The sequence below is a fragment of the Antechinus flavipes genome, chromosome 5 (assembly GCF_016432865.1).
Source record: "Antechinus flavipes isolate AdamAnt ecotype Samford, QLD, Australia chromosome 5, AdamAnt_v2, whole genome shotgun sequence".
Classification (NCBI taxonomy): domain Eukaryota; kingdom Metazoa; phylum Chordata; class Mammalia; order Dasyuromorphia; family Dasyuridae; genus Antechinus; species Antechinus flavipes.
This window is the reverse complement of record NC_067402.1, coordinates 284,807,048-284,928,943: the sequence shown is the minus strand read 5'-3', so window position 1 is coordinate 284,928,943 and position 121,896 is coordinate 284,807,048. Positions and strand designations below refer to the sequence as shown.

At 40.5% G+C, this 121,896-nt stretch overlaps 4 protein-coding genes and 2 long non-coding RNA genes across 15 annotated transcripts; 2 read left to right on the top strand and 4 right to left on the bottom strand.

Moving 5' to 3' along the window:
* Nucleotides 1–10,544: 10,544 nt before the first annotated feature.
* MPST (mercaptopyruvate sulfurtransferase) lies at nucleotides 10,545–20,235 on the bottom strand. Of its 2 annotated transcripts, none has more exons than XM_051961749.1 (3): nucleotides 19,928–20,235; nucleotides 15,425–16,067; nucleotides 10,545–11,265 (listed from the first exon to the last, which is right to left on the bottom strand). In XM_051961749.1, exons 2-3 carry the CDS (start codon nucleotides 16,008–16,010, stop codon nucleotides 10,967–10,969), a joined length of 885 nt encoding a protein of 294 aa, XP_051817709.1. In that variant the 5' UTR covers nucleotides 16,011–16,067; nucleotides 19,928–20,235; the 3' UTR covers nucleotides 10,545–10,966. The 2 variants fall into 2 exon arrangements, with proteins under 2 accessions (XP_051817709.1, XP_051817708.1); XM_051961748.1 differs by lacking the exon at nucleotides 19,928–20,235 and adding an exon at nucleotides 18,443–18,608.
* A 22-nt stretch (nucleotides 20,236–20,257) lies between these two features.
* TST (thiosulfate sulfurtransferase) lies at nucleotides 20,258–34,459 on the top strand. Its single transcript, XM_051961751.1, has 3 exons — nucleotides 20,258–20,662; nucleotides 21,425–22,068; nucleotides 33,936–34,459. The coding sequence occupies exons 2-3, from the start codon at nucleotides 21,471–21,473 to the stop codon at nucleotides 34,232–34,234; spliced, it is 897 nt and encodes a 298-aa protein (XP_051817711.1). The 5' UTR covers nucleotides 20,258–20,662; nucleotides 21,425–21,470; the 3' UTR covers nucleotides 34,235–34,459.
* Nucleotides 34,460–36,858: 2,399 nt separating this feature from the next.
* Nucleotides 36,859–73,811, top strand: TEX33 (testis expressed 33). Of its 7 annotated transcripts, none has more exons than XM_051961740.1 (7): nucleotides 36,859–36,969; nucleotides 40,756–40,923; nucleotides 57,418–57,472; nucleotides 58,542–59,044; nucleotides 59,549–59,693; nucleotides 72,818–72,940; nucleotides 73,660–73,811. In XM_051961740.1, the coding sequence occupies exons 2-7, from the start codon at nucleotides 40,894–40,896 to the stop codon at nucleotides 73,746–73,748; spliced, it is 945 nt and encodes a 314-aa protein (XP_051817700.1). In that variant the 5' UTR covers nucleotides 36,859–36,969; nucleotides 40,756–40,893; the 3' UTR covers nucleotides 73,749–73,811. The 7 variants fall into 7 exon arrangements, with proteins under 7 accessions (XP_051817700.1, XP_051817702.1, XP_051817699.1 ...); XM_051961742.1 differs by lacking the exon at nucleotides 36,859–36,969 and adding an exon at nucleotides 38,737–38,823 and having other exon boundaries at nucleotides 72,830–72,940; XM_051961739.1 differs by lacking the exon at nucleotides 36,859–36,969 and adding an exon at nucleotides 38,737–38,823.
* On the bottom strand, nucleotides 38,152–38,620 carry LOC127538150 (uncharacterized). The gene is made up of 2 exons (XR_007947686.1): nucleotides 38,423–38,620; nucleotides 38,152–38,258 (listed from the first exon to the last, which is right to left on the bottom strand). It is a non-coding gene; the product is annotated as an uncharacterized LOC127538150 (long non-coding RNA).
* LOC127538149 (uncharacterized) lies at nucleotides 41,749–76,258 on the bottom strand. The gene is made up of 4 exons (XR_007947685.1): nucleotides 75,771–76,258; nucleotides 64,398–64,477; nucleotides 41,954–42,104; nucleotides 41,749–41,864 (listed from the first exon to the last, which is right to left on the bottom strand). It is a non-coding gene; the product is annotated as an uncharacterized LOC127538149 (long non-coding RNA).
* Nucleotides 76,259–87,391: 11,133 nt separating this feature from the next.
* CSF2RB (colony stimulating factor 2 receptor subunit beta) lies at nucleotides 87,392–114,297 on the bottom strand. Of its 3 annotated transcripts, none has more exons than XM_051961735.1 (14): nucleotides 113,758–114,297; nucleotides 108,482–108,739; nucleotides 107,387–107,510; nucleotides 105,880–106,073; nucleotides 103,752–103,912; nucleotides 103,324–103,477; nucleotides 100,758–100,893; nucleotides 99,519–99,673; nucleotides 97,217–97,347; nucleotides 96,408–96,576; nucleotides 95,463–95,553; nucleotides 93,039–93,096; nucleotides 92,070–92,158; nucleotides 87,392–89,918 (listed from the first exon to the last, which is right to left on the bottom strand). In XM_051961735.1, exons 2-14 carry the CDS (start codon nucleotides 108,555–108,557, stop codon nucleotides 88,844–88,846), a joined length of 2,613 nt encoding a protein of 870 aa, XP_051817695.1. In that variant the 5' UTR covers nucleotides 108,558–108,739; nucleotides 113,758–114,297; the 3' UTR covers nucleotides 87,392–88,843. The 3 variants fall into 3 exon arrangements, with proteins under 3 accessions (XP_051817695.1, XP_051817698.1, XP_051817697.1); XM_051961738.1 differs by having other exon boundaries at nucleotides 105,880–106,070; XM_051961737.1 differs by having other exon boundaries at nucleotides 108,482–108,733.
* Nucleotides 114,298–121,896: the final 7,599 nt, after the last annotated feature.

The window sequence follows — 121,896 nt, the reverse complement described above, 5'->3', positions numbered from 1 at the left end:
CCAGCACTAAAGATATCCAGATTGGGCAATGATGACCAGGGACCAAAGGAAACCAAAGAAGTGATCTTTAAAATTCCTCCTTGTAAAAAAGTAAGAACTGGGGAAAAAAAAAAAAAAGTAAAGACTAATGACGGGATTTTTGTTTTCATGAAAAGCTTAGGAGAAAACTAACAACATGGACTTATCCTGGACTTTGGTGATAAGTGATAAGATTCCATTTTAAGAATGAATATATGAGTATCTTGTCCTCGGAACAAAAGGAAGGACCTCGGAGTCTATCGGGCTTAAACCCTTCATTCTGTAGTTGAGGAAACTTGGGCCCAAGGAGAGATAAATAGCAGAGTCAAAATTCAAAGACAGAGCCTCTAACTAAATCCAACCTCTTTCCCATCTTCCTTCCTTTTTTTTTTTTTTTAAAAAAAAAAAACCAGACAGTAAGATCAAGAGAGGTTAGCGACAGGTCACAATGGGAAGCCTTATTTATACTGAAGGGAAAAAACCATTCCCTGACTTTAGTACTCCTGGGAAAAGAATTTAGGTTTTTCACATTTCATATCAATGTTCTACCTATTTGACTATATAGAGAAGGGGTATTGATTGTTCAGCTCTAGGTGCCATAGCCCATTCCCACACATCCCTGAGTGATAATGCCAAATGGAAAGTGTAGGATCTCTGGGTTTTAGGCTCTTTGGATACATTACCCGAGATCTCTATTGGAAGTGGGTACTGGAGACTCTGAATGTAGACTCTGAAAGAATTCAGGATTAGTCTTCAACCAAGCAAGGCCATTTATTTACTTGGGGGAAGAGTGTCACACACCAGTGAACTGTTCTCTTTAAGGGAGGCAGTAGCCCCTGGAAGAATAAGGTGGGTATTTGTATACAGGAGGGAGAATAAGGAAAAAAACCTGAAGAACTGGGCAGAGCAGGAGAATTGGATGATTTCAAGCGAGATTTTGCATATTTTTTGACAAATCTCAGATCAGGTATATTTGGGGAAAATCCTTTAATGTGATTTGTTTCTGATACATGTTTCGTGATACATGGAAAAGATCCTTTTGTTTTAGTGGAGAAAGAGACAGACAGACAGACAGAGAGAAAATGGATCATTTCGAATGAGATTTTGCATATTTTGGACAATCTCCGATTACGTATATTTGGGGAAAATCCTTAATATGATTTGTTTCTGATACATGTTTCATGATACATGGAAAAGGTCCTTTTGTTCCAGTGGGGAAAGAAAGACAGACAGAGAGAGACAGAGACAGAGATCAGATGACTTCAAATGAGATTTTTCATATTTTGGACAATCTCTAATCAGATATACTTGGGAAAAACCCTTTTAATGGGATTTGTTTCTGATAAGATATACATAAAAAGGTCCTTTTGTTCCAGTGAGGAAAGAAAGAGACAGAGACAGAGAGAGAAATAGACAGATATGGAGACAGAAACAGACAGAGAGATACAGAGATAGACACTGAAAGGCAGAGAGAAATAGAAAGACAGAGATAACTAAAAGAGGGAGACAGAAAGAGGATTGTTAAAGATTAGGGATAGGGCAGCAGCTAAAATTCTGGACTTTGGCTTTCTGATTTCTGCACTCCACACTGCACTCAATGCATATCTTACACTAGGAAGATACGCATTTAAATCTCAGTCGGGTCATTTTTAGTGATCTGACCTTTGATTAGCCATTTATCCAAAGCCCTCAGCATACAAATAGTTGAAATACAGTTTACACATGACCAAGGCCTGAGGTTCGGATGCAGAGTTTGGGTGGATCATCGCTTCAGCATGAATCAACAGCTTGAGAAGGCAGACAGAAACTCCTAAAGAATGGGGTTTTCAGCTATTTAAACAGAATCACTGTGTCCAGACGGAAAAAGATAATATTCTCACTATGCTAATTTGTGGTCAGCTCTTATGTGCTCATATTTTGTTCAGTTCTAGTCTCAGAAAGGAAGCAAGCTGGAGGTCACCTAGAGGAAACCAGCTACAAACCAAGGAAATGGGCACATCTGCACTGGAGAAGAAAAGATCCCAACAATTGAGGGTTGGGGTAAGGGAGTAACAGGATGGCTGTTTTCAAGCAATGATACATGGCTATATAAAAGAGGTGATGATCAGGCTGGAGTGATAGAAGGGAGTTGAAGGAGGTGGAGGGGAATGAGGAGGAGAAGGGAATTAATTTAGTGTTGCTATAATAGATTTCCTAAAAGTTTGTCTAAAAGTGGAATCGAATTTCTCTGTTGTTAGTGAGCTTCCTGTTAATGGAAGATCTTCATTAAGAGTTAGATAACTTTATTTACAAGATATATGCATGGGTAAAGATAGAAAAAGAAAAAAAAAGGAGTTAGATAACATTTAGATATCATTTTCTTGAAAACTGAATCTAGCAATATCACTCTCTTATTCATTAATCTCTGTTCCCTATTAACTGTAGAATCAAATCTAAATCCCTCTTTAAAGCCCTATACAACCTATGCAACTCACCATTCTTCCACAAATCACTACCCTTCATACTCTTTATGGTAAAGTCAAATTGGTTTTGTTATTCACTCATGGCATGTCTTTTCCCCTCTATGCTGCTGCCCTGGCTTTCCCTTATGCCTCAAATGCCTTTTTTCCTGACTCTGCCTTTTAGAAGGCAAAGTTTCCTTCAAGACCTGGCACAAATACACATGAACCGATGCTAAGTGAAATGAGCAGAATCAGGATTTCATTATACACTTCAACAACAAGACTACATGATGATTAATTCTGATGGACGTGGCCCTCTTCAACAATGAGAGGATCCAAATCAGTTCCAACTGATCAGTAATGAAGAGAGCCAGCTACACCCAGAGAAAGAACTCTGGGAAATGAGTATGGAACACAACATAGCATTTCCACTCTGTTATCTTTTACTTGCATTTTTGTTGTTTTTCCTCCAGGTTATTTTTACCTTCTTTCTAAATCTAATCTTTGTTGTGCAGCAAGATAACCGTGTAAATATGTGTACATATATTGTATTTAACATGTACTTCAACATATTTAACATGTATTGGACTACCTGCCATATAAGGGAGGGGTTGGGGAGGAGGGGAAAAATTGGAACACAAGTTTTTGCAAGGGTCAGTGTTGAAAAATTACCCATGAATATGTTTTATATATAAAAAGCTATAATAAAAAACAAAATAAAAGACCTGGCACAAATGTTATCTCCTGTTTGAAACCTGTTCTCATCCCTCCAGAACTTTAGCTCTCCTCAAATAATACTTTGTATCAATTTGGTATTTGTGTATTATGCACACAAATACACTCATGCATACACACACACACACACATATTAAATACATGTCTCCCCTATTAGAATGTAACTTCCTGAATACAAGAATTGTTTCATTTCGGTCTTTACAACCCTCTTTGTACTTTGTGGTGCCTGGCACATAGTAGGCACTCAATAAATGCTTCCTGATTGATTTTGGCTTTTCAGTTTCACTCTCCATTCACAGTAAACTTTGTTGGTCACAGATCTAGAACTGGAAGGGAATTCATAGTCTATTGAGTCCAGTCTTTTCATGTTACAAATGAGGAAATCGAGTCCTGGAAAGATTAAGTGGCTTATTTAGAATCACACAGCTACTAAATTCTAAAACATCTTAACGATAAGTCTGGTGCCTTTATTTTATTTTTTTTTTATTTTGTGTTGACCCAATAAAATGTAAGGTCCTTGTGGGCAAGAATGGACTTTTTTTTTGGTATCCTCAGCACCTAGCATGAACCCTAACCTACCAATAATGCCAAAGAGTAAATTGATGAATGAAACGCTATCCAAAGAGTCTATTGTCGTGGTGTTTTATTTCATTGGTTAGGAAAGCCTAACTTGTCAAGAAGTAGTAATTTTGGTCTATAATTAGAGGATTTTAATCTCCTGACTCTGCCTTTATGAAGATTGTACTCAAGCCTGAAATGTGTTTCCTTCTTCCCCCCACTTTTTAGAATACTTAGCTTCCTTCAAGACCTATCACAAGCATCACATCCCACTGAAAGCTCTTCCTGATACCTCACCACCCCCAGAATGTTCTCCATGCTTTTTCCCTTTTCAAAGTACTACATATATCTATTTGAAAGTGATATTGACTGCTAGCTAGTAGAATGTAAGCTCCTTGAGGACAGACACTGGTTGGTGAATTAATTGGTTTTTATTTTGCCTTTGCATCCTCAGCAAGTAAGAGAACACTGACTTTGAGCCTTACGCCTAGTATTTCAATCTAGGAATTGCTACCCCAACCCCATCAAAATTATTGTTATTAATTGAAGTCAGAGGAATAGCTGGAGCCTTCCCCTCTAAGGTTACTGTGTATTTGGTATGTTTTGCAAACATAATTTATTCCTTTCAAAAAATAAAATAAAATAAACTATGGGTAATGAGCCCAGGTGGGGTTTGTAGAATTGTGATTTATTATCAGTAAATGTTTGATTTTTCTACCTATTTTCTATACCTATATACTTAAGACTACATAAAAATTTTTTGCAGTCACACATGCTATGTTCACTTCTTTTTTTCCAGGGTTTTTTCCCTCTCTTTCATAGCTTTTCCCTTTCACTCCGATTTTTCTCATTGATTCATAAAACAAGGCATATTATAAATAAACAAATTTAATTTTTTTTTTTTGCCATAGCAAGTGGAAAAAAGTTTTAATGAATCCTGGTCTAGGCAACACTGAGGCTGTAAGTTGGAAAGAAAATAGCAATTGGCATATAGGGATTTTTCTATTCTAATAAAATGTCAACTCTAGGGTTTCTTTCTCTCCTCAAAGCCTAGTGTAGCACTGCACACACACACTAGTGGTAGATACTTTATAAATAATTATTAGAGTGAATTGAAATATGTTACCATTTAGAACATGGCCACTGGGCCCAGGAAACCAAACCAAGGAGCGTGAGGATGTTGAAAAGGGTCCCTTTCAAAGATGTCCATGTTTCTATGAGTACTAGATGAGGAACAGGATGGAGGAAACCTTTATCTTCCAGTACCCAGCTATCTACCAAGTCATGGAAAAAGCTCCCCCATCTAACTAATGTTATCTCCAATTTGGACTCCTTTCTTACCTCCCTGGCTGCAGTTTTATCAGATCCAAGTCCCTGTGGAGTCTCAGATCAACCAGGAAGCACCTTACCCAGATTAGTCTTTCAAATGGCTCATAGGGAGGGCCCTACTAGAGCTTTGTTCATTCACCCACCCCAAGGATTTCAGATATTGGCGGGTAATTATTCTCAACACCAATAATTCTGTTCATATTTTGAGCCCTTGACAGCTTAGACCCAGCTTATCTTGGAAACCTTACTCTGCATTTGTTCCCTTCTTACATTCTATGGTAGCCAAACTGACTTTTAGGCCATTCCTTCCCCCAAAACTAAATATCTCTTCCCTTTGGAACTTTGCACATGAAATGTCTCATAGCAGAGACTAGTTCCTCCTTCACCTCACTCTCTTAGAATCCCATATTTCCTCTAAGATTTAATTCAAATATTACTTTCTACAGGAAGCATTTCCTGATTTCCTTGGCCATTACCCCTTCCACTTTTTATTTTTAATATGTTCATATTAGAAATCATAGCATATAACTATAAATATTATATATAGTTATATAAACTATATATATATATACCAAAGTTTCTTAAACCATTTTCACTCACGATGCCTTTTCACAAGAGAAATTTTTATATCACCCCAGGTATGTAAATATGAATAAACATTTACTGATAATGAATCATAATTTCATGCTCCCCACATTCAATTAGGAGACTCCATTTGAAATCATGAGTTTCTTTAATACAAGAACCTGAAAATATATATACTTATATAATACCATACATACCAAACCATATTATATTGTATTATCCATTTATCTCTGAGCTCATAGGCAGAGGTGATAAATTAGATTAGGAAAGAGGAGAGAAAAGAAAGAATGAGATAGAGACAGGGACAATGAGAGAGACAGGGAGAATGCAGAGCAACCAGGAAAGAACATTCTTTGCTTCTCCCGCCCCCCAATATCAGTTTATTTATAATAAGAAATCTTTTGAACTCTGAAAGGTCACCATGGTGCTCCAAGAAAAACAAATGAATAATTTGTTTTCAGGAATTATACAAGTTCCTCTTCTACTTTTTCTTCATTCTCTCCTACTTCCCCACCTGTTTAGCTTCCTCCATTCCTTCCTACTTTTTTTCTTTTTAATTTTTTTTTTACAATTTTACAATACAATTGAGTATTTCATTTTTCCAATTAATTACATATAAAGACGATTTTCAGCATTCATTTTTGTAAGATTTGAGTTCCTTTTTTTTTTCTCCCTGCCTCCCTTATCTTCTTTCTCCCTAAACAGCAAGCGATCTGATATATGATACATGGGAAAGAACTTTCGAAAACATCCATGATTAAAGGGTCAGGATAAAGAATGAGTAAACTGGTGAAGCTGATAAGAGGAAAAACAAAACAGAACAAGTATCCCAGGAGCCAAAGATCAAAGGGAAGCCAGATGGCTGAAGAGCCAAAAGAGATCTCAGAGGACAGTTAGATTAACCCTTTGATTTACATGTGAAGAAATTGAGACCTCCCGGAGGGAGGATAAGTGATTTGCTTAAGAGAAGTAAGTGCTTTGAAATGAACCCCATCTTTCTGCTTTCAGAGCCAATTTTTTTGTTTTGTTTTGTTTTATATCTATCATGCTGGACAGTATCCAGTGGGCAACAAAGCGAGAATCTGCAGAAATGTCAAGGAGAAAGAGGGCTAATTAAGGCGGATGGATAATGTCAAGGGACATGTTGGCTTTGCCTGCTAAGAGAATGTCAAATTCTTTGGAAAGCGAAAGTGTAGTCAAGTGATGAGGTCAGAGGTCATATTATTATGGAGCTAAGGAGAGTGGGAAGTGAGGAAGCAGAGACTGAAGGTCTAAGTGGACTTTTCTCAGGAGAATGGTTGGAAAAGGAAAGAAAAAAAAGAGGTGATAACTTGAGAAGATGGCAGAGAAAATTGTCTTACGGTTGGGGAAAACCTGAGGACGTGTTTAGGTGGTCCCTACAACTGAGAAGCAGCATGACTTTAGAGATTGAGGGCTGGTCTTAGGATGTGAAAATCTGGGTTCAAATTTGGATCTCATGAATACGCGTTATGTTACTCTGGGCAAGGCACTCTTTACTCCTCAAAGGATTATAAGATTATAAATTTCAGAGTTGTCAACCTGTGTTTCCTTATTTATTATATTATATTCTTATCCAGGATTTCCTTCTAAAAATGATAACACAGTGAGGAGGAAATAGGGGGAAGAAACAAGCATTTATTAATCACCTACTATGTGCAAGGCATTAAATTAAACACTATAAGCATAAACTGATTTGATCCTTAAAACAAGCCTAGGAGACGGGTGCTACTGTTAAATGAATTTGACAGTTGAGGAAACGAAGGCGGTGAGTAAAAGATTTGCCCAAGTTCACTCAATTAGAAACTATTTGAGGTCAGATGTGAATTTAGCTCTCAAGATTCAGTATTCTATCCACTGTGCCACCTAGTCATAATTCCTATTTCTAGATTTCTATTTTCCAATCACTGGCCCCCTAACCTGAATTTGAAGATTATCCAGTAATTGAAGCAGCTATGTGGTGCAGTAGATAGACTGGCAGCTCTGGAGTTGGAAAAGCTCATCTTCCTGAGTTGGAATCTGACGACTTACTAGCTATGTGACCCTGGGCAAGTTAGCCTCATCCTGTTTGCCTCAGTTTCCTCATCTGTAAAATGAGCTGTAGAAGCAAAGGCAAATTGCTCCCAGGTGGGAAATCTCAAATGGGGTCATGAAGAGTCAGACATGACCGAACTATTGTTCTACTACTAATTTCCATTTCATTTGGAGGCAGATGTAATTCTTGGGAAACGTTTTTCTTTTTTAGGATACATTGAAGGGAGTGATATATCGAGTTGGCAGTGGGGAAGAGGGCAATACTCAGAATGTTATGCCACAGTTCTCTTTTATTGTCCTGACTCAGTTTCCCTAAGTGTTTTGCCTCAGTTTATAATTGTAGAATATTTGATAAGGATAAAAGATCTTATGTTTTGGAATATCAGAATGCCTCTCCCCATCCCAAGCTATCAGAATATCAGATACCGTCTTATAAAGATGCCTCCCCCATTATATCACCCCTCTCCAGAGGCTCACCCCACCCTGTCATAGTCCAATTCCTGCTTTCGACCCCCTAACTCTGCCCCTGCCTCAGTCTACCCTGAGTCTGAGCCATGTGTACATAAGTCATTGAGAACTCTGTTTGCTGGATTCTTGGGAGACGATCGTCTCATTCAGCCCTGGGACCAAACCATGGATCCATCTGGTCCCAGTAAATCTCTCCATTTAATAAATTATCAAATACTCTCTAATCTCTATCTTGCCTCAGTTTCTCTGGCATTACAAGACAACAAAGCGTCCTGTAGAAGTTCAAGTTCTCTAAGATGTAACTAGAATGTGGAGTGCCTGGGGTTTATGAATTCTCAAAAGGATGTGGTTCTCAAAAGAACCACACTGCAGAAAAGATAGCCGAGAAGCAGCCACAAAATCTTTTCCCCAGGTACTTCTAGAACAGAAAAGGAAGAAGGGGCAGAAAATAAGAAATGAAGGAGAGGTAGGAGATGCCACAAATAAGGAGGCAGAATTTATCCCTCGTCTCTCCTCCAAGCTGACCTCCCTGCCCCATTCCAGCCAACATACCGCCAAGGCTTAGGTCCTGTCAGCTCCAATCTAGGACAGCATAGGCACTTAAGAACAAATAAAAAAGAATACAGTATATTGGAAGAATTCTGGAATTAGTCAGGAAAATCTCAGGTTCAAGTTCTGGGCCAGGGTCCACCCTCCAACCTCAGTTTCCTCAGCAGTAAAACAGAAAATACTTGTTTCTTCTCTAGAAAGGTTATATAGAAAAGTGGGAATTATTTCCTGCACATCAGAAAACTTTTATTTCAGCAATCAAGCAACAAGCATTTATAAAGTGCCATGTACTAGAAACACCCTCCCCCCAAAATGAAGCAGCTTTCTTTATTGAATTCTATCAAGAAGATTTTTTGGCTATCACCTTCATTTCTAAATATGTCCCTACACCCCTCCAATACCCAAAGAACCAACCCCACTAACAGTATTTTGATACTCAAATTTAAGATATTTGTAGAGCTTTTTGCAAACCTTAAAGTACTATATAATACCAGCTATTGTTATTATCCTTCCATTCACTGGGCTTCCAATCTGGCGATGACTTTATTCCCTGAACCAGCATTCTGGAGATCTCAAAGTTTATCAAGCAGTATTGGAGTATGTGAGTAAATATTTAACAACCAGGCTGGAGGAGGAAAAAAAAAAATGCAGGATGCACCATTAAGACTGTAATATTAACATTTAAGTTGAGGCAATCAATAAGTCAACCCTGACTTATAGTGATTGCCAACTTCTAAGATATAAATGCTCACACTGAAAATAATCAAGAACTAAGAGGTGATTAGGCCCAATTCCAGCCTATCTCTCACAATAAGGAAATCTATGAATCCCCAGAGCGGGGTGGGGGAAGCAAGGTACTCAGCCCAGCCTTTGAAGGTCAGGAGACTCATGAAAGATGAGAGCCCATTGGCCAAAGGCAGGTGGTGATTTGAAATGGTTCCTAGTGAAGTTGCTTCTTCAAGAGTTGACTAACTCAGAAAGGCCCAAAGACTTGAGTATTATCCTAATGCTTAAGAATGAGAAGTATTAGAGCCAAGAACTCATAATTTCAAAGATTTTGGACCATTTTTGAATCTACCACCTTTGAAAGGGCTTAGCAATTTCGTACCCATCCCCATCCCTATCTATCAATTTTAAAGAATTTCCAAATGGTTTTTATAATGAAAAAAAGTCACTTGTAGCTAGGAAGGCTTGGCTTTGAATCCTATCCCATTCACTTATTAGTAGGAAAGTCACTAAAGCTCTCTAGGTCACAATATCTCATCTGGGAAAAAAGGGCTATTGGTTTTGGTGATGTGTGAATGACCGAGTTAAGCAGTACTAGTTTTCTTATCTTTGCCTGGCAAACGAAGAAACCGAGGCAGGATTTGAGAAGAATTAACTCTGAAAGTGAGGGATAAACCCTGATTCTCCACTTAAAACTCTTCCCTTGTATTCTCTCCTCTTCACCACTTCTTTAAAATTGTATTGGTAAGATCTCACAGCTGGAATTCAAGTCCAAGTCTTCTGAACCATCCTAAAATCTTCATAATTTCATAGAATGGATTTTTTTTTTATTTCAGAAAAATCCCCTCCTCACAATGGGTTGAAACTGGCCCACTAGGACTATCGTCAGTACTTAGTTCAATACTTGTAAGGGTTTAATTTCATTCATTAAGGTAGTTTTCTTACCCCTTTAATTTATGAAGTTCCCTGAGGAGAATGGTTTTTCCTGAAGCCCTTGAAGATTCACTCTGCCCACACCCACAGTGCCTCACCCACTATGGTTTTCAGAGATTAGTTTCAAACAGGAAAAAATGGGTGGCTGTATAGAAAGATTAAATGTTTCTTATTTATTGACAAAAAAAGATAGGAGGAGGTAGTGTGGTGATCAACAAGCTAAATTTCAGAGGGCCATATTTGGAGCCCCCTTTCCCCCCATTCCCCACTTCAATCAACCAATTAGATCCCTTCACCCTTGTCAAAAAGTACCCTCTATACTCCTTCCCCCTTTTAACGGATAGCATTTATCTCAGAATCAGAACATATTTTCAATGGCCTCCCAGAGGGAGGAAAGGAGGGAGTGTGTGCCATGCAGGCCACACCTTGAGAATAAAAAAAAAAAAAAAAATGAAATTTGGCCACTGTATTTAAAAAAGACTTAAGAAAACTGTTGGGTTGGGCTACTCCCCATGTTGGGGTGGTAAAGGCTGGTGACCAGGGAGCAGGGAAGGCCCCTGCTTGCTCCCGACTCAGACAGTTTTGCCTCTGCCCTCCGAGACAATATCCTCAGGCCGGGCCCTCATGTACCACTCCACCCAGGCTCCGTCATAGATGGCCACATCAGGTTTGCCACAGAGATAAGCACCCAGGGCTACTTGGCAGGCGGTGACGCCTGAACCACAGGTTGCCACCAGGGGCTTCGACAGGTCCACCTTCTTCTCCTGGAACAGTCTTTGGATGGCGTCAGCGTTTTTCTGCAGGCCTTTTTCAGTCAGGAAGTCAAGGAAGGGGATGTTGAAGGAGCCAGGGATGTGGCCAGGTTCAATGCCTAAAGGAGGAAAAGAGGTTTTCAGTGGAAGATGGGAGGATAAGAAAAAAAAAAAATCAGAGGAGCTGGGTTGTAATCCCGACTGTATACCTCAATGCTTAGCAGTGTCTGACATATAGCAGACACTTAATAAATGGTCACTGATTGATTGACCAACTCCCTAACCCTGTTTCCTAATCTATAAAATGAGGCAGCCAAGATTATAAGGTCATAAATCTATAGCTGGAAGGAACTTCATTGGTCACTTAATCCCATTTGTTCCTTTTCTGGATGAAGAAACAGGCTAGGATAGTTGATTAACTGGCCTATGGACAAACAAGTCACAGGGATGATACATCAAGAACTGGAAAGGGATCAAGAGATTCTTTATTCCACCCCTTCTTTTGTGGATGTGAGAAGCTAAGTGGCTTTCCTAGAGTCACAGAGATAATAATTGACAGGAAGCAGGTTTTGAATTCAGGTCCTCTGACTTAAGAGCCAGCAAGAGCAATCTTTCCATTGTACCACATTGCCTGTCCTATGGAAAAGAAAGAACTTAGTAAATTACCTTCTAACTCTAGTTCTGGATCCTAAAATAAAATCTGAGGGGAGATTGTGAAGAAAAAAGGGCATGGATAAATCGGGGAATGGCTGAACAAGTTGTAGCATAGCATTTTGCTTTAAGAAATAACAAGCAGGATGTTCTCAGAAATCTGAGAAGACTCAATATGAACTGATGTAAAGTGAAAGATGCAAAACAAGGAGAACATTGTACACAGTAACAGCAACAGTGTAACAATGAACAACTGTGAATGATTTAGCTACTCTGATCAAGACCAAAGACAACCCCAAAAGACTTATGATAAAAAAAAATGCTACACACTTCAGGAGAACTCTGAATGGAGATTGAAAGGTTTTTTTGTTTTTTAATGCTTTATCCTTATTGTTTTATTTTGCTTGTGCTTTCTTTCACAACATGGGTAAAATGGGAGTGTTTTGCATGATCTTACATGTATAAACAAAATTAAATTGCTTGCCTTCTCAAGGATGGGAATGAGGCAGGAAGGAGAAAATTTGGAACTTAATTTTTAAAATATTGTTAAAAAAGGAACGACTAGATGGTACAGTGGATAGAGCACCAGCCCTGAAATCAGGAGACCCTGAATTCAAATGTCATCTCAGATACTTAACACCACTTCCTAGCGACGTGGCTCTGGGCAAGTCACTTAACCCCAACTGCCTCAGCAAAATAATAACAATACATTGTTAAAAAATGTTTAAGAATAAAAATATTTAATTAGAAAATATTTAACAAAATAAAAAATGAACACAACCTGGTAAAGGAGCAAACTGGCTAAGTGGTCAAGATGAGAACATTAAGGTAGGAAGAGACCTAAAGTCCTATTTCTTCTACTTGCATCCCCTTTGATAGTTTACAATGATAAGTAAACATCTAGACAAGAGAAGGGAATTTATTAAACTCCAATAGGTCTTAGATGTCAGATCTAAGTTCAGTACTCATTGAAAGTCCATTTCCCTACACAAGAGATCAGATCACAAGCCTGCAGAGGTAAGAGGACTCAGGAGGAGTTGCTTAGGGGGAAGCTATTCTCATCTAAGATTGAAGGACTAATAAGAGATGATGGGATACGTATATAATAGCCCAAAGAATCAGAGTTGGAAGAATCTTAGCGGTCCCCCAAATCAACTAATGATGAAGCAGCAACCTCAATTCCAACATTCAGGGCCAGCAACCATTTAAACATCCATTTGCTTTAAAAGCTCAGAGAGGGCCCGAGGGCTAAGGAGATACAGCCCCACGGTCTGTTCATTGAATGGAAAAGTAGCCAGGTAATGAATGGGGCAATAAGTGCCAGGAATCTAGAACCACGCCTTCCTAGCTGTCCATTCCTTTTCTGATTATTTCCCCAATTCCCCCAAACTGAGGATGAAGTTTGCCAATTACCCACACCACAGGATTGTAGCGAGGCCGAATCAGTATTTAGTAGTGCCTCAGGAAACAACTGTGACCCTTCCCTATGTCCCTAGTACCCAAGTCCCAAGTACCTGGCTCAGAGAAATGGTTATAATGATTAATGTTATAAATTATAGTAATTGACAATAAATAATAGCTAATAGACATAGGACTTTAGAGTTTCCGTTGCTCTTTATGTTTATTTAATTCATTTGAAACTCAGGTCAACAAGACAAATATTTTAATTGCTATCCTTATCCCTCTTGGGATTATTGGGAGGATCAAATAAGATAATATTTGTAAAAGGGCTCACATAGTATTATGGCACATAGATGCACGTAGATGAGTGACTCTGGAAGGGTCTGCTAGTGGTAAACTGGAACAATCCAAAAAACTTTTTAATTATGGGCCAGAAAGTCTGTCTCCCCTCAGGATCAATCCAGCCATTAAAAAACCCCAACAACTTATATTTGGGGTTATCAAGATACAGAGGGCATGGGGACAACTCCACCCCCCAATTCCAGAAACTCTTTGGACCCAAGCTCCCTTTCTTGGCCATCATTGCCTTCTAAGTGATGACAAATCCTTTCAGAATATAAGCTTCTTGAGGGCAGAAGTTATTTCCTTTACATCGTCGCATCCCAGATTCTTTGCTGCCGGTCCAGATTAGGATCAATCAATGTTCAGCTATTTTTCCATACCCATTTTACAAATAAGAAAATCATAGCTCTGAGTGACTTAAGGCAGGTAAAACCAAGAATACTAGAAATAACTTTGCTTCTTCTAGGGTCTGAGTTCAAATTCTAGTTCTTTAAACCTGGGCAGCTAAGGGGTGCCATAGTGCATAGAGCATCAGGTTTGGAGGCAGGAAGACTCATTTTTCTGAGTTCAAATATGGCTTCTGACACTCTATGTGACCTTAGGAGAGTCACTTAACCCTGCCTGCCTCAATTTCCTTATTTGTAAAAAGAACTGGAGAAAGACCCGGCAAATCACTCCAGCTTATCTGCCAAGAAAACCCCAAATGAGGTCACACAGAGTCAGACACGACTCAGCAACTTACAACTTGAGACTTTGGCCAAATCTTATCATCTCTCCAAGCTTGAGTTTCCCTATCTGCAAAATGAGGATAATAGCTCCTCCTCCATAGGGTTGTTAGGAGCTAATGGATATAAAGTTATAAAAATGGGGGTTATTCTCATTATTAGCACTGTTGCTTTTGTCCTTCTCTCACACTGAAGCTGTTTCCCTCATTCTGTCTCCCATGTTCCTCAGAGCATTTCCCAGCACCCTGGCCCCAGTAGGGCAATTATATGTTCTAGCAAGGGGTGGAGACCACAAAGCAGGAAAATCCACAGTGAGCCAGTGGCTCCCTCCTACTGTTTTCACCCACTCCCCTAGTTCAGAGCAAACAAGCCTCCCATTACATACAGCAATCCTGGCCCAAGGCAAGAACATTCCACCACTTCAGCTAAAAATTTTAGGCTTGCAACTCACTTTATGACATCTTATTTGTGGAGATGGAGGAATGATAAAAGGATGTATTATGGGAAGGGGAGATCTGGGTGGAGCCCAACTGGAACAACACTTGAAGGCAAATGGGACTTTTCAGAAGCACTTGGACTCAGCAATAATTTAAAAAATTGTAGGCGGTCTTTCAAGGTCCCTTTCCAGTTTCAAATAAATGATCCCATGCCATTTTCCCTCTTTGGAACAAATTTTCTTACCTGTAAAATGACAGGGCTAGATTTGAAAGCCCTTTCAGCTTCAGAACCATGAATCTACAGCTGATTTTGACTGGGATTTGGAGGGGAAAAGGGAATTTTGGAAATCCTCTAAGATACCATGTAATATTGTGAAAAGAGTAATAAAACTTGGAGTTCGAGCAGCTGGATTCAAATCCCAGTGTTTCCTTTTTACTGCTTCTGTGTGATCTTGGGCAAGTTGGACCAGTGGAGTATGAGGGCCTTTACAATTTTAAACTTAGGAACCTGGCCCAATCCCGCTCCCTTCCACCCCCATTTTACAAGAGAATACTGAAGAGCAGATTGGAGAAGAGAGTTTGGTTATGATTACCCAGGCAGGAAGGAGAGCTGAGATTTGATTTCACATCCTGTGACTGGGATCCTCAAGTTGGGACTTTATACCCCCCCACACACCCCCAGCCCCATAGTTATATTATAACTAGTGCCTTGGTTCTATTACCTTCTCGGGGCTCTGGCTCCACACCCTTGAATCGCCCTTCAACGCGAGCATCTATGACCTGGAACTGGCGCGATTCAATGTTATCTTTCATGTCTTCGTAGGTCTTCACAAACAAAGGGTTGAGGGTGGCGTGGAACTCTGCTTGAATCGGGCGGGCCTTGCCAGAGCTCAGGGGATACCCCTCTCGCTTCCAGTTCCTTAACCCTCCATCCAGCAGTGAGACGGTATCGTGCCCAAAGGCCCTGAACATCCACCATACTCGGGGGGCGGAGAAGAGGCCCTGATCGCTGGCGTCGTACACCACCACGTGGGTGCCGTTCCCCACCCCCAGCTTGCCAACATACTCGGCAAAGTCTGCGGGGCTGGGCAGCATGTGGTCATAGGGGGAGGTCCGGTCACTGCAGAAGTCAATGTCAAAGAAGGCTGCTCCGGGGATGTGAGCCTGCTCAAACTCCTGCCGGGGGTCTCGGTTCATCTTGGGCAGGTACCACGAGGCATCTAGAAGCCTCAGGGGCTGGGACGCCTTCAAGGACTTAGCCACCCAGTTGGCTGATACCAGAGCTCTGAAGAGGGATCCTGCCGCCATGATGCTTGGCTTCTGGCCAGCTTCTGTCTGACTAGAGGCCTCCTGGGACCTTCCAGACTAGGTAAAGAGAGAGGAATCAATCACTAGGAGCTGGAAGGTGGATAAAATACAAAGGAATCAATTTGTAATGAGATTTCAAGAGCCAGGGAGAGCAGAACAAAGGGAGAGGAGGGAAGAAGGGAGGAGAGAAGAAGGGAGGGGGAAAGGCGGGAGGAGCGGTCAGAGTCCAGTAAAAACACTACAAGCAAACAACTGGCTTCAATGAACACAGAATACTCATTTAGCAAAGTCACCCAGTCCCACGCCATTGGTCTAGGCAATTGTCTGGAGATAAGGGTATCAAGTCACGTATGTTAACTGGGGCAGATCGCAGCTCTGGAGCCCAAAGGGTCACCGAGTGCAAAGTTTTCATGTCTCGAGTGAGGGAAACTGAGGCTCACTCAGAGAGGCAAAGTAACTTACCCGAGAAAGGTAATCTGAACTCAGATCCTGATTCCAAAATCAACCTTCCTTTCCCTGCGCTACACCCTAGCGGGCAAGCTGTTTGGGTTCGAAAGCAGGATTCCATGGACCATATTAGTTCTATATCGTGGGTAGGCAGGCCCAGAATCTTTCCCTCCCAGTGTGTCATAATGGCAAGAGAGTGTGATCCCTTGGACACTGGGGTTCCCGAGACTAGACACATCCACTCCCAGAATTCCTGTTTGGGGTAGAAAGAATTCCATGGATCACACTGGCTCTATACGGAGAGTGGGTGTGATCTCCCAGACATTGGGGCCTAGACTAGACACATCCACTCCCTAGCAATTCCTTGGCACATTTCCACAAGTAATAACTTATCAAATGCTGTGCAGCCATTTCTTATCGGAGACACGACTAGACTGGCCATTGCAGTCTAGACTGTACACATGAGCGAAGCAGCCTTGCCAATGTCCTTCTGAATGGCAACCATGTACCCTAAAACATCCAGTCCTTTCTCTGTCACCACCTCCCATCATCCACTTGGGGGACTGTAGGCAAATCCTTTCTCTCTAGGGCTGTTTTTATAAATCGAGAGGATCTAAATGATCAATGACTTCCAAGACCCCCTCAGACAATGTTGCGTCTACATTTCTAATTCCGACACCTTCTGTTCTGATGTTCTTGCCCTCACTGACAGTGCTCCCAGTGCTGATATTTTAAGTTCTAATGACCCTCGACACAATTCGGTCAGATACCCCAAGAATCCATTGAAAGTCTACTAAGAAGTAAAATGGTGTAGTGGGTAGACAGTAAGAACCAGGAAAACCTGGCTAATACTGGGGTGATGCTGGACAAGTCACTTTCTTCATATTCCCAGGTGTCTTTCTAAGACTACAAGATATTGAGAGATAAAGACAATCATAATGAACAATAACAGTAACAGCTAGCTTTTATATAGTGATTACTAGTGCTGAGAACACTTTATGATTTCATTTCATTTTCACAAAGCCCTGGGAAAAAGGTACCACCACTATTATCCCCATTTTACAGATGAGGAAACTGAGGCAAACAAAAGGTGTAAAGTGAGTGGATTTGAATTATGAGAGAGGAGGTTTCCTTAGAATTCTCTATATCAAAGAAATCACATCTTTATTAAATTGGGGGAGGAGGGGGGTTGAGGGGGAACATCTGGAGGAAGAGATAAAGAGCACTAGCTGACTTTGGAGTCAGGGGATCTGAGTTCATATTCTACCTTTTTAATATCTGTATGATTTAGGCTATGTCACTTGAACAGTATGAACCTCAAATGCCTCCCCCCCACTTTTGTAAAATGATAGTTGAACCCGATAACCCTAGAGGTTCCTTCAAACCCTCCTATGACTGCCATTCAAATTCCAAGTTTATTCATTCCTTGTGTGACCTCAGGCTGAGTCATTTCCCTAATGACTAGTGACCAGAATAATAATAATAATAATAATAACAAAAACCACGGTGTTTTACATATACTATCTTAGACCCTCACAACAACCATGAGGTAAACACTATTATCTCCATTTTACAAGTGAAGAAACTTCTGAGATAAAGGTATTTGCTGGGAATTACACAGAACTGAGTATTTAAGACAGTATTCAAACTCAAGATTGTATGAGCAGAGTCCATTCTATGTTAGTTACAGGAAATAGAAAAAAGTAAATGAAAATCAAAAGCAACCGACCTGTGGTAGCCCCTATTCTGAAGGACATGTGTGTATGCATGTGTCTATATACACAGATATGTGGATGAATAAATACATTTTTAAAAATTAAATGCAATTAAAAAAAAAATCGAATCTATGGTTTCTTTGGTGTAGGGGGCTCCTGGTAAGCAATCTCACTCCACTACCACACATCCACACCTGCCCAAATACAAACCACACACAAACATCAAAAGCTGTTTGTTGGGAGAGGGAGCAATCATAGGAAAGATGGTACCTGAACTTCCTCAGCCATGTACAGCTCCTAGATCAGCTCAGTGTCCCTTCCTGGTAGGATTCTCAGGAAGTCTGGATTTTGCTCTCCGCTTCCTTATTAAGGATGGTCAGGAAAGGTGAGCCTAAGTTTAGCCAACACCACCTACACACCCAGGTATATCTTCTTTCTCAAAAAGTAGGTAAAAGAGTAAGGGAGTTTCAGAACCAGGACTGGAACCCAGGATTTCAAAACCACCATCCCAGACATAGGAGCTGTTTGATTTGTTTTTAATTTTTGAATGGAACAGACCATAGAGAGAGACCAGATTTTGACCCATAAAGGAAATTGAAGCTAAGGGAAAAGCAAACTAGAATTTGAATTCGGATCTTTTGACTGGGAAGCCTGTGGGATAATTTCTTAGAATCCAGGATTAGAGCTAAAGAGGTCCCAAAGGGTGATGTAGGTCAACTACCTCACTTTACAGGTAAGGAAACGGACCCAGAAGTAACTTGCCGAGTGTTCCGTTGCTGCAGCACTAAACACAAAATCTGAAAGGGAGAAATGACCTCAGAGGTGGATCTACAAATGAGGAAACTGAGGCTCAAGAAGGAGGTTCAGGCGTGGACCCCAACCTTCTGCATCTTTTCTTGGCTATCACAGGAAGAACCCCAGGGCTTATGTGGTTGGGAATCACTCGTTGAGCCTCTCTCGAGAGGGAGTTGCTGGTGCTGATAGTGTCCAGTGGATTATGAGTTTATTTTGGAAGTCCCCAATGTCTTAGAGAGCATCTAGCCCGGACCCCATTTTACGCAGTAGGCAAAGCTGAAGCTCAACTAATTATCACAGTATTTTCCAAGTCCCAAAGGTCTTAAGAGAGCATCTAGGCTGGTCCCCATTTTACAGAGGGGGAAAAGCTGAACCTCAGAGAGGTCACCTGATTAGCCCAAGGTCACAGAGCTCAAGTAATAGGGCAAAGGTACTTTGCGAAGTGGGACAGGGCCTCAGGCTCCCAAGTCAGAGTTCCCCGCCTCTGAAAAGGGCTGCCCCGGAGTGTCTCTGGACAAACACTACACTGAGTTTAGTCCCGGGACGGACCCTGTGAGTCCCTCAAACACCTCTAAAGTATATGGGCATGGGGGTCGTTCTGCGCTCCCCTCAGGGCTTCCGGTTACTCCCCCCATGGCCAGTCGTGTTCTACCGCGGAGGGGAGCCCCGCAAAAGACTCCCCTTTCCCTCCCGCACTGAGCTCACACACGTCCGGCTCCTTTTCCCAGCCGGCACTCCACAGCTGCCCCTGGTCAGGCGCCAGAGCCCCCAGGGCTCTCCCATTACCCCGGGGCCAGAGGCTCGGAGGTTCTGGCACCTTGGACAGGGGTGCGGGCTAGGCGTCCTTCCCCCAGGAGCAGGGGCCATACGGGATGAAGGGAAGGAGAGGAGAGGGGGCATCTGAGGGGCCGAGGAAAGAGTAGGGGGCCCAGCACCCAACCCACACACGTCTTCACTCACCGAGGCACGAGCCGGCCCAGGCTGGCTGCTTCTCCGCCCCTTCTCCTGCGACGGCGACGCCAATGGGCTGGGCCTGGAGCGCAGGAAGGAGGGATCCCAGGGCCGGGCTAGCGGCGAGGGAGGGACTGAGGCAGGCTGGGAGGGAGGCAGGGCCCTTACAAGGGCTTCCCTTTTTGAACTCGCTAACTTTATTGAGCCGGGGAGAGAGAGGGAGTGGCAAGAGGCAGGCCAGCGAGGGGCGTGTTGGGGAGGGAGACACTGGCTAGTCCGGCGACCCGGGCCCTCTTGGATCAGAAGGAAAACAAGAGGGAACTGATCCAAGGACAGATGGGAGGGGCTTGCAAGAACCTAGATCTCGGGGCGGTCCGGGGCACCTGGAAGATAACGCTCCTCCCCCATCTTGCTCCCCCACCGCCATCCTCTGGTCAAGGTGGTTAACGGGGACCCTGGGAGGAAAGGAGACTTGCCCAATGTCACACAGCTGGGAGTCAGCTGAGGCGGGATGTCCAAGCCAGGTCCACGCCGTTCAGGTTCAAGGTTCTGGCCACGGCTCCTTGCCACCTCTCCACAGGACCAGAGAGGGGGAGGAGTAAGAGGGAGTAGAGGAAAAGGGGGAGGGGATCAGAGAGTGAAAGGAGGGACACGGCCCAGAGGTCAAAGTCCCCTACCCTCCCCCCACCTCCACTTTCCTGAATCGCCAGTCTAAACTCATTTTCTCTGGGTTGGAAGTTTCTGGTAAGTGGAGATTTGAGTCTGTGACTGGGCAGATGGCGGGATTTTTTTTTTTTTAAAGATTTCCAGCCGGGAGGGGGCTGCAGGGATCTGGGAGAGGTGCCCTGATCTCTCCTCCCTCTAGTTGGGGGCGCTTTGGGGAGGGGGCCTTTTCTGCAGCTGGGTCTGTCTTCCATAGTAGACCATTGTGTCGGAGCCTGATTGCAGCTTTCCCCTAGTCAGAGCCCAGAAAGTGGTTCAGCTGTTTGCTTATTTCTCTTAGTAACTAAGTGCTCCCAGCTTTCAATGAATCTCCCCCTCCCCCGGGGGCTCCCCCGGCCCTTCAGCTTGGCTGCCCTCCCCTTCCTTTCCCCTTCCCCCAGTTACTGCTCCCCTTCTCCTCTTCCCTTTCCTCCCTCTTTCTCTAGGATGGAAGGAGGGGCGAAACCCACACACAAACCCACATATACATACATACATACACACTGGCAAATACCGCCTCCAAGTCACGCCAAGGCAAATTGAACTCCAGCTCTCAAGGGGCCCCAAACCCCAGAGCAACCGCCCGGGATTGGCTGCTAAGGTGGGAGGGGTCTGCCCCGGGATAAAGTCTAAGGCCAAGTGCCAAGGTGGGAAGGCCGCCACCTTTCCCTCCGCCCGGGAGACAGCTGGATTATGGGGGGGTGGTACAGGAGGGGATACCCCCCCAAGCCCCGCCTTCCTCCTCCCCCTCTCCTTGGCAGTCTTCCCAATCTCCCAGCTCATAATCTCCTTTTCTTCTCCCAGTTTCCTGCTTCTGTCTGCTCCAGGCAGAAGGCTCTAGGCTCCGACCATGGTGCAGCAGCAGGTGCTCTATCGGGCTCTGGTGTCCACCAAGTGGCTGGCAGAGTCGGTCCGCGCCCAGAAGGTGGGTCCGGGCCTGCGGGTGCTCGACGTGTCCTGGTACCCACCTTTGCAGCGCAATGCCCTCCAGGAGTACCGGGAGCGCCACATCCCGGGCGCCTCCTTCTTCAACATCGAGGAGTGCCGGGACCAGGGCTCTCCCTACGAGATGATGCTCCCCACCGAGGAGGCCTTCGCCAGCTACGTGGGCCGCCTGGGGATCAGCAACAACACGCACGTGGTGGTGTACGACGGCGATGACCTGGGCAGTTTCTACGGGCCGCGCGCTTGGTGGATGTTCCGGGTTTTTGGCCACCGCACCGTCTCGGTGCTCAATGGGGGCTTCCGAAACTGGCTGCAGCAGGGGCACCCGGTGACCTCGGAGCCCACGAAGCCCGAGCCGGCGGTCTTCAAAGCCAAGCTCGACAAGTCCCTGCTCAAGACCTACGAGCAAATGTTGGAAAACCTCGAGTCCAAGCGCTTCCAGATGGTGGATTCCCGCTCTCGGGGGAGGTACCTGGGAACCGAGGCCGAGCCTGATAGCAAAGGTAAGCTCCGGGGTGGCTTGGGCGGGACATCTTGGGGCCCCTCACTCGTTGATTAGACTGACTGGGCGTCCCTCCTTCTCTTGGATATCTACACTGCCGACTGAGCTTGGGGGTCCTGGTACTGATGAACTAGGAGATCATCAGACAGGGGCAGCTAGGTGGTGCAATGGATAGAGCCCCAGCCCTGAAGTCAGGAGGACCTGAGTTCCAATCTGGTTTTAGACACTTAACACTTCCTAACTGTGTGACCCTGGGCAAGTCACTCAACCTCAATTGCCTCAGGAAAAAAAAAATCAGACACAACCCCCACAGCGGTTGCCCACCTTGTTAGATATCGGGAAAGGGAGGCTCAGACTGGCCATGGAATTTAGCCAAAGTCACATAATAGCAGTGCCCCAGATTTAAACTCAGGTTATCTCCATCACTCCATCTGCCTGCTCTGAGTCTTGCTTATCATAGGCTCACAGACTTAGGACCATCTTTTCTAAGCCATTTTTAAAAAAATAATTTTTAAAAAACTGAAGTACCTTAGCCAGTCTCACCTTGGTCAGTACGTTCCCTACTGCGCTCCAATCGTCTCTCACCGATTCTAATTTCAGAAGTCTTTAGAGTTGTAAGTTACCCTGTATCACCTCCTTGCAATCTCTTCCAGGGAGGGGAAAGAGGATCAGACATAGAGTGTGTTGGTTTCTAGGAGGACCTTTGACTCCAATTTTTGGAGTCTTTTCCACTCATGTAACTCCCCTCCCCTCCTCCACACACAGTATAAACACGGCTCTACTTACCAACAGTAGACATATTCTCTTGGAGACGCTCCCAAATCCAGAACTTTCACACATTGGGATGCATATGGTCCTGATATCCATCAACTGACTTTTATTGAGAATCTATTGACTATTCACTAAAATCCTCCTTTGATGCCTTACCATGGTATGACTGTGACCCCCCCCCTTTTTCCAGTGGTTCCCAAGCTCAAGTTAGTGCTAGCAACTAAGGTAGACTGGAAGACTTGTATCTGCGGATCAGCCCCTAAATTTTAAGAAATTCCCCATCAAGATGGTCACAGAATGCCAAGTGTAAATACAATCATCAACAAATGTGAAGAACAAAAGGGAGACATTCATTCATTGTGTGTATGAAGCAGGATGCTGGATTTCTCAGACATGACAACTCTTCCAAGTTGTAAAAGTGGTCAAGTTTGAATCAATGAAGGTAAGACCCACACTGATGGTAATTATTGTGTGCTAAGGGCTGGGGGAATAGATGGGATTGAGAAAAAACAAGATCCTTACCATCGTGGCTTCTGGTGCTATGATCAGATGTGTCAGAAAAGAGCAAATAGAGTGTGTTCAGTCATGTCTTTTCACAACTCTATTTGGAGTTTTCTTGGTAGAGAGAGTGGTTTGCCATTTCCTTCACTGGCTCATTTTACAGATGAGGAAACTGAGGCAAACAGGGTTAAGCTGGTGGATAATAAGTATCTAAGACCGGATTTGAAATCAGAGATGAGTCTTGACTCCGGACCCAGCTTGCTGTCTACTATATAGTACCAATGAAGGTTCTTAGAGGAGACTTTCTAGAGGAAAGAATATATGGGTTGAATTTTAGAAAATGATTGTGAAAGATAGGAGCTTGGTGGTAACAGTTATGAACAAAGGCAAAGCAGTGGGAAAGTCTAGGGGATGTATTGGGATGGGGGTGTTGAGTACTCCAGTTTGGCTGGGGAAAAAAACCCAGCATGTAAGAGTATATAGTATGAGAGAAGGCTGGGAAGGGAACTGAGAGCTTGATTCTGGTAACTTCACCTTTCTGAGCTTCATTTTCCACATCTGTAATATGGACCATATAGCTTCTAAGGATGTTAACCAATCTGAATCCATGATACTGTGGTGGAGGGCCTTGAATGTCTAAGGAGTTTGAACTTGAAACTTGGTAGATGGAAGAAACTTTTGAAGACATCTGTAGGGGTTTGGACTTAATTTTCATGGAGACCCCAGGTCTAGAGAGACTAAGGGACTTAATAGTTATGATTGGAATTGTGGGAAAGTGCACACCAGCTTCTCCCCCACCCTAGGCTAAAAATCCAGTTCAACGGGGCTCAGTAATTGGAGAGAGTTATTTTTTGCAGTTGGAAATTACCCAATACTTCTCTCTTACCTAGAGTGAAAGCAGTCTTGGATTTCTGATCCTTTCCCTCCACCCTACCCTATAATCCTCTTTTGAAAAGTATCTTGGGAAGACATAAATGCACTGTTCTACCTTCACACCCCCTCTGTCTCTGATCTCAGCCAAGGAGGGAACCATGTTTTTGCAAGCTGGAGGCGGGGTCCACAGGAATAGTGCTCAGTCTGCCTTTTTTCTTTTCCTCTCCTTGCTTGGGCAGGCATTCAAGAAAAAGGAGGGAGATTAGGACATTCTTGGCACCAGACCAGGTTTCTTGGAGGGAGTAGCAGAAAATCAATGGGGGGGCTGGAGAAAAGCTTGGCTAGAAGGGGCCAGAGATCTTTTCCACAATAGCCTGTAAGTACCTTCAGGATAAAGTCGATTTATTTTTGTCTCTTTATTCCAGCAGCTTATTTGTCACAGGACTTTTCAACTGAGTCAGAAGCGATGATTTCTTTGCTCAAAATGTCAACCACGTGTGGAAATTCCCTCCATAAATATATATTTGGTAGAATTCTTAGCTCCCTTCCAGACTCAGTCCCCTCCCAAGAATTACTTTGCATTTGCTTTCCATCTGCTACATAAGCTCCCTCAGAAAAAATATGGTTTCATCTTTGTTTCTCCAGTATGTAATTGTCCAGTCAAAGACCATACAATAGATTTAATAAAATATATCTTGATTGATAGTGAAAGTTTGCAATTTGAGAAGAGTGTTTGGATGTTGCTAGGGGATACTGAGCTCAGTAAGCAATTAGTCCCTATAGAAATGTTTGTGGTTTTTTGTTGGCTCACTGTAGTAATTGTGGAAAGAACGTGGGCTCTGGAGAGTAAAAGAAACTTGGATAAATTCCATCTCTGATACTTAAAAGCTAAATGACCTTGGTCAGATCCTTTCCTTCATTCAGAGCTATAAAAATAAGGAATTGGACTAAGTGGCCTTTGAAGCTCCTTCCTGTCCTAGACCTGAGATGGTCTGTTTTCTAAAACCCTTCTTCAGCATCCCTTAATGGAGGTGATCCCCTGGTTGGACTTTTGCAAGAATGGGGAAAGAGTTTTGAACCCGAGAGTCCATAAATAATTTTAAGAATTTTATTTGACATAATTGGTTTCCTTTGTAATCTTATGCTTTTTATTTTAATGCATTTAAAACTGTTCTGCAAAGGGGCTTTTTATGCTTCCCCAAACTCCAAGGCTACTCCCAAAGGGTCCAGGAAATCTTGTTTGGGGCCAGTGGTTCTCAAACTTTGTTCTCAGTATCTTTATATTACTAAAAATTATTGAGGATCTGTCAGTTTATCAGTTGTGTTTATAGATATTTATCCTATTAGAAGTAAAAACTAATTTTGAATTTCTAGACTTTGTAAAAGGGTTTCAAAGAGCCTGCAGGACGGTACCTGGCACTTAGGAGAAGCATATTAAATGGTTAGTTAGAATCATACATGTAGAGATGGAAAGGATTTGTGAAGTCATCTTAGGTAACCCCCTTCTTTTTACAGAAAAGGAAACTGAGTGCCAGGTGCCATGCTAAGCAACTTTTCCTTGCTCACTCCTTGAATACACTTATAAGTGGCACTTAGCTCTAACAAAGGCTGGTGCCGTTCACCTACTCATATTGCCCTTGTCTCCAGGCCCAGGATAGTTTCCATTCCCTTAACTGAAAATTCTACCACAAAAAAAAGTTCTCAGAACACAAATGGCTTGGACTTATATCCGATTCAGAGCTCCAACATCTTGAAATGTGCAGATAATGTTTGAATTCTCAGCGAGGGAGCACCAGGAGGGTGATGGCAGAGATAGATGGGAAGATGTCATCTGATTGTGTTATTATCCTGGCTTAAAATCTACACATTCAAAAACCTTTTCCCTCACAAAAAACTCTGAGGTAGGAAGGACAAATATTCACATTATTTACTGATGAAAAAATGAAGATTCAGACAAAGGGAAATGATTTGCCCAAATGATTCATTTGATGAGGTCCCCAGTGGTGTGTTAGACAGAGATAAATTTAAGAATTGATCCCTGAGGCAAGCAAGGAGAAGGCTCTGATAGAGATCAGTCTGTCTTCGGAGTCCTACCCTCTGGGAAGGTGGCCCGTCTGAAACCCACCATCTGTAGAGCTCTCCAGCATCACCATCTCCACTGCTGGAGATGACCTTGCCGTGCCCTGTCAGAAATCCCAGTTATGTCCCTGGGGTTAAAATTTTCCTTTAAAATCTACTTATGGGTCATCCTGTGGCAGCTGCCTTCTTTTGGATCAGTCCACGATAGCACTCTGTCTCCCAATGTCTTTCTCTTCAACCAATAAACATTCATCATACTTATTTCATACCAGACATTGTAGTGGGCATTGAGAACTCAGAAAAATAAGATTGGGGGGGGGGGGGGCGGTTAGGTGGTGCAGGTGAAGTCAGGAGGACCTGAGTTCAAATCTGGCCTCAGACACTTAATGCTTCCTAGCTGTGTGACCCTGGACAATTGCCTCAGCTTAACCCCAATTGCCTCAGCAAAAAAAGAAAAGAAAAATGAGATGCCCCCTAACCTTGAGGCTATATGTTAATGGGAGAATACAACTTGTTCACTGGTGCAGGATATGTTACTAATGGCCCAGGAGAAGGATCTATCTGAAAGGATGTCCAATTCTAGGCTCAGAGGGAACTTAATCCCAAAGATAAGGATTGTTTTTTGGTTATTTTTTTCCCTCAAGCCACCCCCACTTTGGAGTACCAAAAGATAACCTATAATCAGTCAATGAACATTTAGTAAGTACCTTCTATGCACTGTGCTAAGCTCTGGGGTACAAAAAGAGATTAAAGACAGATTACAATCTATGTTTATGTGGGGTAGATAAGAAGCAGACAGATACGTACAAAGAAGTCTATATAGCACAACTAGGAAATAAATAAGAGAGGGAAGATATTAGAATTAAGAGAGTTTGGGAAATGGGTACTTCTCTAAAATAAAGCTTAGGGGTAGCTCATATTCTTCTCAAAAGAGATTAACAAAAAGTTACTCACAGGATCATATATTTTAAAAATAAAAGGAACCTTGGAAGCCATTGAGTCTCACCTTCTCATTAATAAAAAAATGGAGAAACTGGGACTTGGAGAGGTTGGGTTGACTGTCTTAAGGTCGCACAGCTAATAATTATCTTATGTGGATTTGATCTGCCTCTCAAGTCCAGTAACCAATCCAGTAAATCACTGGCTTACTGTAGAAGTATACTGTATAAATCTTTTATAAATATATATAGTATACAGTATATAAGTATATAAAGTATACTGTATAAATCTTTATTAGGACAGCTATTTATGTCTTTCCCCTCACAAGAAATGCTTAAAACATATAAGACTCCTAATTGACCACTGACAGGTACTTAGAATATGAAACTATAACCTTTCACTCCTTATATACTCCACCCAGGAAGTAGGAAAGATTTGTGGGGTTACTGAACAATATATCTCACTCATTTTCCTCCCAAAGTAAAAATGAATGGATGAGAGAACATTTACTAACTGCTCACTATATGCAAAGCACCTTTTGAGGTACTAGAAATCCAAACAGAAGGACTAGACACTCCCTTGCTTTTAATAGAGGGATGTTGACTTGGGAGCCTGAGGTGGGCACTGGGCCCGAAACATGTCAACTGAGTGACTAAGGGAAAGGGTAATCAGCTTCTGTACATATGGCAGCACTGCCCGGGCACCTTTTCTCTTCCACCCCCACTCCATGCTGTCCCTGGTGAGGGAGGGCCAGAAAACTGAGCTGCCCGACTCTCAGAAGGGTGTCGTGTTCTCGGGGAAGAGGATTATGGGAAAGGCAGATTTGATCATAGCCAGTGATCAGGGGCAGGGGGAATCCTGTATCCTTAAAGAGAATACAAGGGCTGGACTGGCTTTTTCAGTCTCAAAGATTACTACAGTTGTCATCACACAGTGTGAGCTGAGCATACACTGTCTCTAATCCATGTGTTCTTAATTTGGAGATTATGAAATAGTTTTTTTTAAACATTTTTACATTTATTTCATTAAATATTTCCCAAATACATTTTAGAAAATTTTAATACTTTTTTTTAAATTTGAGTTCCAAATTTTCTCTCTTCCCCCTTCCCTTGAGAAAGCAAGTTGATACACAAAACATTTCCATATTAGCTATGTTGCAAAAGAGAGAGACACAAATTTTTAAAAAAATTGAAAAAGCCATGAAATTGTTGGTTTTTTTTATTTTTAACTTATTTTTAGAATATTTCTTTTAATCCTGCTGGTATCGGCTAGTGCAAAATTGAACTTTATCACCATCTTCTTTGGAAAAGTTAAAGTATGTACTTTGGCCATTCATTAGGATAGTCCTGGATAGCCTGGGACTGCCAAACTATGATAACACTGTTGAGTCAACAACTTAGACAAAGTTAAACAGAAGAAAATTAAGGAATATTCTCTGTTTAGTGTAAACAAGGCAGGAAGCAAATAAAGAGTTTACAGTAACACTGTTTTACAGATCCCCAAATCTTTTTTTTTTTTTTTTTTTTTTTTTTTTGCTGAGGCAATTGGGATTAAGTGACTTGCCAAGGGTCACACAGCTAGGAAGTGTTAAGTGTCGGAGATCGGATTTGAACTCAAGTCCTCCTGACTTCAGGCCTAGTGCTTTATCCACTGCTCCACCTAGTTGCCCTTCCCCAAATGATTATTAATTGTGTGTGCACTGGATTATTATTATGACATAGATGCCCGGATTTATCATATGGTCAAAATACAAATAACGTGTAATTTGTTAGTTAGCATTTCAAGATTTCCTCTGTCAATGCCTATGAACTCTATAATTAAATGGTAATTTAATATTTATTCAATAATTTACTAATTGAAGGTCTTAGCCAAAAGCCAAGGTCGCCTATTGCATCCAAAGCCATCTCCAGTTGTCTTGATGTATATCTTGCCATGGGACCCAGATAGTTCTGGAAGGGAAAGTGAGGCAGGTGGTCTTGTCCATCCCTCCCTCACTTAAATCCAATTGACTTGCGTGTCATGGTAACCTGATGTCAGGGCAAACAACAACAACAATTTATGGAAATAATTTGCCAGTTTATGAAATAATTCTATACCTTGTGCCCTGTTAAAATTAGGTATAACAATTTTTTGTGCTAGTAACAAAATATGCAATCTAAGGATTTAGAGCTTTATATATACATAAAACAATGTTCAACAGACTGAAAAGCTGTAAATTAACTCACATTACTTCCATATTACACAGGTATATTATGAGAACTTTACAAAATCCCACTGTGAGCATTGTAATGATAATACGCTAAGATGGATGCTCATTATGAAAACTTCAATAGGGTTTGAAAAAAAGAACTCCAAAATGAGTTAGTTTTCAAACCCTATTGTAGTTTTTGTAAAATTGCTTTTCGAATAATATATCGATAATTCTTTCAATGTAATTGGTTTGTATTGTGCTTTTATGTATATTATGCATTTAAAAACGAACTTCTGAGGATTAGTGGGCTTTGTCCACCTAGCAGCCCAAAGGAGTCAGGAGTTAGAATAGGTTAAGATCACTCCCTGCTCTGAGTTCAAGAAGCAGTGAAAAGATGTCTGCATTTTCTCTTATAGTTCTTGAACTTGTCATAAACTTTATGAGTCACTTTGTCTCCTGAAGTCTTAGTTTTCTAATCTGTATAAAGGGCATAGTTCTGGTTGCACCTACCATACAAGGCTCTTATGAGGGAAGGTTAAAGCACAACAGAGATGGGAGCTATTGTTTCTTTTGCTAGGTGGCTCAGTGGATACACTGGAGTTCCAATCTTCACCTCAGATGCTTTTTAGCTGTGTAGCTCTTAAGAAGTCACTTTATCTCAGCTTCCTCATCTGTAAAATGGGGATAATAATATCCTCTAAGGGTAGTAATAGGCAAGTAAGAACATTGTAAAGGATTTAGCATTTCTTTTCTTCTTTTTTCTTTCTTTATTTCTTTGAGTTAATTGGGGTTAAGTGACTTGACTTGCCCTGGGTCACACAGCCAGGAAGTGTTAAGTGTCTGAGGTTTGAATTCACATCCTCCTGATGGGTCTATCCACTACTAGCTGCCCCATCAAATTTCAGTAGAAATGGGGCATTTACATTGTACATAAGGATCCCTATAGGTCACATACTGACTTAGAAGATCATCTATTATCTATGTTTTATTATGTTTGTTGCTAAATATTTCCCAGATACACTTTATTTTTTTCCCCAATATGTATAAACATATTTATACAATTCTCTTGCTGCACAAGAGAAATCAGATCAAAAAAAGAAAGTAAATGAGTAAGAAAACAAAATGCAAGTAAATAGCAAAAAGAGTGACAATGTTATGTTGTGATCCACACTCAGTTCCCACAGTCCTGCCTGTGGGTATAGATGGTTGTCTTCATCACAAGATCATTGGAACTGGCCTCAGCATCTCATTGTTGGAAAGAGTCACATTCATCAGAATTGATCATCCATGATGTTATTGTGTATAATGGTCTCCTGGTCCAGATACACTTTAACCTGGTTCTGGAGACAACAGGGAATGCTGTTTGACCCCTCTAGGGAACCCTCTAAGGTTGTGTTGCCAAGCAGGTACCAACCTATATTGGAGGAGGGACTTTCTTCACCTGGGGATTCTCTCTACCAATGAAATCACAAATCCAGTCCTGATCCTTTATGCTTATCAGTTAGCCATCTCTAGAACTGGCCGCACCAGCAGTTACGATAACTGAAAAAAAGAGCTAACATTCATATGGCACTGAATTATGTGCCAGGCACTGTGCTTAGGGCTTTACAATCCTCCTCATATGCTCTTCACAACAACACTTAGGAGGTAGGTGCTATTATTATCCTATTTTACAGATGAGGAAACTGAGGCAAACAAATCAAGTGAGCAGGGTCAGAGAGCTAATAAATCTTACCATTTTTTTCTGTAGCTCATTTTACAGATGAGGAAACTGAGGCAAACAGGGAAATTGACTTGCCCAGAGTCACACATCTAGTGTCTAAAGCCAGATTTTACCTAGTCTTCCTGACTCCAGGCTTCGTGATCTGTCTGCTGGGTCACCTACCTGCTCTCTACTAACTAGATCGATAGAATAGCAGATTGCCTTTCTCTAATGCTTTAAGGTTTCCAGAGCTCTTCATTTAACAACCTTGCAAAGCGCGGAGTTCTCGTTATCGGTAGAATCACAGGTTCTCTCCCTGCTTATATTCCCAGTGCTCTGCACAGAGTAGACACTGTACAAATACTTGTTGATTAATTGGCCCCTATGGCTTTTCGGTTGGTTGGCACCTTGGGCCATGAAAAAGGGATAGACGATTGTTAGAAGTCGCGGATACATTCCATTTTTGTGGTAGTTGGCATTTTAATGGGCACCTTTTATAGTCTAGTTCATAAAGTTGTCTCTTTAATAGATCATAGGGGCAGCCTCAGGGAACATTGTGAGAAGATCAGCCACTAAAAGCTCATATGATCTTAACCACACCAGAGAGGTATGGTACCAAAAGAGAGAGAGAGAGAGCTATCCCTATTCTCTCCTCTGCTTGTCACACCGCGTCTGGACCATTGGGTTCAGTTCTTAGTGCCACATTTTAGAAAAGGCATTGATGAGGATGTTTAGCCTAGAGAACAAAAGATTGACAGGAGATATGAGAGCTGGATTCAAAAGGCCTTTGGTATATCTGATATGAAACAATGGACTTGGGGTCAGAGGAAGTGAATTCAAATCCTACCTTTCCCACTAACTATATGTATGAATTTGGACAAGTCTCTTCTGGACTTCAGTTTCCTCCTTCATAAAATGAGGGGGTTGGACTAGATGGCCCCTGAGGTCCCTTCCAGTCTTAGATCAGGGATTTTAAGAATTTTAAATTCTCTCCTTTTTTTTTCCTTTTCCTTCCTCCTTTCCTTTCTTCTCTCCCTCTCTTCCTTCCTTCTTTCCTTCCTCCCTCCTACTCTCCTTTCTTTCCTTTCTCCTTCCCTTCCTTCCTCCCTCCTTTCCTTCCTTCCTTTTTTCCTTCCATCCTTCCTTTCTTTCTTCCTTCCTTTCTTCTTTCTTCCTTCCTTCCTTCTTCCCTTCCTTCCTCCTTCCATTCTTTTGTCCCTCCCTCCCTCCGTTCTTCCCTCCCTTCCTTCCTTCCTTCTTCCTTTCTTCCTTTCTCTCCTTTTTCTTTCTCTCTCCCTCTCTCTTTCTTCTTTCTTACCTGAGTTCTTATCAACAGCAGAATCATTGAGGATATCATTTGCATCAATGTCAAATGTTCCTTCACTCTCAGTAAGGCATTAGAGATATAATCAGGGAAAGAGTTTTTAGATCCATTCTGTTGAGAGATCAGAACTAGGATCATCCTCGGAAGCTAGAGGCAGGCATGTTTTTTGCTCAATTTTGACTTCTAATTAGACCTGTCTTCAAGTAGAATGATCTACTTTGAAATTGGAAATCCCCTATCACTTATTTTCTAGTAGAAATTTCATTCTATTCTATGACAGGCCCCTGAGAATCTATGATACTGATTTTATCCAATTCCCATTTTTATCCATCAATCTATTATTCATTCATTCATCTACTTATCTATCTATGCCAAGGAAGGTATAAATAAGGCCGAATATGGGAAATGACTTGCTCATGGTCTCATAGCTATAATAGTGGGAGGAGATAATGAGTAATAAAACTTGCCCTCTGACCTTTTTTCCATGTCTAGTGCTTTTGCCACTACTATCTCTTTTCACCCTAATCCCGGGGTTCTTAATATAAAGGGACCATCTGTAGATTTCAGCAGGTCCATGAACTTGGATGAGAAAAAAATTGCATCTAAATTTTCACTAACCTCTGAAATTTAGTATTTCCTTCACTTCTTTAAAAATATCATTTAGAGAAAGTCTTTATTTTTCCCAAATTGCCAAAGAAAGGGCTCCCATGACACACAAAAGATTAAGAACCTCTGCTTCAATTCAATCAAACAAACATTAAGCCGAATTAAGTAGTCCTCTATCTAGCTCCAATCCTCTTGTCCTCTTTCTCTTTCATTCAAAATTGACTTTCTTGCTATTTCTCACACATCACATCATTTCCCACCTCCTACCTTTGCACTGACTGCCGGGTCTTCTTGGGATGCTTCTGCTTCTTCCTGGTTTCCTTCAGGATCCAGGTCAATGAAATCTTTGCTTTTTTCCTCACTACCACTCCCTCAAGGCTACTAGTACCTTCTCCCCTCCAAAACATCCCTGATAATTCTTTTATATGTTTTTGGCTGTTGATAGTTTTTCATCTCACTATATGTGTGTGTTTCCCTATTTGACTATTAAGCGGAGCTTCTTGAGGGTAGGGACTCTTTTATTTTTATATCCCCCCATGACTGGTACAGTTCCTGACAAAGAGAATCAATGCATCATGGATTTAAGTTCAAAGGGACCATAGAGGTCACCAAGTTTGACCTTTTTAGTTTGGAGAGGAAGATATTGAGCCCCTGAAAAGTTTATATAACTTGTCCACTGCTAGTGTTAGAGATTATGAGCCTTAACCACCCTGACCTCCCTGACTCCTAAGCCTAGCATTCTATCCATTACTCTATACAGTTACTGATAATAGGTACCTAATAAATGCTTATTGATCAGCTGCTATAGTCCATCCCTCACCTCTAACTCTTTCTTCCATTTTTTTTTTCTGTCTTCTTGGTCTCTTCCTGGGATTGACTTAGACCTGGAACCCGGCCACATCCCTGGTTCCCTGAACATGCCTTTCACCGAGTTCCTGACAGCAGAAGGCTTCGAGAAAAGTCCTGAAGAAATCCAGGCTATGTTCAAGGAGAAGAAAGTGGACCTCTCGAAGCCTCTCATTGCCACCTGCCGTAAGGGGGTCACCGCTTGCCACATCGCCCTCGCCGCCTACCTCTGTGGCAAACCTGATGTAGCCGTGTATGACGGCTCCTGGTCTGAATGGTTCCGGCGGGCACCCCCCAAGTTTCGGGTGTCCCAATGGAAGGGGGGGAAATCTTGAATAGGGATGGGGAAAGGATGATATTCGAGCCTCTCCGTGCCCTCTCCCCTCTTGGGCCATCAAGAGCTAGGAGCCCATCTTTGCCTTATCCACAGTGAAATAATGTCTAGCTTATACTTTTTCTTATCAATTTTTGTAAAAGAGATAGAAGAGTTTCTGAAGTAGCTATGTAAAACCTTCCTTCCTCTCTTGTCAGCTCTGGAATAAAATCACCCCTTTCTGAGAGTCTGTTTGAGAACGTCTTCCTGTACTGAGCTTTGAGGAGAAGCGTGTAGTTATGGATAGGGCAGTGAATGGGTTCAAATCTCACCTCCAATGTGCATTACCTGTGTGACCCTGGACAAGGCAATCATTCCGACTGTTACTTCATCTGTAAAATAGGTATATTATTTGAGACACTTGAAATGAAACCAGGAGCAGGAACTCTAGGAGTTCTTGCCTATTAGAAGTGTTTAGATTATCTAAAGCACTTTCATTCAGGATCAGCTACTTTTGTTTTACTTGACCCCAAAAACTATCATTTAGGATTGGCTACTTTTGTTTCACTTGACCCCAAAAACTATCATTCAGAATCGGCTATTTTGTTTCACTTGACCCCAAAAACTATCATTCAGAATCGGCTACTTTTGTTTTACTTGACCCCAAAAACTATCATTCAGAATCGGCTACTTTTGTTTTACTTGACCCCAAAAACTATCATTCAGAATCAGCTACTTTTGTTTTACTTAACCCCAAAAACTATCATTCAGAATCCTACTTTTGTTTTACTTGACCCCAAAAACTATCATTCAGAATTGGCTACTTTTGTTTTACTTGATCCCAAAAACTGTTATTTAGGATCAGCTACTTTTGTTTCACTTGACCCCAAAAACTATCATTCAGGATTGGCTACTTTTGTTTCATTTGACCCCAAAAACTATCATTCAGGATTGGCTACTTTTGTTTTATTTGGCTCTAAAAACAATCCAGGGCACTGGATGTTGACTACATCCAGTAGGGAGGGAAGTAGAATTCAAGATTTTATAGGAAGGATTTCCTAATAACTCAGAGCCATCTTAAGGTAGGTACAGGGGTGAGAGGATAGGCTGCCTGGAAAGGTAGTGAGCTACCTGCCATTGAAGTCTTCAAAGAGATGCTTATAATAATTGATGGTCAAAAAGGCCTCTGAGATCCCCTTCACTTCTGAGCTGTTGTGATTAGGAATATGCTTGACATAATCTGACCTCCATCATGGGCCCACTCATTGTGATTCAAACGGCTCACAGGGCCTAGACCTGTCATTTCACCAATCTAGGGAAATTCCTCTACCAATCAGGGTGATTCTTTGTGATTTAAGCTACCCTTAGAGCAGGGCTTCTGTGTTTCCTGAACTCCTGGGGCAGAAGTTAAGAGTCAAGCCTATGGACCCCTTCTCAAAATCATCTTGTAAAAAGCAGAAAATTAAATATATAGCATTGCTAAGGTTGCCCATTAAAATAAAGATGCATTATTCTACTTCTAAGTTCATGGTTCTCCAAAGGGGACCCTAAGTGTAGAAACTCCACTTTAGAGAGCACTTTTTCAGGATCACATAGTCTGTGTTGGAGTCAGAATTTGAACCCCAAGTCCCAAGGATGTTTCACTCATCCCTTCATCCAAAGAATGGCATTTGAGAGCCAGGAAAGAGATGGTGGTATAGAGTATATAGTGTAGGTGGCTATACTGAGGTCACGGGCTAACTCCTCAGTCCAGTGGATAAGTACCTCCTTCATCCTATGCATTTGAGGGATGCCATTGGTGGGGTGCTTAAAAGGCCAGCCAGTCCAATCTGGATGCTGAAGCTCAGACTTGGGGGAAGCTACCTGCAGGATCCTTGACAAGTCACTTTCTCTGTCAAGGCTGAACCTTCCTTGCCTGCTACACAAAGGGGTTGGACTTCCAAGTTCCCCTTTTACATGATGTGCCTGTGTGAACTATCCCATGAGTCTTGAGTTTGGCTCATCCATACTCAGTGACCCTTGATAAAGTCACTTTATCAAGATTGAACCTTTCTTACCAACTAAATAAAGGGGTTGGACTTCCAAATTCCCCCTTTACATGATATGCTTGTGTGAATTATCCCATGAGCCTTGAGTTTGGCTCATCCATGCTCAAAATTATGATCTATTTGGAGTCCAAGGACTCAAGTTCAAATGTTGTTTTGGATCAAATCACTTTTCTCCTCCCTGAGCTCAGTTACCTTCCAAGGACACTTCAATCCTGGATCTATGGAAGATTACTGGATTTAGGCACAGAAGATCTTGAACAATGCGCCATTTTCTACAAACACACACTATAAAATAAGGGCACACACAGATATACTATAAAATAAGGGTCTTGAACTAAATGATCTCCAAGGTACATCCAGGTCTTATAACCTAGCTCCCTCCCTAGCCCCAGAATGCTCTCCTAACCACGCTCAGACTGGCTTATCTCAAACTCTACCGCCTAGACCGTTCTTCCACTACAGGACCTCACTGAGGTCCATGTGGCTTCCCCTCATGGAACTGCTCCATTCCCTCCTCTCCATCCCTCTGGGTGAGGGGTGGGGAGGGTTAGCCATCCATCCAAGGTAACAGCCCTGGGCATTGTGGTCTCCATGGTAACTACTGACCACAACTCAGAAGGGCTGCTGCTTAGTAACCTCTGGCCTCTTGCCATTATCCCCGTGTGTTGAGTGGGACTGGAGCAGAGACCCCAAGGATTTGGAAGACTTTGTAAGTGTAAATATATGAGAGAACTGATTACACAGATGAGGCAGGGAGGGGGTAGCTCCTCTCCCTGCAGGGGGAGTGGATTTGGGTCCTCCAATGCAAAGGGATTATTCAACTGCTGAAATTTCCCACCTCTCTCTGGATTTCTCTCCTCTTTATACTTAAGAGAGAAAGAGAAGAAGAGGAGAAAGGAGCCCTTCTCTCTAGCGAGAATGAACTGTCTCAGAAAGTTAAATTTCCTGATGCTGAAGACTTCCAAGGGGAAGATGGATGCTCTTGAGGGGATTTCTGAATAGGACAGGGCTGTATCTGTTAATCAGGTGGTGAACCAAGAACAGCTGGGCATCCTGGAGGCGATACAGGGGGATCCAGATTTCCTGGTTGGGTGGATAACATCTCTCTTAGGCTATGTCTGGATAGTGTAGTCTACTTGGAAAAGCACAGGAGCACCTGAGTTCTGACATCATTTGCTGTGTGACCTTTTATAGGATGTCAGAAATCATCTAACCTAACTTCATTTTACAGAAGGGGAAATTGAGGTCTAGAGAGGCAAAGGGATTTGTCCATGTCGATATAGGTAGTTGATTCCAAAGCTAGAATGTGAACCCCCCACAACAAAGTACTGTTTCCCTGAGAATCAGCTGAGTTTATATCCCTGAGTAAACTGTAAAATGGAATGGCTGCTCTGGATGACCCAAGGCCCTTTTCTTCCATCTCTTAACTCTTTGATCAAAAGTTGACCACATCTTCTGATTCCCCTATTCAGGAGGATATTGGAGTGACCTCAGTCAGAAAGACTCCAGATTGCTTTTTTCCTGCCTATAAAATGGGGATTGACAATTTAGAGTTTAAGGTAGGGAAACTTAATAGAGGTCCAAACCCCTAGATTTTATACTTGAGGAAGGAAGTACCTGCTGGTTGGATGACCTTGGGCAAGGCATATAACTTCCAAGATTTCAACCCTAAGTCTAAAAGTGGTAAGGTAGAGTGCTTTAGTGGGAAAGGTTATCAGAGTGGAAGTTCCCTATCCAAATGAAGTTACGGGTCAGTTTTCTCTCCTCTTTTCTCCCCCTCCCCCCAAAATAGGGTTGGATTAGATGATTTTTAATCATAGATATTATAAGAGTCGTGACTTTTGCTCTCTAGTGGCTCAAGGACACCGACAAAGCATAAAAAGACCCCAGATTAGTTTTTCCAAGTTTATTTTGCCTTACCCATTGACACTAGGATAGTAGTCACCGAAATCCAAATAAGTGTTTACCACTCACATTTTGAAGTGATCTTAAAAGTCCCTGGAGAGGAAAAAAGAATTCTTATTCTTCTTAAAGTAGAAAACCAGCTGAGCTATCTAAGTCAGAAGGGACCAAAATGAAGAGCATCAATCGGTATCAATAGAAACCCATGCTTTGAGGGAGAGTCTGGGAGCAAGGTTCAATCTACAGAAATTCAATTTTACCATTTTCAGTGATTTGGTGGTGGTTTCCAGGGGAATTGGGAGATGTCAGCACTAAGTAATATTCTCATCACGACCTGGAGGACACATCTGGATCTCAATCCATAGTGCAAAATGGCTCCGGTAAAGATTCAAAGATCTAATCCAATCCAGAAAGCATGCTGAGTGACCAGATCCCCAGGGGTACAAAGAGCAAAATGAGATAGATGGTTTGGGTGAAGGTGTTCACCTGTGCTGAAAGGAGTTAAGGATGAAGTCACAGATGTGGTCCCTATCACATTGTACCAATCATTGTGCTATGTAATTATCTAACATGATGGGCCCAGGGAGATGGGACACTGTAACCACTTCCTTTCCATCAAGAAGCACCTCCGCTTGGGACCCACATAAGGCTCCCTCAGAAGGTAGGTTCAGCTCAGGGGGACAGGGGTAGAAATCTTTAACTCTACTGAAAAGAGATACTAGGTTCTCTTTTCTCAAACTCAACTCATAAACCCTACCACCATCAGCCCAGATCTTTCAGTAATAAATTAAAGCTTAGGTTTTGGCTCATGTCTATGTTTCCAAAAGATGGGAAGTACTGGAATAGTACTTACTGTACAATTATAAATCAAGCATAGGACAGATATTTATTTCTTCCACACAAAACAAATACTAAAGGCTACAAAAGCTTATGCAGGGACATAAATAATCGTTAGAGGGGTGATACTCTAACCCCATCAGAACATAAAGCAGATTTGGAACCACAGAATGTGTGTGGCCATTTTTTTTTAATGCTTTCTAAACAACTACTGGTCATGAGCTTACTGGCTGATAATCTTTTCTTAGGAAGACATTTTCCTGGCGTAAACAGGAGTGACTTTTTTAAAAAATTATTTTTCTCTCAGGGCTTACATTCTACTTGGGGAGAGGATTCTGGCTATATGACATCACTTCTCTGGACCTAGTTTATCTCATTTCTAAAATGAAGAGATTGCACTAGATGGTCCCTGAGGTGTCCCTTCCAGCTCCAAATCTATCAATTTATGTTCTATAAAGTAAGGGAAGAGTCACAATCTCTTATTAATTCCCTAGTAGGATATAAGCTCCCGAGGACAGGGATTTTTTTTATTTTGGTATTCCCAATGCCTCGTACATTGCTTTTTCATCAACATACATTCATTAGGCACCTATACAATTGTCCAACTAAATTGAATCTTAATTCTCCAGACCTAACATGTTTCTCTCTATACTTTGCGTACAGAGCATTGGTTTCTCCATTTATAAAAGAGTCAAAATCCTTAAACCACCTACCACACACTTGCCAAGAAGAAAAGTACTTCATTAACCTGGAAATATTTTAGGAGAACTTGTTCTGCTCTTAGCAGCATGCATGGGTTTCCCCCACTTCACCCCTATAGACTCCCTGGTTAACTGAAGATGGAGAGGGCATCCCCTAAGGATGGTGTGTACTTGGCCAACTTGAAAGCCAGAAAGGTAACAGAATGCAAACCCAGAAGGGTAACAAAGGGTAAAAGGTCCCCCTCACAACCTCGACCTCCTCTAAAAGTGGGACTAGATAATGCTCTCAACTGCCCCTAAGAGTGGGACCAGATAATTCTGGAGCAGATGATTGGACCAAGCAGTTATAGGATCTTAAATGGAGAGAGTATAAGAGTATCAAACTTGTCAGAGTGTAGTAGGGAAGGGGATAATGAAAGGGAATCCAGTCATGGAAGAGTCACACCTCTCATTATGGAAAATGAAAATTGGCAGAAACATCAGGGCTGGAAGAATCTGTTTTTAAGAATGCAACTGAATATCGAACATCTAAAAAAATAGGTTTATGGTCGTCCTTGCCATGAGGTAAATCCAAGAGAAAATTATTCCAGGAGGAAATTTCCCAATTCTCAAATGCTCCAAGATTATAAATTGTTAAGATGAGCACTTACATTAAGTGTTTCTTCATTGGGACTTTTTCAATTCCAATGAAATCACAAGACCAGTTCCATCCTGTTCTATTCTGGTTACATCCACAATTAACAAGCATATATTAAGCACCAACTATGTAGTAGATGCTATACCTGATGCTGAAGGTGTAGTGGGAGATTTACAATGTATGGTTTGCTTTGGACCTTGAGCTCTAAGATTGCTATGCAATCTGGGACAAGTCCTTCCCAGGAGAAGGCTTCAGTTTCCTTGTCTGTAAAATGAGAGAGCTGGACTTGATCTGTCCCTAGGATCCCTCCCAGTTTTTATACTTTGAGCCAGGGATCCCCATTGGGGATATCCTTGATCATGGTCAAAGCCAATGGGCCAGAAGGGAAGACTACCAGGAATTCTTTCTCATTCCTCAGAGACTCGTGTGCAGATGGGAGCCCTAACCCTCAGGGAGACTAGAGAACGAGAGGGACAAGAAGAAGAAGATTGAGTTGGAGGTGTCTGCCTCTCTTGTGTGAGCCTGGGGAAGAGTCTTCTCAGATCAGTCCACAGTAATGGGGGAGAAGGTCCCTGAACCAATGAAGGTGAGTCATTTTTGCCTACTCTTCATTCCCCAGACTTCTTACCAGGGCTACTCTAATGAAGTCATGTAATCTGGTTAGATTTGAGGTGGCTGGACAGCACACTATCCCACACCCCCCACACACACTCAGGCTATGGGGAATGTCAAGAATTTGCAGTGACCTTGAATGATGGGAATTGCACTATTTGAACTTGATCTTAAAAGCTACAAGTTTCCAGGATGTATCATTATTGCTCTCTATTACAATCCAGTAGCCTACTTTAAGAGGCTTTGATCCCAGTGCTTTGCAGACTCTGCTTTCTTCTTCATCTCTGCCTTTTAGGATCCCTAACACCCTCCAAGGATCAGCTCAGGCAATAGTTTTCCCCAGAAGCCCTAACTCTTAGCTCACCTCGCCTCAAAATTAATTTATGTAAATTATACATTTATTTTCCTGTGCTTGTGTTGCTTTCTTTCCAATAAAATGTTAGCTTTTTAAGGGCAGGAACTGGCTTATTTTTGGTCTTTGTATGATCTGTATCCACACAGAGTCTGGCACAGAGTGGGCAATTGTTAAATCTTTTTTTCGTATTGGCTCTGAGCTCCCTGTGAGATATTATCCCTATCAAAATGGATGTGTATTTGGTTTCCAATTTATGATCTTTCAAAGTTGCTTAGGGTTGAGTTGGAGGCACTGGGAAGAGACTTGACCAGGACCGACCAGAGACAAGGGAGGGCTTCCTGACTCAGAGGCAGCTCTCTTATTACCAAGGTCACTTCCAATTGCTCTGCTCCACCCACCACAAGACAAGCACACATACATTTTAAAAGATGGAAGAAACTGGAGTTTTGCTTGTTTATTTTATTGTTGTTGTTTGAAAGCTGTATGGTTCAAATCCTCTGGCACTTTCTAGCTGTGTGACCTTAGATGAGGAACTCACTGACACTGTTAGCCTCGGTTTCCTAGAATGAAAAATGGGAGAGATTACACTGAGAATACTGAAAAGTCTAGTGCTTAATTTCTACAGTTCCTCAGGGAAGAAAATACTCACATACAAGAGGAGTAATCTGCTTATGGGTGTGGATCTTTATATTTTTTTCAAACTAAATAAAGCTAGCCTTCTTATTAATGTTTCATTAGCCGGAGTCCATTTAGTGTGGAGATGCAAATGGGAGCAAAATACTGACATTTGTAGGAAAAATCTGGGTGGGAACAAAAAAGAGTTAATTATTGAGAATCCCTGCAAACTGTATGAACTGCATAAGTATAAATCTTTTTCAGAGGTTCTAAAGCTTTTTTGTACTGTGAATTGCTTTGTCGAACTAGTGAAGACTTTGTAATGCCAAAGAAACAGGGCAAGATAAGAGATTAGAGACCAATTCAATAGTTTATTAAATGGAGAGAAATGCTAGGACCAATGGATCCATGGTTGATCCCAGGGCTAGATAAGACAATTATATCAAAGAGTCTAGCCCCAGTACCGGGACAGCAAGCTTTTTAATAGAATAACTAGAACAATGACAGAATGGAGGTACGTAGGTGGGGATAACCTAATGGAGAAAGGTTACTGATATTCTAATGATATCTAAAATGGATAAACCTTTGTCTTGTCAAACATTAAGAAGGAATGTCTATAAAACCTTTATCTCAAACATTAAGAAGGAAAGGTTATAACCTAAGCCAGAATAACTAAATAGGACAATTGGAGAAACTGGGTCACAACATTAAAAGAAAACTTTGGCATAACAACTTCTGGATTTTTTAAAGTGCATATAATAAAACAGAATAACAACAACAAAAACCCAATTCTATTGAAATATTGGTCAATCATTTCAGTGATATCTGAGTCTTGGTGGCCTCATTTGAGGTTTTCTTGGCAAAGATCAAGAGTGGAGTGTTTTGTCATTTCCTTTTTCAGCTCATTTTACAGAAACAAGCAAAATTAAATGATTTTCCCAAGGGTCAAACATTAAATGTCTGAGGCTGGTTTTGAACTCAGATAGTCCTAATTCTAGAAAATCTATTCACTGCACCACTTATTTGCCCCTTTATAGTGCAATACATTTGGTTAAAAAAACATAAACAAAATCAGCTTCGGGGATGCCAGATTAAGAACTCCTGAAAATTCTTAGAGCTTCCTTAGAGTAGATTAGTCCATAAATTACAATGTAATGCTCTCCTTGCTTTTCCCCTTTAGTGGTTCTTTCATCAAATAAATTCTCCCTATAGATTAGTTTCCTAAAGCACATCTGTCATTGTTCTCATTCCAATGGCCCCAAACCTGATATATTATCTTCTGTCACACCCACACTAAACTTCTTTGCCTAATATCAGGGACATCTGATTGCCGATTCCATCTCACTCCTCTGATTTCTCCTACTTCTCAGTAGAAGTAATGTTCCCTTGGGTGTCTCTCCATGGGTCTTGCTCACTAGCGCCTTCCACCCCAGAGCTTTGCTCGATTCTTTCATTCCCAGAAGACCTTTTTTCTTTACAGTGATGACTCCCTTTCATTTCCCACTTCTCCATCAGATCCTCCTTTTCCCCCCCTGAGGCAATTGGAGTTAAGTGACTTGCCCAGGGTCACACAGCTAGGAAGTGTTAAGTGTCCGAGGGCAGATTTGAATTCATGTCCTCCTGACTTCAGGGCTGGTGCTCTATCCATTGGGCCACCTAGCTCCCCCACCATCAGATCCTCAATGATCCTATAACTGAATGTTGAGGTCCTTCCATGTCTAAATATGATATGTATTCACTCATGGCCTTATTTCCTTTATCATAACCTTGCAAAAGAAAATACCATAATGGATGTGAAAATGCTTTTAAAATAATAGGTTTGCTTTTTTCAAAGCAGCACACAAATCTTCTCGAATCATAGTGTCAATTATGGCGGATTTCCATTGCCCATGGCCTTTGAAAATGCCATCCTTCTCAAATCCAAAGATCTCTTTCCTTGGTAGAAAAAAGCATGGCAGGGGGGAAATTGAGTAATTCTGTCACCCTTGACATCATCCAAATCCCTCCAAGAAGCAGCAAAAACAATGTCTTCTTTGACCTTCCTCTTTTCCCTTTTTCTTCTCAGTTTTCACTTGTTCTAATCTCTTGAGCTCCAAGGATTAATGTCACAGGCTCCCCCTTTCCCCATTACCACTTCTAATCATAAAATTAGAGCAGCAAGGGGCTCTGAAGAACATCCAGAATAACCCATCTCTCCACAATCTGCCCGGAAGGGGGAGAGCTTTGCCCAAGATTACAGAGGTGATAAATAGCACAACAGAGAGTGGAATCTCAAAATTCTCAGCTCCCCTGAAGCCTGACAGGTTGTTGGAGTTGAAGCTCTTTCTTTGTATCTCTTATCACATGAATAGATCACAGACACTGGCAAGTCTCGGCCGCCCATTTTCTTGCCCAGTTTAGGGGATTTGCCAACCAGGCAGCCTTGGTCAGCCAAGCAGTATTCTTCAGGGTTGGCCAACGAGACAACAGGTGGACTTGGAGCAGCTCCTAAAATGCTATACAACTTCTGGGGAGGTTAATCTTTTAATTTTTTATTGCACCAATATCACCTTTCTTTTCTTTTTTTTTAATTAAAGCTTTTTGTTTTCAAAATATATTCATAGATAATTTTCAACATTCACCCTTACAAAATCTTGCTTCACCTTCATTTTCAAATGTATCCATTCTCCCTCTCCTTAATCAATACTTCAGATCAAAGAATTAAAAAGAAAACAAACAATGATGTTGGTTTTGGTACTAACTAGAAACTAGTTACTAGTATATGCAAAATACTTCAGACCCAAATTTCCTCACTTCTGCCTAAATAGAACAGAAACATTGTTTTTTCTCAAGTTGTCCTTGATAATCACTAATGATGAACAGGACAATTGGGCAATAAACTTTTAGGAGTAGATTCTCAGTTTCAGATATGGCTGGATATGGGATTATTTTACAAATCACAAGTCTTGTTGTGGGATGATGTTAGCTCAGCTGCACTCAAAGTGTGGGGATTAGGATGACAGGAGACAGGTCAGTCTCTGACCACAGGCCAGCGGTAATTAGGTAAGGGAATGACCCCAACAGAAATGTTAACCAATAAAGATCATTGAACCCTCATTTTCCTCTAATCCCACAGACTCTGTTATTTAGGTCTTATAAAATCATTAGTCATATCTGGGAGGGACCTTAGAGATCACCTAGTCTGACAACCTCTCATATTTTACAGAGGAATGAACTGAGGTCAAAAGAGAAAGGATAAGTGATTTCTCCAAGATTACATAGACAGTAGGCAACAGAATTGGAATCCTTGCCCTCTACCCCACCTAAATCAGCATTTTGTCCATCACTACCTGACTCCCTCAACAGTCATGCTGATGAGGTCTGGTGGACATTAGTTGAGAAAACCTGAATCACTGTAAACAACCTGCTGGAAGGCCTAGCTACCCTGAAGCAACCCTGGAAAATCACTGATAGGATTATAATTGCACACCCAAGCCTTTTCCTTGCTAAAGATGGACTTAGCCTGCTCTTAGAAGCCTAATAAAATCTTTGTCCTTGATTTGGACAAAGTCTTAAGTCCATGACACCAGCCTATGACCCCAATACACTTTTGGAGCATCATCCCTGTACTCCATCATTTTGTTGACCTACTCTGGGAAATCTGTATGCCGTAACCTCAACAATAACCCCACCCTTATTCAAAATTAAATGATGTGAAGGTCTTAATAACAGACTTGTCCCCCTAAATATATGAGAAGGTATGTACTTTTCCCAGGATGCTTTGCTGAAATAGGTAGCTATAGCCCCCAAGACAGTAATGTCCAATTCAAATAGAAAAGTGACCATAAGGATCCTTCAGGTGAATATTAACTGAAAACCAAATATGAACATGATCTGTGTTTTATTGTATTTTTATTTATTTTATCATTATAATCTATTTCTTGCCAACTAGAGAATGTTGCTAATTTCATGTGGTTGACATCTGTGATCTAGTCCATCCTCATTTTTACAGATGAGGAAACTGAGGCCCAAGGAATTACATGAACTGGCCAAAGACACAGAGAGAATAAGTGACAGCAAGGATTCAAACTGAGATTCCATGATTCCAAGTTTGGAGCTCTTTTCATTGTACTTTTGGAAACTAAATTAGAAAGCAATTAGCATTGAAGAAAGTAATCTGAACTCAGTGTTAAGAAATTTGGATTTAAGTGCTCATTTTCCCACTTAAGTAGTTGTAGACCTCAAGCAAACTACCTAATGTCTCTGAAACAGAATCATTTCCATGAAATGAGCCTAGTGAATTGGAGTGGCTCCTCTAAGGGACATTGGAGGGTGGTTTGGAGGTGGCTGAATGCCTCCAGATTTAGAGGTTCAGAGATTATCAGTATGCCGGTTTCTTCTCAATGGGAACATCCAGGGAATTCAAAGCCTGGGTTTTGAGGGAGAGTCTTAATCCTTCTTCCTAAACTACCTTCTGCCTAGGACAGAGCTCTGGATTTGTGGGGTACTAAGTGTATGCTATGGATGACATTCAAAGGAGCAACTGATTCCAAGGTCTGATCCTTGGATTACTCCCTATCCAAATTTCTCTTGGCTGTATACCAGAAAAGCTGTAGTGATGATGAATAATGCTGTACTTATGGTGGGTTGATAGTAGCAAGATTCAAAAGATCAGGGAATCATGGCTAGACCTCAGAGGTCTAGTCCCATTTCTTCATTTACAATTGGGGAAACTGAGGCCCAGTAACATTAAATGCCTTACTCAAATCACATAAGATATGAATGTCAGGGATGGGTTTTGAACCCAAACCTTCTCGATTGTTCTTTCCACTTGATTTTATGACTACATTTTATACGGCAAGTGAGAAGGGGCATGGGATCTCATACACTAAGGGATTTATGATCTTTGCAATGGGATAGGAATTTAGGAAATGGTTATATATTTTCAGAAAAGCTATAGTAGTTTGGGGACAACAGGTAGACAAACAGACCCAGTCTCCAAATGTAGGGATTCTTCTGGGGCCTGTCATCTGTCATCCTGGACTCTATGCAGCCTTCATTATATATACTATGGTAGGACCGGAAGATGAGTGGGGTCTTAGAGCTCATCAAATTCAGCTCATTTATTTCATATTTGGGATAGCTCAGGCCTTGGGGGGGAAGATAAGGGATTTGCCAAAGTCATAAGTAATATACCCAAGATTTGAACACTGGTTCTTCTGATAGGAATTTTTTTCTCTATTCTGATTTCATTTATTTAATATTTTCCCCAGCTACATTCAAAACAAATTTTTATTTATTTAATATTTCCCCAGTCACACTAAAAACAATTTTTTATTTGTTTTTTAAGATTTTTTTGAATTCCAGGTTCTCTCTCTTATCTCCACCCACGTAAAACATTTTCATAAAAGTCAAGTTATGAAAGAAAACAGATCTCCCACCCTAATGAAAATAAAAATCTTCAAGAAAAATTAAATTAGAAATAAAAAGAGAAAGAAATAGAGAATGCTTCAATCTGTATTCAGACTTGATCAATTCCTTCTATGGGTTGGATAGGATTTTTAATCTGATATGAATTCTTCAAACTCTTCCCATGTCAAGAAATGCAAAAATGCTCATCCTGGTAACTTAATTTCCCAGGCTGTCTTATTACCATTGTTAAGGCAATCATGATATGCCCAGATTACTTTGTTTTCCCAGAATATCTTTAAGATAGTCTCAATATCAACATACTTCCTTTATCACCCCAAATCTTTTCATGATACTTCCCTTCTTGAGAAACCCCCAAAGTTATGTTTCACCAAAAAAAGATGTTCTTATGATGAAGATCTTTGCCAAGTCCCTTTCAAGACTAATCCTACTATGGGATACTCTCTCTTTCCTCATGGTGTCTTCTCTTGAATGGTATCCTTCTCCTTACTACAGCTAATTCTGGTTAGGGGGCTACATTCCTCTATGGATTTAGTGTGCCAGTCAATGGCTTACTCACACTTCATGGCATATTCCTTTAATGGCTTCTTCTAAATCCCTTTCCTTGCTAACTCTATTGCTCTCCCAAATCTATATCATATTTACCATTCCTGGTGTCCATTTTACCTCTTCATTTTGTCTGTAACTTCTCTTAAATCAAGGTACCTTTTTGTTGGAATCCTTACAAAGAGAACAATTATGTTATACAAAAGAAGACATCACCACACCTTTTGGCAAGGAGAAAGTTCTTGTGAATTCATCCCATGTCCCTTGTGCCTTGTATTTCTTTCTTTCTTCCTCCCTTCCTCTCTCTCTTCCTCCCTTCCTTCTTCCTTTCTTTGTTCCCTTCTTTCTTTTTCTTCCTTCCTTCCTCACTTTCTTTCTTTCTTTCTTTCTTCCTCCCTTCCTTTGCCAGGCAATTGGCATTAAGTAACTTATCCAGGGTCATACAGCTAGTAAGTATTAAGTGTCTGAAGCTAGATTTAAACTCAGGTCCTCCTGACTTCAGGGTCACTGCTCTACTCATTGCAACATCTAGTTTCCCAGCATCTTGTATTTAAAACTAGTAATTGCTACCCCAATTTTATAGTTTCTGATCCCCAAAATTATTATTCAATATATTATATGAGGAATTCTTAATCTGGGGTCTTGAAATTGGTGGTTGATTTTTAAAATATTTTGATAATTATATTTTAACATTTTTTTTTACAGTCCTCTGTATTTTGTTTTATTCATTTAAAAATAGTATCGAGAGAAGCAATCTGTAATTTTCACCGGATTGCCAGATCTATGACACACAAAAAAGTTAGGATTCCCACCATGTGCTCCCCCTATTTTTTGGGTGGCTTGAAGTTCTCTGTGGTCACAGTAGACATGGCTGCCAAGACGTTTCAAGGCTGAAACCAAAATAGCTAGTTGAGAGAGACAGATTGAAGATGAATATGGGGGGAAAGTTTCCTTGCACTTGGACCTGCCCCAAAATGGTAAGGGATAATTCAGGAGGTGGTGTAGTGAACATCCTACCACTGAACGTCTTTAAATGGAGGTTGAATAATCATTTATTTAGAGAACTACTGTAGAGAGGAGACTCTTGATCTTTACAACAAATCTCAAAGGGAGTTAGCCAAGGCATGTGTATAGTCATGAAGACTTGTGATTGATATCATTATTTGAACACTCCACTGGGGGGAAGTGGTGATATCCACTTATCCTGGCAGATAGTAGCCCTGACAATTAGAGATATGATTTCTTTCTTTTTATTTTTTATTAGTTTTTTATTTTTAAAACATACATATAGATAATTTCAATATTTACTCTTGCAAAACTTTGTTTTCCAAAATTTTTCCCTCCTTTCTCCCCACCCCATCTTCTAGATGGCAAGTAATCCAATATATGTTCATTGTGAAAATACATATAGAAGAATTGCATGGTTTATCTTGCTGCACAAGAAAAATCAGATCAAAAAGGAAAAAAAATTGAGAAAAAAATGCATGTAAACAACAAAAAGAGTAAAATACTATGCTGTGATCCATACTCAGTTCCCACAATCCTTTCTCTGGGTGTAGATGGCTCTCTTCATCACAAAACCATTGGAACTGATCTTGAATTATCTTATTGTTGAAAAGAGCCACGTCCATCAGAATTGATCATTGTATAATCTTGCTGTCACGTACATGATCCCCTGGTTCTACTCACTTCACTTAGCATCAGTTCATGTAAGTCTCTCCAGGCCCCTCTGGAATCATCTTGCTAGTCATTTCTTATAGAACAATAATATTCCATCACTTATTCGGCCATTCTCCAACTGATGGACACCCATCGATTTCCAGTTCCTTGTTACTACAAAAAGGGCCACCACAAACATTTTTGCCTTTATGATCTCTTTGGGAAACAGGCCCAGTAGAAACACTGATGCATCAAAGAGTATACACAGTTTGATAGGACTTTGGGCATAGTTTCATATTGCTCTCTAGAATGGTTGAATCAGTTCACAACTTCATCAATAATGTATCAGTGTCCCAGTTTTCCCACATTCCCTCCAATATTCGTCGTTATCTTTTTCTGTCATCTTAGCCAATCTGACAAGTGTATGGTGGTAGCTCAGGGTTGTCTTACTTTGCATTTCTCTGATCATTAGTGATTTGGAACACCCTTTCATATGGATAGAAATAGTTTCAATTTCTTCATCTGAAAATTGTCTGTTCAAATCCTTTGATCATTTATCAATTGGAGAATGGCTTGAATTCTTATAAATTAGAGTCAATTCTCTTTATATTTTAGAAATGAAGCCTTTATCAGAACCCTTGAATGTAAAAAAAAATTGCTTCCCTTCTAATCTTGACTACATACATTGGTTTTGCTTGTACAAAAACTTTTTAACTTGATATAATCAAAACTAACCATAATGTACCGCAGTTCTTCTTTGGCCACAAATTCATCACTTCTGCACAGATCTGAGAGGTAAACTATCCTTTGTCCTTCTCATCTACTTATAATATCACTCTTTATGTTTAAATCATGAATCCATATTGAGCTTATTTTAGTATATAGGGTGTTACGTGTGGATCACAATTTCAATGTGTAATAAGTCCATTCTGTCACACTTTTGGCCTGAAAGATATAAATTGAATTTGATATGCTTTTGCTTGGAGAGGAAGAAAAAGGTTTTTTTTTTTTTCTCCCAGAAAGTTGAGAAGAGAATTCCAACATTAGTCTGAATGAGAGTTTTATGTTTAAGCCTAGCTCTTTATTGTCACCCCAAAGAACAAGAAATATACCAAACAGAGCAGAACAATCACAATAGCAGCTAGGAAAAGAACTCATTGCAAGAAAAACCTGGGAAAACTCCCAAAGCAACAAAACAACAACAACAACAACAAAATAATCAAGCAATGAGTGTACACAATATAGAGTAAAACAAAGTGATATTCAAACTCCAGAACAGTGATGACAATCAGAAATAATAATGAAACAACTGTTTAGAAGACTCATAAAGTAATAGAAAACATAAGAATGTAAAACAATTTTAAAAAGACCAATTTAAAAAAAAAAAGAATGCTAGATTACTTTAAAAAGTGATGGGGAATCCTCCTAAAACAGTAGTTTCTGAGGGGGGGAGGGGAAGGGGGAGGATTTAGAACTCAAAATTGTAGAGATAGAAAAAGAAAAAAAGATTAGAATCAAATCAAAAGACTGCAGGATTAGAATAACTGGACTTTTCTGCAAGTCATAACTAAATTTTGAAGACATTTGAAAGGTATTCTTTCAGAAAAACACAATTAAAATCCTCAATATCCCATATCAGGAAATAATACAAAATATTGCCCAGAGGCACTGGAAATGGAGGGCAAAGAACAGATTGCTAGGATTCCCAGAATTCATCATCTCACTCAGAAACATGTACAGTGCCAGAATCGCAACATTAAACAAATCTTGCAATCAGCAAGGAAGAAGCTCTCTACATACCAGGGACAAAGAGCCCAAATTTCACAAAGCAGATGAAAGGAAGAATTGGAATGTTATTTTAAAAAGCAAAGGAAGTTAGTGCTTGCTGCTGCAAAGTTGAACTTAATTAACAATTTAAAAGTCTTGGTTTTCAGTAAAGGGGAGAATTTGAATCATTTTTACTAAAGAAACTTGAGATGAGAAATCCATTTGACAAAGAAATCACCAAGGAAAAGGAAGTTCAGAAAAGCAAATAAGCTCTCCTACATGCCCCAAACCAAGCAAATATTTGTGTTTACACACTTTAAGGTTTGGGTGAGACAATTTAGTTTGAACACTGTGAAATAGTCTTTGTGGGATTGAAAGAAAGGGAAAAAAAATCCCAAAGAACATTACCAGGGTGGGAGGAGAGAGGAACAAAGACAGACAGACAGACTGATAGACAGAGACAGACAAACAGAGGTAGGCAGAGAGACAGAGACATAGGAGGGAGGGGAGAGGGAAGGGAGAGAGAGTAACAGATAGACTGAGACAGACAGACGCGGGAGGAGGGGGGAGGAAGAGGGGAGGGAAGGAGGGGAAAAAGGAAGAAGGGAGAGAGACACACACACACATGGCAGGAGACAAAAAAAGAGGGAGGGGAGGAGAGGGGGAGAAGAGGGGAGGGAGAGAAGAGAGGAAGAAGGGGTAAGAAAGGAGGGAGGAAGGGAGAGAGAGACATATACACACACACACCCCCTCCGAAGGGGTAAGAAAGGAGGGAGGCAGGGAGGAAAGGAGACAGACACACACACACACACACACACACACACACACACACACACACACACTACTTGAAGTGAAGGAAAAAGGATAGGAGAACGGAATAGTTTTTTAAAATGTCACAAGTAAAGTTCTCTCACAAAAAGGGGGCTGAGATAGAGGAAGGGGGAAGAATCAGAAAGACATTTATAATAGAGCCCAGCTTCTTAAATTGTGATTTGTGACCTCATAAGGGGTCATGTAACTGAACATGGGGGTTGCAAAATTGATTATTAGTGAATGTTTGGTTTGTGTGCCTATTTTAGTTTTTTCCAATATATGTAAAGATAGTCTTCAACATTCATTTTTATACAACTTTGAGTTCCAAATTTTTCTCCCTCCCTCTTTTCCCTCTTCCCTGACCCAAGACAGCAAGCAATGTGATATAGAGTACATATGTATATCACGTTAAATATATTTCCAAATTAGTTATTATGAAAGAAAAATCAGAAGAGAAAAATCGGAAAAAAAAACACAAAGAAAATAGTGTTCTTTGATCTGAATTGAGTCTCTATATACCTATTTTATATACCTCTATACCTGAGATTGGGTAAAAATTTCTTGGGCAAAAAAAAGTCATTTTGAGAGCTGTGAAATGGTATCCTAGAGTTGTCTTAATTTGCAGCTTTCTAATAAATAGTTATTTAGAGTATTTTTATATGCCTATAAAGGGCTTATGAATTAATATTTCTTAGAAGAGGGCAGTGGATTATGAAAATACAAGTCATTCCCCAGTTGATAGTCAAAGGATATGAACAATTTTCAGATAAATTAGAAAGGGGGAAAATTTTATGAAGGCCTGATATAGAGGATAAGGAAAGGGGGAGACAATACAACTCCCCCTCTCAAAGTCTTGTTTGGCTTGAAGGTCATAAAAAGAAAAAAGAATATCCACTGACTACAGAATTATCCAAAATGGAGAAAAGACAAAAAAAAAAAAAAGCCATTAGGTCAAAGGGAAGGTAAAAGGCATTGAAGGAAGAAGAAAGGGGAAGGGGAAAGATTTAGAATCACATTATTTCTTGCAGCAAGAAGAGGAAGGATACAAGGTCAATGCTTTCTTAGAAGTCTAATGTTGTATGAGGATGAAAGAGAGAACATCTGTGGGCAAAGCCCATGGAGGAAGATCAAAGTCTTAAGAGAAAGGAGGAAGGCTGGAAGGGACATTTGAAGCTTAATTAGTCTGACTTCCTTATTTGAAAATTGAGGAAACTGATTCCAAGAAAAGTTAAATTGTCCAGGGTTCTATGGGTGACAAGTGATAAAAATAAAATCTGGACTCAGATTCTCTGGGTCTACACTTAGTATAATCTATATTATATACCATGTTGGGAGCTTGATGGATTGTATTAATATTTTTTCCTCAATAGTGTTTTATTTTTCTAAGTACACGCAAAGATAGTTTTCAACATTCATTTTTGTAAGACTTTTGTGTTCCAAAATTTTCTCCCTCCTTCCCTCCCTTCCCTTTCCCCTTCCCAAGGCAGCAAGCAACTTGATATAGGTTAAACATATACACTCTTTAAACACATTTCCATATTTGTCATGTTGTACAAGAAAAGCCATATCAAAAAGAAGAAAAACCAAAGAAACAAACAAAAAAAATGAAAAAAACTATGCTTTGATCTATATTCAGTCTCCCTAATTCTTTCTCTGTATGCAGATGTCACTTTCCATCCCAAGGCAATGGAATTGTCTTGGATCACCCCATTACTGAGAAGAGATAAGTTTATCATAATTATTACATAATCTTGCTGTTACTGTGTACAAAGTTCTGTTCCATTCACTTCACTCAATATCAGCTCATGTAAAGTCTTTCCAGGCTTTCCTGAAATCTGCCTACTCATCATTTTGTTTTGTTTTGTTTTGTTTTTTACCGAAGCAATTGGGATTAAGTGACTTCCCCAGGGTCACACAGCTAGGAATTGTTAAGTATCTGAGGGTCAGATTTGAACTCAGGTCCTCCTGACTTCAAGGCTGGTGCTTTATCCACTGTACCAACTAGCTGCCCCATGCTCATCATTCCTTATAGAATATCCTATTAAATTCATAAACTATAACCTATTCAGCCATTCCCCAACTGATGAGCATCCACTCACTTTAGAAGACTTAATTTAATTAAGGATTTAATAAATTTAAAGGAACAATGATCACCCAATTGCAAGGTTTAATAAATGTCCCAATTGGTTGCCCCCTTAAGTAAACGTCATGAGATTTTGAAACTGACTTTGATTGCTAGGGTATTTTTTTTAATGCAGATTTTGACATTTCTTTCAGTATGGGTATATTTCTAGGGGGGAAAAAAAGGTGTATAGGGCTATTGGTGAGCTGGGTCAGGATTCTGCTGGGATGGGATAATCCTGACAGTAATTCTTGGAGGCACCTTCTTGCATCACCAATGGTTTCTGTGGGTCATTTTAGGAGATGAATTTTTAGCAATAGGAATTAAAGAATTGTAGTAAGTCGAAAAGGAGCTATGACTGTCTATAGCTAGAAATCTCACATAGAAGAAATCATGAGACATAGCCTGATTCGGTAGAAAGAGTAGGGGCTTTGGAGTCAGAGGGACCGGCCTACAAAGCCTGTCAATGATATTACCTTGAGCAGACCACTCAATTTCCTTGGGGCCTCAGTTTCCTTATTTTTAAGATTATGGAGGTTGGACTTGATGGTGACTTTTAAGGACTCATCCAGCTTTAGTTCTATGATCCTTCTGAATCATTCAAATCCACCAACTAAAATTTATTAAGCACCTACTGCAAGCCTAAGCTGCATGGGCTAGGAAATATTGACAAAAGTTAAACAGTTCCTCCTCAAGGCAGGAAGGGAGGAAGGGAAAAAAGAAAAAAAAAGATAGCAAGGAAAGGAAGAAAGGAAAGAAATAAACAGTAATTTTGTTAGAAAAAGCATTAGTAGTTTGCAGAGTGGGGTGGGAAATTGGGAAAAGCCTCATGAAAAGACTAACATGGAAACAGGTTTTTCATGTTTTCATGTGTATAGTTGATATTATATTGTTTGCCTTCTCAGTGGATGGGAAAGGGCTGGAGGGAAGAAAAGAATTTGACATTCAAAATGAAAAAAATAAATTCAAAAGCCTTGAAGTGGGTGTGGTAAAAGGCCAAAGAATTGTAGTGTGCTCTTTGAATTTTGTTTGAGGTGGGACTAATGCTGTGTATTAACTCACATCAGATTGGGAGCTCTCAGAGATCTTTGTATCCCCTATACTTAGTACAGTCTGGCATATAGTAGGTGTTTAATAAATGCTTATTGATTGAGTAAAAATAGAAAAGCTTTTTTGGAAGGAAGTTTTTGAGGTAAGTCTTAAAGAAGATGAGGGTTTTTAAGAGATCACTGTCAAGAAGGGCTCCATTCCCAGCATCAGGGGATTGGAGGAAAATTTGGGAGTTTCCCTGTTTCACAGTAAATGCTAGCTTCTGAAAATGTCCCTTGCTTGGAGTGCTGTAAGGTGGGGCAGAGGTTCATTGGTCGGGCTGAGTTTGGCCACCAGGTGGTACTCTAAGGATGGGCAACAGCCCAGTCTGTTGGAGGAGGAAATGAAACTGAAACCTAATACATGATGCACAGGACAAAATCAGAGACCTTTAGATCTACAAGGGAAGACAGAAAACAAGCATAGATTAGGCACCTATTATGCACCTCACTCTGTGCTAAACCAGGTGACACAATTATCTCATCTGATACAATGACCATGGATGGTAAGTGACTTTAGAAATCTTTTAGTCCAAATCCCTATTTTAAAGAAGAAACAAAGTACAACAAAGCCCAAAGTTAATCTGGTTCAAGATCTTACAGATAGTCAATCAATGATCAAGCCATGAGCTGCTAATTTCAAGTCCAGATACTACAGAAAACAGGCTCTTGTAAAGAAAATTTGAGAAGAGGTCTGGGTCTCTTCAAAGGAACCAACTGACACAGTGGTTAGTAGCGGGATTTCCCATACAAAGGTGGTAGGAGACAAAAAAATGAGCTTCCTTAAATCCCATAAAACTCCCCCTGTTGGGGGCGAGTCTGTTTGGTCTCATGAAGAATCTTTGAGTCTTGGGTTTTTTAAACTGAATTAAGCATCCCAAGGTCAAAAGCCAGGCTAGGAGGCCTCTTGTCTGGATTCTGCTCTAGGACTCTCACCTTTCCTTCCTTCGTAAGTCTTCCTTGTTAAGGGTATTTCTCAGTCACCTCATGCTAACTTCTCTTTTCTACAATTTAGGAATAGAAAAGGGATAGTTTTCTCTTTCACAGTTGATTCTGACATGTTCCCCGAATTGTTCTCACCCAGCTAAACTTTGTTAGAAAGTTAATCAATATTGAAGTCCAAACTTCAAGAGAGGAGAAATGTTGGCCCAAGCTAAAGCTGTTGGAGTACGGGGGCAAAGGTTACAGTGTCTGAATTTGGGCTCAACTCATCTCTAAACCAAGCAAGGGCATTTTAGGAATATTTGTGGTCAGGGGTGACGGGGCCGAGGGGAGACAGGCAACGTAGCAGAAGGAGATATGAGGGATTGTATAGAGAAGGGAAAAAAAAGAAAAAATAGGGAGAAATGGGCAGAGAGGGAAAGTTGGATATTCAAGGGAAAAGTCCCATTTTGTATGTGTGTGTGTGTGTGTGTGTGTGTGTGAGAGAGAGAGAGAGAGAGAGAGAGAGAGAGAGAGAGAGAGAGAGGAGAGAGAGAGAGAGAGAGAGAGGAAAAGGAAGGAGGGAGGGATGGAGGGGAGAGAGAAAGGAAGGGAAAGAGACAGAGAAAACATAGAGACAGATAAACAGAGAGGGAAGAGACAATACAGAGAGAGGAGATAGAAAGAGACAGAGACAGAGAGAAGATATAAAGAGTAGACACACAGAGAGAGAGGATTAAATAGGGTTTAGAGAGCTAAGATTCCAAGAAGTGAATCTCGAGGCAATACTTAACTAATTAAGTAGCTACAAGCATCTTATTTCCCTTTTCTCATCGTAAAATGGGAAGTAACAATATTTACGTAGAAATGTTGTGAAGTGTTGGAGAAACTTTAAGGGAAGGGAACAAATTTCCATATATTGGCTAAGCTCTTTACAAATATTGTCTTACTTAATTTCCCTAATTACCCTGGGAGGTAAGTGCTATTATTTCTCCTCACTTTCTACAGCAGCAGGCAGACAGAGACCAAATAACTTGCCCAGAGATTGGGGTCAAAAGTGTCTAAGGCTAGATTTAAACTTTGATCCTCCTGACTCTAGACTTTTATCCACTCCTTCCCCAATTGCTATATAGAAGTGTGGCCAATGTGTCATTTTCTTGTTGTCCTTAACAGGATTTGAATCTGGATCTAAAGGAAACAGAGAAAAGAGGAGCAGGTCAAGCCACAGGTGAGAAGGTATAGGCAAGAGGGAAGGTGTAGACAAGAAGCAGATTCTTGCTTTGAGAGAGGGGGATGTTGTAGAAATGGGCTAAGCTTGGCCAGATCAGTTGAGTCATGGAGCTTAGTGGGTTGTACATACAAAATCCATAATGCCCCTCACCTCCCTCAGGCCTTCCTAAAGAGAGGAAAGACTTTTGGGGCTGGCCAGGAATGGCCATGGACATTCTGGGATAATTCAGTTTCAAAAAACCAAGAGTTTTCTCATTATTATTTCCTAGACAAAGGAACTTGACAAATGAACAGAATGTCCTGGATCATCAAGTACTTTGTTTGGTTCCCTCCCTCCCCATGGATCTAGTTTAATAAGAGAAGTCTAATAGATTTCCCACAGTCTTTTCTCTTCATCATCCCCTAGTACATAGCTCAAGCCTGGGTACATAGGATGGTTACTCAATTTTAGATCATGTCAGAAGGATTCAGTGGAAGGTATAACTAGACTAGCCATCAAATCCAGAACCTGCCACTTAATAGTTGAAGTCATCATCCCCTTGTCTGGAATAGAAATAAATCCTTAAAAATAGAAATAGAAATCAAGAAAATAAATCCTTGATTAATAAATCAAAAGTTGCAGAAAGACACATTGGGGGCAGATATAAGGAAAAACTTTGTAGCCCTAACATCAGCTCGTGTAATAAGCTCACTTTCACAGGAAGTCTTCCAGCAAAAGTTGGAAGACCAATTGTTGGTGAGTTTGCAGAATGGGGTCTTAGCCAGGTGCAGGTTGGAGTAGATGGCCACTGAGATGTCTACCACTGAGATTCTTACTCTAATTCTATTTTTCTCCCTTTTCTCTTTTATTCTTCTCTCTTTTCTCTCATTCTTTCCTTATTTTGTCTCCTATGTCATTTCTTTTTCTTTCTTTCCCTTCTCCTTTTCCTTCTCTCTTGAATGCCTTTTCTCCTGTCTGTTTCTATCTCCTTTTCTCTCTCTGCCCTATCTTCTCCTCCTTTTATATCTTCCATCTGCTTGGCTCTCTATTTTTCTGTTTTTGTCCCCTACTTCTCAATTATCTATAGGTATGGCTCGTGGGTCCAGGCCTCCAACAAACAACCAGAGATTGCTCCAGAAAGACAACGGTCGTCAGTTCGGGAAAGGATCCAGGACTCCTGCGGATCAATTCCAACCCAAGAACGAATCACCTCCTCCAGGGTCTCTCCCAACAAGAGACAGTAGTACGAAAAGTAGCAGCCGGCTGGGGACAACTCATTCTGTGGAAGCAAGGTTGAGTACTACTGGGTCATCTGACGGGATGGTCAGCCCAAACCATGGAGCAATCACCACCAGGAAAATTTGGTCAAGAGGCTCCTCTAAGTCAAATAAGATGAGCTCAAAAGAGGAGCTGCATTCTTCCAATGGAATAGAGGAGGAGGGCAAGGTTTTCAAGCCTGAAGGGGACAGCAGCTCTGTCATTGAGAGCGGCCAGGTTGGTATGTTTGGCAGAACTGCCAGCTGCATCCCCAGCAACATCCGGCACAAGTTTGGGAGCAACACAGTGGATCAGCTGGTGACTGAAGAGCAGGTATCTAGCCCTGTGGTACCCTTTGGTCTGGACAGGGGAGAATGGGAGCATGAAGATCAATGGGGGGAGGAGGGCAGGAGGGGGAATTAAGGGACCTCTAGTAAAACTTTGGAGCATGAAATGTCAACGTTTAGAGGGACATTAAAACAGGGAATGACAGAATTGGAAGGGGTCTTAGAAGAGAGAATGTAAGAGTTGAGAGGGACCTTAGAACAGGGAATGACAGAGCTTTAGAGGATCATTAGAACAGGGAATTTCAAGGCTGGGAGGGAGCTTAGAACAGGGGATGTCAGAGCTGGGAGGGAAGTTAGAACATGAGATGTCAAAGCTGGGAGGGAGTGTAGAACAAGGGATGTTGGAGCTGGGAGGGAGCTTAGAAGAGGTAATGTTAGAGATGGAGGAAGGATCCTCAGAATAGGAAATGTCAGTACAGGAGGAGCCTGAAACTGGAAGCAGTTCCCAGGGAGATGCAGGGTATGACATTCTGAGCTACCTTCTTCCCAGGCTCGAAGGGCCCTCTGTGAAGTGATCGAGGGACAGAAGCGGGTGAGCAGCCGTGCGAGCAAGCCTCCTCAGAATGCAATGGAAAACTCAGCATTTGCAGATTATTATGAGCTGGGATACAATATGAGATCCAACATATTCCAAGGTCAGAGGGTGGTTATAATTGGGGTAAGAAAAGAAGCAGATGGGGGTGAGGGGTGGGGGAAGAGAAAAAAAAAATGAAAGCCATAGAGTATTCCCTAAAAGTCATTGTCATGGGGATATGGGCTGTGTAAGCACTTTGATCTGTGATCTCCTGAGCCCAGGTTATCACGGATGAGAATGACCAGTGTGATTGAAAGACCACTGACCCCAAAGTGGCTAGACTTACTCTCATTTGCAATCTGCCACTTTCTCATTGTGAGATGTGGGGGAAACCATATCTTTCATCAGCAAGCAGTTTCTTTGACTATTTAGTTAGTGATTCTATTAACAATTATTCCCAGAGATTATTTAAAAATGGGTTTGTCAATCTTTTCCCAGGAAAGAGACCTCTCAGTGTTCATAAACACATCTCAACTCTCCCTTTCCCTGCTTGTCTTACTCATGGTCCAACCCTTGTCTAGTGCTCCCCAGTCATTGGTCTCATTGTCCCTTTAAATCACTCCCGATAGCCATATTGAGGCTGTAGAGGGTGGGGTGCTGTGTGGACAAGAAATCCTTACCCATCCTTAAAACTCTTTCAGGCAGTTTCCTCATCTGTAAAATTAGGGGACTGGACAAAATGTTTCCTCACAGTTCCTTCTGCTTGCAACATTCTATATTCTAAGATCCCTCCCCAGCTCTGCACTCGTTTTCCTAAGTTCCTTAAAATCTCTTCCAAAGCTAACATTTCATATTCTAAGGACCTCCCAGCTCCCACTTTTTCTGTTCTAAATCTCTTTCAAATCTAACATTCCATGTTCTAAGGACTCTCCCTCTCATCACCTCTATTCTAAAATCTCTTCCAGATCTAACATTTCATGTTCTAAGCTTCCTCTCGGCTCTCACCTTCTCCATTCTAAAATCTCTTCCAGATCTAACATTTCATGTTCTAAGCTTCCTCTCGGCTCTCACCTTCTCCATTCTAAAATCTCTTCCAGATCTAACATTTCATGTTCTAAGCTTCCTCTCGGCTCTCACCTTCTCCATTCTAAAATCTCTTCCAGATCTAACATTTCATGTACTAAGCTTCCTCTCGGCTCTCACCTTCTCCATTCTAAAATCTCTTCCAGACCTAACATTTCATGTTCTAAGTTTCCTCTCGGCTCTCACCTTCTCCATTCTAAAATCTTTCCAGATCTAACATTTCATGTTCTAAGCTTCCTCTCGGCTCTCACCTTCTCTATTCCAAAATCTCTTTCCAGATCTAATATTTCATGTTCTAAGTTCTCACCTTCTCTATTCTGTCTCTCCCAGATCTAACACTCATGTTCTGAGGACCCTCCCAGCTCTCACCTTCACTATTCTAAGTCTCTCCCAGATCTAACATTCTTTATGTTCTAAGCTTCCTCCCAGCTCTCACCTTCTCTATTCTGACTCTCCCAGATCTAACACTCCATGTTCTAAGGACCCTCCCAGATCTCACCTTCTCTATTCTCTGTCTCCCAGATCTAACACTCCATATTCTAAGGACCCTCCCACTTCTGATATCCCATTCCCCAAGAACCCTCCAGCTCTAACATTTTGCATTCTAACAATGAGTCTATTTGTCATTGACAGCATGCATTGGCATTATGGTGTAACAGATAGCATGCCTCAGAATCAGGAAGTCCAGAGTTCAGATCTTCCCTCCCACACATGTTTGGCTGAATAAGTCAACAATAACCTCGTGTCCCAAGAACTTTCTAAGTTTCAGAGAAGGCACTGCCCTCCAAAGGCCCTGACTGATCACCTGCTGCCTAGTTCATCTAGACTGTTGATTTCACTGGGCTGTTCCAAAAACCCAATGAAGGAGTCACTGTATGTATGTCCTCGGACCCTCCAAGGCCCTTAGGGGCTCACTCACAGTGAGCAGTCCTGTGGGATTTCAGAGGATCGTGTACCCAAGGGTTCTGGGTAACACGATGCTCTAGAACCAGCCCTAGCCTTGGCCCTATGACCTCGGCTTGGGTCTGATGCTCGGTCTTGTTTTGTTCACCTCCTCGGTTCTCTTGTTTGACTTATGGCTCGGCTCCGGTGATTTGATCTGCTTATGCTCCCAGCCTCCAGGGCCCGCCTGCCAGAGCTTCCCATTATCCAGCAGCGCCACGCTAAGTATCTTGCTTTTGGGATACAACTGGGCTTCTGGAAACCAAAAGTCACTCACCTTCCTGACCTTCCCAAAAACTACGTAAGCCCCACAGAGTTTGGCAGGCAAAAATGGCCTCTCTTGCCATTCTGATTTTTGAACCTCATCATCCTCCTCCTGTCCTAAAATATAAGATAGAGCCATAAATACTCTAAAGCTTATGGGTTGCTTTGTCTCCTCTTTCCAAATGTTCAGTCTTCCTCCCTGTCTAGCATTCCCACTCCCAATTATTAACTGAACCTGTCTCTAGTCCTCCCATGATTCCATACTCCTAATTTTCTCTTTTCCCTTCCTCCCCATCCCTAACACACACATACACCCACCAGACTCCTTGAAGGCAAGAGATAGGTTTTTGTATTTTTTGTTTGTTTGTTTTTGTATTTTCAGACATCAGCATAGTAACATCTCCCCTTTGCCCATAATAGATAATTGAGGAATTGAGTTCAATGACCATGGGCTGCTGTCAGAGCATATAAACAGCCTTGTTAGTAGTGTGTACGTGAAATTAGAGTAAGCAGCTTCAGGGGCAGAAAAAACTTGAAGAAATCTCCTAGAAAAAGTCATGATTGATTCAAGTGGAGAAAAGCAAGATTAAACAGGGAATTTGGGTTAGAAAAACTAGTTGGGGGGAGAATTAAAAACAGAGAATTTGGGTTAGAAAAGCTAGTTTGGGAGGGGGGAATTAGAAACAGGGAATTTGGGTTAGAAAAGCTAGTTGGGGGAGAATTAGAAGCAGGGAATTAAGAGTTAGAAGCATAATTGGACCCGGAATTAGGGATAATAGTGGGAAAGCTAATCCCTGTTCAAGTATTTTTTTTTTTTTGGTAAAAGGAAGAAAATTATATTTATAGTACCTATCCCAGGTTCAATAAATATGAGGTCCTATTATTATCATTATTATTAATCCCTGTTAAATGCTAATTTAACTTTTGCTTAGAGTATACTACCTTCAGCTCCCCAAAATATCGAGTTAAGTTTCTGTTATGACTCCCCAAAGCTAGGAAGGTTGTTCTATCAAAGATCACAAACCTGACTTTCCTGACCTCCCTCTTCCCCTGCTAGATTGTAAGCTTCTCGAGAGCAGGAGTGGTTTTGGCTTTGGCTTTGCAGCCCCAGAACCTAGCACATAGTAGGTGCTTAATAAATGCATATTGACTGGCTGCTTGATCCTGTCTCCTTAGTTCTAGCGCCAACGGCCTGTACAAGAGTACAGCTAAACGCCATTCCCAAAATGCAGTAACTTGGATACCCTTAGTGTCACCTCACGTAGACTGTTCCATGTTCTTGGTTCTTTTGTTTATAGCATAAAAGAGCTTGTTTTAGGAGCCTCCGCTTGAGAGGGTTCATCTGAGTAGTCCCAGCTAATCTTTCCTCCTTATCCCATCCCTCCTGCTCATGGAGAATCACAAAATCTCAGATTCGGAAGGCACGTCAGTGGCCAATGAATCCAACTTGACACCTGAACGAGCTTTCCTTCTGTGACGACCCAACAAGAGAGTTATCCGATGTCTTCCAGAAGACCTCCAATGAAGGGAAGCCCACATCTCTGAGGGCAGCCTGCTCCATTTGGAGACAGCACTAATTATTAGGAATTCCTTCCTGACATCAAGCTGAAATCTTTGCATACTTTGCCTCTCAATTCTGGTTCTGTTTTCTTGGGCCAACCAAAAGAGTCCTCATCATTCACAAGATGACAAATGTTCTGAAACAATGATAGCACCTCCCTTCCCTTCCTGTTTCCTCAATTGCTTCAGTCTTCTTAGTTTCAGGTCAAATATGTCCAATTTCTTCAAAATGGATATCCATATAACACCATCCCCTGTCTGACTTGGGTTCTTACTTCTGGATAGGCCCAGTGTCCTTCCTAAAATATGTCACCCAGTTTTGAATTCACTACTCTGGCTGTGGAGTCAGGGGCAAAGGTCAGCATGATTCTCATTTCCCTATTTCTGAATATATTCCTCTTTTAAATATGCCAGAAGTCAACAAGACTTGGGATGAACTCAGAGCAACTCAGCTTATCATTTGAAACTTCTTTACTTGAGAATGAAGTTTGAAGACCTCAGTTACTCACCAAGACCATCCATATAAATCATGAACATGACAGTCTTGAGATGTTCAACAATGGATGAACAGATACAACCATGGAACTACAGACCTTTAAAATTCAATTCAGGGAGCAGCTAGTTGGTGTTGTGGATAGAGCACCAGTCCTGAAGTTGTCAGGAGGACCTGAGTTCAAATCTGGCCTCAGACACTTAACACTTCCTAGTTGTGTGACCCTGGGCAAATCACTTAATCTCAATTGCCTCAGCAGAACAGAACAAAACAAAACAAATTCAATTCAGTTTTGTCACTCAAAGGACCCAACATCATGCATTTCAAGATGCTCTTTAAGAAATCCAAATTGGATTGTGAATTTGACCAATTTCACTGAACTCAAAATATATGTCTGGTTATTATAGTTATCAATCAGACCAAGCCCAAGCTTTTGAGCCTGTTTGGAAACCAAATTTAGTACAAAAGAAAAAGAAGTCTTACTTGGAAACAGAGGGCCTAGATCCTTGTGTTGGTTCTACTTCAAACTTTTTATCGACCTGGAAAAGTTACTTCTCACCCACCTGTAATGAGAGCAAATAAAAGATGAGCAAGCTATGGAAGGATCTCTCATAGCCTTACATTCTATGTTCTAATATTTTGTATTGTAAGGTCCCTTCTCTTGGCCTTTCCTATTCTAAGGCCCCATCCAACTCTGGACATCCCCTTTTCTAAGACCTTTCCCAGCTTTGATATCCCATGTTCTAAGCCTTCTCCTAGTTCTGACATTCCCTGTTCCAAGTTTTTTTCCCAATCCTGACATTTCCTGTTCTAAGCCGCCTCCTCAGCTCTGACCGTTCCCTGTTCTAAGTTTCTCACCAGCTTTGACATTTCCTGTTCTAAAACCCCATCCAGGTCTGACATCCCATGTTCTAAGGCCCTTCTCAACTTAAATATTGAATATTAGAATACTAAGCTTCTCTCTGATTTCATTATAAAATATATTTTGATATTGTAGGATATTTATATGTAACATGTATAACACAAGGCTAGCAGGAGATAGGAGAGAGGTGGGACATTCAAATGCTGCCTCTGATGCTACTGCTCTGTTTCCTCATCTATAAAATATAGAGATTAGGCTACATGTTTTCCGAGGTCCAATCCTGTTTTAATTCTATGATGTCAGAATCCTTACAAGGTCCTGTGCAGCTCTGACCTTTGCAATTCTTGGATTATAAAATTGTAAGAAATGATGAAGCCCAGAACACTCTTGTTCTCCATTTATTGACCCTTATTCACTGATCTTACTCATAAAGAGGTAATAATAGCAAGAAGAAAATCCTGAGTTAGATTCAAATTCTGGCTTTGACCCATGAGCTACGTGTGAGTTTGTGTCTGTGGAGTGTGACAGAAATCATCTCTACTGCTTCCTGTGTGACCTTATGCAATTACTTAAGAACTGCAATTTCCTCATCTGTCAAATGGGAATGGAAAAAGATTAGACTATCTCTTTTGCCTTTAAATGTGACTCACTAAGACACCCTCCCTTGTAGTTTTGCATCTTATGATCTTATAACTTGGATTCAAATCTTGTTTTCAGTACTTAGTAGTAGTAACAAGTAGTACTTGTTAATTAGGTCTCGGTTTCCTCATCTGTAAGATGGACACATAATATGCACCTATCTAGCTTTACTCTGAAGACTTTCCATCCATCTTTGGTACCTCTCAAAGCTGCCTTTTCTCCAGGCTCATAACAGGAGAGGGGTGCTCCTCATCCTCCACAGCCACCCATTAGTGATGCTAGTCTTGCTGTTCCTAATGCCTGGAGGAGTCTCTCTAGTGGGCTTCCTTCAAATCTCAGCTCAAAAGGCACCAATTTTAAAGAGATCTCCCCCTTCCAAGCCAATCCTACTGCCTTTCCTCAGAGATTATCTCCCATTTACCCTGTCTAGATCTCGTTTGTACATAGTTGTTTGCATGTTGTGTCCTTGATTAGATTGTAAGCTCCATAAGGGCAGGCAGGGCCTGTTTTAGCCTATTTTTATATTCCCACCTCTTAGCTCAGTGCTTGGCATATAATATAATAAATGTTTGTTAACCGACTGGTTGAGGAAGGCTTTGCCATGGAAAATAGGGGGTTTTAATTGAAATCACATGATTTAAAATCTGGAAAGAACCTAAGAGATCACTTAGCCCAAACCCCTCATTTTCCAGATGAGGAAATTGAAGCCTATAGACAATTGATTACAGGGCCATATATCTAATAAGTAGTAGGGCCCAGATCCAAGCTGTTGATACCAAATCCAACACTCCTTGGGATCAAAAGCTGACTTTGCTTAATTTCATTTCCTTAGGTTTCCAGGTAAATCAAGGAAGGTGGTCTTTAAAAAGGAGACACTCCCTAGTTGTAGATGGTTGGTTGGTGAAAATTAGCATGGTTTTTACAAAGGATAATAACTTTCAAATGGGGAGATTGAAAGTCATAGACTTTGAAATGAAAGGACTTAGAAAGTCAGTGCCTCATTTTACATATGAGTAAAATGAAGCAAAGGGAAGATAAGTGACTTCAAATCTTAGGATCATAGAATCACAGACTTAGAATATAGAGACCTTGGAGTCCATCTAATCCATAAAAGAGAACTAATACCCATAAGAGAACTGAGGATCATTGAGGATCAAATGTTTGCCCTGAGGTCACACAGGTAGTGAGTGGCAGAGACTGGATTTGAACTTGGGTCTAATAATTCCAACTTTAGTATTTATACCTTTCCCTTTGACTTTCCCCTATCAGTCAGCCAAACCTCAGCTGTCTAAAAAAAGTTTTATGACTCATTCTTTTCAGTTCAGTGCTTTCTTAGAAATTAGATCAACAAGTTGGTGTGTGTGTGTGTGTGTGTGTGTGTGTGTGTGTGTGTGTGTGTGTGTGTGTGAGAAGTAAGATTGGAGGGGAAGGTCATATAGGAGACTTGGACCCAGAGTCATAACTTGGCCTGGGTAACTAGGGCTTTACCCCAGGGTGTGAAATTTATAGGGCACTGACAGCACTTGCAATCTTCCAGTAGCTTTGGAAGGAAAAAAGAAGGAAAAAAAAAAGCAATATAGCACCAAGAAAGCAAAAATATTAAGATAGGAAGCTATCAGGGATGTAGAGAGCTGCTCTCTCCCCCATCACATATAAGGTAGCCTTTCCAACCATACTGGTATCCTGATATCTCAGTTTTCCCAACCAAAGGAGATACTCCAGCTGTCTTATATCTCCTCTCTCAATTGATGGCAAGTTTTTTTTTTTTTGGGGGGGGGGGGCGGTATTTATGGTTCTTCTTGGTCCTAACTGCTAAGTGAACTAGGTCAGGGAGTAACAGGGGAGAGCAGTTACAAGAGGAGGAGGAGATTAGCTCAGCTAGGAAAAGAAATAAAAATAACCAAAGCTCATCTTCTGTGAGATTGGCCCATAACAACCCCTCAGTGCCAAAGCTAACCAGCTGAAATTGTTTTATCTTTCCCTCATCATATCCCACCTCAATACTTAATGCAAATTTTAACCCTTTGAGGACCAAGAGTTCTTTTACCCTTTAAGGCAGCCCTTGGGGTACATTTTAATTTCATTTTCCTGGGATGCAAAAAGTAAGAAAAGTATTGTCACACAATGCAATATACTGTCATGAAAATCTGGAGACACTGTCACTGGGGACAATTCCAGACTCCTATCTCCCCAATCCCAGCCACAATACAGAAATAACAATATTGTTAAGTGATTCAGTCATGTCTGATTCTTCGTGGCCCCATTTCTTGGCAAGGAGAGGTTTGCCATTTCCTTCTCCAGTTCATTTTACAGATAAGCAAACTGAGGCAGTCAGGTTAAGTTCGTTACTTGCCCAAGGTCACAGTTTCAGGTTGGATTTGAATTCAGATCTTTCTAACATTAGCTATGGGCAATATTGTCTTACACCCCACCACTTCATAATATTTTATGCTTTCCAATTATATGTAAAAAAAAGTCTTCTCTTTTATAAGATTTTGAGTTACGATTTTTTCTCCCTTCTCCCTCTTGTTTGTCCTCTCCAAGATGGTAAGCAATCTGATTTAGGTTATACTTGTACAATCTCATATTTAACATATTTCCACATTAGTCATGTTGTTAAAGAAGAATCTGGCAAAAGGGAAAAACCATGAGAAAAAAAAAAGCAAAAATAGAATACTTTGATCTGCTTTCAAACTCCATAGTTCTTTCTCTGGTTGTCCTCAGTCCTCAATGACTCATTCTTTGATCATTATATCTCTAAGAGGAGCAAAGTATTATCAAAGTTGATCATTGCACAATGTTAATGTTATTGCGTACAATTTTCTCCTGGTTCGGTTCACTTCAACTCAGCATCATTTCATCTATATCTAACCAGACTATTCTGAAATTTTCCTGCTCATCATTTCATACAGCACAGTAGTATTTCATAATATTCACATACCACAATTTGTTCAATCATTATAGCCTTTTGGGCATAGATTCCAAATTGCTCTCCAGAATGGTTGGTTCAGACCACAAGTCCACCAATAATGTATTAGTGCTGCAGGTCTGTTGAATTTTTATTTGTTTTGTTAAATATTTCTCAATTCCATTTTATCTGCTTCTGATAGCCCTGGAGAGTGCTCTAATGGCATGTGGCCGGTATGCAGCTGATTGGTCATCCTAGTCTAGTAGTAAGATGCAGGTCATTCACTTTGGCCAAATTCCTTTTGTCCTGTTCCCAAAGTGAAGTGCCTGAACCCAGGTTCCAGACATTTTCATTATTTCTTGGGCTCTGCCCATTATTCCATTTTTAGGAGACTTGTCCCTTTTAGGGGGATTTTAATGATTTGAACTAATTTCTCTTTTTTGTCTTGGAGATCCATACCTGAAGAGAGGTCAATACCTTGAAACCAGGTTTTTATCTGTTTCTGTCCACCATCTTATGTCTTAAGTCACTAGATGTATCAGCTTCAAGTCACCTATTGTTAACTATTCTTGTCTCACTACTAGATTGTATCTACGGTGATTCACCGTATACCAATGCTTTGCTCACTGTGAATCAGTCTCCTATCCATCTGCTTCATAGATATGGAGCTTTCAATTATCTTCCTTCTGAACAGCTTTTCAAATATAGGATCTTCAGTGATCATTAAGTAGAGCTCCTTCATTTTCCAAATGAGGAAATTGTGCCCAAGGGAGCTGAAAGGATTTGTCAAAGATCACCCAGCTAATAAGGATCTGAAGCAGGAATTGAACCCAAATCTTCATGTAAGTCCAAAATCTCAAGCATTATGAGCCGGGACTCCAAAATCTCAAGCATTATGACCTGGGGCCTCTGAATTTTGAGGGAAACACGAGGTTAAGATGGGTTCACTGCAGAGACATTGATAGCTATGTTTTCCTGCCTCATTCCCTTGCAACTCTCCACTATTCCTCTTTCATCTTCTAATAAGTTACTCAAAGGTTTCTTGATTTCTTTTCTGGGTATTGGGACTGCAGAAACACTCCTCCACCTCCCCCCCAAAAAAGTCCTAAAGCTTTCAATTTTCAGTTCCTTGTAGATAATTACCATAAAAGAGACATTGGTTACTGAAAACAGTGTTCACCCCAGTTCATTGACTGGTGAACTTACTTTGGCTCTAAAGACTGAGTAGGTTAATGTGGATAAAATCTGATTGGATAGATAATAATCCAGCAACATCTCTTGATTAGTTGTCTTAGTTATGATTAGTGATCTCTGTTGATTGGATTTGTCATGTCACCGACCAGCTAGAATTTCAGGCTCCATTACTATACAGAGAAGCCTAATATGGGCAGCAAGATTGTACCACAGGGCATCGAGCGCCGGGTCTGGAGTCAGCAAGACTCATTTCCCCGAGTTCAAATATGATCTCATCTACTTCCCAGTTCTGTAACTGTGCTTGCCTCAATTTCCTCATCTATAAAATGAACTGGAGAGGAAGATGGCAAACCACTCCAGGATCTTTGCCAAGAAAACCCCAAATAGGGTTACAAAGAGACACTGAAACGACTGAACTACAATAAAAATGTGAGGAAAGGTATCCAGTGGTTTAGGAACCATAAGTGTATGTTGGTACAGTCCACCGTCTGATTCAGCATACACAATGTACAATGTAGCTTTCACTTTCTAGATACTTTGGTCAATAGTTGACATTCACTCAATGTCCTATAAATAAATTCCTTTTCACATCCTCATAATAGATACTTTATGGCATAACAAATGCAACATTTGACATGGAGTCAAGACTTCAGACACTCATTATGTTGCTACAGGCAAGGCTCTTAGGCTCAAGCTTAAAACCTTTCTAAGACTGTAAAAATGATCAATGGGATGTCATCTGCATTGGGGAAAAGCATTCCCATATTGTAAAATTGGAAATCAAAAGTCTTTGATTTATCTCAATCAATAACCCCTCTAAAAATTAGTGCTTTATTAATCATCCTTTCCCCACACTCTTCTCCCATGCACCATTTCCCCCATTTTAAGTAGCAAGGGAAAATATTTCAACTAGTATTCAAATATGCAATATGCAAAAAGTCTTAGTACAATGAAGCTCAAGATATAATGAAAGTTTCAGAATGTTATTTCCACCATAAACAGCAAAACTTCAATGATATTTTGATATATTCCAGAAATTTAAAATTATCTTTCTGGCTTATAAGAGTTTTACTCTTTGTCACTATGCATGCTAGAAAAGGGGAAAAAACCTTTCTAGCCAATTCTTTCCCTAGATAGGTGGCTTTAGGTTGAAATGGCCTGTAATTTTTTTTAAAAATCCACAGAAAATAAAAATCAATCCTGGATGTATCTCACAACATTTTCAGACACACAAAGGCTTTTCTGGGTTTCTCATGTAACAGATCCACTGTTTCAAGCCACTGTCCTAGAATATCTTTTAGATCATGTCAGATAACATAAAAATTTGACAAAGTATATACATATATGTATATATAGATATAAATATCACAGAAATTTATATGTCAGTATATAAATGTCAGGTACACAGAACTGCTATGTAAATATATATATTCCCAATATATAATATACAAATATATTATAAATATTCATAAATAGATTGATGGATGGATGGATAGGTAGATGGACAGATGGATGAATGGATTAGGTAGACATAGACAGATAGATACATAGATAGATAGATGGATGAATGGATTAAGATAGATGCATAAAGGAGAAAGAAAAAGCTAGTTAGGTAGATAGGTGAATGGATGGATGAATGAATTAGATGGATGGATGGATTAGATACACAGACAAATGGATAGCTAGAAAAAGAAAGGAGAAAGAAAAAAATAGACGAATTAGATAGAAAAAAGATGGATGGATGCATTATAGACAGATGGATAGATAGATAAAGAAAAAGAAAGATGGATAGATGGATGGATGAATGGATTAGATAGGAAGAGATGAGTGGATGGATGAATGGATTATAAACAAACAGACAGATGGATAGATAGGTAGTTAGATAGGTGGATGAATGGATGGATGAAAGAGAGCTTACTAAAACCAGAAAGTAAATTATGGGGCAAGTGTTCTTAGTATTCATTCCTAGATGTTTTGTGCCTTCCATCCCCAATACAGCAGGAAAAGGGGAGATCACTTAAACACACAGTAGGATATTAGTTGCATCAGCAAGAAATCTCAGATTAGTCCCTTCCAGGAAGGAGCAGGCAGCGTCCTCTTGGGAGCCCATTCCTCAAGTCATTGCTAGCTTATCTGTTTCTATGCCTCTTCATCCTGGCTCATGCAGACTGCATCTGGACCCTCAACATTATCAGGATGTGGCTGCTATTTTATCTCTGTCCTTCTCAATCTGCCAACTATCTTTGAGCCCACCTCCCATCACATGGGCCTTTCTCGCCACCCTCGCAGATTTCTCATGTTTCTGAAAACTCAAATTCTCAGGAAGAATGTCTACTCAAAGCGTGTCCTCCCTGCCCTACGGATGTGATCAGACATAGTCTTGTGAGAGAGAAATTCCACCAAGAATTCTCTTCTCTTCCAGTGAATGATGTCAACTCAAAGCAGTGTGGGATATATGGTTCCTGGCTCTCCTCTCCATCCAGAGATGGAAATTTAGGTTCAAAAAAAAGCAAACTTTCTGAAGGATATACAGGTAGAAAATGGAAAGCTTGGGAATAGAAACTCAGTTGTCTGGTTCCCATTCTATTGATAAAGGACATGGTCATCCTAGAAGATTCATTTCAATTTTATTTCAAGAATAATTAAGAACCAATTATTTTCAAGGCACTCTGCTTGATGGAAAAGCTACATCTTACTTTCCTGTGAGATGGACATAACTTCCTCCTCTTCTATGGGCCTCAGTTTCCCTCCCTATAGCATGATCAGGTCAGACTTAAGTCCTAGGATTCCATAGAATCACTTTGACACGAGGTGTTAAGGGAAGGGGTTGGGGAGGAGCAAGGGAGAGAGCCAGATGAAATAATTTGGGGAGAGTTGAGGAAGGAGCTATCTTCCTCCACCAGAGGTGAGATAGAATCGAGGAAAGCTTTCTAGAGAAAATGTCACCTGAATGGGACCTTGAAAGAAAAGAAGACCCTCTTGACAGGTGGAGGTGACCAAAAGTTGGGATATGGTGGCAAGGGCTATATGAGGTGAAAGAGTGACTTGTCTGGTTATCTTGGAGATGGGACGTTCCAGCTAAGCTCTTAGGGGCAGAGCTGGTACTGGGACAATTATCTCATATGGGCCAGAATCCCTTTTTTCCTAAGATACCCTCTGAATTTAGGGTGAATCTAACACCCATGGTGCTGGGTCCCTTTCTAAAGGTTCTGACATCCGCTGGTGTCCGATCTTCCCTGCCCTCCTTCCTTTTCTCCCCATTGACTATACTTTCATTTTGGCGACTCCCAACCTTCCCAGGGGTTTTGACAGGGCCCCCCATGGAGGCAAAGAGCTTAATGAAGGACTCCTACACCGCAGAAGTGCTTCAGAGAGCTGTGAGGGATCCTAAGCACTGGCATGGGAGGAAAACAGATGAACTTGGTAAGTTCGAGGATGGGGATATGGGAGGCTTGAGAAAGATATATAAACTTTGTTTGATTGGGTTTGGGACTTTTCGGTGGTAGAAGGAGGCAGAGGGAAGGGATTATCACATCCCCTTTTCTTCTAAAAATAAAAATAGCGACAAAATAAAGATATGTGTATTAACTTAGTATATGGCACACATAGTACCCACTGATGTTGTTTGTAAGAGTGAATGTTAACAGATGAATTCAAAACAGTGTGTTCTAATGGGAAGACCACTAGATTATAACTGGTCTATGACCTTGATCTTGATCACTTAAACTCCCTGAATCTCAATCTGCAAAATAAAGGGTTGAACTAGGAGTGGTTCCTATTACCCCTGTGACTTTGGAATAAGGCATTAGATCTTTCAACCTAGGTTTTCTCATCTGTAAGATGAAGGGGGGAGGAGGCTTGCCTTGATAACCTCCACATCTATGATTTTATGAATCAGTGATGCTCCATCCCCATTTCTAAATTGTATGATTTTCCTTGCCCTCTTGGACAGAAAAACTTTGGAACTAAGGCCCAGGAGAGAGTCTATGGCCAGAATCCTGATGCATGCCAAGAGAAGATCATAGAACAGCCTAGTACCATCGACCTGGTGGACAATTTAGGGAAATGGCTCATCCAGCCCAGGATCCCAAGCTGTTTCCAGCAGCTGTGAATGGGTCCTTCTCATTTTTATTCTTCCTCAGGGCGATGGCATCAGAAGAATGCCTTAGATCTAAATCTGCAGAAGGCTTTGGAACAGAAAATTGGGGAACGGAGCAAAAACTTGAAGTAGGAAGTTCTAAGAAAAGGGAATGCTCTTTCTCCTAAAATGAGTTAATAAAAAATCCAAAAATAATCCTGACCTTTGTTTTCTTTTGCCTCACCCACTTTCCCTCTAAACTTTTTTTCCTCCATCTTTCAGTCTATGGATTACAGTCTTAGAGTCGAGGCCTTCCTCCATTTTTTCCTCATTCCCTTATTCATCTCCATAGAGAGGATTAGGGAGCTCAAACTTTCCAGGGAGGGGAGGATGGGAGATTGAATCAGTCTCACTTTTTTGGATCCTATCATATATATGAGTACCCAGGGTTGTAGGAGAGACAGGTCTGGGAAGGGCTGCTGGGAACAATGCAGCAAAGACATGAATCCCCCAACTGGACAATCCCAGTTCCAGTAACTTACACTCCCCAGATCCAATCCCCTTCCATAAGAATTTGGGGAAATCAAAAGGAGTCCCTCACTGAGAGAAGAGTGGGACTCTTGTCTTCTGGGGCAGTTATGGGCCTCCAGATTACAATGCCAAGTATCTGAAAGGTATGCAAAGTAACCACTTTTGAGTATATATATATATATATACACACACACACGCATACACACACACACACAGATATATACTTTAATATATATAAAATATTATATATAACATTTAATACACAAAACAATGTGTTTTATATTATATATTAATATATATTACATAGTAACGATTATTAAATGATATATTGTATATATTAATATTATATATATAAATATTTTTTTTTATTAAACACTTTCCATGTGTCCAATCCTAGTCTATCTAGATTCTATAGGAGAGACAGAAGTCTGAGCTGCATCCTCACCCTCAAAGAGCCTGGTACATAGTAGGCACTTAAGAGCACATAGTAGGAACTTAAAAAAATTCTAGCGAGTTGACTTAATGGAAAGGGAAGACATACTCATGAAACAATTGATAACCACAAGAGGACAAGAAAGAATCAAAGGCTGAGGTGACTGGAATTAAGTGGTCAGTATTGAGAGACAATCAGAGATGGGGAGATCCATGGAAAATGGCTCTGGATATGGACATCAGCCCAAGTCCCATCTCTGCCATTTAATATCTGTTGTCTTTGAGCAAGTCAAATTTTGTGGCCCTCAGTTTCCCCATCTGTAGAATTAAAGGTTGGGCCAGATGATTCCTGCAGTCCTATTTGTGTGAGTTCGGATAAATGTCTCAAAATTTAGAGCTTCATTTTTTTTAGTTGCAAGAAAATAAGATTGGACCAGATGACCATTAAAAGTCCCTTTAAGTTCTCTGCAATTTTTTGATCTGCTAGTAGGCCTAGCTAGTCAAAAACCTTCTAGTCTGATTCCTTCTTGGCCACAGAATTTCTACTTTTCCTTATGGTCTAAGAGGTCCCAAGTTTCTTGGACGCGGTCCCAACCTTTAAGCCACCTTAGTTTCTTGAGTTCAAAAGGTGGCTACAGCAGACCTTTAATGGCCTTTTATTCTCTTGCTGCTGTCACTGGACTCACCAGTATTTACTTCCTCTTTCTCTTTAACTACACAATACAACAGGCAGAAGTTGCAGAAGGGTAGATGATACCCCATTATGGAGAGAAACACTTTCTCACAATTGGAGCTATTCCCAAATCTAAGCTGAAATCAAATAGACATATCGAGTCATCTTCTTGAATCGAAAAAGTCAACTTCATAAATACCAGATGATCTGAATATCTGGGATTTTTGGTAAGCCATAATTATGGGTTGCATTTTTGACTTTTGATGTATTGATTTCTATTGACATGGCAAGAAAAACTAAACAAAACTACTACTACTGCTTTGCTAGGCTGATTTGAGAGGAAGAACATTCAGTATAAGGGAACTGAGAGTCTGCCCTGTCGGGCTATCTTTGTAATACCATGTTCAGTCCTTGGCATAATATTTTCAAAAAATATTGATAAGCCAGAGAGTATCCATAGAAGAGTGAACAGGATGGTGAGGAGATGAGGGACTCTGCTGAACTAGGGAGATTTAGAATGAAGAAGAAAAGGCTCCTACCTGTTGTCAAATATTTGAAGGGCTGCCATTGGGAAGAATCGCTACATCTTGGCCCAGGGAACAAACCTAAGAGTGAGAGGTATATATTGTCTCTGTGTAAATAAAGAATTCTTAACAGCTGAGACTATTCTAAAGTGGAATCTACTGCTTTAGGAGATAAAGGGGTTTCACCTGACCAGGATCCTTCCAACAATTCCAGAGTTTTAAAGGGGTTCTGGGCAAATTGGAAGAGACAGATTTTAAGGGCATGACCAAGTCTTAAGATTCTACTTACGGTCTAAGAAAAGCAGATAAGATGTGCAAAAGTACATACAAATTAGAAGGTCAGCTTTGGGGGGAAAAAGATGAAAAGCTATGAAATTTGGTGAGAAAGAATGCTAATGGCTAAGAAATCTCTGTAAATGGTTTGTTGTAAGGATCAGATCAGTTTATAAAGAGTTTTATAAACCTTAAAGTTCTCCTCTTCCTCTTCCTCCTTCTATTCCTTCTTTCACTTCCTCCTCTTCCTCTTTTCTCCCCCCCTCCTCCTCCTCCTCCTCCTCCTCTCTCCCCCCCTCCTCCTCCTCCTCCTCTTTTCTCCCCCCCTCCTCCTCCTCCTCTTTTCTCCCCCCCTCCCTCCTCCTCCTCTTTTCTCCCCTCCTCCTCCTCCTCTTTTCTCCCCTCCTCCTCCTCCTCTTTTCTCCCCTCCTCCTCCTCCTCTTTTCTCCCCCCCTCCTCCTCCTCCTCTCCTCTTTTCTCCCCTCCTCCTCCTCCTCCTCCTCCTCTTTTCTCCCCTCCTCCTCCTCCTCCTCCTCCTCTCTCCTCTCCTCTCCCCCCTCCTCCTCCTCCTCCTCCTCTCTCCTCCTCCCTCCTCCTCCTCCTCCTCCTCCTCTTTTCTCCCCTCCTCTCCTCCTCCTCCTCTTTTCTCCCCTCCCTCCTCCTCCTCTTCCTTCTTCCTCCTCCTCCTCCTTCTCTTCCTTCCTCCTCCTCCTCCTCCTCCTCTCCTCCTCCTCCTCCTTCTCTTCCTTCCTCCTCCTCCTCCTTCTTCCTCCTCCTCCTCCTCCTCCTCCTCCTCCTCCTCCTCCTCCTCCTTCTCTTCCTTCCTCCTCCTCCTCTCCTTCTTCCTCTCCTCCTCCTCCTCCTCCTCTTCCTTCTTCCTCCTCCTCCTCCTCCTCCTCTTCCTTCTTCCTCCTCCTCCTCTCCTCTTCCTTCTTCCTCCTCCTCCTCCTCCTCCTCCTCTCTCCTCCTCCTCCTCCTCCTCCTCCTCCTCTCCTCCTCCTCTCCTCCTCTTCCTTCTTCCTCCTCTTCCTCCTCCTCCTCTTCCTTCTTCCTCCTCCTCCTCCTCCTCTTCCTTCTTCCTCCTCCTCCTCCTCCTCTTCCTTCTTCCTCCTCCTCCTCTCCTCTTCCTTCTTCCTCCTCCTCCTCCTCTTCCTTCTTCCTCCTCCTCCTCCTCCTCTTCCTTCTTCCTCCTCCTCCTCCTCCTCTTCCTTCTTCCTCCTCCTCCTCTTCCTTCTTCCTCCTCCTCCTCCTCCTCTTCCTTCTTCCTCCTCCTCCTCCTCATCAACCACTTGCTAGGATAGGATAGGATGTAAGGTGGAAGAGATCTTAAAGCTTGTCTAATCCAATTCCCTACATTTGGAAGATGAAGAAATGGAGAACCTAGTGAGATGGGACTTCTCTAGTGTCACCCATCTATTAAGCAGCAAGGCAGGATGCAAACACAGGTTCTTTGTTGACAAATATAGTAGAAGAGAACAAGATATTCCAACATCTCTCTTACTTTTTGGTATCTTTCCCCTCTTCTCTCTTCTTTTATAAAATCAGTGCTAGAGAGATTGAAGCTATAGAGGACAGCGCATAGGATGTGCAATCAGGACATATTGGTTCTATCCTTATTAGCTGTATAAGCATCGATAAGTCACTCTTCTGTGAAATTGAGTTTCCCCAATTGAAAAAATGGAGATTAGTAATCCCTGCATTACTACTTAGTGATTAGAGGAAAAAATCATGTCACAGAAATTGAGGGTGTAAATACTACTCAGGGCTATTCTTCTCAGGGCTATTCTTCCTAACTCCCATACCATCTCCAAAACCAGTAATAATCTTTCTTAAGTATTTAGAAACCTAATAATGTTGTAAAGCTTTAATGTCGCTATTTCATGTAATTTAGAGATTGTCCCAGACACTTGATTCCATCAACAATAATACATAATATTACCATCCCGTCTAAATAAGTACAATTTTTGACATTCTAGCCTATTCAGGGGGATCCAGTTCTTAGAAGAGAGAAATAGAAGTATTATTTGTTAAAAACTTTACTTCTGGTTGAATTCCAAATGTGTTAAACCATATTACCTAACTGATGACCTGGGAGCCCCCCCTTCTCCTACCCAATCCCACCCCAGTCAAAATATCTCAAGCTACTACCTTCCCCTTTCTGTGCCCCAGCTTCCTTATCCATCATTTAACTTCTCGATGCCCCAGCCCATTCCCTAAGAAAATAAATTATAGAATACTTAGCAATTTACATGGGTAGGGGGATTTTTTTCTCACCAGGATGGAATCAAAAGGATTTTAAAAGATCTTGGCTCTTGGATATCAAGTGCTGTGGAAAGCATTCCCTTATAATAGCCCTTACTGGGTTTTTCTTATATTTTTCCACAAATTATCTTAAACTTATTATCTGTGGGCATACTGTTCTCCCTCTACAAAATCTAGACTTCTTGAGGGCAGGGACCACCCTGTTTTTTCATTTGTTTGTTTTGTTTTGTTTTGTCTCTAAACCCCAGTGCTCAGAGGAATTGGGCAGGGAAAAAGAAGAGGAAGGTTAAAGGAGGGAGGCAGGATGAGGCACAGGAGCAAGGGTGGTTAGAAAACCTGCCTTAAAAATCAGGAAGCCGGCAACAACAAGATTATACCATGATCAATTTTGATGGACGAGCTTCTTTTCAACAGGGAGGTAGGTGATTCAGGCCAGTTCCGACGATCTTGTGATGAAGAGAGCCATCTCTACATCCAGGGAGAGGACTGTGGAAACTGAGTGGATCACAACACATAGTATTTTCACTCTTTTGGTTGTTTTTTGCTTGCATTTTATTTTCTTTCTCATTTTTTTCCTTTTTGATTTGATTTTTCTTGTGCAGCAAAGATGTGTGTAAATATATATACATATATAGGATTTAACATATATTTTTACCATGTTTGACATATATTGGATTACTTGCCATCTAGGGGAGGTGGTGGATAGAAGGGAGGGGTAAAAATTGGAACACAAGGTTTTACAAAGGTTAATATTGAAAAATTGTCCAAGCATATGTTTTGAAAATAAAAAGCTTTAATAAAATCAATAAATTTTAAAAATCAAGAAGTCTTTTCCTTTTTGATCTGATTTTTCTTATCCAGCATGATAATTGTAGAAATATGTATAGAAGAATTGTACACATTTAACATATATCGGTTTACTTGCTGTCTAAGGCAGGAGGTGGGGGAAAGGGATGGAGAAAAAATTTGGAACACAAGGTTTTGCAAGGGGTTATAGTTTTCAGCATACAATGCATATATTTTGAAAATAAAAAGCTAACAAAATAAACGATAGAATTCACTTGTTAAAAATTAATCAGGAAACCTTATTCTACAAAATTCACTTAATTTCTTAGTGCTCCAGCCCATTCCCTAAGAAAACAAATTATAGGGCATTTAGCAACTTGCTTAGATAGGGGGATTTTTCTCGCCAGGATGGAATCAAAAAGATTTTTTAAAAAATTAAAAAAAAAAAAAAACAGCCTATCACATCAATAGCTGACACTTATGTAAACTTTAAGATTTGCAAAATACTTTATATTTTATCTCACTAGGTTTTCCCAAGAGTCCTATATCTTTGGTGCCATTATTATCCCCACTTTATAAAAAAGGTAAAACATCTCTTGCCTCAATTCCACACATTCAGTCCAAAGTGGGTTTTGAACTCAGAACTTTCCTGACTCTGTTTGATTAGGCCCCTGGTTTAGATTTAAGCAATAAATGCTTATTGATTTGAATCAAAGTGGTTTGGGGTCATTGATATTCTCTCTTGAACATTTACAAAGGCTTCATAAACAACCATGGAAGGCAACCACTATCTATAGAGTGGTGTCCATTTTATAGATGAGGAAAACTGAAACTCAGGGCATGTCTATGTTCGCCAGTATTAGAGGTGGGATTAAAATTCAAGGCTTTTGAATAATAAGCAAAATTAAAACTCTCAGAAAAACCTGAAAAATCCTCCATAAGCTCAAAGTGAAATGGATTGCAAAGTGATAGCAAAATTGTGGGATAATCAGCTATGAATGATTTTGCTATTCTTAGCAAGAAAAATGATCCACAGCTACTCTAAAGGACTTTTGATGAAAAATGCTATCCATACCCAGAGAAAGAACTGATTGTGTTTGAATACAGACTGAAGCATATTTTTTCTTGAGTGTATTTTTTGGGGGGAGGGTCTTAATATTTTCTTTTGCAACATGATTTTTATGGAAATGTTTTTGCACAACTTCCCATGGATCTTCTCAGTGGATGGTGTGGGAAGAAGTGGGGGAGAATCTGGAACTCATTTTAAAAACGAATGTAAAAAAATTGTTTTACATGTAACTGGGGAAAATAAAAATATTAAAAAAGAAAGAAAAAAACCTCAGGACTTTCCTAACTCTATTGCTACTTTCAAAACTTTTCAGACCATACGCATTTATGCAAACATAGGTTTTCACATGCTTACTACTTGTATTCAGAATCAAAGCATTTGGAAGGCCAGGATATTCTCTTCCTTCTTAGCCTCAGTTTCCTTATCTGTAAAATGAAACAGGTCAACTAGATGGAACTCAGATTCTTTCCACCAAATCTGGCCATCTTTTAGTTGGGGACAGTTAGAAGCAAAGCTGGGAATACCATGGCTTGCCTTTGCAAGATGGCTCTGCTTTTACCAAGTCCATGGGTAATAGTGAAGTGAGAACACTGGGATTAGGGCCAGAATCAGTTGGCTAAAACCCCAGTCCTCATATTTACATGTGTCACTATAGGTTATTCCCCTGCCTGAGAACCTGCTTTTGGCCCCCATGATCTCTGCAGTCCCTCCCAACTCTCCATCTATAATCCTGGGACTTAATGAAGTCTGAAAGAACTAAAACATGATTGTAAACTGATAGGTGTGGGAGATCCAGAGCTTGTGCCCCACCTTCCATCCAAAGATCCTGCAGGTCCAGACCTAGAGGTCTTTTGGAGGTCAGTGCACATACTCTATGTACCATGGATCTGCTCATTGCCTACTTTTGTAGGAATGAAGAATGGTTTTTATCTTTTAAATTAAAGTTATAGACTCTTCTCAACAAATGTGGTGATTCAGGACATTTCCAACCCACGTTTATTGGAATTCAGGGCATTTCCAATAAACATGGGTTGGAAATACCTCACATCCAGAGAGAAAACTATAGAGAATAACTGTGATTTGAAGCATTATATTTTCACCTTTTTAGTTTTTCTAGTGTTCTTTTTCCCCTCTTTTAATCTGATTTTTTTCTTGCACAAATTTTCACTTTTATATTTGTTTTTTGTTTTTTTTTTCTTTCTAGTGGCTTTTCCCCTCTTTTAATTTGATTTTTTTTTCTTGCACAAATTTTCACCTTTTTATTTGTTTTTTCTTTCTGGTGACTTTTTTTTCCTCTTTTAATCTGATTTTTTTTCCCCCTTGTACACATTTTCACCTTTTTATTTGTGTTTTCTTTCTAGTGGCTTTTTTCCTTTTTCAATCTGATTTTTTCTCATACAACATGACAAATATGGAAATATGTTTAAAAGGATTGTATATTTGGGGGGTATTTGCCACTTAAAAAATTATTGTAGCATTTTATTTTTTGAAATACATGCAGAGATAGCTTTCAACATTCACCTCTCGCTAAGACAGCAATCTGATATAGGTTAAACATGGGATTGTTGAGATTGAGAAGAGGGGACCCCAAAAATCCCAAACAGGTGTTTCGAGGTCTCTCAAAAGAATTTGCAGGCTTGAACCCATCTCCTAGTCAGGGGGCAAAGTTTATTAAACCAACTGATGCCATCATTGAGCAGACTGAATTCTAAGAGAATCCAATAAAGAAACAGAACCAAGGAGAGTCCTTTTATCCAGCTTCTACCATAGATAAACTAATTTTATGGCTCAAGGTAGGGAGGAGTAGCTCTTGGTTGATCAGGTTATTATGATAAGATTATCAGTCAGCAATGTATTGAGGAGTGGTCTTATTCACTCTTGTCTCAGGAGTGTGATCTGTGGGAGTTTCCTGGGGCCAGAAGCTATCTGGCTAAGCAGTGGTCAGAATCAGCTAGATTGGATAGGCTCAGTTTTCTGAGGCAGGCTCCGAAGCCAGGAGACCTAGGACCACTGAGCCATTAGAAAAGAAGCCCCTAGATCAGGGGACCCCCAAATTACATTACATCAGGATTGCATATACTTAATTATATCAGATTGCTTGCTGTCTTGAGGAGGGGGGCGGAGAAAAAAGGAGAGAGAGAAAATTGAGAACACAAAGTTTTAAAAAAGTGAATGTTGAAAACTATCTTTACATGTATCTGAAAAAATAAAATACTCTTGAAAACAAATAAATAAATAATGAAATAAGATAAAGTTTTAAATTATGTCAGTGCTGGAATGTCCAGCAGGGTAGTTGAGAGAGGTTCTGCTTCCTCAATCAAAGCTTTTTTCCAGTAGATTGCGCATTTCCAGGAGAGTCACACCTTGGAAACTATCCAACATTAGGATGAACAAATATAGTCAAGTTCATGCTGGAATTGTAATGTATTAATTAAGCCAGCAACAAGCTTTCTTCTCTTTTTTCTTTTTTTCTTTTTTTGCTGAGGCAATTGGGGTTAAGTGGCTTGCCCAGGGTCACACAGCTAGGAAGTGTTAAGTGTCTGAGATGAGATTTGAATTCGGGTCCTCCTGACTGCAGGGCTGGTGCTCTGTCCACTGAGCTACATAGCTGCCCTAAAATGAGGGATTCTTAGAAATGGACTGAGGAACAGCAAGTCCAGTTGGGCTAGACCACTGAGCTCCTGAGGAGGTAGAATGCACAAAAGATTTAGAAAAAATAGAACCAAATTCTCAATTTAAAGTCAAGTGAGACAGTCTGATCTTAAATGCCAGACAGAAAGGTTTGCATTTGATTCTAGAGGCCATAGGGAGCCACTGGAGATTCTTGAACAGGAGAATGGGAATTAGGTCAAAGACCTATCCTTGGTCCTCTGCCTCATCTTCTATATCTTCCTTTTAAAGTTCATTGCTCAGTCTTTACCTGCCTTTTATCTGAGCTCTCTTTAAATCCTATCTTCCAGGTTGGGCCTAAAATCAGGAAGACTTAAGATGAAATCCCACCTAGTGCTCTTGCCATCATCCCAAGGAGGCACTTGTGCCCCTTATGAATGGTGTATCCCCTTTCATTCTTCTCCATTCTGAATTTCCCCATCAATTGTTTCGACTGATCTTTTTTTTTTAATTAAGACTTTTTATTTTCAAAACATGAATGGATAATTTTTCAACAGTAATGCTTGCAAAGCCTTGTGTTCCAAAATTTCCCCTCCTTCCCCCCATCCCCTCCCCTAGATGGCAAACAATCTAATATATTCAACTGATCCATAAATGATATGCTTTGTAGTGTTTTCTTTATGGCGCTCATGCTTCAGACAAATTTCAAATTTTGCCCTTTTATAAAGTATCTCTCCAGGGCATGTTACATGGTCTCCATTCTCATTGGATTTTAGCTCAGATGATGTTATTTTCCAACCTCATCAATCAACAATCATTGGGGGTAAGGGGTCAGTCTTTTTTGTTTTGTTTTGTTTTGTTTCTTTTTTTATTGAAGCTTTTTATTTTCAAAACACATGCAAGGTTAAGTGGGGCAGTGGATAGAGCCCCAGCCCTGAAGTCAGGAGGACCTGAATTCAAATCTGGCTTCACACACTTAATACTTTCTAGCTGTGTGATCCTGGGCAAGTCACTTGACCCCAATTATCTCAAGGGGAAAAAAAATATGCAGGGATAATTTTCACCATTGATCCTTGCAAAACCTTTTGTTCCAATTTCCCTCCCTTACCGTACCCCTTTCCCCTAGATGGCAAGTAATCCAGTATATGTTAAACATGATAAAATACATGTAAATCCAATATAGGCATACACATTTATACAATTATCTTGCTGCATAAGAAAAATCAGATCAAAAAGGAAAAAAATGAGAAAGAAAATAAAATTCAAGCAAACAACAACAAAAGAAGTGAAAAAACTATGTTGTAATTCACACTCAGTTCCCACAAACCTCTCTCTGGGTGTAGATGGCTTTCTTCATCACAAGATCATTGGAACTGGCCTGAATTATCTCATTGTTGAGAAGAGCCAGGAACAATCTTTTTAAATTTTTTTTAATCACTCTTTTATTTTTAAATTTTTTTTTATTTTTAATTTTTAAAATATTTATTTTTTCATTTTTTAAATTAAATTTAAATTTTTAAATTTAAAATAAATTAATATTAAATTTTAAATTAAATTTAAATTAAAAATAAATTAAATTTAAAATTAAATAAAATTTTTAAATTTTAAATTTTAAATTTTTTTAAATTTGAAATTAAAATCAATTTTAAATTAAAAATAAATTAAATTTTTATTTTTTTAATTTTTAAAAATTTTAAAAACTATTTTTAAATTTAAATTTTAAAAAATATTTTTTAAAATTTTAAATTATCAAACATTTCTTTAACTTCCCTCCCCCCAGAAAAAGAAAAAAATCCTTATAATAAATATATAATCAGACAAAACAAATTCTTATATTGGCCAAGTCCTAGAATGGGTAGCTCATTCTTCACATCTGGTCCATTGCTTCTTCTTTTTTTTTTTTTTTAATTTTAATAACCTTTTATTTACAGGTTATATGTATGGGTAACTTTACAGCATTGACAATTGCCAAACCTCTTGTTCCAATTTTTCCCCTTCTTCCCCCCACCCCCTTCCCCAGATGGCAGGATGACCAGTAGATGTTAAATATGTTAAAGTATAAATTAGATACACAGTAAGTATACAATGGTCTATTGCTTCTCAATCAGAAGGTAGGAAGCATCCTTCATCTTTGGTTTCCTATAATTATGGCTGGCCATTATGTAGTCAGAGTTGTCTTTCAAAGCTAATTTTCTTTATGATATTATTGTATAAATTGTTTTCCTAATCTTGTTCACTTCAATCTGTATCCATCCTGCACATCTCCCCAGGTTTCTCTGAAACCATCCTCTTCATTGTGATAGTATTCCATCAGCAATCACTTATAAAATTCCTACTATGTGTCAGACACTGTGCTGGGGACTATTCACATAAAGACAAAGAATCAGCCAATAAATTTAAAAGCATTTCTTATGAGCGTCTATGTGCCAGGTGCTGGGACTGTAAGCAAGATGTAGCTTTTATACCTTCATCTAAAGATGGTCCCTGACTAAGTTTATCACACACACAGACACACACACCCCAGTACTCCTGCTCACACATCTCTATGGGCTCTATGTGAGTCTCACAGTGGAATTTCCCAGTAAGTTCCAACATGGGAACTGAAAATCACCTTTCTTGCTTGACTTTGCAAGTAGAGGAACTAGCCTACCTATTTTCTTGATCCAGAACTCAATTTCCTAATCTGTAAAATGAGGGTGTTGGCCATAAATTATCTCTAAAGACTCCTACCAATTCTGGCATTCTCCATTCTAAGGTCCCTCCCAATCCTGACATTTTACACTCTAAAATCCTTCCCAGTTTTTTAGTGTTTTTTAAATACACATTGTTTTATGAATTATGTTGGGAGAGAAAAATCAGAGCAAATAGGAAAAATCATGGGAGATTAAAAAAAAAAAAAACAGAAAAAAGAAGTGAACTCAGCATGTGTTGATTTACATTCAATCTCTATGGTTCTTTTTCTGGATGCAAATGGTGTTTTCTGTCCAAAGTCTACTGGGATCACTGAACCACTAAGAAGAACAGAGTCTTTCATAGTAGATCATTGCATAGCCTTGCTGTTATTTACATTCTGTCTTCTACAGTTCCATTTCTCAAGCTGGCAATCCCGATATATATTGTACCAAACTATGATTGTAAACTTTGCTTATTCCCCTACACCTTAGAGGAAGGAGAACAAACAAATGGGACAAAAAGGAGCAAAAACACTGAATTCTAGAATCATTGTTGACCTAGGTTGCAATAAGAGCCAAGGAGGGATTGTAACATCATCTTCCTCATGGAGCGGAGGGCAGGTTCCCTCCAGGAGGGGTCCTGCTTGTGATCTAAGGGGCTGAAGTAAAAGTGAAAAAGCCCCATCCCAGGGCTGCTGAGATGACAGCCTGGCCCTGTCTCCAGAGTCTGGCCTCTGGATTTCTCCAGCCCCTCCACCCCTGCTCAGATAGATGTCCTCTATGTGTCAGTGCAGGAACCTCACCTCCAGGTAGAAGAGTGGAAATCCTAATAGATTTTTGTCATCAGTAAGTTAAAAGAAAACAAGGACGAAACTAATGATTTTATGAAGCACAGAAATCTCCTATGATTGTTCCGAGCCCTAGAAGCTAAGAAGCTACTTTTTCACCAAAGTTAGCTCTTCTTCAGACATCATCTTGATCATTGTTAGGATGCTATTGGTTGAACTGGTTTCACATCCACTCAAAAGAAAATACACTGCTTCCTTCCAAGAGAATGTCAACCAAAATAATTATCCGGTGAAACAATATCCATAAGGCACTAAACAAACCATGAGTTCAAGCTTTGCTTCTTCACCATTTTCCATACCAGGTCCATTGGCTAGTGTCAGGAGAGCTGATGGTGGTCACGGCCTGCTCATTCATTTATACGACAAGCATTTATTAAGCATTAACTGTGTTAAATCCCTGCTAGGTGCTAGGAGGGGATGCAAAGATTTCTATCTTCAAGGAGTTTCCATCCCATTGAGATGATCATGACTACAACCAGATCCAGCTCTTTCTTTTCCAGCCTCAGAATCCTAGCTAAGACTTAACACTCTCAGATTCCTGAAACAGACAGAAACCTAGAAAAGGACAATTTCATTTTTTTTCACTTTTTAAATCTGCTCATAGTAATCAAAGCTATCACTCTTTCCAAAGTGCTGAGTGTATTGGGACTAAGAGCAGAGTGAGGAACTGACAACCAAGAGGAGAAAATGTGACCCAATCCTCAGGATTATATAAAGAGCTTTGGAAATGGTTAAGCACTCTATAGATGCTAGCTATTTTGTTCTTGTTTTGGTTGTTTTCTCAATAGTATTTTGTTTTTCCAAATACATGTAAAGATAATGTTCAACATTCATTTTTGTTAGATTTTGTGCTCCAAATTTTTCTTCCTTCTACCCCCAAACAGCCAGCAATCTGATATAGGTTAAATGTGTGAGATCCTCTTAAACATATTTCCATATTTATCATATTGTGCAAGAAAAATCAGACCAAATGGGGAAAGAACTATGAGAATGACAGCCAGCAATCTGATTTTTGTTAAATATGTTCAATCCTTTTAAACATATTTTCATATTTGTCATATTATGCAAGAAAAATCAGACCAAAAGAGAAAAAACCATGAGAAAGACAGCAAGCAATGTGATATAGATTAAATATGTTTAATCCCTTTAAACATATTTCCATATTTGTCATATTGTGCAAGAAAAACCAGATCAAAAGGGAAGCCCATGTGTTCTTGAGTGATGAGACAAGTAGAGCACTTAGGGAAGGAAGCTATACTTGTGATCTATCCATTCTAAACTAATGGTTTATCCTCTGGGACCCTGGTCTTCCCCAAAAGCTCATTACCAAGGGACACTAGCCAGGATAGTTGTAACCAATCGTTTCTCTCCACCTCCTCAATCTGGTCTCTAGGGAACCATCAGATACTTGGGGAATTTCATAGAATGTTAGAAATGAAAGGGATCCTTAGAGGTCACATAGTTTCACCCACTAATTTTACAAGTTTCATGACTTGTTTTTTACATCAAAGTTATTTCCCCACAATAGAACCCATCCTTGTAACAAAAAATGGCTGAAGTTGATCATTTCAATCATATAACTAACAGCTGATAAACAGACAAATACATAGACAGACAAACAGATGACTAAGTAGATAAATACACAGTAAAAGAGACAGAGGAGGAGATAGAGAAATATATAAATAGAAAAGTAGAGATAGAAAGGTAGAGAGTTAGAGAGATAAACTAGGTAAAGAAATAGGGAGATAGAGATAAAGAAATATATAGGGATAGAGAGGGGAGAGGAGAGATCAGGATAGAGAAAGAGACAGAGACATAGACAAAGATAGACAGAAAGAGACAGACAAAGACAGAGACACACAGAGACAGACAGAGACAGAGAGACACAGAGACAGAGACACAGAGACACAGAGACACAGAGACAGAGTGACAGAGACAGAGAGACAGACAGAGAGACAGAGACAAAGACAGAGAAACAGAGAGAATTCCACATTTAGAACTGGAAGGGAACTTAGAAGTCATTGCAATATAGCACCTGCATTTCATAAATGAAGAAATTGAAGTTCAAATGAATGGACTTGTCCAAGGTCGTACAAGTAATCAGAGAGGAGTCAGGATTTGATCTTCTGACTTTGTATACACTGCTATTTCTTCTTCCGACACTTTTGAAAAGAACATCTCTTTTCCTATTTTAGCAAGAAACCCCAATTCTCAGAATTGAATCCACAGTTTTATCAGTGAGTGGGAAAGTCCTCTGATGGTCATGTATCAGAGCAAAAAAATGTAGACTTTGACAATTCTTCTTCCAGAAAATCTATTCTTCATTTCTGAGCCCACTTCATATTCTGGGAAGCATATTTCATGGCTTGTTCTCTGAGACCAATAAGAAACTGAGGCACAGAGAGGGGAATAGCCTGACTGAGGCCACAAACTCCAATTCAGGTCTTGTCCTCTACCCTTAAAGGGCTTCCATTCTTCTGGGCATTAAAAAAGCTTAGAGAGGTGGGGAGATAGTAGGAAGGGACCTGCCCTCCAGACACTGGCAGCCCTCACTATGAGGGTGTTTCCTTAGCACACTTGCCCTGGCCTATTGCCATCCCATGTTGGCAGAACAAGGTAATCCTGGTGTTTCATGGCCTTGAAGAACTGGATGGCAGGCATGGGGGACAATGGCTGACCTGGGGGTTCCTTGCCCTTAACATCTTGAGGCTTGGCCATTTTCTCAGGGGAATTACTGGAAGACACTGGCTGGCCCTGGGAAGGGAAAAAGCAGTAGTCTCCTATCTGCTGCAGGACAATGGGTCCATCAGGATGGAACACTGTTATGGTCTCTTCCTGCTGGGCATCTGTGAGATTTGGGGCTGAGGGCCCAACTGGCGAGGAGCTGGGATTCTCTGGAGGGGCCTCAGTACTGATCATGCTTGCAGGGGCCTCAACATAACCCTCCAATGCCAACTTTTCAGGACTGGGAAATGGAAGAGATCCAAGATCAAGGCTAGACTCAGGGACTGAGCAAGTTAAGGGAGGTGTGGAAGGAGATGGGAGACTTTCAGCCTTCTCAGAACCAAGCACTAGGTCTTCAGGGGCAATGTAGCCTGAGCCCCCCGCCAATTTCAGGGGGGCTTTGGAGCTGGCAGCTAGTTGACTAAGGTTGTTCTCCTGCCTCAGTTCCCCAGATGGGGGACCATCTTGCTCCCTGGGTGGGCAGGGCTCAGCTTCTCTATTTGAAGGAAGACCAGACAAAGTTTCCTTTTCCTTTGTATCACTGCCTGGTTTGGCTGATTTGGCCACAGGAACAAGGCCGCCCTGCCCACTCTGAGGCAGACAAAAATACTCCAGGGACCCACAGGGCTGCTTCTTGCTCCCATCCGCCTGGCAGGGTCCCATCTGACCAGAGACATTAGGCAGGGAGTGGCTCTGGGGCAGACGGAGGTAGGGGCCATTGAAATCGAAGCCAGACTCTGGGTCTTTTGTCGGGGTGTTGGGCTGAGGCACTTTACAGGAGCTGGACAGGTTCAAGTCCCCATCAGGCAACAGGCCAAGTGCTTCATGGGGCTCAGGGTCAGAGGAAACAGAACATGTATCCTGGGGGGCCACAGTAGTCAGGTGGCTCACTGAGCTCCCATTCTCTTCAGAATCCATCCTGAGGGAAGAACATGGAGGTGAGAGCCTAGCATCTCCACAATCGTATCTGAGGGTGAGTAGAGGCTACATTTCTCTAAGACCTTTAAGGTTTACAAAGTTCTGCTCCCAAAACAACCCTTAATCTGTGAAGTAAGATTATTCTGCCCATTTCACAGATGAGGAAAAAGTCCCATGTCTGAAGGGATGGTTTCTGAAAGGTTCAAATCCACATTCACACACTATCTGGCCTGGGCCTCAGGGTCTTAATCTATAAAAAGGGTCAATAGCATTGTGCTATCTCATTTGATTCTCAAAACAACCCTAATGCTATTATTATCCCATTTTACAGTGGAGGAAACTGAAACAGGCAGAGGCTAAATGATTTCCCTGTGGTCACAAAGCTAGTAAGCGTCAGAGTCTAGATCTGAACCCAGGACTTCTGAATCCTAGTTCTCTAACCTCTGTATCACCCAGCTGCCTCTCCAGTCCACCGCCTTCATTTTTCCAGGTGAACAAACGAGGCTCAAGCTGTGCAGCCGGGTCTCTGACTCAGGCCCGGCGAGCCCCTCTGGACCTCCTCTACCGCATCCCTCCAGGTACCCTAGTGAGAGGGGCCAGCTGCAAGAGCCAGATGCAGAGGCAGATAAATTGTTTATTGTGAGCCAGTAGCAGTTAGGGAGAGGGAAGGGGGCATCTGTGAGATTCCCTGCCTTGCTCTCTGGTCCTGTGACTTAGGAATCCGAAAGAGTCGGTTTCTATTCTCAGCTTGGCAGCTGCTTCTACCATCAGTCTCTGGGCTGTGTGGCTCACCAGTCCCTCCAAACAGCTGTTAAAGCAGCAGCCAGAGTATCTCTATGTCTTTCCCTGTCCCTTCCTACACAAAATATCCTATGGCTCCCTAGCATCAAGATCAAAAGTGCCACATTCCTCAGAAAGGCATTGAAGGCCCTCCCCAATCCCCTTCCAACTGACTTTCACGGTCTTATTTCATTTTATTCTCCTGGGAGGACTCTATGAATATTTCACATCCCTTCCCCAGTTTCTTGCTTCCATGCATTTGCACAGGCTACGCTCATGGCTATACTGGGTACCCCGCATGTTCTACAGATGAGGAAACTGAGGTCTATAGAATTCAGATGACTTCCCTAGAGTTATAAGGGACCCCAGAAACCATTTAATTCAATCCCTGCAATCTACTAAGGAGGAGAGGGAATCTCAAAGGTGAGACCTATAGATCCCTGACTCCAAAGCCAGCACCCCCTCCCACTCTGTCCCACTCTGTGTCCCCTTTGCATTTCATAAATGTTTATGAGAATGATTTATTGATTTTTAATGTATTCCTAATTATTTATTTTTAATTAATTTTAATTTAATTATTAATCTCTAATTTATTATTTAATTATTTAATTTTAATTTATTAATGTTTATTAGAATGTTTAGTCCTGTCTCCTACATGGCCCATTAGTGAGTCCTTCACTGTGATCTATAACTAGGTAAAGATCCCATCCCTTCAATTTGGGGCCCTTCAGTCAGCCATGAGTCAGGAGTCAAGCCCTGAGACCTAGGTGCTGGTTCTGCCTGTTACTAACCCATGATGGCCAAGCTTCTTTACATCGTGGAGCCTCGGCTTCCCTATCTGCAGAGCAGGAGAATTGAACGACGAGAAGACCACATTTCTCCCTTGTCCCTTTTGAAGACTATGACCAAACTCGTCACAGTACGGGTATAAGAGTCATATTGCTCTAAAAGATCATTGAATCTAATTATTTCATATCACATAGGAATAAACAGGCCCAAAGAAGTAATTTGCTCAAGGCCATGCAGGGAATAGGTAGCAGAGCTGGATAGTGATTCCAGTCCTCTGACTCACTCCAGAGTCTTTTCATCATTTTGTAGCTCCCCTTAGGATTGCATTTTACAAAAGGCAGGGATTGTGCCATCTGAGCTTGTAGTCTACAAAGGACCCCAGGGTCTTCTTCTACCATTCTTGTTCTCTCTATTTTTTGCATGGGCTATAATTGTGTCCTTCCCCACCCTGCCTTCACCTTGGTCCCAACCTCTCCTGCATATATCCCCCATGATCCTGACTCTCATTGCTCCCTGACAGCGAATATCATCTCTCCATCCCTCTTTATTCCCTAAAAGTCACTCAAGTGTGAAACAAACTCACCAATCCATCCTGGAGACAGAACATTTTCTCTCCCTCTCTTGGCTAAAAGTAAAGAAGTTACCTGGAATCTTAATTTTCTGGTTCTTTTTCTGTAGAAGAAAAGAAAACATTCTTAAATCCTCCCAGGGCCACAGCTCCTTCATCTCTGAGCAAGAAAATATAAGAAGGGTCTCTGAAGGCTTCGAATTTGGGTCACGTGTCTCACCTATAAAGTCATAGGGGTAGTAAATAGAACAAGGAGTCAAACCCTAGATCCAGAGGCCTAGAACTAGAACTACAAGGAGCCCCAGAAGCTTTCTAGCCCAACCCATTCATGATCCATATAATACCTTTCATATAATGCTGTTTTATTCATATTAATTATCTGTATTCAAATCTTAACTCCTCACTAGGCTGCTCACTAGGACCTGATCTCATATTAATCTATCTCTCCTTTATGGTGTAGAGCAATGCAAAGTAAGTACTTCATTATAAGAGCATTTTAAGATTTATGGAAGGAAAAAAACTTTTAAAAAGAGATTTATGGAAGGGCATCTAGGTGGTTAGAGTCTGGAGTCAGGAAGACTCATCTTCCTGATCTCAAATCCTATCTCAGACACGTATTAACTGTGTGACCTGGGCAAATTTGCCTCTGTTTCCACATTTGTAAAATAAGCTGGAGAAGGAAATGACAAACTACTTTAGGATCTTTGCCAAGAAAACCACTAACAAATTCAGAAATGACTGAATAGCAACAAGGTTCACAAAGCATTTTCCATCCATATATCATAAGAAATTTAGAGCTACCTTGTGAGGAGGCTCTATTATTATCTCCATTTTACAGATGAGTAAACTGAGACTCAGATTGTATAGGGGGACACAACAGGTATTAAATGTCTGGGGGGCAGAGTTGAAGCCAGGCTTTCCTGATCAAAGATCAGGCTTCTTTCAACTCCACCGAGAATAGTGGTTCCCAGAGCAGTCTCTTACCTGGAACAGGTTGCTCTTACTTGGGTTGGGAATCCTGTTTTCCCAATCTGTCTTCATTCTGTGAAGAAAGAGCACACACCTGAAGGTTAGCTGTCTCCTTATCTGTCTTGGATGCTCCCAAGGGCTGGAAAAGGGGAACACCTGCCTCTTCAGGCCCAACTCCCTCTCCGCTAGGAGGTACAGTTAGAGCTCAGCCTGGGAAATGCTGAACTCCCCAAGTCAGGGTCTTCTTCTACCATTCTTGTTCTCTCTATTTTTTGCATGGGCTATAATTGTGTCCTTCCCCACCCTGCCTTCACCTTGGCAGGCCCCCTGAATTGGATAATTTCTATTCCCTGAAAAAGGGCAAACAGCTCCCAAATTGCCCAAGGTGATGGTGGTGAAAGGCATGGAGCATATTCTGTTTAGGGTCTTAATATCTCATGTCATAGAATCCAAAGCTTCTAAGGACCTTGAAAAAGCAGAACCTGAGAACACAGGGTAGTGAATGATCTGATCAGGGAGGGCCTTTGGAACATAAAAGAACATTGAATATCAGAGCCAGAGGAAAACTTAGAGAATGGATTGTCCAAGCTGGGCAGAGGGACACCTTAGAACATTAAATGTCTAAGTTGAAAGAGACCTTAGAATGCAAAACAGTGACTGTCAGAGCAGAGAGAGTCTTTAGAACTTAGAACATTGAATATCAGACTCAAAAGGAACCTTTAAAAATGGATTATCAGAGCTAGGAGGGACCTTAGAACACTGAAAGTCTGAGTTGAGAGGGATCTTAGACTACAGAATAGTGAATGTCAGAGCAGGGAGGGTCTTTAGAACCTAGAAGAACATTGAATATCAGAGGCAGAAAAAAAATGGATTGTCATATATTGGATTGTTTGCTTTCTGGGGCAAGGAAGGAGGAAGGAAGGGAGAAAAACTTGGAATACAGGATTTGCAAGGGTGAATGTTAAAAACTATTTTTGCATGTATTTTGAAAATTAAAAGCTATTATTAAAAAGAAAAAAAAAAGAAATGGATTGTCAGAGGTGAGGGGGATCTTAAAACACTGAAGGTCTAAAATGAGAGGGACCTTAGAACACAGAACAATGAATAGCAGATCTGGAAGGATCTTTAGAACATAGAAGAACATTAAATACCAGAGGCATAAGGAACTTTTAAAAATGGAATGTCAGAGCTGGGAGGGACCTTAGAACATTGAATGTCTGAATTGAGAGGGATCTTAGAAGAGAGAACAGTAAATATCAGATCTGAGAGGATCTTTAGAACACTGAAGAACATTGACTATCAGAGGAAGAGGAAATCTTAGAAAACGGATTGTGGGGCAGTTAGATGGCACAGTGGATAGAGCACCAGCTCTGAAGTCATGAGGACCTGAGTTCAAATCTAGCCTCAGACACTTAACACTTCCTATCTGTGTGACCCTGGACAAATCAGTTAATCCCAATTGCCTCAGGAAAAAAAAAAAAAGGGATTGTGAGATCTGGGTGGGGAGGACCTTAAAACACAGAAGATCTGAGTTGAGAGGGACCATAGAACATAGAACAGTGAATGGCAGATCTGAGAGGGCCTTAAAATATAGAACACTGAATATCAAAGGCAGAAGGAACCTTACAAAATGGATTGTCAGATGACTAAAATACTGAATGTCTGAGAAGGAACTTGGAATGAGGATTATCTAAATTAAAAGTGAGCTGGAAAGTCATCTGCTCCATTGCCCTTATTTCACTGGTGGGGAAACTGAGACCCAGAAATATGAAGTTACTTGGTCAGATTTATATAATGAATTCATTTTTTCAGGGCAGGGGAGATATGTCTTTCTCACACAGTTCACAAATGATGGAAACCATTATGCACAAAAGAAGCTCTGGACGAATTTGTTTCCATCAGAAGAGCAGGGTTTATTCCCTTGGTTCCTCATTTCTGTCTATATGGCCTTGGACAAACCATTTTTTTCCCCTAGACTTCCATATTTCAGTTTGGGGATGGAGAGAGGGACAGTGGTGAGAACCGGCTGATTTTTATGTGTCCTCCCAAATCTGTCTCTGTGTTATAAGTACTAGGCTCTGCCCACAAAGCTAAATCACCATGTGTTGAAGTGATCTCCTCACCAACACAGGATAGATATCCCTGGCTGGAACAGAAGGATCTGAGCTGACTGACAGCTGGCCATGGAAGACAAATGTCAGAACTCTTGTACGTAGAAACCGAGGCACCAGAAGGTCCTAGATGTGGAGAAGGCCCCTAAAATGCCTCCTAATCCACAAATCCACATTATACAAATGAAGAAACTAAAGACTTGCTTATGTTCTAACAGTAGAGTTATTTCCACTGCAACCCTTCTCCTGCTCCCACTGCAACCGTTCCAGAGGGGCTGGGGAATGGTGGACCCCATCCCACCCCCACTGGCTGAGAAAACCACCTTACCTGACCCCAAAGGTATAACAGAACCAGGCCCCCAGCAGCATCAGCAGTGTAATGATGATCAGCATCAGCCCCAGGATCCATGGAGGGAAGACTTCAGGAATGATGGGAAAGAAGGCCAAGAAAAAAAGGTCAATTCCAGGCAGGGTGGGTCAGTTCAACAAATATTCATGCAGGGACTACGTTGAGATCCCAGAACCAAGAAAGGTCAATGACATGGAAAATTATAGATGCTAATCCCTTTATTTTAATGATGGAGAAACTGAGGTCTCAAGCACAGGATCGATACCTAGAGTGACCCAATTCATCGGTCAGTATACATTTATTTAATGTTTGTTATGTCCCAAGAAAAGAAAGCTATAAGAAGATTCCTGCCCTTAGAAAGCTCCCATTCTAATGGGGAGTCACAGAACTAGGAACTTTAATCTAGGCATATTGACTCCATTGTCCAGAGTCTTTCTAACTGTATTATATTATACCCTTAATTCAGCAAGTTTGGGGGTGGGGTTGGGGGGAGGGAGGTTGTCTTAAAAAAGCTTATTTTAAAAATGGAACAAAACATTGAAGAAGAGATGACAGTTGACTATAGTATTTGCCAGGTGGGATTCTGGGCAATCTCTTCTGAACCTGTTTCTTCAGCTGTGGAATGAGACTAGTCCCTGCACAGTATAATTCCGTGGGAAGGGCTCTATAGAACATGGGTTGTTCTCAGAATGTAAAGGGCATGGATTATTATAAGTACATATCCCCAAGGCACAGGATCAGAAGCTGGGGAGCAGTTGTGGATGTCTGTCTTCCTTATATAGGAGTAGACTAAGTCAGATGGTCCCCTTTAAGTCTTCAGGACTCTTAATGGGGATGGGGTCTCCTTAAGCTTCAGTTAGCCAGGTTTTTCTGACACCAGAGGGTATGGAACCCAAATATAGCCCCAGCCTGTAACCCATGTACCTCTTTCTGTCTTCCAGGAACATTCCTCACTCCACTCACTCCATGTCCCGCTGTAGTGTGATTGCTCAACCCTTGCCCTCACCCTGGCAAAATATTGTGTGTCTGGCTTCAGAGAAGTCTCAGAGATGCTCATTTCCAGGATAATTTTCAAGATTTCACTGTGGGCTTCCTAAAAAGCAAGGCAGAGGGAGATGAAGGGCTGAGAAACAGCAGAGGTAGGAAGGATGTTAGAACACGGGATACCAGACACGGGGTAATGGAATTTCTAATCAGCCAGAACCTAAGATGATATCCTAAGAAAGACCATAAAGTCATCCAATCCCACCTCCTTTATTTTTTATTGATATGAAAACTGAGGACCAGAGAAAAGGAATAATGGGCTCAGGGTCAGAGTTAGTGAGCAGCAGAGGCCAGATTCAAATTCAAGTCTTCTGTCTCCAAAGTCTGTGTTCTTCCTTCCTCCTTGCTCTCTTCCCAGTTCTCATTACATTCACACACACAAAGCTCTTCCCCAGTGTAGGAAGAACCTGGACTCTCTACAACTAGCCAAGGAATTTCCCTGAGTCCCAGTCTGGCCTTGAACAGACCCTGAGAGAGTAACTTGATCCTGTTTGCCTCAGCTTCCTTATCTGTCAAATGAACAGAAGAAAGGAATGGCCACCCATTCTGGTATCTTTGCCAAGAAAACTCCAAATGGGGTCACAAAGAGTTACACACACACACACACACACACACACACACACACACACACCTAGCCCCATTTCTCCCCTTCTGGGAAGGTCCCATCCCTCACAATGAGAGCCACTTACCTCCCAAGTCTGCGTGGATGTCCTGTACTGAACTTGATAGTTCTGTCCTATCTCAGGAATGGGCTTTTTCCATTGAAGGTAGTAACTGTTTTCCATTTTCTTGACCGTAATAACTGGTTTTAGTGGCTGGACTGGGATGTAAGGAAACAACCAGACTGTGGTGGGTGAATTCCCAGGGGATCCCTAAAGGCTCTGTAAACTGGCTAATGTCAATCACTCAAGACTTTGGCCAATGAAAAAGGTAAGCGCTTTGGGGCTATTTTTCCATTCTAAATGTGAGTAAAGTGAGACTCACAAAGTTTGAAGGTTGTTACCATTTCTACAAAGTCTACGGTAAGAGATGAGGGAATGGTATCTCCCTACCATGAAGGGGCATTATTGCTGATGACCGTGACACTGGTAAATTTTCCCTCTCCTGCTGAGAGGGAAAACAGGGACTTTAGAGTTTGATCCATCCTCTTCTTGTTTAAGATCAGAAGGACTCCAGACCACAGAAAGAGAAATCAGTCCTTGAAATGTTAAAATAGCCAGAAACATTAATAGATCTCAGGAGGTTAGGAGAATGTCAGAGCTAGAATGGATTTGTCAAGTCCTCTAGTCTAGGGAAATTAACCCTTCACTTTATTGACTGCAGAAAACGAAGGTCCAAATAGGTCAAAGGATTTGTCCAAATTACAAAGCTCATTCTTTGTCCTTCTTTCTCCAAGAGAAGGGAGGTTCTTACATGCCTTGACATATAAGCGACTTGTATTTAAGTGAAGAGAGTCACCAGCTTCACTTTCTCATCAGAATCATCTGGATCCAGTGGCCAGATAGAGAGCAGAATAACTGGAGATAGCCTCAGAGACCTTGGACTTTTTAAGCCAGTCTTTCCCCAATCTATTTAACTAAGACAACACCCATTCAATGAATAAAGCTAGGCAAAAAATGAGGCAAAGAGTGGCCTGTTACCTCGTCAAAAAACAAAAACAAAAATCAGTCTAGGAGGGGGAACAGACAATTTCTGACCAAAGCAGGAAACTTACATTCACTCCGACAACAGAGCTCTAACTATGACCAAGAGAGACTTGGGCTGGGACCTGTAGTTGGCCAACAAGCCATAAAGCAGTGGTTCTCAAAGTATGGTCTAGAGAATCCTGGGGATCTCTGAAACCCTTTTAGAGGGTCTACAAATTCAAAAATAGTTTTTATTTCCAATATAGTAAATGTCTATAAATAAAATACAGATAAACAAAAACACTTTGGAGAGATCCTCAATAATTTTTAATAGGATAAAGATACTGAAAACAAAAGTTTGAGAACCACTGCCATAAAGCATGGTCCTTAAAAAAGCTATCTAACCCATAAACCCCAAGATATCTTTCAGTGATCTCAATTTACATTCTTTTGGGTAGGGCCCCTACACATTAAAACATAAATCAGCAGAGCAAAAATTTTAAGCCAGCTTCTTCATTTATACTATGCTATTTCCATGCCTTGAGGTTGAATGGGGAAGCAGGCTTGGATTATGGAGGTTAGGACCAGGAGGCTACATCCCATTCTCTCTGTAGAAGGAACAACCATCAGACCTTCCTCCCTCCTTTCCACTCACCTCTCATGCCTCCTCCAGGAATACCACCCACAGCCCACTATAGTCCCTTTCTGCTCTCTAAGGTTCTATGGGCCTGAGCTTCTGCCCCCTAAGAAACTAGGGACACAATAGTAGGGGAATCAAGAGCCCTGGGTTGAAAACTGCTGGTGATTCTAACTAGATGGGTGACACTGGACATACCACTTTTAACCTCCTCAATCCCCTTTTTATTAAAAGGGAATAATAATACCAGTACAATTTAGGATTGCCATGAAAAGAAAAGTGATTTGGAACAAAGTACTAAAAAAAATTAAAGAGATTTATATACAAGCACTTGATGGTGTCATGATCTGAGTCTGCAGTAGACTTGGGCAGGAAACACGGGTTGAGCTCCTACCCCAGATATCAGTAGGCAACTCACTTCCCCCTGTTTGCCTAGCTTTCCTTTTCTGTAAAATGAGAATACGTAATGTTTATCTGGATTGTGGTGAGTGAAGATCCAATGTTATGGGAATGTCTGCTGTTTATTATTATTTTTTTCTTCTGCCTGATGCTAATTAAATCATGTGGGTTGATTTTGTTTCACCAAAGTAAAGCTGAGAGGTCCTGAAGGGCAGACCACAGGCCACCTAAGTCCTACAGGGGGCTGACACTTTGTGAGAGGAGTGTTTAATACTTGTTTTGTAACTTAACTGTGCAGGGGATCAATCCCTGAAAATCTGAGCTACTCACTGTGACTGCAACTCGGTAGACGTTTCTCCCCCTTGCTTTGCACGGTGACTGTGTATTGGCTTTGGTTGATGGGATCCTGGACTTCAATTTGGCATCTGTACCGTATATAGGGGCTGCCCGGTATCCTCTCTTTGTACACAGGGATGCACTCCTTCCTGTGGGGAACATATATTAAACATTTCCACATTAGTCACATTGTGAAAGAACCAGAACAAAAGGGGAAAACCATGAGAAAGAAAAAACAAAAAATATTGAAAATAGTATTTCAATTGAAAATTGCTTCAAGCAATGCATTCAAGATTCCACAGATCTTTCTCTGGATCTAGATGGTGTTATGCCTCAGTTTCCTTTAATTGTTCTGCCCTGGTTTCCCTAAATTGTCCTGCCTCAGTTTCTCTGAATTTTTCTGCCTCAGTTTCCCTGAATTGTTCTGCCTCAGTCTCTCTGGTGGCAACCCCCCTTCCTGGCCATTAGGACTGAGATAATTAGGGTTGGGAGCCCTGACCACTTGATTCCAAAGAGTCATAAACTGCAGATGGTTTATCACACGATAAGTGGTCATATCTCCTATCTCAGACTTAGTGGCTCCTAGCCTCCCAACTCATCAGAATTTATGATCCTTCCATGCCCCCAGCCTGTCAGAATCGAATTTATGGTCCATTCCTGGAAGTTCCAGTTCACAGAGCTCTAACCCCTCCCTGCCTTTGTTTCCCTGATCGCTGGAGCCCTATAAGAATCCCTGGAATCCCTCACTATCCACTGGATACTTTGAAACAAGAGTCCAATCCGGCTGATGGGATCAACATAATAAAATATTAAAAACTCTCTAATCTCTATCTTGCCTCAGTGTCTCCAGCATTACAATGGTATCTTTCCATCACAAGTCTATCTTCACATCTAATCTTCACATAATGTTGCTATTAGCGTGTACAATGATCTCCTGGTTCTCACTTCATTTAGCATCAGTTCATGTAAGTCTTTCCAGGCTTTTCTGAAATTATCCTGCTGGTCGTTTCTTATAACATAAAATATTTCATTATATTCACATACTATGACTTGTTTAGCCATTCTCCAATTGATGGTTATCCCCTCAATTTCCAAAAAGAGCTGCTATGAATATGTCTATGCACGTGGGAACAATATTTTTAATGTTTTTTAAAAGGATTTTTTGTATGACTGTGTCACCAAAACAAGGGAGAATCAGAAATAATTGTAGCAAGCATAGAAAGGGTCACTCACGCTTCATGTGAACCAGCCTTGTAGAGGAGCCCAAAGGTGACAGAGCTGGTAATCTCAGCTCTCACTTCCCAGGTGCAACCGAGCTGTTTGTGTCCATCAAAAAAGCACTGAAGATTCTTGGGTTGGGCTGCATTCCCTGGGAAGACAGCTCGTTAGACTTCTTAGAAGTGAAACAGGATCTTTCCCACAGCTGGAGCATGGACCTATTTCTTAACACAGGGAATGGTTTTCAGCTCGTGGCCTGACTCCTCCTGGAGACACTAGGGACTCACCAACATTCCTACCTTCACCTTGGAGCCTGAAAAATTAGGTCTGAAAAAATTTGTGGTAAAGATGGTCAAAGGGGCAGCTTAGTGATGCAGTGGATAAAGTACTGGTGCTGAAGTCAGGAAGGACCTGAGTTCAAATCTGGTCTCAGACACTTAACACTCCCTAGCTATGTGACCCCAGACAAGTCACTTAACTCCAACTGCCTCAGCAAAAATGAAAAAGAGAAAGAGAGAGAGATGGTCAAAGGCAATCTGGTCCTTCTGCTAAGACACCATGGGGCCAGTCTCTCCCTAGTTGCTGAGCTTTGGTCTATACCTGGAAAAATTCAATCTTCCCGGGCCCCAGTTCACTATTTTATGAAATGAAAATGTCACCCCTACATAGTTTTCAGGACCATGGTGAGGAATGAATCAAAGAATACATTGAAAGGGTCTTGGAAGGAAGGAAAAGTTCCATCTCGTTGCAAGGAGTTACTACTTTTTTTCTGTGGTCTGGTTAGAGATACATATAGTATGGTATTTAGAATAATAGAATATCAAAATAGATTGGAGTCTCAGAACCCAAAATGTTAGCCTTAGAATCCAGAATTGGGTCTAAATTCTAAGGGAATCTCAGAGCTTGGAGGAGCCTTAGAATAAGGGAAGGTTAGAAATGGAAAGGGCCTCAGAACATAGAATGTCAGGTTTTGGAAGTCCTTTAGAACAGGGGATGTCTGTCGGAACTGGGAGGGGTCTTAGAATAGGGGATGTTAATTCTGGAAAGAATCTGAGATAACCATTAGCTATAACCTCTTTAAGGTTTGACAGATTGATAGACTGAGGACCAGAGATTCTCATGGAATGACTAATTCTATTGATCTTAGTGGTTGCCTTCCTCTCCTACTCCATTTCCCCCATCCTTGCATCTACCCCCTCAATCAGGATCAATCAATACACCTTTATTTAGTGATCACTATCTAACTTTTGCTTTCCCACCATTAAGAAGCTCACAATAGCATCATTCCCTCCTTAGGCTATGTTAATCATGAGAAAGCTCTTCCTTGCACCTACAATTCCCACCCATAGGGCCAAACTCTTCCTCCTGGAGCAACTAAGAAACTAAGAATAATCCTAAGCCTTGAGGAAACAGGCCAGTTCTCATAGCCAGTGGTCCCCAACATGACTTAGTAAGAAGGTTATAGATAGTGTTTCAGAAATATGACACATTAGGGGACCTTTGAGGTCTTTTCCTACTCCGAGATCCCATGATAACTCAGAGCCCTCCGCAACTCATTTCTTTTCTTGGCTAAGCACTATGAAGTCACAAATATTTTTCCTATGGACCTATCTTAGATAGAGTTCCATCTTGATAGGGCTGAGGTAACCAAGGAGATATAGATTTTCATGATTGCACATATTTAACCTATATTGGATTACTTGCTGTCTTGGGGAGGAGGAGGGAGTGAGGGAATAAGGGAGAAAAAAATTGGTGAATGTTGCAAACTATCTTTGCATGTATTTTGAAAAATAAAAATCTATTGTTATTAAAAAACACACACACAAAAAAAGAACTTCCTCATAACACAATAAGACACTGAATGGGAAATGTCATTTCCCATTGGGTGGTATGGATGCTCATCCCTTTTTCTCTCCTTATACCTTTCTCAGCTCAAGCTGCCACATGATCAGGCAAGAAAAATACTTAGATGAGCATGGATGTACTAACCTTGTCATAGATCCTGCCAACATCTGCAGGTACTTTGGGATCTCCCACTATTCCTCTGGATACCATCTGTTCTGCTGCCAGACCTGAGCCCCTGGAGTTTTTCATTCACCCTAAAACTTAACTCTCAGTAATCTATCCCATTCCCCTTTAGAATGTAAGTTTCTTGAGCGGGACTATCTTAGTTTTCCATCTATATCACCCAGAGGGTTTTAAACATAGTAAGCATTTAATATATATAGTTTTTTTCATTTGTTCATTCCCTATTCTTGGGTTAGTAGGGTTGGAGGAGAGGTCCATAAAATTAGAGGCTATAAGACACCTTAAGAAGGTTATCTAATCCATCATCTCTCATCAATGGATCAATAACTGAGACCCAGGCAGGGGAACTGACTTGTCCAACACCACACAGCTGGTAAGTAGTAGTGCTAGGACTGAGCTCAAGTTCTGTGGTTTCTAGCATTCTTGGCACTAGGCTGTTTCTCAAAAGTCAGCGCTGGGGAAATGGGCTTTGGAAGAATATAAAGAGCCTCTTCCCCCCTTTTCCCATGATCCCCCCTTTTACCATCAGGGGATCTGCATCCCCAAGAGTTACCTTCCTGTGAGTTCCAGGAAAACTCATGACTCCATGGGCTAGAGTATCCTCCAGATGATATAGCCCGTACACGGGCCACATAGGGGTCATCAGGAATTAGGCGGTCGTATTCCAGAAGAACATGGGACTCAGAGGAGTCCATCGTAGAAGCCTCCTGTTGGTGGATTGAAAAGAGGTGTCATATTTAACATGTATAGGACTGTTTGCCATCTAAAGGAGGGGGTGGAGGGAGGGAGGGAAAAAGTCGGAACAGAAGTGAGTGCAAGAGATAATGTTGTAAAAAATTACTCAGGCATGGGCTCTGTCAATAAAACGTTATAATTATTAAAAAAAAAAAAGAAAAGAAAAAAAAGAGATGTCAGATCAATGTTGCTGTAGTTATAGAGGCAGAGGAGGGAACACAGAGCTTAGGAATCACTTTTCCATACCTCCCAGGATTCCCATCGCCTCTTGTAAGCCACCTTGAACTTCAGCCCCCCCAGGAATTCCTGGAGACTCTGGTTCCAGCTTTGTGGCATCTCCCAGGAAAGCAAGAAGACTTTGGTTCCATTTTTCAAAATCTTGAGATTCTCGGGGGCAGGTGGTAGAACTGGAAGTGAGAAGTGGGAGAAAGGGGTTATTTCCACGACTTGGTGATGCAACAAAATAACTGAAGCCGCCCTTTTCGTAAACAAAGAACTGGAAACAATATAGATGATGTTCATTGACTGGGGAATGGTTACATAAGTTACAATGCATTAACACAAGATGTTGTGACTATGCTGAAAAAAAAAAGAGTATTTCACAAATTGAGAAGTGTTAGGAGACTCTTAGAAATAGGAATTTACAGGTCAAAATAAACAGAACCAGAAAAATTCTATGAGCAAAATGATAGCAACAAAACAAATGGAAGAAGGAAAATTAAGAAAACAAATGAATAGATTAACCTATTACTTGCTATCTCGGGGAGAAGGGAGAGGGAAAAAAATTTACAACACCAAATTTTGCAAAGGTGAATTTTGAAAAACATCTTTGCATGTATTTAGAAAAATAAAATACTATAACACCAAATGAATAAATATGAAATTAAAAGTTCCGTGAGCAGTAGCCACGCTTAGCCTCAGAGACAAGATTTTTGGAAATGTACTTCCCCCTCTTTGCAGATGGAGAGGACTATGGGTGTGAAATGTGGCATATGCTGTCAGAGTCAGTTGATCTGTAGTGAGTTTGCTAAACTGTATTTTTTTCTTTTCCTTCTTATTTTAAAAATTCCTTATAATAGGAAATGGTTTCTTGAGGAGATAGGAGGAGAAGGATATCTTTAAAAATGAAAATGAAATAAAAATAAAAACTATTAAAAGTTTTTAAAAGAACTGGAAGGTATGAGGAGATGTTAAGTTCTTCTTTTTAAGTTTTTAATGTAGACCTAGTGTGAAAAATCCAATTTGAGAAGCTAGAGACTACCATCAATCAAATGAAAGTTTCTAAAGGATGTGGTGGTGGTGGTGGGTGTTCTCATTCAATGAAAAGACATGATTTCAATTAAGTAATCATCTCTTAGCTGCACTCATCGATTCCTATAGCAAATAGTGACCCTGTGACCTTGGATAATTGATTATTTAACATCTTGGTATTCTAGGCAACTCTCTCAGAAGAGAAGTTGATCATTCATCTGCATTGCTGAAGAGAGTTTCCTCATCTGGGAACTTCCTTCATCAATGAAATCAGTTGTTGTTCAGTTGTATCTGAGTAATTTGTGACCTCATTTGGGGTTTTCTTGGCAAAGACGGTGGAGCAGTTGGCCATTTCCTTCTCTAGCTCATTTTGTAGGTGAGGAAACTGAGACAAACAGAAGTCACACAGACCAGATTTGAACTTCCTGACTCAGCATTCTATCACTATGCCTTATAGCTGCCCAATGAAATCAGGGATCCAAACAAATAATAAGTTTTTACATGGCACGTGAAAGTTTGCAAAGGATTTTACATAAATTTTTGCATCGGCTCCAAAATCACTGCCCTTTCCATTATACTATGGGACTTGTAAACCTCACAACAAGCCTCGTAATAACCCCATTTTATACATGAGCCAAGTGAGGTTTAGAGAGGTGAAATGATCTCCCATGGTAGTCCAGCTAGCTGATGTCAGAGGTAGGATTAGAACTCATATCTTTCTGGCCCCTTCTATCCACTTGTAGGATACTGTAGGCTATGAACCTTAAAAATTAAATGAGCCCCATCTCTCCTCAACTAAACAAAATTCTCTTACTCCTTCATGTCCAATCTCAAGCCCCAGAGTATGACAAAAAGATCAATGACCTTGGAATTAAGAGACTTGACTAAAAGCCTTCTTTGGTCACTCATTAGCTGTGTGGCCCTAGCTTCTCTTGACCCTCATTTCCCAAGTGTCCCAGCTTGAAAGAGAGGTACCTTTTCCTCACCTCATCCCAACCTGCTACTGTACAGAAACACCCCTCTTCTCATCCCCACATCCCAGCTTCCCAAATAGGTTCAGGAGAATCAGCCCAGAGATGAGCATATTTCCTTCTTTCCCTCCCTTCTTCTTGGTCGCACTCACCATTCCGGGTCAGGCTGAGGTTGAGCTGGACCTGCAGTGGTGGATCTGTTTTGAAGCTAAAGATGTCTTGCTGACTTGTGGAAAAAATTTTCTGGTGAATGAGGCACGATCTGGGTATGCAGGATTGGAACTGACAGGTGGGCAAGGTTGTGTTCTCCCCAGGCTCACAGGAGATTGGATTTGGTGAATAGCTACTGATAAAAAGAGGACATGAATAATCTATGGGATTCCTGTCAATATCTGATGATTTCTGAATAATCCATGGGATTTCTGTCAATATCTAATGACTTCTGAAGCCGTTCTCAATCAGAGAAGCTGAGGCTGTTGCCAGGACTCTATCTTTTGCCTTTGTTTTTTATCACCAGAACATAGTACAACTGGTACATACTAATACTAATAATATTTTTTACTAATGATAATTCTACTAATTTTAATAATAATTTTACTAATAACATTTTAATACTAATAAATCTTTTTTACTAACAGACTTTGAGAAATTAGAAGGGGTACATAGAACCAAGTTCAGGGCTCACTCAGCCCCAGATCCTGTCTCAACTGGGGTAGACACATGGTGGATTCAGACAGACTTCAAAAGTAGAAAAATCCTTGGTTTCCCTCTGAGATAAATTTAAGAATTCCCTCTTTTCTTGGAATCTGAGGTTTTGTGAAATAAGGACTGGTTTGGGATTCACACATATGGGCTTAATGTCCCCTTTGATGCCTACTGCCTGTGTGAGCTTGGATAAGTCACAATCTCTGAATCTCATTTTATTCCTATAAATGACTAGGGAGGTCCATGGAAATTCTAATACTGAATTCTATTATCCTTTTTTTTTTCCAAGTGGCTTATGGGGATTATAAGAAACTTTTTACCATCCTTCCAGACCACAACAGACCCAGAGTCTTAGAGATCTCTCTCTCTCTTTCAGTCTCTCTGTCTCTCTGTCTCTCTCTCTCTGTCTCTCTCTCTCTGTCTCTCTCTCTCTCTCTCTCTCTCTCTCTCTTTCTCTCTCTCTCTCTCTTTCAGTCTCTCTGTCTCTCTGTCTCTCTCTCTCTCTCTGTCTCTCTCTCTCTCTCTCTCTCTCTCTCTCTCTATATATATATATATATATATATACATATCACACATATACATATATATATATGTATATCTTCTCTGTCTCTCTGCTCTCTGTCTCTCTCTTTGTCCCTCTGTCTCTGTCTCTATACACACACACACACATACACACATACACAAACACACGTATATATAATCTTCCCTCTTTGTCTCTTTTCTCTCTGTCTCTTTGTCTCTGACACTGTCTCTGTCTCTTTCTGTCTTTCTCTCTGTCTTTCACTATCTCTGACTCTCTTCATGTTTGTCTGTCTGTCTGTCTGTCTGTTTGTCTCTCTCTCTCTCTCTCTCTCTTTCATCTCTCCTTTTCCACACTCCATTCATCCTATACCCAAGGCTGGCCCTGGAAGAGAGTTCTTCTTTCTTCTTAATCCCGAGAGCTCAGATACTTACTTGAACTCTTGGTGATAAAGAGTCAGGTTGAGGTAGCGTTGAGCATCAGCTACCTCCTCCCACTGACAGATAATCCTACTTGTGAAGTCATTGTGGCAGTTTAGGGTCTGAAGAGGAATGTTTTCTGAGAATCAAAAGAGAAAGATTGGCTATTACTTTCTCACCCACCATCCCCAGCTACAGCACAACTCCTTCCTCCAACCACCACAATCAAGGACTTCCTCCCTGCTCATTAATTTTGTCCACCCTCACCAGTGTACATTTCACCTTTTCCAATCGATTGGAAGCTCCTTGTGGGCAAGGATTATTTTATTGTTCCCAGTGTCTAACACAGAGCCTGGCAAGTAGGGGTATTTTACAAACATTGATTGATTAGTTATAAGAGCAATCAGTCAACAAGCATTAATTAAGCGCTTTCTGTGTGCCAAGCACATTGCTAAGCTTTGGGTATACTTCCCCCCCAAAAAAATCAGTCCATTCTCCCAATGAATTCACTGTTGGAATTCCAGAATTCTCCAAAAATTGATTTCCAGGTTGATGAGAATGCTGAGGCTACTTACTCTCCTGCACTCTAGTATCTTTGACATGGTTTTGTCCACCTATCTCCTGAAGCCTCAGGAAAGCATACCCCAAAGAGGGGAAAGATTGGCCAAAAGATAGCTTATATCATACTATTGTAGGATTTAGAGGTAAAAGGAGCCCCGAACAGGGAATGTCAGAAGTAGAAGAATCCTTACTTAGACAACAGAATGTCAGAGACAGAAGAAGCCTTTATGACCATCCAATTTGCTCATTTCCAGATGGAAAACTGAGCCCTAGAGAGGTGATTCATGTAATCAATTGATGAAGAAACACTTATTTGGCACCTCCTGTATGTCCAGTCCTGTGTTAGGTGCTTGAAGCAAAGACAAACATAAACCAGTTCTTGACTTCAAGGAATGTCCATGCAACAAAGCCCTAGCTCTAAAGGAAACCCCTGATTCCCAATCCAATGAGTATATGAAGGTGAGGAAGAGTGGGAAGAAAGGTCCCTGAGAGTGGGATAGAACTAGTTAGAGGAAGTGAGAGGAAGGGAAAGATGAAAAAGAGCCTGACCTTTGATGTCACTCTCTGTGGAAGCCCAGGATTTAGTCAGAAGGAATATGAAGAGGCTCCTCCAGGTAACCGCCATCTTCAGGACCCAGCTGGGCCAAGATGATCTCAGGAAGACAATCCCCTTCCTGGAGCTCAGCTGGAGATCTGGGTCACCTCCTTGCTCTCAGCTTGTCCTCTTCTCTCACAGAGCTCATAGGATGGGCTCTATTTCCTTGGCATTCTGGTTCACTTCCTCAGGGCAGAAGCCAGCTGCTGTAACTGCAAGATCAGAATAGGAAGAAATTAGTTGTAGGTGAGCCCCCACCTTGGCTCTAATCTGGCTTGCAGCTGCAGAGACTGAAGGGAAAGAAGAATAAAACAATTAATAAAGAAAGAAAATAAAAGAAAAAAAGTTTTTTGTTTCCCCAAAGAAGAAAAAGGAGAAAGAAAGTAAAAAGAGAGAGTGAAAAGAGAGAGGGAGGGAGAAATAGAGGGAGGAGGAAGAAGGGAAGGAGAAAAAGAAGAGAGAAAAAGAGTGAAAAGAGAAAGAGGGAGAGAAAAAAAAAGAAAGAAGAAGGAGGAGGAGCAAGAAGAGGAGGAGAAGAATGAAAAGAAAGAGGGAGGGAGAGAGGGGAAGGGGGAAGAGAAGGGGGGAGGAGAAGGAGGAGGAGAAAGGAAGAAGAGGAGATCTATTTTACATAAGATAAGAAATGATAGCAATTCAACTGTGGAGGGGGAGGAGGTACGACTTCAGAGTCATCTAATCTAATGACTACCCAGGGCATGGAGACTCTTTACAACATGGTTGTCCTTCACTCTCTAAGAGGACCAAGATGACGTCACTATGATAGAACTAAGTACAGTGTGTCTGATTGTGGCTGATCAGAGCAATCTGAGCTTGCACTTCTCTGCCATTAACCAGGCACAAATAGCCCCTATAAACCTTTGGGATAGATACGCTAACTTTACCCATCTTGCATTTCTTCTGAGCTAATTCAATTCTGCTTCTCCAATGAGGGCATACCATGCTGAGCGGTCTTGTGCCATTGTCTCCTCATCATGCAATCAATTCTAAAGTTCTTGAAGAGAATATCTTTGTATCATTTATAAAGACACTCTTAAGAAATGACAAATGGTTAATCAGCCATCAATGAGGACTTCTAAGGATGGGAAATTCAAATAAAATTGTTTTCTACTTACCGACTTACTCTAATTTTTAGGAATTTCTCAAACTGAGCTAAAAATTCTATTTCCCTAAGGGTTTCAGAAAGATGGGCTGAGTGAGAAGCTGTTCAGATGTCTAGATCCTCCTTCTCATCTGACAGCAGTGAGAAATTCAAAATAAATTAAATAAATGATCACAACCAAGTGAAGGGAATGCAAAGCTATTTCATAAAGAGTTTGACACATAATAAAATAGAACCTGCATGTAGACCGAGGAAATGAGTAAATAGGAAAAACTTAATATAATGAAGAAATCACATGTGTGTACTGGTCCATTCTGGAGCTCGCTCAGTTCCCTTTCTGGTCCAATTTCTGTGTTGAGATAAAATTTATTCAATTGTGGGAATTGTGAGAAAACTTTTTTTTTTTTTTGCATTGTTTTAACCTAGTCTTGTATAAGTGGGAGGCTGGTCCAATTTTCCCTGCTTCTTAGAGACCTTTAATTAAGGACATAAATTATGCTGACCAGAAATCTGGTCAGATCCACAGATTAAAGCCAGGGGATTCCCCACAAGTATACATCTCTAGCAAACTATTTGTCTTATTGGATCCCAAACTAGTCAGTTAGCCCTTCTGTGTTCCTTTGATTGAATATAGACAGTTGGAGGGAGTAAAACATCTCTTTTTCTGAATTCAGGATATTGTACCTGCTAGCTCTCCCTCTCCCAATCTAGGAAGTTCCTATTAGAATTCAGATTACCTAATGCTATATCCTGATTGTTTTAATTATTTGATCTTATTTGATTGTTTTTAATTAATAAAAATCTATCTCAGTCTGTACTGTGGATCTTTGGACTGATTGGGGTGTCCACTGACTTATTATCTCTGTTTCACTCATAAACTGTAGAGCTTTGGATTGTTTTCTCCAGTTTAGAGATTTAGAGAGTATAAGTCATTGTTAGGGAGAGTAGGAAGTGTACACTACCAGTAAAACTACTTGTGAATCAATTCAACCATTCTAGAAAGCAATTTGAAATTATATGAGAAAAGTTACTAAATCCTTCTAATACACTGTCCAGTGACGTTACTAGTGAACTGCTGATTCAAGTTGACCACAAGAAGGTTCCCATTGGGGCAACAGTGTTCATAATGTTGACATTGGGAGAGGGACACCAAAAATCCCAGACCCGTGTCGTTAGGTATCTCCAAAAAATTTCAAGGCTTGAACTCATCTCCTAATCAAGAAGCAAAGTTTAATGAAAGTAATATGATGCCATTACTAAGCAGACTAAATTGTAAGGGAATTCAGTAAAGAAACAGAATCAAGAAGAGACATTAGCTACCTAATTCTATGGCTCAAGGGCTAGGGAGTAATCTCCAGATGAATTAAGGGTAGTCTCCAAAATTTGATTATCACTGACCAGATCATCAGTCAGCAATGAACTGAGAAGTAATCAAATCAAAATCAGCCAGATTGGGCGTAGGAGTTTCCTGAGGCAGACTCCAAAACCAAAAGTTTTAGGGTTTTATATTCCATCAATATTATTTGTGATATCAAAAATCCTGAAACAAAACATGTGTATGATGGTTGGGAAATGGCAGAACAAAAGAGTGATCTATAAATGGGATATTTCTGGACTGTGAGGAATGAAAAATATGAAACATTCATGGAAACCTGAAAAGTAAATATGAATTAACACAGAAAAGAAAGCAGGGCCAGAAGAACGTGCAAAATGAACAGAACAAGGCAAGATAAAGGCAACAATCATTGATTAGCTCTTACTTATGTGTCAGGCACTGTGCTAAATACTGGAGATACAAAGAAAGGCAAAAAACAAAAACAGAATAAAAACATAATGTCTCCCCTCAAAGAGATTCTGGTCTAATGGGGGAGACAATATGAAAGTAACTATGTAGAAATTAGACATAGATAGGATAAAATGAATTTAAACCCAGAGGGGAAGCATTAGGATTGAAGAATGCTCCTTTTCCCCTCCTCCTCCAAAAATTCAGGAGACTGAATTTTAGCTGAAACTTGAAGGAATCCATAAGGTAGCTATTGAGGAGAAAGAGAGTTCCAGACATAAAGAACAACCAGTGTAAATGCCTAAAGTTCAGCATTTATTTCAACATAAATTTGAAACGCGTTTAAGTTAACATATAACAAAACTCTGGTTCTAGAAAAGAGCTAATCTTAGCATTTTACTATGTTAAAGAACTCATCATTAATTTTTTTTTATCAATGGTTGATAAATGACCTGTTTTTCTGGGAAAGTACTTTGCAAGAAGTTTGTTGGGAAATAGTTGATGTGGTAGAACCAAAGGCATTACTTTGAGGTAGTGTGGTTCAGTGGAAAGAGTTCTGAGGTGGAATAAAATCCTGCATCTGATACGCTATTCCTATCGCTTTGTATTATTTCATGCAATTGACTTAGCTTTCTTGGGCTTCATTTTTCCCCATCTGTAAATTAAAGGGGTTGGACTAGTTGGCTCTGAAGTCCCTTTTACCTATAAATATTAATAATGGAACACTTCTAAGCATTGCAAAACATTTTACAAAAAAAAATCATCTCATATTATTCATTCTCATTTATCCTACATCCCACCCCATCCAATATCCCTGGAAAATAAATGCAGTTTTTATTTCCATTTTACAAAAGAGAAAACTGAGGCAAGCAAAGGTGAAATCACTTGCCTAGGGTTACCCAACTAGTCAAATAACTAAGACTGGATTTGAATTCAGGTCTCCCTGACCATAGATGCATCGCTCTATTCACTGTGTTGCTGTGATGCTAATATCTTCATTTTCCTCGTTTGTAAAATGAGAGGGGAACTAGTTAGCCTTAGAAGACCCTTTTATGATCTTCTAAGACCAATGACCAACACAGTAATTAATAATAATGATAATAAATTGGTTTCCTTATCTATTGGTATACTCTTGAGTTAAACAAAACAAGATTAAATCTTCTTCCACACAACAAACTTCCCCACACTTAAAAGATACCTATTAAGTTCCCTCCTACCCCAAAATCTTTTCTTCTATTGGTTAAGCAACTCCCAGAGGAGAAACTAATTTGGAGCTCTACTTGGCCAGGAGCCATGGAAAGTCCCCTGAAGTGGAGCCAGGGATTTGTGGGTAGAAGGACTCCATCTACACTTACATCTGGAAACCCACACAAAGAAAAACATTGGAAAGCCATGAAAACTTTCTGAGCCTCAGTTTGTCCTCTGAAAGATCAGGGGACTAGACAAGTTGACCTCTCCACTCTCTTCTAGGTCGAGATTTTTGATCCAGTGATCATTTTATATTTCATAAACAGACAATATACAACTTTAAATGTTCCTGCTCCTTCGCTTTCTCTTTTCCCTCCCACAAGATTTTCGAGTCCAAGTGACCTCTGGGAATTGATCAGGAGAGTTCTCTTAATTCCACATTTTTTGCCCAGACATCTCTCTCCACCTGACCTTTGCCACAATTCAGTATAACACAACACAACACAATGAGTATTGATTAAGTATTTACTATATGCAAAGACCTGTGTTTGTTGCTGAGAAAGAACACAGGCTTTAAATTAAACCTGTTAAACACACACACACACACACACACACACACATCCCAGAATATCAGACTCGGAGATGACCTAATTCATTTTCCATATTTTACAGATAAGGAAACTGAGGCACAGAAATGGATTGTTATAATTCAACCAAGATCACATTTTAAGCTAATGGTAGAACAAAAATGAGAGCTCGGGTTTCCAGACTTCTAATTCACTGTTCTTTCCATTATATCCTCCATCCCACCCCAACCCCAATGTCATTCCTTATGGGGAAAGATTTTTGAGATTTCTGAATCCCAAGCTGAGCCCAAATGATTCGGTTTTCAAAAAGGTCTAGAGGGAGAGCAGTGTCCCCTGGCACTTAAAAATAGTAATAGCTTCTTTCAGTATTTCTCCCGGTCTGCCATGTCCTAGATGGTGCCCCAGACTTCCCTAACTCACAAGAAGCAGAAAATGCCCATCCTGATTTTCCCTCAACTTTCCTTTCTCATTCTCCCATCAGGTATCCTCTCCTACTTTCAACTTTTTCCAGTTCAAGCCAAAAAAGTAAAGAAAAAAACCAACAGGTTCTACCTGTTTTGGAGTGGGGAAGCCGGCCATCTGACAAAGTTAGGACTCGGAGAGACGGCTGGCCTTAGAACTTCCTTTTTCTCTGCTATTTAATCTCCTGACTTGGGTGGTTTGGAAACCGATAGGCAGGAGGGGAAGGGAGGAAGTCATCATTTTGCAGAAGCTTTGTTTCTGAATAACTTTTTTTTTTTTTTTTTTTGTAATCAACAGTTAGTCAAATAAGGAAAAAACCAAAGGTTGTTTTTTTTTTTTTTTCCAGTTTGGTTTGGTTTGATTGTTATTTGCTTTATCTTTTATCTTTGCTTTATCTTTTCTTTTCTGGAAGTGAAGGATAAGATGGGTTTTTTCAGAATAACAAATATCTATCAGGCTCTCTGACTCTTTGGTACCTGTTTGGAGGAACACTAGGGCCAAGGGAAATATTGGAATACTGATACTAATATCTACTAGTTGTATGACCTTGAGAAAGTCATGTAATTTTTCTAAAAATCATTTTCCACTTCTGCTGAAAGGGAATAAACATTACCTATTCTAACTTTCTCTAAGTTTGTTTTAAGAAGCAAAAGCAGAGGGACAGCTAGGTGGCACAGTGGATAGAGCATCAGCCCTGAAGTCAGGAGGACCTGAGTTTAAGACACTTAACATGTCCTAGGTGTCTGACTCTGGGCAAGTCACTTAACCCCAATTGCCTTAACAACAACAAAAAAGCAAAAACAGAAATGTGTTTGACTTGTAAAAATCAAGTCTTCTATAATCTGGAGGTGGAGGGGGCAATCAGATACAGAAATCCCCTCATACAATGTAGGTCTTTATAAGTTATAATCTTAAAGAGCTGCCAATTTGTCCAGGGTCACTTAGCAGCGTGGGAGTTCTTCCTGAACTCAAAGTCAACTCCTTCCACTACACTCTAGTTGCATCTTGCTCTAAAAATGAAACTAGTTATTTATTTTTAAATTGTTGTTTATTTATTTTAAAAAATCATTTGTTTATTTATTTTATTGTGTATTATGAAATGTTATTTTAAAAAACACTAAAGAAAATAACTGTCAAAGCATTCCTCCACGATCCTGTCAAAGACAGACTATGATCTGGGTGGGAAACATGGTGGCAGCTCCTATATTCTAAAGATGGAGTTATTGGAAAGGAGAGTTGAATTCAAAACTTGAGTTGAGCTCTGACCAAGACAGAGAAAGGCAAAATTGTCTTCACTCCCATTCCCCACTCCATGGTTTCATCCATGTATCTTCCAAGAGTATTATTTGGAATTCCATGTTGACTCAAAGTCAATATTGTTTCTCCATCTGAGCAACTGCAGTCTACTCCTTTAATAATTTTTTTTCTGGCATTTCATCATAAATCAAAGTCAAGCTCGTTGACCTATTGTTGGAAGAGTCAACTCCTCCATCTTTGAGATTCAGGACAACTTATGTATATTTCTAATACTATAGCATCCTGACATTCTAGCCTAAATTGTGGATCATAATATGTTAAGTATAGCTTGTATACTATACAGCTTCCAATGAGTTTACACTCTTAAAGTCACAAGGGTTTGAGATTTCCTTAAGACTTTCTAGTCTCTTACATGAACTGATGCTAAGTGAAATGAGCAGAACCAGGAGATCATTATACACTTCAACAACGATACTGTATGAGGATATATTCTGATGGAAGTGGATTTCTTTGACAAAGAGACCTAACTCAGTTTCAACTGATAAATGATGGACAGAAGCAGCTACATCCAAAGAAAGAACACTGGGAAATGAATGTGAACTACTTGCATTTTTGTTTTTCTTCCCGGGTTATTTTTACCTTCTGAATCCAATTCTCCCTGTGCAACAAGAGAACTGTTTGGTTCTGCAAACATATATTGTATCTTGGATATACTGCAACATATCTAACATATATAGGACTGCTTGCCATCTAGGGGAGGGAGTGGAGGAAGGGAGGGGAAAAATCGGAACAGAAGGGAGTGCAAGGGATAATATTGTAAAAAAATTACCCTGGAATGGATTGTCAATATAAAGTTATTATAAAATAAAATTTAAAAAAAAAAGACTTTCTAGTCTCAGGGCAGCTAGGTGGTACAGTGGAGCACCAGTCCTGGAAGTCAGGAGAAACTAAGTTCAAATCTGTTCTCAGATACTTGACACTTCCTAGCTGTGTAACCCTGGGAAAGTCACTTAACCCCAATTGCTCAGCAAAACAAAAAAAGGAAAAAAAAAAGACTTTCTAGTCTCTCAAAGGGAGGGTTAGAGTTTGAAGCTAGATTATTTTAGGGTAGTTTGGGCCCCCCAACCAGCTATTGCTCAAATGAGGCCTGGGAAGTCAATAGATATGATATCTATCATCCATTTCTTAATATTTCCTGTGTAATCTTTGAAAAATCAATGTATCTCTTCATTGTAAGAAGTGAAAACTAACAGAAAAATTTGGAGAGACATTACGAAATAAACAGAACCAAGAAAGCGATATACATAACAATTATAACAACAATGATAAGATTGACAGAAACAAAAAACAGATACTGAAAAATTATAATCACCAAGTTTGATTCTGAAGAAGGTATGAGAAAATTCTTCTTTCTTATTTTTTAGAGTAAAGGAGAAATATTTGGAGGACTGAAGTGATGTTAAAATAAGCTATCAATAAAAATATTTGAAAGAAAGGGGAAAAACCTAGTTTTTATTTCTGGACAAATATTCCCTTATTTGTAAAATAAAGCAAGATGGGTGAAGTGAGGTTTCAACTTTGACTATCTCCAGCTCTAGAGTGGAAGGCTCCATTTCTCTTTGCCCTGTATGGGGCTCTGACAATCAGACTTTACTGGGCCATCTCAACCATGACTAAAGGGATTAATGTCAAAAGTTTGATAACTCAGGAGCCAGTTAAGTTTTGCTCTACTCCAAGACCACAGGTGCTAGTCTGCTCTGATACCAACTAATTCTCTTGTAAATAAGAATCTGTGTCCTTGGACATAAAAGGAGCTGATGAAAGAATATAGATGCCCTTTGGCAGAGCCAGTCCCATCACTGGGGACACACTTGAAGTCCAGGCCCCTATGGGTGGATTTAGAGCCTTAGTTTCATGTGCAATGGGACAATGAGTACTTATACACTCACCCATTAAGTTGACACATATTCTTAATGGACCCAAGTCACTAAAAATCCCAGTCTCAAGGATTTAGAGCAAATCATCTTTGAGTAACAATCACAGCAAACATTTGCATATTGCTTCAAGTTTTACAAAAGCAATTTTACATCCACGATCTCATCATAACTCAAAAAGAAATATATTACCCCCATTTTATAGAGTAGAAAGTGAGACTCAGAGAAGGCATGACTTGCCTCAGTTCATAGAGCCGGTAAGCCTCAGAGGTGGGAAAGAAAGCTAGGTCTCTCTCTCTCCTGACTTCAAATTTAGGGTCCCATCCATTGAACCCAACTGCCTCTTTTGGGAGCCTGCTTCTTTGATTGTTTGCCTCTATCTGGTTGCTCTCCCATCAACCCACCATATTTTGATGGACTTTCAGTGGAGTCCAAATCTTACTACTGGATATAAATGTTTTGAGCCTTATAGAAATTTCTCTGTTTTACAAATCTTTTTCTATGTTGATCCCTAGCTAGTCATCTCCCTTCCAGATTCCTGACTTTTATGAAGAAATTTTTTTTAAGACTACATTAGACTATAGTAAAGCAGATCAGGTAGGGAATATGGCATCAAATACTGTCTCAGACTTTTTTTTTTAAGCGTGTAACACTAAGCAAGTCACTTAACCTCTGTAGGGCTATAATATGATTGAGTTGAATTAGATGGCCTCTAAGGCCCCTTCCAGCTCAGATCTAGAGCCCTAGATATCATTCTTATTCTATATTTAGATTTATCACAAGATTTATTCTCAGAAGAACTTTAATGACATTCTGTGCTCTTCCTCCAGCTTCTCTTTCCTATGTAAATTCAAATATTCACTTTAGCAAACCTTGATTAACATTGACTATGAACAAAGCTCTGTGGTTAGGTGCTAGGAGAATAAGGACAAAGGTGTCCTATTCACTCTGCTATAAAGGTGATGTATCTTCAGTAGACATATGAAACAGGACAGCTTGATGGTTCAATGACTAGAGCACCGGTCCTGAAGTCAGAAGGACCTAAATTCAAATTTAACCTCAGACAATTACTAGTTGTGTGATGGTGGACAAGTCACTTAATTCTAATTGCCTCCCTCCCCCCAAAATAGCCATATAGAACACTGGAGAAGAGGTGGGTTTAGGAAAGAATGAATGAAAAATCTTGATAGTGTGCCAAATACTTCAAGATAGAATGCAAATATACAAATAGATGATAGGGAAAGACAATGCAGGAAGAGGAGATTTGGGGGAGAGAAAACTGGTTTGTAAATGACTAGGAAATGACACAGACACCTGACCAGGTAGATCAGATGAAAGTTTACTTCTTATCAGAACTCAGAAGACCAACATAAGGAAGATGGCCCCAATATGGGCAGTCTCACTGGGACAAAGCAGGGAGAAGAATGAGTTCTATTTGGAATCTGTTGAATTTTATTGATATCTCAATTTAATTAATCTGTTGATTAGTGTTTTGGGAAGGCAATTTTATCATGTTATTAACAAGGCCAATAGGTTATTAAAAAGAGTGGTCATTTGGCCATCTCTTTTCGACCAAAGACAAATACTTCATCAAGGGTTCCTTGGGACTTCTGACAGGAAACAATGGGAAAAGAAAAAAATTGGAAAAATGAATGACAAAATGGCTTGACAAAAATCAAAAGGGGCAATCCCCTTTGGTAACACTGTTGATTAGCATTTATAAAATACCTATTGTGTATAAAAGGAAAAAAAAATCATGATAGTCCCTGCCCTAGGAAACTGATTTTCTTCTGCTAGATTCTAATGAAATATTTAGGGGAAAATATCCAGAAGTTGGAGAGTTGGGAGAAAGTCCAGGGAATTCTCCTTTCTCATACTTTAATCATCCCATTCTCCCTTAGCTCTCCTTTTGCCTATTTGCCCTTCATTTTTTTATTATTATTTTTTAAATAACTTTTTATTGACAGAACCCATGCCTGGGTAATTTTTTACAACATTATCCTTTGCACTCACTTCTGTTCCGATTTTTCCCCTCCCTCCCTTCATCCCCTCCCCCAGATGGCAAGCAGTCCTTTACATGTTAAATAGGTTACAGTATATCCTAGCTATAATATATGTGTGCAGAACTGAACAGTTCTCTTGTTGCACAAGGATAATTGGATTCAGAAGGTAAAAATAACCCAGGAAGAAAAACAAAAATGCAAGCAATTTATATTCATTTCCCAGTGTTCTTTCTTTGGGTGTAGCTGCTTCTGTCCATCACTGATCAATTGAAACTGAGTTAGATCTTCTCTTTGTCGAAGAAATCTACTTCCATCAGAATACATCCTCATACAGTATCGTTGTTGAGGTATATAATGATCTCCTGGTTCTTCTCATTTCACTCAGCACCAGTTCCTGTAAGTCTCTCCAAGCCTCTCTGTATTCATCCTGCTGGTCATTTCTTACAGAACAATAATATTCCATAACATTCATATACCACAATTTACCCAACCATTCTCCAATTGATGGGCATCCATTCAATTTACAGCTTCTAGCCACTACAAACAGGGCTGCCACAAACATTTTGTCTGCCCTTCCTTCTAAAAAGAACCCGGTGATACTGCTAAAAGAGAATTTAGTAGCCATATAGTCCAGCCTTTCTCATAATAGAGATAATGAGACAGAGATCCAGCATGGTAGGACTTATTTCCTTACCTTTACAGTAGGAAAGATAGTAGTTTCTTTCTTTTCTTTTTTTAAATTAAAGCCTTTTCTTTGCAAAACATATGCATGGGTAATTTTTCAACACTGACCTTTGCAAAGCCTTCTGTTCCAAATTATCCCCTCCTTTCCCTCACCCCCTCCCCTAGATGGCAGGTAGTCCCATACATGTTCAATACGTTAAAATATACAACATTCAATTATGGAATATTATTATTCTATAAGGAATGACCAGCAGGATGATTTCAGAAAGGCCTGGAGAGACTTACACGAATTGATGCTGAGTGAAATGAGCAGGACCAGGAGATCATTATATACTTCAACAACAATACTATATGATGATCAATTCTGATGAAAGTGGCCATCTTCAACAATGAGATGAACCAAATCATTCCAATGGAGCAGTAATGAACAGAACCAGCTACACCCAGGGAAACAACTCTAGGAGATGACTATGAACTACTACATAGAATTCCCAATCCCTCTATTTTTGTCCACCTGCATTTTTGATTTCTTTCACAGGCTAATTGTACAATGTTTCAAAGTCTGACTCTTTTTATACAGCAAAATAACTGTTTGGACATGTATGCTTATATTGTATTTAACTTATACTTTAGCATATTTAACATGTATTGGTCAACATGCCATCTTGGGGAAAGGGTGGGGGCAAGGAGGGAAAAAGTTGGAATAAAAGGATTTGTAACTGTCAATGATGAAAAATTACCTATACATATATCTTATAAATAAAAAGCTATAATAACAATTTAAAAATAAAATACACAACATTCATTTTTGTAAGACTTTGTGTTTCAAATTTTTCTTTCTCCTCTTATGGGGCGATAGTAATTTCATCTACTTCAGAGGACTAATTTGAAGTTCAGAAAAGTTTGTCTGTGTTTTGCACCTTATAGAGTTATAGGTAACCCTTCCTCTTCCTCTTCTTCTTTTCCACAACAATCTATGTTACTTTTCTGTTTGTATTCTCAGTGTTAATACAGCACTTTACACATATTAAGAACTATTTATAAATGTTTCATTCATTCATGCTACTCATTAATATTTTCAACATTAGACATTCCTTGCTAGGATGCTTGAAGTCATCCAGGGCATATCATATCCACATATATATATGGATATATATATGTGTATATATATCCAAGGCATATTTATTACTTATCGATTTATTGTGTTAATCTGGACCCATTGTGAGGCCAGACATTATAATTAATAATAATGATGATTTCATACTTTTAAAATTCATTTCAGTGGTTACAAAGTGTTTCCCTAATTTGCAACCTATAAAACAGGCTGTGATAAGGCCATCTAGGTTGCACTAGGATTCTGGTGGAATCAGGAAGACCTGAATTCAAACCTGGTCTCAGACACTTACTAGCTATCTGACCCTGGATAAATCATTTAATCTCTGTCTGACTAAGTAAAATGGGGATAATAATAGCACTATCTTCCCAGGGTATTGTGGGAACCAAATAAGATAACATTTGTAAAGTGCTTAGCACTATGCCGGGCCATGCACTATAAAAAATGACCAAAACGATGGTTTTGGGAAAACCCTGGAAGACTTCCTTGAACTGATGTAAAGTGAAGTGAGCAGGACCAGGAGAACAAATTACACAGTATCATCAGTAATATAATGATTATCCAACCAACTATGGAAAATGTAGTAACTGTGATTAAAACAGTAATTTATCCACAATTTCAAAGGACTCATGATGAAGGAAGCTATCTACCTTCAGAGAGAGATGGAACAGTGTAAGTGCTTTATAAATGTTAACAAATGTTGTTATTGTTGCATATGGTCACATTCCATCCATCTTCTATGGCTTTTGGATACTAATTTTATTTGGCCAAAAAGCAAGAAAAATAAAAAAGGTGAAAAAATATGCTTCAATATGCAGTCAGCGTGCATTGATTCTCTCTCTGTAAGTGGATGGTAACCTTCATCATGAGTCCTTTGAAATTGTGAAGGACAACTGTATTAATCAGTTGCTAAATTTTCTCTCACTGATTATCTTTACTTTACTGCTGTTACATTATCATTTGTTTTCCTGCTCCTGCTCACTTCACTTTGCATCAGTTCATGTAATTCTTCCAAGGTTTTCTTTTGGATTCAATCTACTCCTCATTGCTTATAACACAACAGTATTCTATCGTAATCCTATTCCATAACTTGTTCAGCCGTTCCCCAATTAATGAGCATTCCCTTGATGTTCAATTTTTTGCCACCACCAAGAGCAAACATGAAATTTTCAATGGAGGACAGATCACCATAGAGCTGCAGGGATGATGTTCCGGGGCCTACAATCCTAAAAACTGC

Bases quoted from the DNA above. Each gene is read 5' to 3' on its own strand.
- CSF2RB (XM_051961735.1), bottom strand. From the start codon at position 108,557: ATGGCGGTTACCTGGAGGAGCCTCTTCATATTCCTTCTGACTAAATCC. The intron at 103,478-103,751 runs GTATGGAAAAGT...ATCCACCAACAG, and splicing joins GGCGATGGGAATCCTGGGAG to GAGGCTTCTACGATGGACTC. The intron at 93,097-95,462 runs GTAAGGTGGTTT...CTTTCTTCACAG, and splicing joins TGTTATACCTTTGGGGTCAG to AATGAAGACAGATTGGGAAA.
- TEX33 (XM_051961740.1), top strand. From the start codon at position 40,894: ATGGGGGAGAAGGTCCCTGAACCAATGAAG. The intron at 40,924-57,417 runs GTGAGTCATTTT...TGTCCTTAACAG, and splicing joins AGGTCCCTGAACCAATGAAG to GATTTGAATCTGGATCTAAA. The intron at 59,045-59,548 runs GTATCTAGCCCT...CCTTCTTCCCAG, and splicing joins AGCTGGTGACTGAAGAGCAG to GCTCGAAGGGCCCTCTGTGA.
- TST (XM_051961751.1), top strand. From the start codon at position 21,471: ATGGTGCAGCAGCAGGTGCTCTATCGGGCTCTGGTGTCCACCAAGTGG. The intron at 22,069-33,935 runs GTAAGCTCCGGG...GGATTGACTTAG, and splicing joins GGCCGAGCCTGATAGCAAAG to ACCTGGAACCCGGCCACATC.
- MPST (XM_051961748.1), bottom strand. The intron at 11,266-15,424 runs GTAATAGAACCA...TTCCTCCTTTAG, and splicing joins GGAGCCAGAGCCCCGAGAAG to GCATTGAACCTGGCCACATC.